The sequence below is a fragment of the Scomber japonicus genome, chromosome 20 (genome assembly GCF_027409825.1).
Source record: "Scomber japonicus isolate fScoJap1 chromosome 20, fScoJap1.pri, whole genome shotgun sequence".
Lineage (NCBI taxonomy): Eukaryota > Metazoa > Chordata > Actinopteri > Scombriformes > Scombridae > Scomber > Scomber japonicus.
The window spans coordinates 12271974-12400000 of NC_070597.1; the positions used below are offsets into that span (position 1 = coordinate 12271974).

The 128027-nt window shown below is 40.7% G+C and overlaps 4 protein-coding genes across 5 annotated transcripts; 3 read left to right on the forward strand and 1 right to left on the reverse strand.

The window, feature by feature from the left end:
• The first annotated feature begins 831 nt into the window (after positions 1-831).
• On the forward strand, positions 832-85900 carry LOC128381237 (zinc finger MIZ domain-containing protein 1-like). The gene is made up of 22 exons (XM_053341191.1): positions 832-930; positions 44800-44923; positions 50894-51007; positions 54960-55065; positions 73510-73645; positions 74068-74182; positions 74681-74898; positions 77227-77428; positions 77587-77862; positions 77951-78133; positions 78234-78311; positions 78401-78569; positions 78662-78803; positions 79397-79607; positions 79859-79964; positions 80064-80224; positions 80314-80381; positions 80496-80564; positions 80668-80912; positions 81082-81245; positions 81889-82158; positions 82260-85900. Exons 2-22 carry the CDS (start codon positions 44855-44857, stop codon positions 82365-82367), a joined length of 3210 nt encoding a protein of 1069 aa, XP_053197166.1. The 5' UTR covers positions 832-930; positions 44800-44854; the 3' UTR covers positions 82368-85900.
• Positions 85901-87068: 1168 nt separating this feature from the next.
• On the forward strand, positions 87069-91217 carry LOC128381354 (peptidyl-prolyl cis-trans isomerase A-like). The gene is made up of 6 exons (XM_053341352.1): positions 87069-87297; positions 87495-87525; positions 88048-88136; positions 88226-88322; positions 89689-89764; positions 90792-91217. The coding sequence occupies exons 1-6, from the start codon at positions 87145-87147 to the stop codon at positions 90925-90927; spliced, it is 582 nt and encodes a 193-aa protein (XP_053197327.1). The 5' UTR covers positions 87069-87144; the 3' UTR covers positions 90928-91217.
• Positions 91218-91422: 205 nt separating this feature from the next.
• On the reverse strand, positions 91423-107061 carry LOC128381399 (zinc finger CCHC domain-containing protein 24-like). The gene is made up of 4 exons (XM_053341409.1): positions 106588-107061; positions 105133-105333; positions 94209-94373; positions 91423-92997 (listed from the first exon to the last, which is right to left on the reverse strand). The coding sequence occupies exons 1-4, from the start codon at positions 106798-106800 to the stop codon at positions 92884-92886; spliced, it is 693 nt and encodes a 230-aa protein (XP_053197384.1). The 5' UTR covers positions 106801-107061; the 3' UTR covers positions 91423-92883.
• Positions 107062-109034: 1973 nt separating this feature from the next.
• Positions 109035-118225, forward strand: anxa11b (annexin A11b). 2 transcript variants are annotated; one of them, XM_053340897.1, is made up of 15 exons: positions 109035-109221; positions 111362-111786; positions 111925-111969; positions 112151-112297; positions 112410-112497; positions 112616-112710; positions 112833-112946; positions 113189-113279; positions 113639-113718; positions 113825-113881; positions 113990-114083; positions 114274-114369; positions 116477-116535; positions 116656-116778; positions 116951-118225. In XM_053340897.1, the coding sequence occupies exons 2-15, from the start codon at positions 111370-111372 to the stop codon at positions 117008-117010; spliced, it is 1566 nt and encodes a 521-aa protein (XP_053196872.1). In that variant the 5' UTR covers positions 109035-109221; positions 111362-111369; the 3' UTR covers positions 117011-118225. The 2 variants fall into 2 exon arrangements, with proteins under 2 accessions (XP_053196872.1, XP_053196873.1); XM_053340898.1 differs by having other exon boundaries at positions 109036-109221; positions 111362-111787; positions 111929-111969.
• The last annotated feature ends 9802 nt before the right edge of the window (positions 118226-128027 follow it).

Genomic DNA, 128027 nt, shown 5'->3' on the forward strand with positions numbered 1-128027 from the left:
AGGCCTGTGTGCACAGCGACAACACAAGAATATCAGTCTTCTCAGTTAAAAGCATATCACAAGCAAAGAACTAGTGTAAAATATTTCCTTACCAAGCGCTTTCTTCTGGTCTTCTTCACCGCAAACTCGATTGTGTCTTGAAAATCTACGGCCCGAAGAATGTCATGCTTGTTGGACATTATGGGGAGGGGTTTTTTTTTTTTTAAGTATATATTTTTGGGGCTTTTTGCCTTTTAATGTAAAGGTTAGTAGAGAGAGAGAGAGAGACAGGAAATGGGAGGCAGAGAGGAGGGCAATGGCAGCTTCAGCGCGGGATTCAAACCAGGGTCACCTGCAGTGAGGACTGTAGCCTCAACACATGGGGCGGGTGCTCTACCCATTGAGCTAAACACTGCCATAAGGTTGCTAACTTTTAACAAACTACTGTATATTTGTATTGGGCAATTTCCTTCTCTTCAAGAGTGTGAGCCGATGTGTTCACCTTGTGCGCAAACTCCAGAAATTGAATCACATCAGATCCATGTGATATTTTTGTTGTCCTTTCAGTGTCTAGCCTTTACTCTTCTACATCATGTTTACTGTGGGTTTTTTTTTTTTTTAATTTAAGCTCATGTCTCGTGAGGCCCCTGGTGGCTCGGGGCCCAGTACTTAAGCCTGGGTAAGCCTGTGCATTAAGGCGCCATTGGCGTTAAATGGAAGGCACTCAAAGCCCAGGGGAGAAGCAAAATCATTGAGTGGGCTTGATTTTCATGGGGAAAAAATACAAATGTTAGAATTCAGTGTTTGGAAATTGGTGATTGATGTATTTTTCCCCTCTCTGATTTCTCTCAAGGGCAGAAGACGTGAGGCGCTGGAGTGTTTCTCCTCTTGGTCTGTGAATGGGTGGGGGGGTCTTTCGTGGAGAAGAATCAAGGATTAAAGTCAACGCAGGTGAGTCCTTTATGTCTGTAATGGTGGGACCTACAGAGACCAGCAGGTGTCTGGGGAAAATTTTTGTTTAATATTATGCAAATTTGAAATGTGCTGCCTGAAATGTATCGCTGTAGAAGAATCAACGTTAGTTATTGTTGTTGTTGCTAGTTAGAACCCAGGGTGTTAGCAGCAGGCTTGAGGTGTTTGGAAATTAATTAACTGCTTCATTCTGATACATTTTAGATAATCACATTCATAATTGTCCTCTAGCCTTCACTCTTTTTTTAATAAAGCTGTGATGCTACATTTAGCTGCTGTGAATGTAGCTTACCGCTGTGTATGCTAACGGAATATATATACGGCATCAAATTCTGTAGCCAAATCAATTAATTTGAATCAAATCACTGCAATCAATGGGTTCACTCTGGGTTCACATGTGAATATATGCCTGTCTTGACAATGTGACCTTTAAAGGAACAGAACCAAAAATGTAAAAAATGGAGGAAGCTACCTCTATTAGCTGTGTTGTGTATTTAACAGAGAGTGATAAGGCTGGTGGCTTGTTAGTGTGTTAACCAGAGTTCTAGTTTGCGTATTAGCCCTGCAAGCAGTAGAAAAACATACAGACAGAAGGCATGCAAATTAAATTTTTGCACAATAATTATCCCTGAGACTCACCAGGTTTCTTAAGGACCTTCTTAATTTCACCTGGGAAGAATGACTTCTGGAAAAGACATTATGTCACAGCTGAAACCAAACAAAGTGGGTTACTTGAAACAGATATTAGCCTCCCCTGTCACCTCAGTGATTTACAGACTACAACTTTGTTTGCTCTGACATGCTCTGCCCTCACTGTGCTGTTACTGAGTGTCTTTGGTAAACATATGATGGCAGCAGTTTGTGTGTGGCCAACGCCGGCTCACCTCGCACAGCATGTTGATTTTATCAGGATTTCCTGGGGGGCACTGAGTAACAAAGTGCTGAGATGTTGCATCTGTTTATGTCTTTTGCCGACATCAAAGTCCATGTGCAGTCCACACACATATAAAGAAGGTCACGACTATGCTCATCCTCATCACCAGCAAGCCACCGGTTCATCCTCTGTGTTTGCGTAATATGTAGCTCAGTGTACGTTCCACTAAAAGGGAGAATTATGTCGTGGAAAGGGAATGTAATTGGTTCGTCCACTGTATTATACAATACAGCTATGGCTTCATGGATTAGGAATTGGGACATCCAACATGCACACACGCACACACACACACATAAACACACACACGCTAGATAAGAATTAATCTTGATTATAGCAGTGTGAATGCTGAGAAATACGGTGCCCTGACAAACATCTGCCCGCCACACAGCTGAGTGGGATAACCCAAAGTGATTATTGTGGAAATGTCAGGCGAGGTAGACAGAGGGAGAGCAAGTGAAACAAGGGTTGAGTACTTTGTCGGTTCTTTCCCTCTCTCTCTCTCAATGACCGATTTTTCCTCTGTCGATGCAAGGTTGCCTTCGAGGAGGGGGAAGCTTCCTGGTTTTGATGAAAAGGCTGCAGTCAAAGGAAATAGCAACAGTAAAGATAGAGAAGTTTGATCTGAGAGATTGGGGGTGAGGGGGGTGGTTCAACAAAACTCGAGAGGATCAGCAGGCAGATATACAGAATAAAGAGACAGAGGGATATAGAGAATAGCTGGTTCACCATAAAGATCAGTCCACCTTAAGTGAGCATGGCCAGGTTAGGCTAACCCATTGTTGCTAACTTCGGGGCTAACCCTCTTAATTTTTACAGCATTTGGGGAAACAACTTTTACTTTGTCTTGCGAAGCTGCAGCATTTAACTGACACACTGTAGTCTGTACCGTACATTTACATTTACATTTACATCAGATTGACAACTTCTGCTATCATTTTCTTCTGCTCCCCTTGCATTCACTGTCACTTTTCTGCCACCTGCACTCACTCACTTGTTTTCGGTAGTAAGAGAAACGAGTTTTGTTTTGGCCTGGCAAGATGCTTTGTTGGCCTGGTCGCCCGCCAGACCTGTACAGTTGTAGAGGAAACAGTGGGCTACAACCAATAATTATTTTTCTTGATTGATTTATTTCTTAGTTTTTTGACAATTTATTGGACTAATAAATATAAGAAAATACTAAAAATTGCCTGTTTTTTCTGACCAACAGCCGAAAATCCAAAGATTTACAATGATGATACATGACTTAAATAATTGATTGCTAAAATCGTTGGCAAGGTTTTTCTCTTACTTAGTTTCATGTTTCAGCACTAAGCATGGCTGAAGGTTGCCAGGTTGGTCTTTGTCTCTGTGGCACCAGTTTAAGCCTTAATGAATAATTGCTTTCCTCTGTGAAATGTGAGGGGTGCAGACATTCTGTTAACCTTGCTAAAGGAAAAGGGGGGAGGAAAAAAAAAATCCCCTTCCTGTCAGTGGTCTCTCTTTCTCTCTGTTCTTGTGAGATCTGGAACTGATAAGTGTGAGGCCTCCTGTAACTGAACAGGAAGGATAGAGGGCCTGGCCTCAGAGCCCCTGGCTCTACACACATGTCCACCTCCCCTTCACAGGCAAACAAAGACAGCAGCGCCCGCCACTTAACTTCAGGTTTCAAAACATTCAAGCCTATTAGAAGGATTATTTTGAGGTTTTGTAGAGAACCTCTCTCTCTGTTGAGTATAATAACAGAGAGGCATTTTGATAAAACAGATGAGGGCCAAATGAATGCTTTGCAGCAGTTTCACACCCAGGCACAATCACAGCTCCCTTGTTCTACTGACCGGTGTTGAGTCAAGTGTAAGTACTTAATTATACAAGCACATGGTAGAGCAGTGAGAGTTTATCATACCACCCTAACACTCAGAGGTCTGAATGACAAACTGTTAAACTGATAAGCATGATAGCTGTGTAGTGTCAGTACATACTGTATAAACAGTTGCTTTAAAGGAAATCAGAAAACAAAATGTAACATAGAATATACTTTAACCCTGCTCTCGAAATGTGACATTTGTTGATATTAGACAGAGGTTGAAAAATCTGTTTTACAGGCTGATTTGAGTCAGGCTGTGTTCATTTCATACCAAAAAGTTTGTAGATTAATGAGCTCTGACTGCAAACATTTTTTATGTACAATTTCAACAGGAATGTAAATTTTTTAAATATTTATTGTATGAAAACAGAAATTATACAAAGGTTATCTGTAAAGTTAGGGTTATCAACAACAGAGTTCCCAAAGATAGTGAGATATGAAAGGGACTAAAAAGGAAAAATAATCCCTGTAATCGTTGTAATAGCAATTGTGTAGGGCTCAAGCACCAAGTTTAGTTAAAAAAAGAAGAATTGATTGCTAAAATACTATTTAAAGGGTTCATCTTTGTATTTTGCCATGAAAATCGCTTAAGCCAGATGTTATATGTGATCTAGGTGCTTTTACGTTTAGTTGTGTGATTTCTGCTTCATTCCTGCTGTGTTATAGTTTTTCCTATCATACATCTTTTTTATGTGCTATTACGAGTTAACAAATCGGAAACTGAAAGTATGTATTTCTGGACCATTTTGTTCCCTGCTGGTACATTTTATTCCTGCAGATAACCAGTCAAACATGCATGATGTGACATGACGAGATATTTGCAGTGCAGCTACCATGAAAGTTTTTTTTTTTTTTTTTTTTTAGTTATCTAAACCATCAGTACCAACAGTAAGCTGTCTCCAGCATGGTACAAACTATTTTGATCCCCCTACAATCTAAGAGAAAGGTGCACTGTGTCTACACAAACAAAAAGCTTCAGTAATTTAAGTGCAGTGCAGCCACATGCTGTAGAAAATGACAGACACGCTGCAGAATAAGCCCTCCAAAAATTCTCACTCCACTTATTACCCGCAGCTGGATGTAACATGATCAAATTAATTATGTGAGGGCGTCCAAAAATATTCTGGGAAAGGCATGAACTCACTTAACTGCATGATAATTACAGAACTACAACAGAACACTAAATAACGAGCACTTCATGATAAAAATGCTGTGGAATGAATTGAGAACGTGAAGATAACATCTTAACAAACTGAAGAAAAAAAAAACCCCATCTGAACAAGCATTCAAGGATTTTGCCCTTGAAGCTTGTGTCATCGTGATGCAGAGTAGCTATTGACTCAAAGGCTCATCACCAACATGTAGCAGATGATGAAAAAGTGATTGTTCTGTACAATACCGGGTGAGTAACTGGGCATGACATGACACTTGAGTCAGTTCGCTTTTTCTTAACATAACATACATAACTCCATCTACCATCTTATCTTTTGGTGTTTTCCTCGGTTCTCTCACATGGAATTTCTATCTGATCCCAACTTGTTTTCTTCACAATACCTTTGTAGAAAGACAACTTTGGGGAATCTCAGGCATATCTTTTTGAAGGCTAAGACTGTGGTGGAGATGTTTTCCGGGTGGTGCCCTTCCCATGAGAAAGCACAAGATAACGAGCCAGGGTGACAGCTGAATTATTAGGCCATTAGTCACAGGAGAGAGAAAGAGGTGGATGAACATGGCATCCATCTAGAAAGCGCCTCTTTTTTTTTTGTAGATAGCCTCCCTTAACTGCCGCCCAGAAATCTTGTAAGTCTCCCCCCACTGATGTAAGAGCTGGAGGGCCCGGGTCAGGGAGCAGAGCTGGAGCTATCACGGTGCTCTCTGTTGCTGCTGATGACCCGGCCGCCTGTCCTAGGAACAGAGCAGCATAACACAGAGGCAGAACTCAGTGTACTGGACTAAAAATAGATGTGGCATCATCCCCACTTTCCCATAGACACATACAAATGTAGACACACACGCTCATGTTTGCACCCCAAACCAGTGCAAGCGCATGCCTTCAGAGGTGATCGCAATCGCCTGTGATAGTCAGTGACATGCCAGAACACGTTTGATTGACAGGGTGACTGCGGCGCTACAAAGTGCGTGTGTATTCAGTACAGATGTTGTACACAGTCTTCTCTGATGGTCTGAGTTGACGTATAGCAGGAGGAAGCCATTAAGCAACACTTGGCTCCGAGATGAACTTTGCCACTATTCTGTGACCCTGTTGAATCTTCGAGCCCTCTTTACATCTCATGTGTCTTTGTATAAGCTATCTGCTTGGCTCTGGTTCAGCAAAGACCTCACTGCAAAAAGAAACCAACAGTATTGAACTAATAGCACTCGGTCCCTTTGATGCAAAATTAAGCTGGTGTCCTTTTGACATGCCATCCACGGATAACTTGTCAATTTCTTACTCGTGATGAATAGCCTGTATAAGTTACACTTCACAAGCCAACAAATGAATTAATAGCTTGAACGTAATATGTTTTAAGAACACTTGAGATGTCGTTGGCTTATAAATACTTTAGCTCAGTGCTGGTTCTTGAAATATGACCACTAGAGGTGTGAAAATGTCTCAATACTAAGCCCCATTGCGATGTGGATGTGGACAATCCTGCATCAGTTCACAAATGTCAAAAATGGATTTTCTAGATGTTTATTAAAAAAGTAAAAAAAAAAAGACAGAACTCCACTGCGAGGGCTGTACACCACCCGAACAGTCTGCAGCACACATATGCTAGAGTCATTTAGTTCATCCTCAAAAAATACAGAAGTTGCAAGCATTTTATTTAATGACAAAATAATTATCTTGATGAAAGATGAAAGTATACTGTGAACTTTCTATGGCCTCACTCAGAGACTAATGTTCTCCAGCAGTAATAAATGAGAACGGCTGACCAACACACAGCACTATACAACTACCAACCAACTCTGAGGTGAAAAAAATAACTTGGTGCTCAGTCTGTCTCACCTGTGCCTGTGTCTTGAACAGCAATGTCTTTTGGAGCTAACAGTACAACAGAGAAGCTGCTCTTTACTGCTAGAGACATGACAATAATAACACAGTGGACATACAGGCAGGAGACTGTGGATGCTTTCAAATTAATAGATTAATTAATTAATTAATTAATTAGTTAATTAATGTGGTTACATTTTTAAAATAAAAAGGCTACAGGCCATTTATCTCAATTGCTTTATATTGTATTTCAGTGGAATGAGTACACAAGTGAATGGTCTGGCATACAGAAACTTGTGCAAGAGATAATTCCCAAAGATTCAGATCCCTAAAAACCACATTAACAAACTGTTTCTTCTGCCTAATGCTGCTATATTTTTGCATTTTTCTTTGTCAGTGGGAGCAGTCACTGTGGTCTCATTAGTTTGGTACATTCTTGTTGGAGAGTATTACCATATTACCCAATGAGCTCCACTTGAGTCCACACAGCTTCCGCTAAATGTTCTATTTGTAATATGTCTGAATAAAGCTAATGAAATGATGATGAAATGATGATAGTGGCAGCGCTGCAGGGCCTTGAATTAGCCCATCAACTGATCTGACTGCCATTCAAGTGGCCCAGTTTGAACATGTATTTACAGCAGCAGGACAAATACAAGCCTGGATCCTACATGCTGGAGCTGAAGTACATCCCCAGTAGTGGTAGAACAGGACTCAAGTGGGGAAAAAAATGTAAAGTCATTTAATACTTCTCAACATTTATTTGACAGATCTAGCTTCTTGTTACTTTTTAGGGTTTTAATATTTTCATAAAGCGTTTATACATCTTTTAGCTTATTATATCTTGATTCTTTAATCCATACACAAACAGGAGGCTTTAGAGGTGCTTGTAGGTGGATATTGATCTGTGGAGACTTACTTATAATTGAGTGCTAAGTAAAGTGATATGAATACTTATCACTACTGATCCATAGCTTTCATTATATTTGGCCATTTAGTAGCAGGTTCAGAAAAACAGGTGTATTAGTTTTTACTGATGCATCTTTTAGCATAATCAGGTAGTCTTTTGTTATTTTCTACACCTTGTTACATTAAAAAAAAGCTTCAATAAATAATTAGATTCCTTGGTTCACAGTATGGTGGATATTACTAATTTATCTCATCAAGCTCTGTAGCATGATTGAGAGTTGTACAATGAAGTACATTGAGATCTTTTTGAAAGCCCAGGAATTTTATGGCAGACAGGCTGATAGTCATCAATTTCAGACTTGTTTAGTAATTTTAGGGATCAAAGGCGATGATGAGGATGATGATACTGATGCTAATCCCACTGAAGGGGATGATTGAGTCATCACCGGCAAAACAGCTGTCTTATGTGCCTCCACACCCCCCCCCCCAAATAGCTGATGATGATGACGGTAGCAGAGTCTAACTGAGTGCAATTGACAGCAGACTTTGAGCTTCCTCAGGGAGGAGGGAGAGAGGCTGAATCTGAGAAGAGGGAAGCAGGCAGCAGGGTGGCCATGAAACATTCATGCACCTGGGGACTCTTTGCATAAGGAGAGCAAGCTGAGCCAGTAATGAAGTAAAGAGCAGAGGACTTTTAATGGCTCTGTTTGTCCTTTTATGAGATTAACTTTAGTCTGGCTTCTTATATAAAATGCATTAAAAGCCTAATTGCATACAGTGATTTAGTGACGACTTTTACTCACTAAAAAAGCAGTACTGCCTGCTGCGGTGCCTTGTAGAAAATATTATTTACATTTGGAATAATTTGATAATTAGTACCACAGGTGCGCGGCTGGTTATAGCTCGGAGCTGGACAGCAGAAGGTGAGTTATTCCCAGCCCTCGGCCGCTCTGCCTCGGACTGTGAACATGACAAGGGTGCACCAAATGTGGACATCCCCAGTTGCGCCGCTTGAACAGTTGTCCCTCCTAAACTCATCCTGCTCAGCGGCTGCGAGCTCCCGTGGGGACAGAAAAGGCAAGGGAGAAGCAGAGGAATGGCAGGATGAAGAGGAGAAGAAGGGAGAAGTAATATTTAGACAGCTGCACGTGTAGTGTCATGTATCGCTCTCAGTGGAAGAGGGGGGAGGTTAGACATGAAGGGATATTTTGGTGTCCTCGACTAGGTCTCAGACAAACTCCCTCTGCAGTATTGATGTCACTGCACCCTTCTGACAGCTGTAAACGGACCGTAAATCACAAGTCGCAGTCATCTATAGATTTATAAGCACCTGCTAGCTCTGATTCTGTATGGCAGCAGTATATCATCTGTCTGAACTCAGTTGAATGAGAAAACTTACAAACATGTATTGAAGCGAATCTAGTAGAGGAACCCAACTGAGATCTCACTGTCAATGTCTCTGTCCTCAACCCTGACCGGCAAGATGCGGTACAGTAACGGTGGTTGTGTGAGACAGCTGGTCACATGTCTGCGGTCCTGTGCTAGACTGGCCCTCTGCCTTGAGGTGGTGGATGGCAGCTGACTGCTCTGATTCACTGGGAACTCAACTTGTGTGTTGTCCGCCTCACAATGGATTGACTCATAGGGAGTTGACGCCGAGCTTGTTCAGTGTCCATCTCTGAGCAGTTTCACAGGGAATTTCTGTTTGACTCCTTTGTTGCTTCTGAGTTTTGATGGAGACAGAGGTCTTTTCTTTTTACTGTGTATCTTTTTGCATTGTTCCCCCTTTTCATACCAGTGTGGAATGATGACCAATCCTCCCGCTCCATCCCGCTCCCCTTAGTCACAGTGTTGCTCTGGAGGGTGTGTGGACTGTTAGTCAGTCTCTAGTGGTTTCTTTTAACCTGATATGGTGCAGTTTCACTGGAGGTGTAAATGCATGTATCCACATTACATCCCTACCCCCACTCTTCCCTTCAACCTGTAGGATTCACTAATGATCCCTCACTGGCTTCCAGTTGGACACTTCCAATTGTGTTGTGCTGTGTGTATTCCACATATAATATCCACAAGTTTGATATATAATAAGTATAAAGGTGGCTCCTACATTGCATTTGCTGGTTGTCACAGCAACACAACACCCTTTCCAGGTACTCAGCAGTCAACTGTCAAAGCAAGCGATGGAAATATTTGTCACTGTGAAGAGAACTCAAAGAAATGCTGATATGTCTTCAGCCTTCAACACATTATGTGAAATCCAGTTGAATCTGAGCGACAGCGCTAAAATCAGATTGAAGACTGAAAGCTACTCGAAATAAAATATTTCTTTACGATGGGATGCAGTGCCATAAAGCAGCAGGATTGTGTAGCTGTAAAGTTATCACAGCAAGCATAATGTTTTCCTCCATCTCTTGAGGATTGTGAGACTTATTTTTTTTTGTAGGTATTGTATCACAAATGTGTGCTTGCATGTATTTGACTGACGCCCCCGATTGCTGAGAAGTTGAGCCAGGTTTGACTTTTTTGCTGTACAACCTTGTGGCTTTTGGCCATATCCCATTCTAACACAGCGGTCTCATTGAAATGAATGAGGCTTTGTTTTTTTTTGACCAAGTATCTGTTTGAATGCAGCCTTAGATGTAGAAAAGTTAGATTTTTGTATGAAATATGATATCTTTTCAGAACCCTGCTTCTTTTTGAAACATTTTTCTATACTTTCTTTTCTTTTTCGGGCCACTTGATCACCACAAAGTAACCAATGGTCTTTGAGCTCCTCAAGAAAGTATTTTGCCTGGTGACAGCACACGGCAAATAAAATATGCCATTATACCTCTACCTCAGGTTACTCTCTCTCCCCTATCACATAATAACATGTGTAACACCCGCACAGCAGCCACTAATTGCTGCTGGATATTAGTGCTGGGTCTCTTAAGACACTGACCTTGCTTTAGCCAATCACAACAGAGCGTGTTAGCGTGTTGAGCTCTGATCAAAAGAGTCCCCGCAGCATGAACGGGAGGAATTAATTATTCAGACTGGCTGCTCGCACGTTTTGCTGGACACCGCGTTTAATGACACCTATAATGGCATCTTTGTGTGAGATTAATAGTGATGTGAGACTATCAAAGCAGAAAATGAACAAAACTCCAGTCAGAGAGCTCGCTGCTTGGCAGGTAAACACAAAGAGAAAGATGGGGGTGAGAATTTTTTATGACAGCATTCAGGTTTTTTTTTCTCTTTATTCACAAATTCATTACCTTGGAGCCTCACACATTTATATGCTTATCTGTTCTCCATCTTAGTCTCTGCAATCTGGAACATTTCGTGTTAAACTGAAATGAACCTATGGTAATGAGATGTGTTTAAATATTTATTATACAAGGAAATGAAGAGGTAAAACCCTTTTTAAACAGAGATTAGAGCCTCTCCTCACAATATTTACATCACTGCCACCACTGTTTAGCTTCTACAGCTCGAGGACAAGGCCGACTTATATAATGATCAGTGGTTTGGTTTCCTCTGACCTTTAACAAAGCTGGAAAGCACTTTGAATGCATTGCAATGTTTTTACCTTAGTTAGGAAAAGGGGAGAGGTGCATTTCTTTTACCTGATGTCACCTTGATCTTTGTTACGGATAGCAACTTTAAGACAATATTCACTTCGCTGATGAACACTTCAGCATTTAGATTCTTCCTGTGTCTATTCAAATACTGCAAAGAAACCTCTTAATAAAGAGAAGACACACTTGTTGAAGAGTTTTTGCAGTGCTTATTCAGGCACCAGCATCACAAGTCACATGAGAAGATTCAATTCACTCATTGGTCAGATGTATCCAGGGCGAGATCAAAAACGTAAACACAGGAAAGAGGTCCACTGGCCAAATACGACGTACTAAGTTTGGCTAGTCAAGGCCCGACCATTGATTCATTCTCTGGCTAGTTGTTAGCAAAAGTTAAATTTACTCATCTGCATCTCATATGAAAAGCTCACCTGGCCATGGGAGCCATTTAGCTCAAACCGAGTATACCTAGTAGTCGGATCATTTTCTCACCTCCTCAGCCACCTCCTCTAAAAGGTCTTAGTGCAGTAATTTTGGTCTGCAAACCGGTATGTTACTGTTTACACACCTGTCCAAATGAACTGCACCACGGGGGAAAACAGACCAGAGTTTGATTTAACCAGACTAAAAAACTGCAGGTGTGAAAGGGCCATTAATCAGTGGAGGAAATCAGTTCAAGTTCATAGCCAATGACCTTACAAAACATTTAAAGCTTGGGTCAGTATTAATGGATTTGACATGTTGATGGTATTACTAATGGTGATGGTGTCAAATATGCAGATTCTGTTTCGGCTCAGGTAGTATTGTAAGTTTGAGGTAAATGCGTTTTTCTTTAACTTTTTGGAATGATAATATATACACAGTCTGTAAATAGATGCATTGATTTATTGATATTTAAGAGGCAAGGGAGTAGGTTACTGAAAATCTCAGGCACTGTAGCTCTCACAGCTTTTGTGTATATTTGATGTAAACAGTTCTGAGGAACAGCAAGGTTACTGACTGTAGTTACATCTGCATTATGCTAATGTAATGAGAGCAGGAAGTCAATGGAGGCTGGTTCTACTGGATCGCTACGGGACACGATACAAGAGTCATCATGCAAATGAGCAGGATGGCTGATCTCTCAAAACAAAAAGTTTAATGAGAGATAAGCAGCCAGACCGGACCACACCTCCAGTGGCAGGCCAGATTCAGATGCGAGTTGTGCTTTGATATTTCTCTCTAACCAAATGTTCTTATCACGGCCCCCGAGCAAACATGCAAACAATCTGGCCTGTGTGTTTCCAGTCACATGGGCCAGAAGTGCTGGAGAGTCAGCGTGTCTGTCCTGGTATTTCCTGAGGCTTCGTAAACATACGTACACACACACACACACACACACACACACACAAACACACACACACACACACTCCCTTTTTCCCTCTTTTTTTCCTCTGTCACAAACGCACATTCACACACTCACACACTCACACAGGATATATTCAAACAAACAGTCAATAAGGATGATATAATAACAATAATATTTATTTCTATACTTTAATTTGAGCAAAAACTAAGGCATAATCATAACAGTTTATAACTTGTTGACTATATTTTAATCTTAATTGAACTTTCATGATTTAGTGAAAGTTTAAAAGAAAACAGCAACCAAAAAATATGTAAAATTGTGAGAGTAATGGATTCAAGTTCATAAGTTCAACCCTGTTATGATCCTAAATTGTCAAAAACAAGCATTCATAAATCAGCAGTTTCATTTTTTTTAGCTCGACTTGACATGAGACTCATTGCTAAATCTGCCTCCCACTTGTGGTTACTGCTGACCTAAAGTAGGAAAGAAAAACTGAAGGAAGTGTGACTGTATTTTGTACTTTCGTTTTTGTTTTTTTTAATCTTCTCATACTCATATGATGGTGTCACTTACAATAAAGGATTAAAACTCCAGACCCCACACTGAGCTGTGACTCTTCACTACCATGGAAGACAGTTTAATCCACTTCTTGTGAGTTCAGATAACTAAAAAGTATATTTTTTTGCTATTCCACCACCATCACTAAAGATACTAATGGATGGTGTTTGTGTGTGTGAGTGCAATTATTGCGCTGGACTTTGCCTGTGGATGGCCATGCATTAAATCATTATTCGATTTAACCAGCGGAGAGGTGTGCATGTGTGTGAGTGTGTGTGTTAGCCAGTGTTTCATCTAATTGATTTGGAGTGTTAAAGTAGAGGGTTCAATGAATAGTCTAATCAAAACCTTAGAGGTTGCTGCTAAATGGTAAAGAATGATTTATGTGTCTCAGGCTCTTTTTAAGCCCACAGCTTTAAGTGGATTCTTCTACGTGCTTCAACTCCGTGTGGTACAAAGGGTGTTAATATACTACTGTAACTGTAAATACAAATGTTTGGATTAAAAGTTGGAATACAATTAAATAAACTGAAATCATTAGCTGTCAGCTCACATTTCAACCTCCAGGTGTATTAAGTGTTTTCAGTATCTCTTGCCAGTAATCTCCTTTTTTTTTTACCCATTTAGTCGCCTTCTAACACAATTTCATGGTGTTGATACAGAATCTAAAAATTCAATAGCTGAACATGTATGCTGGGATTATAATTTGGACTCTCTGTGGGGGATGTAGGTCAACTGAAAGACTTTATTTCCTCAAATATTGTAATCCCCATTTGTTCTGCTTTTTCACCAGAATCACAGCTTTGAGGTCTTTGTCAGACTACAATGCCCTGGGCTGGACAGTAGCTCTTAATGCTGTTGTTTTTGTTTCCAGATGATTTCTCTGCTTGCGTGCCAGTTTGCTTCTTGTCATGTGCTCTTGATAAATGCTTTTTTAATTGCTTGCTTTACCTTAGCTTCCCCCGGAACCGAACAACCTCTTTTACTTTCAGCTTTAACTTTTACTATTCCAGTTGTCCACTCTGTTCTGCTGTGGTGCAAGCAGGTTATGTTCATGGTCGAACTGGGGAACAGGGTCAGCAGGATATACCCATTTAACCTTGCTTGAGACCTGCAGTGAAAGGAAGTCATTCATTTAGTCTCAAGTGATAAACCCTGGGTGAATAGTTAACTGTTTGCCTTTTCATTGATAAAAAAAAAAAAATGATTTCACCATCGCTTTCTAAAATGGTTCCACTCATTCAGTGCATTAACGGCCGCACCCAGCCAAACTAATTTCGTGCCTGTTTCTCCAGGCTGGAGGAATAGTTTTGTGAAACCATGCATGAACATGAAAAATTGATTTGTTTATATATCATTTCAGTATAATGGGTTTTTGCCCTGATTCAGAGACAAACCCTGATGTACCTTGTAGGAGAAGAAGGGAAGGATTACTCCACTCGCTGTTCATATTCTGCTCCTGTGTTGTCTAAACCTGATAACAAGTATGGCACAAGACAAGGCTGTCCATTGTGGAAACAGCTTTTTCCACAAAAGTCATTATGCTGGATCAATGCTCCCCGGAGAAATGGCATGCTCAAACGCCACACACAGAGATGGGGGATTGAGTCAAAATATGTAACAGCCTGAGGCTTTGTTTGATGGTTCAGCAGGGTAAGGTACATACCACGTACCTGCAATTATGTGAATGTTTTTTATTCAGCTCACAGAATTCATCTAATGTCTTTCATACATTTCTTTGTAAAAAACATTAAAATGAGGTGAAATCTTCTTTAAAGGGCAGATACCGCTTACCTAGTGGTATCTACAGAGGGATAGTTTTAGTATCATTTGTGCAAGTTTTGAGGTATATGCCTTCTATTAAATACAGTGGAGGGTAATGGAATTTAATTTGATTTAAAAAAAATCAACAACAAGAAGAAACAATGTCAGGGTTACTCTGGATAATCTGCAAAACCTCTGTCAACAGTCAGATGGACTAATTCTTTACTGGAAAGTAGTTCCAATGAAAACATTTTGCAGTGAGGTTTGTGACAGAAGAAATTTGCAAGATGGATGTATTGAAACCAGAACAAAATCTATCTGCATGGCCATTAAAGGAAAGCCTGTCTTAAAACAATACTCACATATGTACATTTCAAGCGTTCAAGCCTTTCTTTTGTTCATACCGGCCATATAGAGATCTCCTTTTAAAGCCATTCTTATGTTAGCGATGGGGGACAAAACCCACAATCCTCTTTATGTGTAAAAATGAAGCTAATTCAAGTTAGTCAAATGAAGTGGGTATCTTCTTTTTAGTACAAAATCCTCTCTTTGTTTAACTATCCCTCTGCTGCAGCTCAGCAAGGAAGCACAGTCTGGGGAAACACACAAAGAGGGAATATTTGAACTAAAATAGAATTTAACTTTGGGAGATACCCACTTGACTTGTCAAATCAAACTGCTGAAGGGTCATATTAGTTTATGTTGAATTTTAAATTACATTTTTACACACAGAGGACTGTAGATTTTGTCCCTCGTTAGATAGGTTGGGTTTTCCCCACAGACTAGAGATCAGCAATGACTACAGCAACTAAAAATTCTCTCTCTCACATATGGGAGCATGTCCTTTAAGTAAGAGTTGGGTAAACCAACCCAAACAACAGGCACATGTACTTTAGCATCCTCCATTCATTAAATCATGTCTGCCGGTCTGTCTTTGTCATCAGCCTGCAGTCAGTTTAGCCCCTGGTCTGTCTGGGGCGGTTCCACATGACAGCAGCATGTGTATGTATGGACAGCACATTTAGCCTCTCTGTCTTCTCTGTCTCATCTTGAACCTTCATACCCACGGGTTAAATAACATCTCATTTAAAAAATAAAGTCAGAAGGTTGGGGGGAGTAAGTATTTCCCGGTTATGATGGAGGACGCAGGCGAGTGCTCTGTGATGTCTCTCTCCATCTGTCTGCATGACTGCATGGTACATGGAGCTGTGTGGTGGTGGTGGATCTGCTCGAGGGGGTTGTAGCAGTGAGTTGGAGAGGGAGGGGGGGAGCAGGAGAGGTGGTAGTGGGGTGGAGGGGGGGTGTTTCTGTAAATAGCCCACCCTGCATTAAGAACTGGCATGCCGGGGCTGCGCTCTGTGCAGTCCTGACCTCACCAACCCATCCGCTGCTCACATTTCCTCACAGCGCGGGAGGCTGTGGAAGTCTGCGCCGACTGTTTCTCCACTTTATCCAGGTCAGATCTGATCTACTCTCACTACTGACGCTCATGACCCCGGTGCCCCCTCACTGCCAGCCAGTGTCAAAATAACACAAGCAGCTCCGCGGAAGGCCTCCACTGCTCTGCCCTGCTGTTATGAAATCATGCTGCCCTCATTTGGATCTCTAAGTATCTACACTCGGATAAATGTTCAGATCAAAACAAAGTGTCAGCTCGATTTGATTTCCGTCTTTCTCCACATTAAGCTGTTAAAAGAGAGTTTGCCTTGCAGTGTATGTGCAGCAGATATGTGTGTGTGTGTGTGTGTGTGTGTGTGTGCTTAGAAGTAGGTCATTGATTTGGAACTTGGACACTGATTATGTGCTGGCCTAGAAATGGGCTATAATCGGTGTCTCTCATACCAAAACAGCTTTTCATAAGTGGCAGTTATTTCAAGGTCAGGACAACAGTTGTGTCTCATTGCTACACATAGAGACAGACTTCTCAATTTCAACATATTGCCATTTACTAGAATCTGTTCAATCTTGTGAGATTGCTCATTTTAAGATACATTTTCACTGAAAAGAAAGACTCGAGTATCATGTTCATCTTTCTTTATAGGGACTAGAATGTGCCAAATCTGCAGGCATGCCCTGTTCTGTCATCCGGGCAGATTCCCTTGATGGGGGTTTGATGTGTTCATGCAGATGCCACTTGAGCCAATAATGTAAATATTCGTAGTCTTTGAACAAGCCAAGACGTGATCTAATCTGTCTCTGACACAGCGTCTCCAGCAAACTCTCCTGGAACACGTGAAAAAAGGGAATTTTCTTCATGACCATGTTGGAGTAAATCTTGTGCTCAAAGCTTGGAATTAACTGTCAGCTAGCATCATCACAACTCCCTCTCTCTGTCTCTGTTCATAGCTTCAAGCTAGCGCTGTATTAGTTTCTGCAGTAGATTTTCCTGAAGCGCCCTCAGGATGAAGCCTCGATATTGTTTTGTAAATGTAACTCGGTATGGATACGGCTCTGCTTACAGTACGAGCTGATATTTAGCTTGAAGGACTAGTTGTACTTTCTGAATGGTGGCTGTAGGAGGTCAAAAGGGCATGTTTGTGTACTTCCTGTTCTCTTCCTCAGTCTTGGCTAGTGTGGGTCGAGAATAAACATTGGGAGCGTGCTGGCATGAATGGAGATCTCTTATGTTTAAAGTGGCTGTATTCCCTGGTGTGTTCTTGTTTTGTTGCACAGTTAAAGCCCCCGTCGTTTTATAATGATACCAGGAACAACTCGAAAGAACAAATCTTAGCCAGCGGTTTGCATATAATCTCAGGTTTGCATGAGAAAGGGCATCGCAATCAGTCCTCCCCTCTCCGTGTGTCCCACATGAAAGATACACATATTCGCAGCATGAGCTTGTTTATATGAGCCTCGCCATGTTTGCATTTGTTATGGGCATAGAGGCAGCAACCAACAAGTCAGGCACAGACAAAATCCTATCAAAAAATGACATCAGCCGCAACAGCTGCAGGCTGTGGCACTGGGAGAAGAGGAGGGAGAGAAAGAGAGAAGAGAGAGAGAGAGAGAGAGAGAGAGAGAGAGAGAGAGAGAGAGAGAGAGAGAGAGAGGGAAAGGGAGAGGAGAACAATTGACCAGAAGCGACACGGGAAAGAGAGGTGACCTGATTGCTCAGCTGGCCAAGAGCACGGGAAGGAAGCAGCAGGAAAGGCTGGTCCCCTCAGTCTGGCCTGGCTCTCTGCTGCTTCTGGTGGGTCCCTCTGTGGCCTTCCTCTACTCCCTTTCCCCTCCTCCCTCCCTCCCCCCGTCCTCCTTCCCACACTGCTGCCTGTCACGGCTCACTACATCGGAACAAAATGATCAGCTCTCACCTCCTCATGAACACGGGTCATCATGGTAGCCATGCAAGGGCTAGGCCCTTTGTATTAGATAGGGATCACTGATATCTGGGTGGAGGAGGAGCTGCTGGAGGCTGGAGAAGTCAATATTGTTTTGTTTTTTTACAGCACATATGTGTAAGGGTGTTTAATTTTTATGATTTTATTTATTAGTAATGGAATTGAGGTTACAAACTTTGCGGCTCTATTAATTTCATATCGCTGCTCTCAAGGAATTATTGAATGTGTGCGCATTTATGATTCTTCTCTTCACAAGGAAACCCGTCAAGTGCGTCTTTCACAGTTCCTGTAGCTCATAATGTAATTAATTCTAATCGCAATCATCGTTATAGCTTTTCAGATCAAATACCCAGGAGCGGTCCTAACAAAATAATCCATTCCTCTGAAAAACAAACACCCAAACTCTCTCCGTTGCACACCCTCACTCTCTCTCTCCCTCCCTCTGTGTTTGGCTTTAGCTTGGAGAGAAGAGCAGTCAGTTGGATGGGGGGGAATAACATTAGAAAACAGAAGGACCTGCACATTTGCATACCTTTTTAGCATGTGACTGAGGGAGCCCTTATTAAATTCAACCCCCCTACTCCTCCAATGGGCTGGACTCACCAGTGGGGGGAGGGGCACAAGAGCTGGGAGGAGGCAAAGGAGGGGTGGTCTCATCTTGGAGACAGGGGGCACCATCTGAGCCAGCAGACAAACAATGTTTCCAGACACGAAAACGAGGTGGCAGCAACGGCAAAGTGTTTTTTCAGCAGACCAGTGGTGTCCCCGACCTGTCACACAGGAGGGGGGTGGGGGTGGGAGGGTTAGGGTTAGGGTTAGGGTTATGGGGAATACACGTTAGCCTGAATACAACAGTCCCTTTAGTTACAAATTAGTAGTCCTGAAACAATTAGTTGATTAATCAGTTAGAAAATTATTTGACAACAATTATGATATTTCCAGCTTCTCAAATGTGTAAATTTATAGTTAAAAAAAAAAAAATCATTATAAATTTGATATATTTTGGTTTTTGACTACTTTTTGGACAAAACGAGTAATTTAAAGACATTTAAATTGCCCATCACAAGAACTTGGGAAGTTGTGATGGGTATTTTTAACACTTTATTAACAAAATAATTAACAAGTATATCAAAAAAGGACATATTAATAAATAAGAAACTGAGAAATTAGTGTCACCACAATTTAAAATGTCTCAAATCACATGTATTTCAGTTGAGAAATTAACTTCATGGTTGCTTTTAGCGTTTAAAAAGTCACATAAGAAGAGTTGAGTGCACCTTGATGAAAATTGCAGGCACCCTGCTGGCTCCCTATTAACAAAGCTTGAACTCCTTGTTACCTCCGCTGAAAGAAAACACCTATTAGTGAGTGATTCCATAAGAGCACAGAGATGCTTTGTGTTTGTGTATATGTGTGTGTGTTTGTGATGTATCTGAGGTGAAGTGGGGCAAACCCAACAAGCTGTATGTATCTGTTTGAGCAAGCTGAGGCAGCTTGTGGTTGTACTGTACCTGGGAGGAGGCTGAGATAATGAACCAATGTGGTGAAGTGAGGCTCTCCCCCGCCAGAGAGGGATGAATTATAGCCAGAATTTACACTAAGTCGCATTTTCTAATTAAAATTTCAAAATGGTCATAGAAACGTACTTCATGAGAGAGAGAGAAAATGAATATACAATCTAAGATATTCCATTACAACCAAGACTAGGTTATAACAATCTTACAAGCCACTAAAAAGGTATTGTTTTAAAAATCTGCCATGTCTGCAAGTTCTGTTGCACCATAAACACACATCACAGTCATAATTTCACAGGTATCTTTTCAGTACTACCTACAAAACCTACTTTTTGCAGTAGCGCAGAGAAAACAATGGGGTGTAACTTTTGAAAAATAAAATCCCTCTACATCATAATCTGTAAATCTAGTTGTGCTGTTGGAAAACTTTCAGCTTCAATGGAAGAATGATGCAATTGTCTTTCTAGCAGTAGAATCTAATTGACAGATTGGTGGCCACTCAAAACAGGCACAGGTGTATAATATGAATAATTGGAACATCTCTTAGCAGTGTTAGCTACTGATTTTCCCGATAGTCCACAGACAACAATAAAAAAGAGAACTGTAGTTGACAACTATGCTGCGTGTGAGTGGAGATAACAAGGAACAATTGACTTTATATTGAGACATTTTAAGGCCCATTGATCTAATAGACAATTTCTGAAAGACCACAAATAGCAATTTAATTTATATTCCGAGTAAAGTTTGCTTTCCCAAAAAAAAATCGAGAGGGCACATAGCCATCAGTGGAAACAGCATGCACAACACTTGTGCTAACCAAAAAATACCCTCGCTCTTTGCTGTTTTTGTAAGCCCCACCTTAGCATTTGGCACACCCAAGGCAAGGGGGATGGGGGAACGAGTATGAAGTGAAGAAATATCACAGATGTTAGTCTGCATGAACTCCTTCCCCTTTACAGCCTTCCTGCTCAATGTGGCCTCTTTAGCTGCCGTTTTTTTTTTCTTCCCCTCTCTCTCCCTCCACAAAAGACAAATGACTTCTCCTAACCTAATTTCAGTTGCAGCATGCGAGGGTCTGCCTCGACGCCTGCCGGTCAACAGAGTTTGAGTAGACACTGTGCAGATTCAAGCCACTCTGGAGCCTAGTTGGCTTGTTTTCCCTCCTCACTGTCCTGACTTCTGACTCTGAGAAGATTTTCGGAGGATTTTCCACTCAAAACTCTGTAAACAACTTACATTTTCTCACATTAACTCATTTTTGTGGCTATGTGTGCGCTTGCTTATTTGTGCATGAGAAAGCTTTTTGCACCACATGCTGCAGGGCCAGTTGTCTGTTTGAGGAGTGCAGTGGAAACAGCAGGGTTAGGATTTCAGCCCATGCTACAACCACACTGTGTGTCTCAGGGCTGTGACTGCGACGGGGGTCACAGTGGTGTGACATGCTAAACCCAGACTGGCGGTGGTGCTGTCACTCATCTAACCACAGAGTCGGGTCAACTTTTACTGTCATCCGTGGTGTAATCTTGCTCAGGTTAAATTTGGTTAAAGCGAGGAAAGTCGTCTTAACCTAATCACAGTTTAGAACCGGGCTTGTTGAGATGCTCTGGACCGATAAAGGGCAGGAAGTGGCGGTGTGTCTTTGATTATTTGGCCTTTCTTTATTTCCCTGGGGACATGTTGCTGCTCCAAGCATGGCAGAGTCTTTGCCATAACCAGGAGGGACCTTTGATTGATTCCTGATGTGTGGACAGCAGTCGCATCTCAGGGGTCCACAGCAATTTATCCAAGGGATATTGTATGACCTAATGGACATATTATTTACACAGAACTAACCTGAAGGAATCTCCATGTGTCTGTAAAGTGTTAAGATGCATAGCTGCTGTCCCACTTGAGTGTTCAATTAACTATGCTTTGAAAGAGCACAGGTTCTGTCCTTAAGCAAGCAGCTGATTTTTTTTTTTTTTAACCAGGTTTTTAATTAAAAAACTGTAATAAGGATTCTCAGGTTAACATACAGGCGTAGTCTGATGAGCCGTGGGTTTGTGCGACTTTGGCTTCAGGATGTAATAATGGATTGAGAAGCGTTGTAGTAAAAACTGTTCTGCATTGACGCTGGCTTCCCTCAGCTCTCTTTCTCTTCCCCCAACAGGAACTGGCTAATTTCCTGAACTTGATATACCATTTGGTCGCTACAGAGGGAAACATCTGAGAGAGGGGATCTTAGAGAATTCTTCACTTTTAAAAGCCTAATGAGTGTTCAAATCTTTGGGTCACCGCTTTTTTAACTTTTCACAGGTGGTGAAGGAGTTTTTTTTTTTCTCTCTCTGACTTTGGAGGCACCTTAGAAGGAAAAGCAAGCAGTCAGGAAATTAAAGTTTTTTGCAGGGTAGAAGAAGAGGAACAGTTTTTTTTTTTTGTTCCTCAGACGCCCCACATGTTCAGTCGTTGCCTCGTTAGCGGGGTCTCTCACAGATTTCCTCTGTCTGCTCTCGCTGTGTCAAAACACATGGTTTCACCTGCGCAGCCTTCAGTGTGTCATGTCAGTGACTACTTCAAAGAACCTGGTTCTTATCTTGACTCAAGTCTTGGTTCATGGAGTGTGACTATCTGTTTCTCCAGGCTTGGTAGTGCTTGCTGTCAAAGGTCGTGACCTCAGCTGGAGGTCGTCTCTCTCTGTTCAGCTGCTGCTTGGCAAAATGACCCTCTCAACTAATGGCCCCACTTCCCCTCCCCCTTTTCTCTCGCTTGCTTTCCTTTCCTGATGATCTACAAAGTGGCTAACACGTGTAACTTCCTCCATTGATTTAGATGAACCCTTGACCACAGCATGATCTGTCTGTACCGATCTCCCCGCTAACCCCTCAGCTTCAGTTGTCCTTGTCCCTGCCGCTTTTTCTTGGAACAGAACTAGCTGCTTTTGTTTTGCTTTCAAACAGTGTCGCTGGTGCAATAACAAAAAGGAATAATTTCCAGACAAAGCACTTGTCTGCCTCTGTACAGCTCAAGCATTAAACTTGTGCAGAGTATTACTTGAGCCTATTGATTGGAGTCCTATGCTGTAGAGAGGGCAGTGTGCAAAATCAATAATTTATTTTCTCCTAGGCTAGCCTTGTTCATGCTTGTTTTTTGTCTGTGAAAATGAGAGAAATGAGAGAGAAACCCTTTACTTCCACTGTATTCCATCTTCTCCATTGACTTCAGTGTCCTATTCTGGCGAAGTCAGCTTTGTTCTTTTAATCTCTTCGGCCCACATATTTTTTTTTTCTCTCCTTATCTCCATTGCATTCATGAGCACATCGCATTCACAAGCATGAATCCACCTCTTTAAAGTTCTCAGTGGTGGGTGGGTGGGTGGGGTTGATGTCATGCTTGTTTTTGGAGTTGTAGTACAGTGAGATCATGCGTGTCACTTTGTCACCTTGGTAAATGTACAGTGGAGCATGTGTTCACCCTTCCATCTGGATTTTGTCGTCTGACGGTGACGGTAACGGTGACGATGGTGATGGCGTTGTTATTTTATTTTTTTATGTACGCAAATATGCCTAGCTTGCATGGGTTTCCAGGACAACATGAATTGACTTAAACCAGTTTCAGAATGCTTCATATGCTTCCAAAACACAACAAATGTTTATAACAAAGAAATGCAATTCACATAACTTAATCACATACATTTTCAGAGATTCATTTGGATAGGAAAAAACATAAATTACTAATAAAGTGCATGTTATGTACAACTTCCAAAAGAAATCGAATTAAATATGAATTAAATAGTCCATTATGTATTTCTTCCCAAGCTTGTGAGACAGTTTCGCCGATGTTAAATTTACACTCAAGTCTTTTTAAAAAAATTCTTTCCCTCTATCTGCCAGCTTTAATAGTTACAGGAATCATACCATATATTTGGAGCTGTAGATGTAACATATGATTAAGGACCATATTTTTACTAAATAAGCATATGTGTCCTTAACTTTGTATTTTAACAGTATACTTTTCAACCGCATGTCCTCACTTTTAAAATGCCACAAGTTATTTCTGTAGACACACACTGCACGACATGTCAGCTTCCTCCATTGTGTATATCTGAGGTGCAGCTCTGGTTGGACATGAAGTCCGAAAGAGGACAGAGTAACACAAAAAGGGGTCAGCGAACAGGAACATGGCTGGTGACAGGCTGCCTGCATGTGGGGTGGTTTCGCTAACGAGAAGCCATTGTGCCCTCGGTGAAGGTTAACTCTCTGATTCAGGGAGGCAGGAAGTGTTAGCTGCCTCCCCTGCACTTTTCCCATCCGCGGCCTCTGCCAAGCCTCGGCAGAACAATCCAGCCCCTGTGACTGAGAGGGAGAGAGAGAGAGAGAGAGAGGGAGAGGGAGGGAGGGAGAGGGAGAGGGAGAGGGAGGGAGATGGAGAGAGGGAGAGAGGGAGAGAGAGAGACAGAGAGAGAGAGAGAGAGAAAATGAAAAAAAGAGTAGAGAGGTCCAATTTTGCAGGGTAACATCAGGCTCCTATGTTATGCAAGTGTTCTCTTTTTGTTTGCCTCACCCGGGGTTTTGATACAGATTGCATGAAGCATGATGGTAATGCAGAACATTCAGTCTGTCCCCTCTTCACCAAAACAGACTCCATTTAAGGTAACTCGCATATTTTCCTCTACAATTGGAGCTTAAAAGTGGCCAGCTGTAGCCAGGCCCTGGCAGGTTTAAGTTCTACACACAAACACACAATGAAATGGATATCACAAAACGCACTCATATAGACAACACCCACACAGAAAATAGATATCTCAAAATACGCACACAGCCACGCGCAGAATAGACAAACACATAAAATAGATATCTCAAAATATACACACATGCGCACACACACACACACACACACACACACTCATAAGTCACAACACCTCATACCGAATCAACAATCGCATCTTTGTTAAATTATCCAGGAAATTGTTTGCGGTGCTTTGATAACACAGGTGTTTATATGGTAATAGCTTCTGGAGGCTGGATAAGAGTGAAACAATAAAGTCATTAGGGTGTTACAAGAAGAAATGAAACCAGGCTCCTTCACACACTGCCCCCCCCCCACACACACACACACACACCTCCCTAACATGCACACAAGCCCACCCTGTCCCCACCAGAGGAGGCTGAACTCTTATACACAAATTCATTTTTTCCAAAAAGCTTTTGTCAGCTGCCTTAATGACCCTTGATGTGTGTGAACCTGTGCCAAGTTGTCCACGGAAGGGCAATTTATCTCCACTAGTGTTGTGGTTATATGGAAGATAAAAGATGATACAACAAAAGAGCGTATACACAAGATAGAATAGATCATACATAGGAAGGGTGGCCTGCTTGTCTCACCTAAGCCATTTATATAGTTCCACTTAAAGGCTTTTATCTAAAGTGTCATAGCATAGAGTTTATGTAAGTAGTCACTGATAGAAGGTGAGCCCTCCATGTGTGGTTTTCTTATTGTCATCAGGTACATTTCCCATCTGTCAACATTTCATATCCCCAGTCATCTGTTGTAATTGGCTCCGTCCTCAAAGGCATCAACTTTTTGTGTGAGATGTCATCACTACATCTGTCTGCATTTTTTCAAGCTAATTTATAGTTTCATGCTAAACAGTGTTACTCCAACATCCAATGGATATAATTGAACTGTATCTTTACATCAACCTTAGAAGATGGGTTTTTTTTCTATCGTTAAAAGCTATGTATTCACTTTAACAGCTTAGGGTGATAATATGTTTGTGTAGTGTGTAAGACTTACAATTTACTTATTAGCTTTTAAAAATAAAAATAATTACATGACTTCACAGTAGCAGTAATGTAGTGGTTACATTACTGTCAAAGGAGCCTTCTGGCAACTCCAAATCCATCAACAAGTTGAGTCTTTTATATTTAACACATGTAGACATAGAAAATGAAACATTGGTATAACAAATAGCCAGCCTATGAATTAGAGTCACATATGTAGTGTAGTGGTTAGCTAGCAAGGTCAGGAGAAGTAACGTAAGCTAGTTGCCTGATCATACCTAGCTAATGCGACTAGATGCACATTAGTCCTACCATCAAACCCAGCTAGACAGCAAACAAGCTCTCCTTTTGAAATGTCACAGAGACAGCGCATTAACCAGGGATCAGACTTCACAATGTGAGCCTGAAAATAGTCCAACCAAAAAGATGTTAAGTGCCTGTAACAAAAATAACATTGGCCATGTCAGTGAATTGTTGAGATTTATAGTGGGGGACATCCAATTCTAAACCTCAGATCCTGTCATAAGGACCCTTGTGTCCATTTTTTTCTACTTTTTCTCATCTAGTTTGTTGGTTCTAGTTAAATTTACAACTTTAGTCATGAGTTGTAGTTGTTGGGTAGTCATGGAGTCTGTTTCTGGCCCTCCTTGCTTCATCAGCATTACAGGTCCTGTAAAGAGTGAGTGGAAACAAGCTAATATTGGTCAACATGTAGTCTGACTTGTCTCATGATCAAGTCACGGCAGTACCATAATCTCCTAATCTGATAAAGTGACCATCTGGAAAGACATAAATGTTGTGTGGTTTGATTATAGCTTTACTGAAGATGTATTTTCTGGCTCACATCACCGTAACCCTTGACCAACCAACAATGATCTGTAAGTGAAATCATCTTTTCAAGTCTGAAAAAAAAAAAAGGTGGATGCATTTAGTCTGTTTGTTTGAGTAGAAGTAAAGGGCCACAGACATGCAGGGAGTGAACAAAGATGTCTATCCACAAATGTGCCTTCTCTCATCTAATCCCGATACATCTCTCCTACAAAGGATGGACTGTGCACAGTGTGCAGATGCTGCTAGCCTGCTTCTGTTGGTAAATAATGAATAGGTCACACCTGGTGGTCTCTTAGTCTCTTAGAGGATTGCTGCATCCTCTGTCCCTCTCTGGTGGTGGTTTGAGAATGTGTGTTTGTGACTGTGTGGCGGAGGTCCAACATTAATCAAAATTCTCCTGCAGTCATTTTTGTTGTTTTCTTTAACCTTTAGCTACATGGTGTCCTCTTGTGTCACACTCTCTAACGTGCTTTAACAGTGTTTGTGCTTTTTGTGTAGAAGTGTGTGTGTGTGTGTGTGAGCAGTGACATTGAGAGCCAATAAGAAGCATTTGCCGGGCCTTTGTCTTGGATATGACCATGTAAAGATGCATTCAGTGCCACTACAAGGTGACAAATGACTGACTTACATTTCTGCAGGGAACTAAAATAGAGACTGCACTTAAAGATGTCCAACAATCCAGTGTCCATCATGGCAACAGATGATTTCTTAAGAGATTTATTTAATGCCTTGGGAGCACAAATGACTAAAAGCTAATTCAATATCATTACTTGTGATCACTTCAAAAGATAAAAGGGCCGGCATAAAAGATTTCTCAAATGCCCAGTTGAGATGTAATGCATCATCAGTCAATGCAATCTCTGTCTATCAAGAAGGCTTGTCTCATTAAAAATACATGCAGTGTATTGAGCTAAAGTATACCAATCATACTAGCTTTCTGTAAAACTCCTCATGCTGCTTTACAGTCAGCAGGTATTGAGCGGCCACAAGCTAAAGTGAATTTTCTGTATTTTGCAGCAGTCCAGGAAAAGACTTCAGCTGCAGCTAATGATGATTATTAATTATCTATTTGGATCTATCGATACATCTTTAGTCTATCCAATGTCAAAAAATAATGAAAAATGCCCATCACAAGTTTCAAGAATGCAATGTGACGTCTTGAAATTGCTTGTTGACGAATCAATTGATCAGCTAATCATTTTAAACTTTGCCAGAATCCACACGGCTATCAGTCTTCATGTTGTCACTTGTGCCACTCAAGCTGCTGAAATTCACAATGGGCCTCAACAGATATATATATTTTTTGAAGTAGTTTATTTATTCAAGAAGAAACTCTTCTAGAAGTGGTAGATATGACTGGTTCAACCCTGCTTATCAGCAGCACGGGCCGTGTGTGGCAGAGATAGCACGCGGCGAGTGCGTCACAGAGAGCGTGTGATTGGAGCCGGATTCAGGAGTCAAACAGTGTTTTATCTCTTGTATATCAATCACGGTGCACTGCGGCCCCCGTGCACACAAGCACCAGAGCACACCACATTGTTGTAGCAACAAACATACTCTGAAGTGGTATTGTGGTGCCCTTGTTTTTTTTTTTCTTTTTTCATATATTTTTATATATAAAGGTTACTGTTGTGTTGTCAGGGAAGCAGCAGAACATAGTCCCCAGACTGCAGGTTCACAAAGCTCAGCAACAGCAAGAATAGAAATCATAGGAATTCTATTGTCAGCAGCTCCACAAGTCAATAGTCTTTACTGGGTTTTGTGTTAACACAGCCAACACACGAGGCAACAAGCTTCGCTCTATGAAATGCACTCCACATTGCAAGATAAACTTTTGTCATCAAGGAATTAGAGTAACTATCTGCTTTGTGTGTTTTCCTTGTGAGAGAACAACACCACAAATGAAAAGAATGTTTACTGGGCTGCAAAAGAGAAGTGGAAGTGGAGAACAACACCATGTTTCCTGTCTAGTGATTTGTAAATTAATTTTGGCATGGAAAGCCGGCTCTGCTTACAGGGAGTTTTCCCTGTAAACAGTGAACTGGAGACTCCTGCCCCTTGAGTTCTTTCCATTCTTTCCACTCTGTGTGTATAAGTGTGCGTGTGTGTGTGTGTGTTTGTGTGTTTGCACATGCTCTCACCCACACACTTTATTCCCTGTTTGGATTTGACTTGTTTGAAACATTAAATCCACTTGTTAAACATTTTTCCCACTGGTTTCAACTAAGATATTAATGATGTTATTTATATTTTATATAACATGCCTTTTGTAATTTTATGCTATTTCTATACTGTTGTTATGTCAGATATCTATCTTAAACATGGTCAAAGATCCAAAACTTGAGGCGAATATAAAAATGCTCCTCCACCGCAAGGGTTACTTCTACTTCCTCCACGTGATGACATCAGATTGTTCACGCATGCCCACAAATGGCCGTCTGTTCTGTAGCCTTTGTTGCTAAGTTTGTTCCGCAGATTGTTAGTGTTTACAAGAGGCAGTTTACAGGAGCTGGTCAGTCAGGACAGAGTGTGCTCACTGGGAGGAGGACCTTAAAGAGACAGGAACTGAAACGGCCTGTTTCAGACAGAGGGTGAACTAAAAGATCAGTGTAGACAATATATGGAGTGTATAAAATGAATGGGGAGTTTTTTGTAAACTTTAAATCATGCAAAAATCTTCCAGTAGAGGGCCAGAATAGAAATAGAGACCTGGCAATATGCATGGTACTTCCCCTTTAAAGGATAATTCCACAATTTGGGTTTCATTTTCATAGCTTTTGCCCTTATTTCTATGTAATTGAAATTAATATGTAATTGTTCATGGCAACATCACTACAATGCAACCTGACAAGCAAATGATGAAACAGGTTGCAAAAATATTAATTGTATCACTGTTTTCGGAAGTAATATGATACTCTATACTACTGTACTCTATGCTATGTACAGTAGGTACTGTAGATCACAGCAGCTAACCTGTGGGAGTACTATGGTGTTATTATTGATAGGATTGATTGAATGAAAACATTGCAAATAAGACCGTGGTTGTGTGAAACCGGAAGTCACGTAAAAAGATCAAAAACAGCTAAAACTGCTAGAAGTCAAATATAATCAACAGGGTGTTAAATGCCTTTAAGAAGCAACACTTCTACATTTCGTTTGCCTCCTTCCTTGTACTTTTTGTTTTGCTTCGTGTGATCAAGATACTAAATTCTTTGCCCGAGGCACTTCTCCAGTTTTTGATGTTTCTCCCTTCAACACTCAAATCCACCGAGGCCAGAGAGAAAAACAACTTCTCCAAGTTTAGTTGTTGAACATAATATTGAATCGTGAACATTGGTATTGACTCATGTCCCACCAGACCAATTTAATCTGTGATTCTGCTCATATAGTGCATCCAGCAGCAGGAATCATGTTATTAAGCCTCCTTAATGAAACAGTCAGGATGGACTCTCCATATCTTCTTGCACTAAAAAAAGCTCATCTAAATGGAAAACACATTGTCTTCATTATTTGCAAGTGTTGAATGAAGGCAGTTGCCATGGTTACAGCCATCGGAGGCTGAAGCCTGGTTTGAGGCCAGAGGGGCTACAGGAACAAAGTGGCTCCTAATGGTGAGATTGTACAAATGGCTCTCTGAGAGGGTTATATATCGCTGGCATTTCCATGTTGGCCAACACTGTCTCAGCGCAACAAATGATCAGTTTCACATCATATCCTTGTGTCAGCGCTGACTCTGGTTAATGAAACAAGATAAATCTCACCAAGATATTTGCCATTCCACAGCACAGTCTACTAAATATTCTCAGTAATATATTTATAAACAGCTTCTCTGTGTTGTTTTCCTATGCATCGGCTTTTAAAGAGCTGTGCGGAAACTTCCAGTGTACACCAATCAAAATGCAGATTGTCTACACAGCGTGGTGTCCACCCAGGAGAATTACAGCTGAATACTAAACAGCAGAAAGCTCTCCGTTTTGACGGGTGTTTATGCTTCTGAGACAGAAAGAGGGAGGCAAAATGAGAGAGAGAGAAAATGTAGCGCTTAATTCATTTTCTTGTCTGAATGTAGGTTAAATTACCTTTAAATCCCACACAGAATTGCACATTGCAGGTAAATGAGTCACTTGGCAGCTGATAAGCAGCAGCAAAGACACGCCGGGAATCGGAGACAAGGTGCCTTTTCGCGGAGAGAAAGACACACCGCTAATAATAGAGGAAGCGGTAGTGTGGGACCCTCTCTGCTCTCCGATTCATGTCAGATAATAATTGGTTTACTTGATACGACGCCCTGTGTTTGGACGGTGATGGGGCAGCAGTAAAACAAATTACCAGGGGGTTGACCTTTGGGAGCGCAGAGCTGACCCCAGCCAAGGGAGGCTACCTGACATGAACACCAACACATCTCAGTGCCATACAGCCAATTTGGATGTTAGTGGGTGGAATAGGATCTGATATACACACTTATTATTAATAGGTTAGGTTTGGATTCAGCAGAGGGGAAGGGCTCGATGAAGACGGGGATTCTTTAACCAAAAAAAAACCCAAAGAAAATGTGAAGCTGAATACTATCTCCTGCATATCAACGGTAGTCTATCAGAAGAATTACAAATGATATGAAAACTGCTGTAATATTAATGCATTTCTCTAGTCATACACTTATTACTTACAGATAGAGACTGACACTTAATGATAGATACTATGCAATAAAAACAGTACTGTCCTTTACTGCCTTATCTTAAATTGATGTTCAATTCTGGCATGTTTCCAGGAGAATAATATAATTAGACATATATAGAAAAACTTGCCTGGTCATGTACTGTAGGTTAGGTTTTTCAGCCCTGAGTGGTGTCTGCAGGTATTTCTCTGATGCTTCATATGGCCCCAAAAAGCTCCAAAAATCAGGGCAGCTTGAATGTAGCCTGACAGGAGCGATCCAGGGCAAAAAAAAAAAGGGTAATAAAAAGAGCACTTACTGCTGCTTGTAAAGATCACGTTTTTGTTTGAATAGTTACAGCTGACGGCTCAACACATCTGTCATCTGGATTATTACAGTTGAACAGTCTGAGAATCATTTTCAAAGAGATGTTAGTGAATAAATCAAACTAAAAAAAATATCTTAAAAACTACCAGTTGCAATTGTTTATCTTTTTAAGGTGCCATTCAAAGCAACTGGAAGCAGATGCAGCAGCAGTTTTCTGATTGTTAACATTACAAACACACTCAAGCAACTGAGATTTGGGTGTTTGCTGGTGCTCTACAGCTCCATTTTGGTCAAGACTCATCAATGGAAATGCATCAAGGTTTTGCAGACTAGCGGCACCTCGATGCACCTTGTTTGTGCAAGGTTTATTTTACCCTCGCAAACAGGTTGTTCACACATTTGAAAAGAAATGTCTGTGCTGTAGCTGGCCTTAAAGCCTGTTTCATGTCTTTGTTTATTTGGAGAAGAGTTCTCAACTCTCAAGACCTGTTTGTCCTTCGTGGGCTCAGACAATCTGATCGAGAGGAACTCTTTTCTTTCAGTGTTGGCTATGAAGCACTCATTCATGTGATGAAAAAGATGCAGTGCTTTCGAAGGCCCGGGATGACGTCTACAATATCCATTTTTCTGTAGATCAAGACTAGATATTCTCCCGATGTGCATTTAAATCCCAGGGAATTGTCTGCGGCCCGCAAGGCACGTAGCACTGTCTCAAACAGGCGCCGCTCAATATTATAACACAATTTGTATGTTAAAAAGGTGGCCCCTGTTGTTTGGATGTGTTTCTAAGTGTGTATTGTGTGTATTGTGTGTGTGTGTGTGTGTGTGCATGAGCATATATCGACCAGTGGAGGATGTGTCGCTGACAGGGCAGCCTCTCTGGCCATTGTGTCGGGGAGGGGAGGCTGCTTGCTTTCAATCCATTATTGACTAATCTTATTAGCCGAGGATCCTAACGCTGAATGAGCCGCAGAAACTGACTTCTCCCTCCCTCTCATTGAGATACACCGATCACGTGCACACACACACACACACACAAACACATTCACATGCAAACTTACTTGCATGCACACATATTGAAGCCCTCTGCCAGAGAGAAAAGGGAGTCACTTGTAATTATAGACAGCAGTTTTGAAAGAAGTTTTTATTGCCCCTAATTAATCATTTTAATTAAGTGACTGCCTATCTATGCTTTCTACTGGATTAGCTAATTATATGTTGAGCGCTTTCTAGTTGTGTCCTGATGTATGTGCATGTGCCCTCCTCGCCTTTGTCCCGTGGCTGCTTGTACTGTATCACAGACTGTTTGGCATGCTCATGGATCACCTTTGCTTCTGTAAAAACAACCGCTTTGCATATCGGCTCGCTCCTGACAGCGTAAACTTTGCAGTCATGGAAAAGGAGATGCAAAGTGTCAATCTGATTTGCATGGAGACTTAATAATAGTTTGAGATCACGCAGCAGCCCCGGCCTTCACATTTGTTGTTTTTATTTTGTTGGTGTGTTTGTTTGCTGCTAGCCAGGTGACTGGGGGCCGCACACCTCTGCAGTATCACTGAGCAGAGAGAGCAGACCACTGCAGAGAGAGATTCATGACCCAGCCAGCCTTTAATAGCTGATGGTTCAGCAGTTTCGGGGGCTGAAACAGGAGGATACAGAATTCCTCAGTTTTTTGCGCTTCTTGCAGCATTCATTTCCTCCTCCTTTCTGATCCAGTGTGTCTCTAGTTCTCTCCCTCTGTGTCTCGCTGCCTCTCACACCTTCCCTCTCAGTTTGCCTGAGTGTGTGTGTATGTGCCTCTGTTTGTCTTAAGCTGTGTGTGTATGTGTGTGTGTGTGTGCGTGTGTGTGTGTGTCCTGTACACTCCTAGAAATGCTACTGCAGGCAGCATTGTTTATGTTCACCTGTCAAGCTACCTCAACTTCCCTGATGGATGATGTGAAGCTCTGTTGTTTGCCAACAACTAGAAAAGTGTTGTAGTTAAATTACACCCATGAAAACACAAAATAGGATTTTCCGCTGCATGAATCTGTAGGTAGAAAAGTTCTCTTTTCAAAAATAATATGAACTGATGCTGAAATAAGTAGTTGATTAATCGTCGTTTTAGTCATTCATCAAGTGAAAAAACCCCCCCAAATATTTCAGCTCCTTAAATGTGATCATTTGCTTCTTTCCTTTGGCTAAAAACATGCAATTTCAAAATACACTAAGTAAATAAGGAATTTTGTGAGGGGGAAAAAAGGGGTGAACCTTGCAAAAATTGCAACAATAAATCTGACAAATGTTTATTACTCATAAAAGTCTCCTCTAATATCGTGTAAAAAGTCTTAAGAGATCAAAGTGGTGGAAAGTATTTTTCAAAGATTTCTTAATCATATCCTGGAACCACTTTTTTTGCTTCCTAAATTAATATTTTAAAGCAGCATCACTATATTAATATACTTGTATACAAGGCAACATAAATTGGCACTAATCCATGTAAATATTGACAGTGACGGACATAAACTTAAACATGTAAATTTTTAAGTAAAATGTAAACATTACTGGTCATCATCATTGTAAGTTGTTTGGCTCATTTTCATCATCATCACATGGAGATGAATTTGCTCCCCCTGATCATGCAGCACAGCACTCAAACAGCACAAATGCTTCTTGCATGTGCACCTCGTGCTAAAATCACAAACAGAAGATCAATATGATTTTTTACATTACATTAACTGACAAGTAACAATTAAGCACCTTCACTAATTGCAAATATTGTAACCTTCAACTTAATCACTTTTGCAATGAATCCTGTTCACATGATTTTTTGCAGATCACTCAATTTGTCAACCATTACATGTATAAGTGAATGAGACATATACACTCTACCATAGGTAGGTCATGACCTATATTAGTATCAACATGTTTTATGGAGTAAAGATATGTAATTTTCATCATTTTGGTTCAGAATAATGTTTTGTCTTATATTTTGGTCCACACATGAATGATTTCATGTTTGAAATATGTTTATTTTTCACTTTTTAACAGGTTTTGACCATTACTAGGAATGAAGGCTACATGTTAGTGAGAAAGGCAGTTATAAGCAAGAGTCTGTCTCTCCATGTTACACACATCAAACAACTTAACTATGTCAACAACACAACCACATCACACACACAGTAATGTTAGCTAGCTAGTGTTAGCTAACTATAAAGTGGGCTGATTTGATGGTACATGATGGCACATACACATGCTCACATATCTCACACAACAATAACACATATGTTGTTCAAATATATAAGTATAGAAGGACAATTAAAAATATAAATGGTCTGATATGTAAAACAGAGGAATGCCTGCAATATGAAATAATAAAACCTTTCCATTACAAAGATATTGCAAGAAAACAAACCTGTTTTGACCCACTTATGCATCCAAGAATTTCCTTTTGTAAATGCACTGTCTGGCATCCAACTCCATGCCTCATATAAAATACAGTTCCTGGTTGATTGTGGGAAGTACTTAACCTTTAATGTGGACATCAGACAAAAAGACATGGATTTAAATCATTTTTTAACATGTGCAGCAATGGGTTGTCGTATCATTTAGTATTTTTCAATATTTTCAACCACTTTACTTAGGACTTTTGATGTTATAAATGACATATTTATGAGACTATAATAATTGAAAGAGTTTCTGTTGCACTTTGTGTGGGGTCACGTTGTATAATGCCTGCACTAACAGTGAAAGGATAAGCTTAAAGCACCTTTTTATGACAGATAAACAACCCCTCACTTTATGGAGTTAGCTGCTTTTTTAGCATTAATGAAAGAGATTATGTGTGTATGTGATGTTTCTGTGTGTAGGTGTGAAAGGATGTGGCTGTTATCGCTCCATTTGACAGCATAAGTCTTGAATTGCGTAACGCATGCAAAAAGCTTCCTCTGTCCTAGCATTCAATATTCATTTGATGCTATTTTTAGCTTGCCCGTAAGATTATGTAAAATGAGACATACTGTTCTTCAAACATGTGATATGCATCAGCAGGACTGCATGCATGTTCTTTGGCTCACTTTATTTATTTATGCAGCAGTGAGTTTACAAAGAGCACTATACAGTAGGGTTGGTGAAATTATATAAATTAAACAAAGCCATTCTGGGTGCCTTCCGTAAGTAAGAAAGACATCCTCTAGAAGTATTAAATAAATGTCTTCAGTGTTTGATTGGGGACTCTGCTATGTCTACTCCCCTGGAGAATCTCCTTTTTCTCCCCACATCCATTGGCATTCTTCACAGCCACATGTGAGATGAGAAGCTTCCCAGTTCATTTACACAAAGGCAATCAAAACATGGCAGTCTGCAATTGCTGGCAAATTAGAGCAGTGCAAGCGGCGTGGTGTGGACCTGAGCAGAGGTCGAGGAGGGTGGGTGGATGTGGAGGTCTGTCTGTTGTATGGGTTTCGTCACATGCTTCTCTGTGTGTGTGTGTGTGTGTGTGTGTGTGTGTGTGTCCCATAGTTCCATAAGGAAGATTTGTGACACAGATTTATGGCAGCCTCTACATCAGCCCCCCCCGCCCCCCGCCTCGCTACACACACACAAACACACAGCAGACCCCCACTCCATTTACAGACACACGCGGACACAGACACACTCTGCTTGGTCACGGAGGGGGTGTAGGAGGGCAGTGGGGGAGGGTGGGGAAGGCCGGACTGCCGCAGTCAAAAGCCTCCTCTCTGCGGATCAAGCGTCCGCCTGTCTGGTAATGTGTTGTCATTGACCAATTAGGAAATCCAGATCAAACAGGCGCAGGGAATGGCCCCTCGCTGCCCCTCTCTAAGCACTCTGCTCTTTTTAATTGAGCACATTTGTGGAATGAGAGGCTTCTCCCTGGAGGGAGTGATGGCTGCAGATACTAGCAAGCTGTTAACACAGGATCAGTCCGCTCAGTAAGGTTATCAAACAATCTCCTGATATGAAAAAAAAGTATCTTTATGAGTGATGCCAGGTAGATGATCCTAATGCAGGTCTGTGGAGTGTAGGAGAGGATGATTTTCAGAGGTCTTTGAACATTTTGACACAAAAACATGAGAACATTTTGGAAATGAGTGGAAATAGTTGTTTTACAGCTGAAACTAAATTAATATTTTGCTTATCCATTTAACATTAATTGTGACTATTTGCTGAACATTAGCCGCTGTGGCCACAGTTGATGTGAAAGTGTGAACTCATAGTGTAGCAGAAGTACTGGCGAGTTGTGTCACCAAGTCAGCTAAGCGACTCTGTAATGTTCATCATACAGCTTAATGGAGCTAAAGTTCCCTAACATAAGCAAAAACAAGTCCAACAAAAACTTTAGCTGCCATTACATACTGCTCATACCAGACCAAATAAGGTTGTACCAACAAACTCCTGAGTTTGCTGAGTTAAACTATTGTGTATTTTATTGTTTTAGCCAAGCTAATTAATGAAACCAGAGAAGTGCTTACATTAAAAACTTAAAGTTGTAACCTGACTAAGAAAGCTGCAGATACTATCAGATGTAAAATAGACATTACAAGACACATGATGCAAAAATATTATATATTCTTTATTATATTAAATGTATATATATCAACAATACAAATCAGAAGGATAATGTAAATGAATTAAACAGCAGTCAATATACCATTATGAAAACAAATGAATTACATCACAGTCAAACAAGTAAAGCAGACTAATAGTGACACATTAATCATAAAGAAAAATGGCTTTAAAAGTCATTTATCAGGCAAAAATGCTGAACATTCGCTGCTTTTCTCATTTTATATATCATAAACTGAATCTTTTGGGACCGTGGATAAAAAACACAATGTTAGATTTTCACCTTTGGTTCTGGGAACTTGTAATGGACATAGCTTTTTGACCTTTTTTTTAAAGATTAAGCGCAAATCCAAATCAATAGGTTAATCAATAATGAGAAAACGGAAATGGTGATATTCTAAAATGGTTTGTCAGGTTGTTATGAGTGCAGGCAGTTTTATGGTATGTCTTCACAACCTTCTTTGGTGAAACAGATAAAGCTCATGTTGCTGCTGCCCATCAGTGTGTCTGCAGGTTGAGCTCATGCACTATTTAAAATCTTTCCCTCTCACTCTCTGCTTCTCTCTCCTCCCATTCACTCAAAGTCACAAAAGGCCAAAGGTCACTCTCACAATGGAGACAAGGAGGTACTCCACCCCCCTTCCCACACCAATAACCCCATCAAACACACACACACACACACCCACAAGCCAGCAAACACACACAACTGCCCCTAACTTATCACCACTGCCTGCCTGCACACCATACACACTTGCAAGGCAGCAAACACACAAACATGCGCACCCTCGTGTTCTGCTCTCAGCCGTCTTTGAATTCCTTCCCATGTATCTTGCAGCTCGCCTGTCACTCCTCCCCCCAGCGCTATCAGTCTCTCTCTCCCAGACCTCATAATGGCTCCTCCTGGGTAGCGGCTGCGTCTGTGGCTCCCGCTATTTCAAAGTTTTAGCTGGCTGGATTAAGCGTGGTATGTGGAAAATGAACAGCCACTCACAGGAGGGACACATGAGCTGAATGCATAATAAACCAGGAGACTGGCAGGAAAGAAAGAAAGCCGAAAAAGAAAAGGGGGGAGGAGGGGAGAAAAAAAAAAAGAAAAACACTCACAAGTTGTCTGGAACAGTGTCGGCACCTCCACAGTAACAATATCACTCACCAAAATGGAAATAAAATGCCTCTTTGACTTTTCCTCTGTGCTCACAATCAAAGGCAATTTTTAAGAGAAAGTGTTTCAAGGGGCTGAGGGTAGTAGTGACGGCTTTCTTTGTAAGATATTGAGTGTGAATTCACCTCATATTGCAACAATAGCTGCAGGTTTACACTTCAGCTTGCTGGTTTCATCATCATCATCATCACATGCTGCCGAAATTCTTGGTGAATTGCAGAGGAGAGGGTAGCTTGGCAGCGAGCGGTGGAGCTGATAGAGCATCACTGGCAGACACAGAGAGAGCTGGCTAGCTGTTTGCTCCATGCTTTTTCGGCATTTGATGGGGCTCTTAAGAGGTGACGTGCAGTCATGTGGCTCATCAGTGCTGCCTTCCAGCGCCCCAGGGGATTTGACCCCCACCCCCTCTCACTCGCAACCCCCACCCCTGCTATTAGTGCAAGGGTGGAAGGAAATTAAAAGAGTAGCTATTTGCAGGAGGTGGTAGTAGAGGGCAAACAGAAGAGCAGAGATGAATGGAGAAACCACTACGATGCTCCTCATGTTTGCATGTGGCTAGGACCATCTCCTCTCCAATACTCATTTGCTTGCTCTTCGAGCCAGGCGAGGTGGAGGGTGTGTGAGACTGGCCCCCATCTGCCTTTGTCCTTTTTCTTTTTTCTTTTTTTTTTTTGGTATCGCAGCCGGCATTTGGCCTCAGAGACTCTGTGAAATGTTACACTTGGATAGAGAGGAGATATTGCTTAGGCCCCTCTATGATCCCCGACCCTCTGTTTTCTTCTTCTTCTTCTTCTTCTTCTTCTGGGGGCAGTGGCAATTGTGGGGGCTACCAGCGACCACCTCCGTCCTCCCTCTCTCCCTCCCGTCTCAACCATCATGCTCCCTTTGCTTTTCTAATCACACTGCAGATGTGCCTGATGGCTGAACAATCTCTGTGTACTGAACGTTGGGCTCCCGCTGGAATCCAGGAGGCTTGTTTATGTGAGCTGTCATGAAAAAAAAAAAAACCTGAGAGGGCAAGGAGGGAGGGAGCGAATGTAGGTCTGCGTGAGACAGAGAGGGAGTGGAGGGAGAACGGGAGATGGAGAAAGACAGAGGGGAAGAGGGAGAGATCAGTGAACAGCGACCAACGCAGCAGGGCTCCTTGAATTGAGTGTGTGTGTGTATGTATGTGTGTGAGTGAGTGAGTGGCACAACTGCGAGCCCGCCCTCGCTCACGGTTGCCGCTGGAGCTGCAGACCAAACCACATTAAATAAAAGAAATCCATTCCCAAGCCTGTTAAGGAGACATGTGGGGAGGTGCGAGTGTGTGTGTGTGTGTGTGTCTGCACTCAAGTGGCTGTGTGTCCATATGTGTGTGCAGCAGAGAAATGGGGGGAAGGGAGGAGGAGGTGATGGAGAAGGGCTGAGGGGAGGGGAGGTAGAGCAGGGAGGTGGGACAGGCAGGAGGCAGCTCATATTATTCTCCGTGCCAGCTCTGGATGGAGCCTGCCGGGGATTATGGCACATTCTGTAAAGCAACAATGGAAGCAGCGCCGAGTCGTACACATTTCCATCCTCTCTGCTTTTTCCTCCATCGAACAAACACAGCTTTGTCCTCGCTGCCTGCCTGGCCACTTACCAGGCAGAGAACCAGGCGGACACCTGGAGTCCTAGAGCTGCCCCCTCCAAACTAAACACCCCTCCCTCAGTGCAAGAAAACGGTGCCTCTACAATGTTGAGATAATTAAAGGGGAGCTTTCACGCCGGCCTCGGCCGACAGTCGGAAGAAAACAAGACATATCTTGGAATCAAAGCTCATTAAAATCATGAGGGTGAGGAGATGCTTCCACCCCTCCTCCCCTTCCTCCTCCTCCTCCTCCCTCATCTTTATCGCCCTTAAGCAAGTGCTGCAAACAGCCGAGCTCTAGTCAATGATGGCGCAGATTAGTCCTTTATTGCCTAATTCACCTACAATAGACGACACAAGGGGACTCGATCACCTTGAGCTGCGCATCTCAACGTGTCCCCACAAGGTGCAAGAGTGATGCTGATTTCTCCGCTCAGGCCACCTTGTTCCATTTTAATAGTGTCAGCAGTACTTTGAGCTTTCGATTAGTGAAGTGTGTGTTTGTCTGTGTGTGTGTGTGTATGTGTGTGTGTGTGTTGAGCGGGGTGTTTCACACAGCTCTGCAGAGGTGTAACACCCTGCCTGTAATGTTGTTGTAAAGCACATTAGGAGTGACTGAGGGTGTTGTTATGGTATCATGATGCTGGTCCAGCACTCAAGGGAAGGTGAGAAGGTGTGTCTGTGTCTGTGTGTGTGTGTGTGTGTGTGTGTGTGTGTAGCGTGTGTGTGTGTGTGTGTGTGTGTGGGGTCGGGATGATGGCCAGCACAGCCTCTCTGTCTGCAGTCATCCGAAAACTCCCTGCCTACCTACATCATTGAATACTCGGGCCCTCTTGAGGCAGCAAATGCGTCTTTTTATCCCCTTAAAGGATAATGTAATTTCTTTTAATGTTCAACTACTACTTGAACTACTCAGCACATTCAGTGTTGAGATGTGGAAACATAGCAACATCGCTAAAAGAAGAACACAGGCAAGCAGATGAACAGATAAGAAACACACAGGTTTAGTATAGTTCCCAAAACTGTCAGATGTAAACCACCATCACAGTTGACACACTGACTTCCTTGTTCAACTTTGACCTTAGGTATAGTCTTTATTGTAAAATAGGGGATTATTACCCACTTTTTGTGTGCATTCACTCCAAATAAAGTTGTTTTTGCTGCAGAAATGTCCCCATGTCCCCAGATCTCAGCATGTACTTGATGAGTTCAGTGTTATCATAATATATGAAAGTGCTTGCTAAAACTTCTAACCCACAAATAATACCCAAGTTGTTTTATACTGCAAATACCCTGTAACGACACAGTGCCCGGCCCCAAAGTAGCCTGATTGTTTTGGTTCACAAGCCATTTATATGAATAAATTAAATCTGTTTACCACTTCCCTACGCCTTGACAGCTCAGCTGAGAGACTGTGCAAAGCGGCGAGGGTTCGTGATCCATTTGTTCTGCTGTGATGGTGGGATAAAGCTAATCATTGTCTACTCTTCTCCCCCTCTGACTGTTTTATCCTGCAGAGCAGAGGCGCACAACCCGTCTCTGTTACATTAACAGGCTAGAAACTCTCTTTGAAGGTGCAGGATTGGGTTTTGAGTGTCTGGAATAATGTTTAGATTTCAAACTGTGCAGTTGTGACATTTCAAAAAAAAAAAATCCCACTTACTTACTAGAGCTAATGCTCTGCTTTAGCGTCTTCATTTAACATTGTTTAGCATCACCATCTTGCAGTCCCTACTGTTCCACCGTGGCACAGTTTTGTCATCAAATTAAATCTGCAGTCTTTTTCAAGGTACACTTATGTAACATGATCACGTAATGAGACATACATGGACCCTGCCTGACGGGAGACAATCCTGTCCTCTGCGGGGTGCCGTGTGGAAACAAAGCCTTTAAAGTGGTGGCACAGGGGGGAAGAAAAACATTGTTTTACCCTAGAGGTGGGCTGATAGCACTGTGAAAAGCCCATTTGAAGAGGTAGGCCTCATCTGTCACTGGGCAATGGAGGAGGCAGCCATGCAGAAGCCCCCTGATTATAAAGAGATAATTTCATCCAATCCTCCGGTGGTGCTCCATCGCCTTGCCGCCATACTCCACTGCCTTTCATATTTGTTCCCAGCCTGCATCTCCTCACCCGTTTCGTTTTATTACAGCTCCCACTCAATACATATATTTTAGCTCCCCCTTGAATAGGGACGGAAAGCGGGTCTCCCTCATCCCCTCCCACTCTCCACCCCGCCCCCCTTTCCCCCCCCATGTGTCTTTTGTTGTGCAGGAATCTACAGCTCTCAACTTGTTGTGTAATGCCTGCCATGCAATTTGCACTAAATTAAGCTCAAGTAACCCATGTATCGGCATCAATTTCCCCTCACGCACACAAAGGCGTGCAGCAGGATTTCTGGGGTAACTAGCTGAATCAAGGCAAATAAGTTCACACAAGGTGATGGCGCAGAGAAATTAATAAATTAATAAATGATAACATTTAGGGGAAGGCTGGTAATTGCATCTGTTGTTATATCTCAGCACCATCCCAGGTTTAATCTTTAATTTGGGTCTTGTTAGTCATTAAAGATTTAACAAAGGACTAGTGTTTAATTAAAACAAGCGAATATCTGAAAATTAAATTACTCCACAGCTCTGTCAACTCATACTTTTTAAAAATGATTACAGGAAGAAAATCAGTGTAAATATATGGGCACAGGCTTTACAGTGTGAGGAGGTCAGAAGTGTTACCACGATGTGCGTTTAAGGGAAGGGGAGTCGGGGGGGAGTGGGGTGGGGGGGGGCAGACATGGTGAGTAGCACCCAAGCCTTTTTCTTTCCAATCATTTTAACTCACTCTTGGAGGTACGAGAGATGACATGGAGAGAGAGAAATAGGTAGAAAGTGAAGGAAAGGGCAGGAGAGAACAGAGACTGAGGGAGCAGGTCGACTCGCTCATCAATAACCACAAGGTCAGACAGGCAGTGCCGGGCTGAGTGGGCCCTGTTAGGAAGCAGCAGCTGAGGATTTGTTGAGCTTGTAAAGGCTTAAAGCAACACTGCTCCGCCTTCTTTGTGCTGATAGCCAGGCCTTTGAAGGGCCAGGGAGACACCTGCTGGTGGCTGAGGGGCACAATGGTCCGGAGCGGCCCTTGCCAAGGATCAGCTCTGCTCAGCTGGCACAGACTGGGGACTGAGGGGACTGTTATAGCAGTAAACATGAGAGGGATGTATATAAAGCCGATGCATGAACACATGTCATCGCCCAGGGTGATACTCTTCCTCTTGTGTGACATGTGGGATGTCTTCACTGAAAATGCTGAAAAACAGGACAGTGTTTAATTCAATTTCTCCATGTGAGGGTTGATGATATACATTTAAATTGCTTATTCTGTGTATTGTTTTTTTTGTTTTTTTAAATATCCCTACCTAAGTAGTTTGTTCAGATCAGGGTGTTTCGTATTTAAGAGAGGTTCAAAGCATATATTGAACAAATTTCATGTTACCACACTTTTGCACCATTTAAAAAAAATAAATACTTAGAAAACTTTCTAATTACAGCCTCCTCTAAAATCTGCCAACTCACATAGGTGTTCAGCTTGCAAGTCCAGATCTCCCTTAAGTCTCCAAAGTCTATCGACAAATATGTCAACAAATAAATATTGTAAAGACATCTGTAAAGACAAGCGGAATAGAAAAAAACTCTTCCGATGCCTGTTTTTTTTTTATGAGCTTTCTAATTTATGGACAGGAATGCTCTTGTGTGCCCTTCTCTCCTCTCAAGTACAGGCATGAGCAGTTCCAATAGGTAGCATAAAAGCTCTTTAGCTGTCTAGTGGAGTAGATTACTGGCCTTGCCGTTAAATCCAGCTAGAGACCCCTAAGTGAGCATTATCAGTATGGTGCAGCATGCTGCCTCCTCTCTCTCTTTCTCTCTCTCCCTCATCTCACCGGTACTTTGTGCACTGAAATTTCTCACTGTGTGATGGTAATGGAGAAAGATGACGTTTTTTGGTTCGGGGGGGGGGCCTTCTGACTGATAGGGGTGAGTGTTTGAGTAAGAGATGATGCGCTGCAGGAAGAGATGCCCCTGCAGTAGCAAGAGGGAAAGATTGAGACAGGATGAGATAAAGGGGGAGTTATGGGGAGAAGAAGATGGAGGGGGGTACCCCTTTTTCTGCACTCACTACCACCACCCACATATGTGCTTATTTATTCACTTACCCCACCACTTGAAGCTGCAGGTCACTATGAGTTATAGCCAGAACCCACAGCATGGTATTTATATGACGTTGAATGCGGCATTAAATCAGACACCCACAGGCAGAATTGATAACCTTTAATGTAGCTTGTAATACTTTTTAACTTGTGATAATGTTATGTAGCATGTCAGATCTCAGTCCTATTGTTTGCCTTCCATGAAAAATTATTCCCTCGGAACAAAAAAAAAAAGAAAATGAAAAAAAGGTTTTCCATAAGCTGCTGCTCCAAAATCAATAGTGCGCTGTAAGGGGTTTTGTTAGAGGAACTCTTATGTAGCTAGAGAGGGGAGGAGGGGAGGAGGGGAGAGAAAATGAAATGTAGAGCATGTCTGGGCTCAGGGTACAGATAATTGTTAACCAAAGATTACATAATGGCAAAGTAATGTAAACAGAGAACCACATGCCAAGTTAATGTTCTCACAGGCCAGGATGGAAGGATTTCTTGCAGTTTTCTGAAGTAATGCTGACAGACTGGTGGGCTCTACATAATGTGTGTGTGCGTGTGTGTGTGTCTGTGTGTGTGTGTGTGTGTGTGTGTGTGTGTGTGTGTGTGTGTGTGTGTGTGTGTGTGTGTATGCACGTATGTCCCTCCACCTCTGTTCATTTTCACCCCGAGGTGCTTTAAACATGGTCAGACATCCTTTCTAAGTCGTCCAGTGTGTCCTCTGCGGAGGTGTATGGCAGCGTTTGGGGCAACCGCCAGGGCTTGTTAAGGGTGTCACAGAGAGGAATGTCATCCTTTGGGCTCTCTGAGGTGCTTGTCACCTGCCAAATCAATATCTCCCTGCTCAGCTCACAGCACCGCGCACACATACAAATACAAACACACACACACACACACATACACAGGGTAAACTGCAATATCCTGGTGGTGATGGGATTGGCAGCTTCCCTGGGAAGAGGCAAGCTTTTACACTTGTCTTTTGTTTCTGTTGCAGAACGCTCCAGTTTAATGGCTGGCAGGTAGAGAGGCGCCAAAGAGGGACAATCAACATGAACTCGATTCCGTCGATGGACAGACACATACAGCAGACCAATGACCGTCTGCTGTGTATCAAACAGGTGAGATGCAGTGCTTTGGTTACACCAGCTGTCAATCAGTTGTCTGATTTCTCATGTCACTTTTTATTATGTTAGATTAGGTGAAAAGGTTGTCACGTACAATACAATCTCATGTACAAGCTACATAAATGTTGGTGTAGGAAAATGTATGCTTCATATTGCATGGTGGATGTGGAAAATTAATTTACACAAGTTATGAGTAAAATCTTGAAGAATTGGTACTTTAGAGTTAACAGTATTTCCATTTTGGGAAATTGTCTTCCCCAACCGTTACATTTAAACCTGTAAATGGAAAAACAGCATTTGACTTTATTACATGAACCTCATGCTCATAGTTATTTTTGTACAATCAGATTTAAACATGAGATAAGTTCATGTTGTTAAAAATAGACTGCAGGATTGCTAGCTCTACTTCAGTTCAGTCAACCATTAAATGGCTGTCAATGTCTAATATGTACAGTGTTGGGATTTGGTGTCAAGGCTCTGACCTCGTCACTTCCCACAGGAAAGCACCAAGCTCAGGATAGCAGGGAGTGGAGAGTGACTGTTGGAGAGCATAGACACAGAGCTTACAGGTGGATGCTGGGGTGGAGGTGGGCTCATGAAATTCAGTATGGACAGACATAGTGGTGATGACAGCTGTAATGGGCAATTGAATGCATAGCTTTCAGATGAGCGGTGTGGCAATGGCTGAAGTGCATCATAGTGAGTATAAGGGTGCAGTTTATGTTGCAGTGAGAAGAGTATTATGTTGGTTGGCAGCAGAAGTTGACAAGCAAATGTTTAAAGACCCCCTGCAGACATGTAGTAATGCATATAAAAAGCCTATGCTTGGAACAAATTTTTATATTATTTCTCCCTCATTAAAAAATCCTGAATCTATGAATATGCAAGTATTTGTCATTTCAATGGTTTTCCTGCTGGGTACAAGATGTCTCCTACTTCTGTAAAGTGTATTCTCAGTGTATGTATACTGAAGGCTTCAAGTTTCCACGTCATACTTGTGTAAAGCGAATATTGGAACAGGATTGGCTTCTATGTGATTTGTGATGTCACAAATCATGATATAGTAGAATCACCTCCTTAAAATCAGATTTTCATTTAGCACAGAGAAACTTTACACTTTCAGAAGATACATTTGTCTATAACAATAAACAAAACACATTTTTGAGTGGAGGGGGACTTTAAATTACATTTCAAATTGTTGTATTTCTATATGCTGAAAAAAGTAGGGTTAGTAGGGTTACACTGTTGATTTGAAGTTTGTGCTTGTTCACACACACATACATACAGACATGCACCTGAGTCTGTCTGTTTGGCCACAGTAAGTGACTAATCTGTTCAGTCCCATTATCAGGGCTTTGGTGTGACTCAGGTTAGAGAGTGAGGTCAAAGTGCAGGGGCTCCCCTCCCTCCCCCATCATCACCCTTCTCCATCCCTGCACTGCTGACTCCCAGCAAGTCCTTTTGTTCTCTCCTCACCACCATTCACTGCAAGACCAATCTCTGGCAGTATTAAACAGACATACTTGCGTAACCCCGGGCTACAGGGTTTTCTCCCTTTGATCTTTTTTTCTTAACTGACGGCCCGTTTTGTTTTCTGGTCTCTATGCTGAGGTCCACGTCCTGAAAAGTACATCAGAAGGCCTTTGGGACAATGTGTGGGGCTTGCACTTAAACACAAGTGTGGACGTGGCAAATTGTTTTACCCTTGGCAGGGAGTTCCCAGCTATTACTGAGAAAGAGACAAGGTGAGGCACATTGAGAGACAGGGTGAGTGTTTATGGAGCAAACAGAGGGAAGCCCCTATGTGTAGAGACAAGCTATGATTGTTCTTGAGTAATAAGGTGGAGAGATGTAAACAGACTCTCTTTCTGAGTCTTAAGTCTGGTTACATTCTTCACAGCAGCATATTAAATACTCAATATCCACTCCCTCTTTAGTAATACAGGGTGAAATTGAATTCTGTTAATGCACCGTATGATCACATTGCTAATAGCTAGTGGATTATTCTATAAAGTTCACAGAACAGGACAACACAAAAGTCTAATGTCAGGAGGTTAAATGTATTAACCCCACAAGGCAAAAATTTAAACAAACATGTCCCAATGTTAGCGGCTGGGGGAAGCAGCACATGGGTAAACATGCCAATTAGAGAGCTCCATGGCATACAACGAGACCTCCAGTCCATCTAATAAATGGTTAAGCGCCGGGTCATTTCAAACCAACCAGTAAGAGCCAGCACCCTGCTAATAGAGGCAGCTTTGTGCCGCAGACAATCAGGGTTTGGAAGGCCCGCATAATAAATACCATTTATGTCCTGCCAATTAGACCAGCAGTGAGCCCATTCAGCCGGCCGTCTATTCTCCTCCCCGCGCACAAAGATGATCATCAGGGGAGATCAGAACAATTAACTCACTATCTTCTCCCCTTGCTCCCCATTGTCCAATATCCAAGTCATTAAAATAATTAAGGAAATATTGTAAACCAATCCAGCTGTTTGCTTTAATTGAAAGTGTGCACATGCTAAAATTTGGCATCTTGAAGGCAGTGCGGACGTGGAGCAGGAATATAAATGAAGCCTCCACCATTGTGTTGTTGTTTTCTGGAAGATGTGACATGTCTGTCTAAATACTCCCAGCCAGTACAGCGGACAGGGGAACAAATTGATTTTGTTGCTCAAATGATAAATTACTGCTGGGCACAATGATAAAGTGGAGGAAATTGGAATCCGTCGGCCTGATTGAATCACAGGGTTGAAAGTTAAATCAGAAATCATTACAGTGGTAAATTTTAAATTATCGTGTTGTTGTGAAATTGCATTAATCATACTTTTAAACAATAACTTAACCAAACACTTCATAAACTACGAAAACATGGCAATTTTCCACTCTCAGACATTAATTCCAACACTTAAAATGTATTAAAGTCCATTAGATGTGTCTGCATTGTCTGACATGATTGTGAAAATGTTGGTCTAGAGGTTAATCAAAACAACTTACCTCCATCATCTACTAGTTTTTTTGACATCTTATAAACAGAATTGTTCTATGTAGTGCTGAAACCATTACCAGAATAATTAACTGTTAGAAAAGTAGCTGAAAATAATTTTGATGCTCAGCTAATCTTTTAAGTCAGGGAATAAATGCAAAACTGGTCCCAGCTTCTCAAATGCCCGATACTCCTGTATTTCTTTGTTTTGGTATCATTTTAAATGGAATGTGTTGGGGTTTGGGACTGTTAGTCTACACTTGAATATCTAATATATCTTATATATGGATGCCTGTGCTTACATTCGCAATTGGAAAAAATAAACAATGCTGACAATGCTGTTTGTTTGTTTCCTCATGCTGATTGTTGAAGAAGCGAAATGCCTCAGAGGAACGCATCTGTCACTTTATTTAAAAACCGTTACAGCGAAAAAGATATGTTCACTTGTTTAACCTCCTAACAGATGAGGATGTTTAAAAAGCGATACATAAAAACAGTTATCAGACTTCACCCTCAACACACAGTTACTCAGCGGCAGTTTCTTTTCCTCTGGTGTCCTGGAATTGCACCGTTGTGAGCATTTTGGGAGAAGATTGGGCTGCTTGATACTGCTGGTATCTATTTTAGAGACAGTATTTTTCCCTTCACGGTGGGGAAGCCAGTGTGCTGACAGACTCTCCACTCAGTGATACGAACAGAGGTTTGGCGGAAACTATGAACTCTCCCCTCACTGCAGGAGCACTTCCTCAGACTGTAAGCATCAATATTTCAAGATAAACTGGAAGACAAAGCTCTCTGTACTACTGTACCGGCTATGCAGCTGTTTTTGTCTGCCGCTGTCTTCTTTCCAGGGTTAATTGTCTCCATTAATATGTTTTCAGTTGCTCTGGGGCGTCACTGAATGTAGAACAACAGCAGCAGCAAAACCAAAAGCTGTGATTTTGAAAGGAAAGGGAGTCTTTGCCAGATCGCGTGCACTGTCACATTCAGTTTAGCTGCAGATGTGCAGATCAAGTTGTTTCCAGACGTGACTACAGAGGATGATTGTATCTGTTGAAAGCTGTATTCTCAGGACAGCGCAAGTCGCATTTGTCTTTGTTTCCCTCGAACTGGGCCGAGCTTTAACTGGGGTGTAAGTATTGGAGGATCGTTCTCTCCCGGGGGATGAGGATATGGGGGGGTGAGGGGTCTCTTGGCCACTAGTTTGGTTTGATTGGTGGGTTTTGGCCAGAGAAGGGGGAACATCTGTGGCGTGGCACTGCCAAGCTCTCCGTGTGACAGTCACACTGGTGGGACCAATTGTTCTGAGTGCAAAGAACAGTAATCACTTCAAGCCCAAGTGGTGGTGTGTTTTTTTTTCCTCCCCTCTATATACCGACCACCCCTCCACCCGCCTCCCTCCATCCTTGGTGCGCTGATTGCGTATGTTGTCTAGCTTCCAGACTCATCTAAATTTAGCATCTGTGGATGTGTGTGTTTCTCCAGGAGACTTTATCCACCAGTAGGATTTTCATGCTCAGCAACACCACCACGTCCTGTCCTACTCTCCACCAACAAAGACATGTCGGGCGAGTGGGAAACAGTCTCGGACACCGCATAAAATGAACAAGACTGGTTTCATCCGGCCCTTGTCAAACACCAGCTTTGTAAATTGATATGAAAGCTGCTTTATCAAATCCTGACCTCTACTGCCCCCTAAAGAGCAAACCAGAAAAAAGCACTGCAAGGCAGTGACTGTACTGCTGTCACTTCCTCTTCTCCTTTTCCCTCTGACAGCGAAATCAAAGCGCACAGACGTGTTAAAAAGGCAGCTATTCACTTTAAGCTGACAAACCTCTCTATTTACCTTTGAAGCCATGTAGTGGGAGTCCATTTGTTCCTGGTTTGTACAAGTGCACTACAGAGGCTTGTGTGCATAATCGTTGCAAAGCCAACAGATTACTGCAGAGTGGAGGTGCTGCGTCTGCTCTTCTGTGTATAAAATGATTCATATTGAGGATTGAAAGCTTTTAGAGAAGAAATGACCAACAGTGTGCCCGAGCTGGTGACCCAGAGAGGTCCATTTTTTAGTTTTCTTTGCTGCTGTACAACAAGACAGACAACAGGGTTAGTGAGTGGGCTGCTGGCTCCAGTAGGGGAATGAATGCCATAAAGGGGTGCCTGTAGGTCAAGGAGCCTGTTGTCAGATAAAGTCACAGCACAGCTCAGGGCCGACTGGTAAAATAAGGGCTTCCTCGGCTATTCATGCAGCCATATAGGGAGATTTATTGCACTCAGTAGCGAGGCGGTGCTACAGAAACCTGGGGAGAGCGAAGTGGAAGCATGTGTCTGAGTCTAATGGGGACATACCCCTTCAGCTCTGTGCATTAATACTTTAAACCCACAACATAAGTAGAGTGTGATAAGCAATTTTTTCAGGAAATGTGGTTGTAAAAAAATGCAGTTTTCTTTTTAGGCACCCAGAATGCTTTTAATTATTCAACATTTTGTTGGCACAGGCCTCATTTTGGTGACAACTTTGATAAAGATTTTCTCACTTATTACCCTGCCCGTCCTCTTTTTCCATCTCTTCACAAGAGCAGAAAACTAAGCAGGTAGTCCAACCACATTCTTCACATGTGTTTATTATAGATGAAAACCATGCTATGTAGATATTGTAGTCAGATATTAGCAATTTATTTTTTTTATTTTTTTATTTTTTTAAATTCAAGTCAGGGGTGGACCATTGGCTCTATGATAATGTCTTTTTTAATTTTACTATTTTCTTTACATAGCTCACACTCAGTGATTGAAGAAAATCAAACCAATCCTCCAGACTCTTCTGATTCTGTTATCACTATAGAAATCCATAATCCACAAAGTAATAAATACATATGTCCGATAATGTAATCTCTATTTGTTTTTGTTTTTTGTTTTATCGGTGACCTTTCAATGGTACTAGACTCTAATGTATTCCAAATCTTTCCTTTTTTCTTCTAGCACTTACAAAATCCAGCAAATTTCCAAACAGCAGCAACAGAGCTGCTGGACTGGTGTGGCGACCCACGAGCCTTCCAGCGTCCCTTCGAGCAAAGCCTGATGGGATGCCTAACGGTAAGTCGGCAGTCACGGCCTACTCCCCCACCCTCATCCATAGAACAGTCTCACACTCAAGGGTTCAAGGACAAGCAAAGGGCTGCTGAAACAACTGCTGCATTGGCTCTTTCCGCAACTCCCTTAGGCATAGGAGAGAAGTAATGTTTAGTTGCCTGATCTTCACTGAGGTCGCTGGAAAATGAAAAGTATTTACACACTGTAGAAATGACTAAGATTCAGTCACCTTTCAGTGACTTCAGTTACAGTTTGTGCTCATGAAATCAACACACTGGAACAATGAAAGGACGAACACAATAATGTCCTCAAACCACAAAGCAATCAGTACTTGTAAGGAAATATGGTTTCAAAGCTATTAATTCCCCTACTTAAATGCCTAGGGGCTTTTGATTAATTGAATAATGAGCATCCCATGATGGTTGAAAAAAAAAGACTTGACTGTTGTGAGAAGTAAACCGTAAACAAAGAAAAGATTTTGGTGAAATTGGATGTAATCAGACATAGAAGTAAGAGCTGTTTGTCTACAGTGCTGCAGCAAACTGACAAAAGTGGCAAATACTCTCTTGTATCCTGAAGAGTCCCTTTCAATCTCAAGTTGAAACAAAATTTTTGAAGGAATAACCCACAAGAAATCTCTTTTGTGTATCAAACACTAACCAAACGCTGTAGGGTTGAAAGGTGGCTCTGAAATGTTTGTAGCTTATTCCTGAGAGCATAGATTCAAAAAAGCATCAAAATGTCTAAACTTCTCTACAAACTTCTCAAAGCACTCCTACTTTACCACTTCATCGTCCAAGTCCTTCACAGACTTCTAAACTCCAAACATGGAAACTTATGTTTGTTGCTCGCATGTGTAGCTGTTGTATATTCATGACCAATGTGGCCAAATGTCACTGTTGGTTTATATGCAAAAAAGATAAACCGCTAGCATCACTAGCAGCAAATGAAAGCTACATCTATTTAGCCACATTTTTTATATTTTTGGCATAATATCCCCATTTGAGACATATTGAAGGCTCAATACACAACTTCTTAATGTTTGGAACATAAGAGACACAGATAGACAGACGTAGTGCTTATGAGAAGTTTCTTTTAGGTTTTTGAGACTTTTCAGAGCAACATTTCAAGATTAAAAGTGGTGAGTTGAGTTGACGGTATTCAGTATTCTGAATTATTCTGTGTCTATGCAGAACAAGTTACTCGCCATCCTCTAAAATTTTGGGGCCAGAAGATAAAAGATAGACAGTCAGGTACAGCAGAGAAACGGATGGACTGCGGATGAGTCACTCACCTGTCACCATGGGCCATACTGTGCTTTAACATGCTCATTTCCATACAGCCTCCAGCGGTAGCTAACAGATACGCATAGCTCCTGTTGGGTGCAATTTGTAACCCTACCAAGCGAGTGCGGTTACACCAGGCAAGAGATTTGTACTCAAGCATCACAGTGAAACCGCTGTGACACCCCTCCCCACCCCCGCCCACCCCATTCAAGTGATTGTTTGTGTTACTGCTTTAATGTGCAGCAGCAGGTGCCTTTTCCTCCATTTCGCCAATTCAATTTGTTTCCTGCCGTGAAAATCTCAAGGCTTTTCCTTTTAGTTTATGGCTTGTATAGACCTTAGCCTGAACCACACTGGGATGGAGCGATGTGATTGTGAAATTACCCCGTCTCAGACTGTAATGGTAAACACTTCACCCTGTTGCATGTTTGTATGTGTCACTGCTGCCTCAACGTTGGCATTCGGTGATGTCAGACAGGTGGCTACACTGTCAGCTCAATGTCAGTGTTGTATAATCATGAGAGATTTGCTGAGGTATCATACAAAACAGTCTGTCAATGGGGTAGCAAAAATGACTCAATAAGATTTCTTGCTTGTGTTGAGTATACAACCTAGGCCATATCTGACTTTAAAACTAATTTAAAAGTCTTAATATAAAAAACTAAACTTGGACAACTTAATAGATAAAGGTGCTTGAAACATATTTATCTTTTAATTGAACTCATTTAAGGAGTTAATAAGACAATAATTCAGCCATGATATCTTTTTTTTGATTGATTCAATTGTTTTGTTATCTTAGGTTATTCTCAAGCACCACTTTCATTTAATTATTGTTTCAAGGTAACTTTGTCACAATTTGTCTTGGTGTAATGTTGAGACTATTTTTCATCCAGAACTGATAAGAAACAAGGCTTAAAACTAGTTTGCATGGCTGTTACACTAATATCCCACACATAAAGTATATTAAACAATATGGCTTTGCTTATATCAAAAACAAGCCAAAGTAAAACACTACAAATTTGGTATGCACCTCTGCATGTTTTACAACCTCCCCATCAACAACTACAGCCATCAGTTATAAAGAAGCAGATACATTTCTTCTTTCAAGTCATTAACTCAAACTAAACTTAGCTGAAAAGACAAATATTATAAAACTTTTAAACCCATGAATAATATATGTGTAGTATGTAAAGGCACATGTTTGGCTTATGGTTGACAGTCCGCCACAACTCCACTGGCTGTGCACAATTAAGGTCCTGAAATTAGAACTACTTGTTGTAACTTCTTAAACTAGAATTACCAGTTAGGAAAATGTCCCTCACAAGTTTAGATTCTAATTAGACAGCCTATACTCATATATCTTCTTCTTAATGGGGGATTCCTATAAATAAAGGCAAGATATACATACTTTGTTTTGGTGTCACGTCAAGACTATACTTACCGAAGATAATGACATGGTGCAGGGAGCAGTGTTCAGCTGTACTACCTCGGGGCTTGAGTTGAACTTCGGAGTGTGACAGCAGGATTGCAGCTATGAAAAAAAAATCAGGGAGAGGGAAGAATCCATCTTTAGTGATGCACGGTGGTCCACACAGGCCTTAGTATGTCCTGAAGGACTAAATGTCTTGAGCGTGTCTCTTTGAGCTCATAATGGCGATGGTAACTCGATGCAACGTTTGCCACGTAAGGGCGATTTACATCACGTCCTGTGGCATGTTGATGTTGCTCTTAATGTTTCCTCTCAGTTAGCATCGCAGTACTAGAGGACACATTTTCTCTTCACCTTGCTGTTTTCCGACTCACATGGAACTCATAAACATGTTCTGACTTTATCCTTTAAGTTGAACAGGACCTTGCTGCCAAATGACACCCTTATGTAACAGTCAGAATCAGGGAAAATGCTCAGTCCTTTGATGAATTTAACTACCAGTGTGGAGCTGTATTGAATTTGTTAACTAATCTGTGGATTAATTAAAACTGAATACCCATTTCAGACCAAGATTACTGCATTGGCCCTAGACATGATGTATTAACTAGTTGTTAGCTAGTAGGACCTCTGAATCTTGGTCGCAGATTTCTATATAATTTGGTAAAATAAAAACACATTTGAGATGAAACAAGAAGAAATGATTAGGTTTCTTGTACATATGTAAAAATGATTTCTATGATTTCAAAACAGATGTTCATGCAGATGCAAATTAAAAAATGTTCTCTGTTCAGATAATAAAATATTTAAATGTGTGTAGTGTTGGCAAAGGTGTGTGAGCACTTTTTAGTTATAGCTACTGTCATTTATCTGATAACGAAAGGCCCATTTCTGTGACCTTATCTCTATTAGTGGATAGGGTTTTTGTTTTTTGTTTTTTAAATTAGAAAAGACAATGTGTTTTTTTTCACTTTCTTGTGAAGTCAAGTAATTAATTAGCATCCTTTTCAAAAATGTATTTACATTTTTATTATTACATCTTTAATTATCTACTTTCTAATCTTTAATATTGGCCTATATGTATAGTAATATTCACATGATGTCACAAATGTGCTTAAGTTTTCCAAGACTTAACAATACAAAAATGCTTTATCTCACAAAGATCCTGTCGAAAATTAACTTTGGACCATAATGAATATCAGCCATTGTCCTGACTGAGTTGGGTTTGTGTCGTCGTGTTCAGGTGGTCAGCCGCGTAGCAGCACAGCAGGGCTTCGACTTGGACCTGGGCTACCGGCTCCTGGCTGTGTGCGCTGCCAACAGGGACAAGTTCACTCCAAAATCAGCAGGTAAGACCAGAGTTTTCTCAACCGCCGTCTCAGGCCATCTGGCCATGCTGTCCTGAACGGGCTCAAAGTTCCTGTCTGCATTCTTGGCAGCATTTCATGATACCCACCCATTGCTACTAGACAGTAGAATAGCCTGGTACTACAGAAAAAGTACACCTTGCTGTGTTAAACACCATTTTAAGTATATCCATTGGTCGCTCCATGTTTAATTTTATGCCTGACCCTTTAAGTTGCTTGTACAAATGATTCCTTTGTTCATTGTAGGCATTAAATTATATTTTTATATGATTTTCTGCACGATATATATAGTCCAACCATATCTTTTTGCTTTTTTAGTATAGCAAAATACCTTTTCCTTTTTCAATATCACTCAAGAACTGAGCATTACCCTATAATATATAGTACCAGTCAAAAGTTTGGACATGCCTTCGTACTTAAATGAGAAAGCGTGTCCAACCTTTGACTATTACTGTTTCCATAAACTTCAAACTTCACTTTTTCATGTCGCATCTCACTACCAAACTTGCTCACAACATGGAGAACCACATCTCGATTTGTTTTCTCCACTAGAGTTTTTAGACAAAGTGCAGACAGCAAAATGTTCAATTTGTCACACGCGACAAAAAACTGTATCAGTGATGATTAGTTCCTGTTTTCATACAACACTGTCATCTCGGTACAGTGATGGATTATTTGGACAGATGTAGACTGCTAAATGTTGTTATCAAGCTAGTAAAAAAAGCATGCTGAGCCAGGGTGGGAATGAAGACGTATAGGCTGTCAGCAGCTCTGTAGATAACAGGAATATTTTGTGCTCCTTTACAGTTCTTGATTTGTGGTTTCCACCTGTCTTGGGTTACGAGGAAAGCGGGGTTGTGCAATTGCTTCTGTGCGCTCGGCCTCTCTACTGAGCTGCTTTAAGTCGACCAGGACATGAAAGTCAGACCCACATGTTGTTCAAATTTTCACTTTGTTTGCTTTTTCTGATTTACGGCGTTCATGGTTTCATATGTGGTTATATTAGGCTTCAAATCATGCGGTGTCACTCTTGTGTCAGCCACAGGAGAAGAATCACTGTCAGCAATTAACTTGCACCGCCAAATGTTCTAATTCTACTTAATGCTAAATCAAATCTCAGCCCCTACTTTATGGGCTTAGATAAGATTGCCAATTGATTCTCTGTCTGAATAATTTCGTGCAACAGTAGTCATTTGGAAAGCGGCGAGTACTCGAGTCTAGGCAGCATCCCAAAGTGCATTTCATGGACAATTATGTACCTGTATGTGCATGGATATTTTGAGAGGAGAGGCCTGTAGAGAGAGAGAGAGAGTCAATGGACACCACTGTAGAGCCTCTGCATTCTCCAGCAAAGCTCCCAGAAGCTCTAGAGTGGAGGCCCCAGTTGAGGAGGTTGTTAAGGAAAGAAAGCCCTCTCTGGCAGCCAGGGAGATAGGTCTTAAACGACACTCCCCCCAGGGCCCCAGGGGTAGGACCCACTCCCCGACATCCAGCAGGGCCGTTGCCGAGCGACGGGGGAAGGGAGGGAGTCACATGATGTGGCCAGGATGGTGGCAGCAGGTCAGCCATCCAACACCAGAGACAGACGAGTCAGTGTCTGCCGTTCACTGAGGAGCCTATTTGAAGCAAGGAACAAATCTGAAGAGCAAGATCAGTTCTGTGTAGGAGTACATGGGAATAAGTGAAGTTTTAATTGAATACTGTGTCCCCTGCATGATGTTGCTTTGACAAAAATTCACTTAGCCAAAGCTGCCAGTTTTCTTGGATGTAATCCAAGCTGAACTTCCAATTTCTGCTCAGAGCAGAAAGTCCTTTTCAAATTCTCAGTTTAGTCATAAATACGACAGTCTGCCATTTGTTGCGTGACAAGCTTCTTTTTTTTTCCGGATAAAGACAGAGAGAAACTGTTCCACCTCATGTTTTTTCCTTATCTCTGGCTTGTACAGCCCAAACCCTGGGAGTTTTCTTAAAAGAAAAAAGTGTCCTGGGAGCATTTGAAGCCAAATCTTGTTTTCATAACCACTGGCCGGCTCAGTCACATCATGCGTCTTGTAATCTGCTCTGAAAATCTATGTTGAAAGTGGGAGGGGAAAAAAGCCAGATATCTGAGCGGTTCTGTCTGCCACAGAGGACATTAGGTCAATGGATGAGTGCTAATAAGTAAATCAGATTTGGTGTCCCATTTTAACCAGGCCTAACTTGTCGTCGAGATGTCTTGGCTCGGACACACAGTGTGGTCGAGCTATTACATTTCTGTTATGTCATCTAAATTCCTATTCTGAACATGGGAGAAAATTGAGGGGGGAAATTGTGCTGAGGGGAGGGCAGAGCTGATTTCAGCAGTAGAAAATCGATGTTCACAGCCAACTTACAGCTGAAACAGATCGTGGCTTTGACAAATGAATTCATCATGAAGTGCCTCCAACAGTTTAAGACTTTAGCTTGTTAATTTTTTTAAAAGAAAAAGCTTAAAGTGCAATACTCAAAGAAATACACCTTGATCATAATGACACCACCAGTATGTGTCTTCTTGCCGCAGGAAAAGCTTCATTATTACCTCCTATTGATTTAATCAGTTAACGTATCTGAATTGAAGCAAAGTGAGCAGTTCAGAGGTTTAGATCATGTTTCTTGTAACTTGGAATCAACTTAATTGCTTGTCTACAGCTGACTAGAAAAGGAAAACTCTGCACACTGTGTGGTTTGGTGAATTGTACGACTTTAATAGATGTACTCAGGGGGATTGGCCAGTTTTTTTTTTCTTTTTTTTGCCTTTTTGCAAGCGGCTCACAATGCACAGAAAGAGCTGGGGGAGGGGCATCTGTCTGCTAGTAGTGACCTCTTTGTGAATGAGATTAGCCTGCTCTATTAATCTGTGATTACTTGGACTGTCTTACCATAGGGCGAAGCCACGCACGTGGAGCTTTGGTGACATCAAAGTAAGGAGATCACTCTCTCGGTGTGGATAAACTCATCAGGGCCTCCCCTCTTGCTCTGACCATCACAGGTTATATTACAAGCCTGTTTCATCCGTGTCACACCCCTCCTGCTCAACTGCAGTGGTTCAGTCTCGTTCGAGAGTGTCGACAAAAAGCTTAATCACGTTTTTTCGTCCGAGCGGGTCAGAGTGGCACATTCCCGATCGTTTGCGCCTGAGCAAGCTCTTGGAATTCCTCTGCTCTAAAGAGTGAAAGGAGGCACCAACTCATAAGAGGGGGCACCAGTCGAAGTTTTCAGCTCCTCGAGCCGTTCATTCTCTCATGTAACAAACGCCTGGTAAACCGGCTATTCAGCAGATAATTAGTTGGGCTTCAGCTTTGCTCTGTCAGGCTAGTTTGTCTCTACACTCGTTTTACACACGTAGGGCCATTTGATCATTAGATAATGTGGGTTGTAGTTAACAGTGTCAGCATGATTAAAGTATCTAAGCAACACAGTTTTTGTCTGTTGTTTCATCTTGTTTTGGCAGTGGGAGTTTTAACAGTGACTATAGAAACAGTTTTTTCTAATCAGTTTATGGATGAAGTGCAGGATCCAGTTGAAGAGGGGATGTTACATTTGTTTGCACTTGTAGATAAAGATAAGACAACAGCTTCATTCCATAAATCTATACAGAACATTCATCTTAACAGTCAGTCAAGATAATATCAATTTTATACGACCAAACATGACAAGTTTGAGAAGAAGGCTCAACATATTATACACACTGTCCTTAAACACTTGATTTCTGTAAGAAAAAAATTCCACACTTAGACATCGCAGAAATTCTCTCTAGAAAAAAAAAAGACTCTTAAGGTTAAGATGAACATTTTTCAAGTGTGCGGTGAAGCTTTTACTCTTCCACTGAAGTGGTTAAATTCTTTAGTATGCTAGAGTGCAAATCTAATATAAATTTCCCTCTAAACTGTAGTTTTAAGTACAGATCATACAGCGGCTTTTTATGGTGCCTTTCAGTGAAGTGGTGCTTAAGACCCAGAGGTCAGACATGTTGTCATGTGTGGAAAGGTCTGCGATTTTGCACACAATACTGAGGTCAGATACACACACATGGGCCTCTAAGGCTGTAATTTCCCTCCCCAAAGCTTTCCACACCAAAATGTTTTTTTCTGTCTGTCTCTCCACTCAGTGTGCTTCAACATATAGTTTAGCTGTGGCTTTTCCTAAATAGAGAATAACACAGAAGTCTGAAAACACCGTTGGTGGCCGAGACTGTGTTTGACTTTCAGACACAGTCAGATTAAATTGAAGGCTGTAAGAAATAAACAAACGTTAACTAATCAGATTTAAATGCAGATTTTTTTACACAGAATTGGATGTAAGCTTTATTTCAGAGAGTGATGAAGCAGCTATGGTTCCACAGGTGGTGTCTGCTATTATTTTCATCCAAGAACTGAAACCCAGTGTAAGTGTTTACTTGCTTCACCCACAATGTAAACTTATACATCTGTATTAAGTCTTGTCAAACAAAATCTTCTATGATGGAGTACCATGCACACTCCTTCAAACATTACAATCATAATGGGTCTGTACTATTATATTTACAAGTTTAAAAGTCCACCACAAAAACAGATTTAGGTTTCTTCTTCTTTTTTCTTTTTCTTTCTTTTTTTTTTTTTTTTTTTACATTTTTGCAGTTTGAAAGTACAGAGAGACAGAAAGCAGAGATAGAGAGAGTGTTATGAAATGTAACAGACAGGATCTTAAAAAATCTTAATCGCTGGATTAGTTCTTTAAACCAAAATTTGTAACAGTTAGACACTATCTGATGTATATTCTTATTATATTTCCAATATGTTGTATCCTCTCATTAGTCACTCTATTCAAAACCGAGATGTCGCATATTTATGGATGCTCCACTACATGAAATGCAAATATTCTACTGCAGCTGTCTTGTGCATGAGCTTGTACCAATTTCTCCAAAATGTCAGTGCAGTACGTTTTTTCTTTGGAAGCTTCTGCGTCTCCACTTGAATTTACTATAAAGTTCTAAGGATTTGAACAAAGCTTGGCTGCAACATATTGGATTGTACAGATGGACCGAGGTTAAAGGCTTATGCAAGTATGTGCGCCTGACTCTTGTCACAGAGGCTACAAATCCACACTCTGTCCACTTTGGACAATTTCTGTGTTTTACACTGCATGGTCAAGTGAAATCTTCCAGCCAGCCGCGATTGATGTGTTAACTCGCAGTAAGGGTGCCAGGCTGCAAGTCACCCACCGTGCACTTAGCTGATAGTAAATACCAGGAGAGCAAATACGGACAGGAGAGACCAGAGATAAGAGCTGTTGAGCATTTCTGACCTTCCTTGCTTGTAGTTGCAGCAGTTATTATGTCTATGGCAGCGGGAGGTGATTGGTAGCATCTTCCACTGCCACTCCATATGGCTCTGTAATTTGTAGTGCAAAAGAATCAGGTGTTTGCATATCAAAATGAATTTACATTGTACCTCATGTCTCTAATTAAATGTTTATTACTGTGTTTAAGCCACAGATCAGTTGCACTAATTTGACACCTGAATTGACTCGCTGCTGGTGAGCACAAGTATTTTTATTTGCAGATGACAATAGATGCTCCAGACTGCCTCAGGTGGTGTGTCTAGCCACAGTTTACATGTTTTATAGGTGTGTAATTATTTATCCAAAAGCTTACCCAGGCTCATGTGCTCTGAGAGACAAATGTGGTCTAATTGGCCCCTCCTTCCCTGATTCCAACCCTCTGCACATCAGGAAGCCACAATACCCAGCCTCCTCCTCCTCCTTCTCCCCCTCCTCCCCCTCCTCCTCTTCCTCCTCTTCTTCCATGCCCCTTAATTACAATGACTATTTTGATGGATTAAGTCAACTGTATGCAAAGGCAAGGTTTTGAGGGCTGAAATCAATGCTTAATGTACCCACCTGAACCATTTCTATCGCCACTTTTCTGCAGCATCTCCCTCGCAACAAATGTTGCTTTAAATGAATTGATTGAGGCTTCTTTTACTCGTTGCTCTGGACCCAGGCCAAGATACAGGCTGTCTAGCACATTAGGCACCACCCCCCTTTGCAAGTTTGAAATGTGAGCTGCCTGCATTTTTTTTCCTCTCCTCTCCTCTCCTCCCTCCCTCCTCCCCTCCCCTCCCCTCCCTCCCTCCCTGTCTCCCTTCTGGCGAAGTGGCTGTGGCTGCTTCTGTGTGATGTGTGTATTGGGAGAGCAAGCAATGGATCACTAGACAGAAAAAGAAGATACATCAATAACAGCTGCATACATCCGAGGTGAGGAGATAAGCATTTGGTTCTCTCTCTCCCTCTCTGCCTGTCCTCCCACCTTTCTCTGTCTCTGTCTCCCCCCTCCCCTCTCCCCCCCTCCCTGTCTTTAACCCTTTACTGCTGCAGAAGCCGGCTCCTAATTTTGCTAAATTATTTGTGATGCTACGTACCTTTCTTCTTCTCTGACCACAAACGTGCGTCCTCTTCTGCTCCTTGTGGCTGTTGGTACCTTATGAAGTTTCTTTTTTTTTCTTTTTTTCCCTTTTTTTTTTTTTTTTTACAGCTTATCCCTCTTTTCCCTCTCATTGTCTCTGGGGTATTTGTTGCTTGAGTGCAAAGAAGCCGGTGGCAAGTACAGCAGGAGCCCATTAGCAATGACTCCATCTGTGATTGGTTTTGCCTGCGAAACAGAGAGAGCAGCCATGAATAATTGATGTGTATTGTGCAGTCAGTCACTGGACACGCAGGGAGAGAGGAGAGGAAAACAGAGAGAAGCTGCTGCCCTGAGACACCAAGGGAAACGGGGGGAAAGAGGGAGGGAGAGGGGGGGGGGGAGAGGAAGAATGTTACAGAGAAGAGAGGAAGGTGGGAGGGATAGAGAGACACAGAGAAAGAGCTTTAAAATAGCTGCTGGCTTCAGTAGTGCAGAGATTAAGGCTGCCCTGTATCGCCTTCGCCTTTGTTCTGCTGTTGCAGATTCGTTTCTAGACACATGGGTCCCCCTTTTTTCTGTGCAGTGAAGAGTGAAAAATAAGCAGGGACATTGCTGGAGTTAGCCTGGTTGAAATGCTGGTGGCATTTTAGACATGGGAGGGGGAGTCTTCACTGCTGTGAATAGGACAGATCTGCGAAGCTGTGAGCTGTCAAAAGGAGGAGACAACAGTTAAAGAGGGTTGTGTTTGCAGGGGGTGTATTCAGTGACAAGAAGGAAGGTGGATCTGCTGTAGCTGCTGCTGAGAGCAACTTCACATTATTTCACCCCTGGGAGGCAAAGGGTGGGGTGGGGTGGGGGGCAGATAGAGGTTTGATTCCTGCATTGGTGGGTGCAGACGGGCACCCTGCCACGTCTTAAACTAACGGAATGGGGTTTGACAGTATGACGAGTGTCTCGCAGCGCCCCGCGTGATAGAGTTGCAACAGCTGACTGTTGCATTTGACCCACTTACACCTCACACAGAAGGGGTCAAAATGGCCTTGATTATCTCTCTGAGTCGCGCTGACCTACTTGAGGCGGCGTTTTCAGCGTAACTCTTGGCAGTTTATCACACCCACTCGTCGGTGCCACACAGCGTAACCAGCCAGGCTCACTGAAGAGATACACACAGATTTTCCCCCCACGTAGGAGTTCAGTGGCTTCAGTGATTTGGTGTTCCTTATGGTTCAAGAGAGTTCCTCATCAGGAGCAACAGGTTCAAATTCGAGGTGTTAAATTGCATGACGATGCTATTAAGCAGCTGGTTTGTTCATGCAACACTTAAAGAATACTAGACCAAACTCCTTTGAGTATCAAATTCTCTCTGGATGTAGTTTTTAAAGGTTTGTACCTTGCTCCTTCATCGAGGACAGTAGCTGTAGTGAGCTATGATTCATGACACTTACAATGGATTCCAATGGATAACCAAAGTCACAGCCAAAAACAAAGTATCAAAACATCCATAGAAACTTCTCAAACCACTCTGTCAGCTTAATCCACTTCTCAATCTGTTGATCCATTTGTTCAGCATGTTCAAACACTCATAGTTTCTCCTCAAACCTCCGCTGGAATCATATTTGGTGATTTAGTGGTGAAGCGTCCCATTGTTTGGAACATACTGAACATAACTGAGAAGTGGATTATGTTTTATTATATGTGTGTATATATACATATATATATATGAAGACAATTTATTTTGCTTCAAGTGCTGGACACCATTGAATCCTAGCATACTACAGCAAAGGCACAAATCTTTCAGAGCAAAAGGTCCCATTTTTGGTGGAGTATTCCTTTAATGAATGAGTTCCTGTTTAAAGGAAAAGTATCTCTCTACTTGATTAAAAAATATATATATATTAAAAATATATATTCTGGCATGTGTGTTTTACTCTATTGTTCACTTGGCTTTCCCTCCACCAAGAAGGCTTTTGTTTAGCTGTGCAGTAAAGTCCTGCTTTGGGAAATTATTCAATGATTTTTTTCTTCCTAAAATGTTTCTGTGGGACAGTTCCCAACATGCTAAGACAGGCGAGGTTTTGCAACAGGCAGTGTTGGTAAAGAGATGTCTGGCTAGCTGTACAGTACTCCACAGTTCCAACTATTCATTACTATTGTTTTGTCAGCTTCAATGAATCTCTTGTTCTTTGCGATGGAGATTCTTGTTACTTCCACCAAGTTGTGAAATTGTGCTGACCTTTTCCTCTGAAGTTTCTCAATATGATTCCAAATCAAACTAACAGCAATCGGCATCCAGGAGCAGTTGTTGCCATTGTGTATTTGCAGAACATGCCGGCTTTTCATGTGGCTTTGATGAAAGAACATCCAGCCGTAAGTCATTACAGTATACACTATGTTTACACATCTTGTTATATTGTGATCATCTAATCAAACCCCCAAAATAGGATTTCGATCATATTTAATATTCTGTAAAGATCAGATGTTGAATTATGATTGCTTTTATGGACTTTCGCTGTGCACATAGTGTGATGGAGACCAACAGAAATTTAGTGAAGAGATAAAAATTTCTAACTAGAAAAACGGAATATATATCCACGGTCTGTTTTTTCTAACGTAGCGTCTGAATCAGATTTGCTAGATTCTGCTGGATATGATTTGTCAATGGTGGGGATGGTACAGCTTGAAGTGCTGATCATGCATAATGCTATATTTGGGTTAATAAACTCAAAATAGTCTTTTTAAGTTTAGATTATTGTGAAAAATCAATAATGTCTTTGTAGAAATCAATCAGATTTAGCTGACAAACTGCTTGCTTCATAGACATGTAGAAGTCATATTGAGTGTCACAGAAATGTTGCTTTGAAAACTGTATTGAAATGCCTGCTTAAATAATAGGTATATTTACCACCACAAAGGCCTCCACCCACTCGTTATTCCTACTGTGAACAAACCATGAGAAGAAATCAGTGGGTGTGCTTTTATTGTAACGTATGATCAACTGATAGGTGAGAAATAATAATAAATACAGTCAGTCTTTTCTGTCAGTTGTGGAAAGCACTCCACTTAATTTCTATCTACAGCAGAGCATGATGCCTACTGCATTACAGAAATGGAGTAAAGGCCTTTTGCACTCTTTTAGGTGGGTTGTTCAGACAGCCTGAGAGTGGTGAAAAGATGCTTTCAGAGGTTGGATAAGGGAAATCTATATGTGCAGAGACACTTAACAGGAAACCAAACACCAGAGATAGTAATGAGAAGTTAAAATGTGAGGTATTTTTGAGCTGCACCCTACTTACCAATCATTTTCCATCGTGCCACTTCTGATCAAACATTATTGACTGCTCTGATAAGGTGCTCATTCAAGTCTTGCAGTGATATGAAATCTTTTTTTTATAGATTAAAAATCCTTACACTGACTGCACAGGTACTATAGTCATTTTTGCACCTTTTAGATTTCAAAAGTGTGACATATTAACCCTTTAATAACAGCTTTTTGTGATTCTGTTTTTATCATTCTGCACGCTTTAAGTATTAGTCATTCTCTCCCCTTCTCAGTGGCTTTTTTAGAGATTCCATGAGTTGTATAATTGATGTACAACCTGATATATGTCAACCATCCATTCACCTCAGAGGTTTGTGTTTGGACAACGGAGGGACTCAATGAAATGTCTGTGCTTCATTCACTGAATATCTTAGAAATGTTTGTAAAGTCCAGTAAAATGTAAAATTTGAACCCTACAGAAACCAACTGCTGCAGGAGGTGTCAGTCTGACTCAGGTACTGGTTGTGTGTTGAAGTGCTGCAACAGGAAATTCATACGCATTGGCTGGATCCAAACCAAACCATCCTCATCACAGTCCGTACATTCTGTCCACACATTGGACTGTGTAGATGTGCAATACATGGAATGACATCAGATGTGCTTTTTGGTTGGTCATTTAGAAGAGCTGCGTGGCTGCTGTTGTGTTGTCTGTCAGAGTTTTACAGTATGAAGCATGTCACACATGGTGTTTTGTCATCTTGCCTGCGTCATAGTTCACACTTATGTATGTTCTCTGCTGTTCATTAAAGCCGTTAAAGATCTAAGTTTATACTTTTTTTCCCTCTTGATGGTTTGAATGTTAATTTTACCCCCCCCCCACCTTCTCATTTCAGTCAAAAAGCAGTTAGAGTTGTAAGAGTGTGTGTAGAGTAAGAATAATTTGATGAAACTAAAGATCGCAATGTAAGTGGCAAAATGAAAAAAAAACATGGCATATGAAATTATATAAAGATTATGTGTAGATTGAAAGAATAGAAAATGTAACAATAAAATGCAGACTGTATAAAATACATTAACTTTTTACAAATACACCAATAGTCTGAAATACAGAATATTTAATAACATGAATATCGAAAAATACTCAAACATGTGATATACAGAAACATACAGTAAAAGAATGAGCTTTGAGTTTCATTGTTTCTATTTGGCCTGAGTGTTTATCACGAAGAAGGTTTTTATTCAAATCCTGAGCTGTTGCACATATGGATGACTCTAATGAGCCTAGAGGGGTGCCAGGACCCGACCCAGGTTCCTCCAGTGTTTGTTTTCACTGTACTTCTAAGATGAAGCTTTGACCCCAGGCCCACTGTGAAAAGGTCACAGGTGAATCAGCCACCAGCGTATGCCACTGTGACACTACCGGCCCTGCCCAGCACCCTGAGGTGGGCACTAGTCTGGGCACATCTGCTCCGTGCCTAATTAGTATCATTGTAGACAAGAGCTTAAGGCTGGGCCTTCGTTAATAGCAGCCTGTTGCTCGGGGAAACAGTCTGGCTTCGGTAAGCTGCTTCTTTGCAGGTCTGCTCAGTTGATAATCTGGTTTGCAGAAGCGCAGGGTTAAAAACACACTCTGTGTTGGTGGAGTCTGGTTCAACGAGCGGTTGGCAGAGTTTCAAAAATTTCAGTGTAGTCAGGTAAAAGTGGCATCAGACAATCTGAGTGTGTAAAATGTAATTGTCTGTGGCACACAAACATTTTGCTTTATCTCATATTAATCAGTAAATATTTTTTCCCCCTTCTTAAAAGACCATTCTGGTGTTTTCAAGTTTGAACTCCTCAACCAATAAATTGGATGATATAAGCTCAGTATTGGTTTGTATGCCAGAAAGTTAGTAACAAGAAATTGCAGTACAGAAATACCAAACCAGGTTTGAAGTAATTTAGAAATCATCAGTACATCCCCCAGAGAGCCCTGAGAAGTTGATTTTTACAGTCAAATCCTGATTAATATGTATAAATATCAATACTAGTTTTGGCTTTGAAAATCCAGTATCAGTCAGGCTATAATATGAGGTTTATTGATATATAACTTGAGAAACATTTGCTACAGTCAACATACATAAAACATGTAAGATTAAAAAGATGAAGATGAGAAATCAAAACAGAAAAAGGAACAAGAGCTGACATTTGTCAAATGCTAGTTTTATGATGCCGTGCATTTAAAATCCATCTGCAATTAAACTGCATTTACCAGCAATGATGTTAGGACCTCGATAAAAATAGGTGCAGACTTGATGTTCACTGTGATGAATTACACAACTCAAGCAAGTTTCAACAGTCTGCTAGTTTGTTTTCATGCTGTATGGAAATGAATGTAAATCACTGAATGTCTGTAATGGTAGGGAAATGCATCAAAAATCTAAAACACAACATTATGGTTGGCAAGTTTGTTAACTGTGGTGTAAAGTCTGCATGTGTGATTTGTAGTACATACACAATCACTGGTCTGGTTCTTTAAGGGAGCTCCAAAACTTGACCTCAGAGAGTTGAACGGACTGTTGCCAGCTTCTGAATTAAGACATAAAGATGTAGGTTTGGAAGGAGTTTTGCTCCCAATCAGCTTATAGTAGCAGGAAGCAACATACTGTTGACAGATTGAAGGCTGAATGTTGTTTGGATTTAATGCACAAGGAATTAATTCTCACCAGGGGGTTGAAATGCTATAGATTTCCACCTTCATGCTTTACAGGGACCTTGAATGGCATGCCCTGTTTTTAATGAAGAGGTTTGTTGCATGTGCCAAGAGGGATTATCTTTTAAAACACTGGCCTGGTTAGGGCAAAGGCTGGCTCCTGTGTTACCATGACCAAGAAATGACAGTGATGAGATCTGCATAAATCATCTTGAGATTATCGCATATACCACATCTTGTTCCAGGTGGTATTCACTCAGTGATAAATGGATTTCGTACATACATATATACATACAGTATAATCTTTATCTCAAAGCTGGGAACACAGATTTTATGTGAAGATAAAACTTTTATCTTTGATATTATTGATTTTTATTCAGGATTCCTACATTTTTGTCAGAGAGAGATAAATTGGCATCCCAAAAAGGATAGCTTTATACTTGAATACTGAACTGCAGAAGTTGTTTCAACAGCACGCTTGGGAAATTAAGTGTTTAGAGTTTTTTATGTAACAACAGAGAATGCAGGATGTGTCAACAGCAACCCAGAAACACCAAATCCGCTGCATTTTCTTTCTCCCCTTGTGCCAGTTGCCTCCACATGGCCACATATGCTTCTGGCCACAGTAAAACCTTTTTGGCACGAATCCAAGCATGCCCCCCCTCCCTCCCTCCCTCCTCGCCGGATGGACATGGCACGACACCGTGGCCATGTGGCCAGCAGGAGGCTGTATTTAAGCCGGGGCAGCTCTGAAATGGGCCATAAAACCTAGCCAGCAAGTCTGGCTCCCCATGAGGCAACGGGCCTAAGTACTCATTGACAAGACTCCAACATCACTGACTTCCCAGAGAGAGCAACAGAGGAAATAATACAAGAAAAAGAAAGGAAGCAGACAAAGATGAGGTGCAGACAGGAGGCAGTTGTCTGGCCTAGATAGACGGGCTGTTTTATAACTCTTAACGCTAATGCTTTCACCTACCATACATAGCTTCTTTCCCATGCTTTCCCCCAGAATACTCACCTTCATTCTGATTTTTTACATTTTTCTTTCAGCTAAACATGCCCTTAGTGAAATAGCTGCTTATCTGTTTATATGAAAGGGGAAATGTGTCACATTTTGACGCTACATGGCTGCCATGACATTCACATGTTGCCACTTCACACTTCTGCCCGCTTCATCAGCTTTCTGGACACATCAGTCACCGTGAAATATGTCACGAAAATGACTCAACTTATTCTAGATGCTCGGCGACTGAGCTAATGAAGTCAGTTTACAGACTTAGTTTTACAACCCCCAGTTCACACTTGCCTATGTGCCACAGTGTCAAGAGAGTGGAGAGGGTGACCAGAGAGAGAAAATGTATACCATGTGTGAAAAGAGGTTCACCTGTGAGTTCAGTCTGCAGCTTCGACCTAATTATCCTCCCTGTGGATGAACAAGTAGCACAGTTGTGGCTTGTCATGAGTTGACTGGTCCGTAACCTGTTACCAATGCAAAAACCCTGCGTGATTGACAAGTCGCTTCCATTTCATTATCAAATTGGCATTGATGAATAATTTGTGGTATCTGGGTGCAGACAGGGAGGCATCTGTGGCTGTGTAGCGAATGTGTAGGAGCAATAAATAAGCAGTGTCATAGCAACCGGTATTTCAATAGTTTTCCATAGATTATGAGGTTCATCCCAGAATTTTACAGTTCCATGAAGCCCACTTGAGGCACATGAGTGAGGAATTCTATTGCTAAGACTGGACATGGCAGTTTTGCGTGGCCTCTTAGGTGCTTTCAGTAACCAGGGATACAAGGACTCCCAAGACTCTTATTTTAATTGACTTTGGCCCGCAGGAGGCTTGTGTCCATTCAGACCTTTCTGGGCAGAGAGAGAGAGAGAGAGGGAGAGGGAGAGAGAGGAGGGAGGGAGGAACAGAATGTGAATAGAGCTCCCTCAGAAACTAAAGAGTGCAGCCCACTAGAGCTGTTCTTGTTAGTTTGCTCATGGTCTTTGTTCTCCTTTCAGCCCTTCTGGCTAAATGTCTTCAAACAAGCCGTTCGGGGTTGTGATTCTTTTCTACAGGTTTATAGCATCGCAAGTTGGACTTGTTACAGTTAGTATGGGAATAAGTGATGAAGTAGTGCAGATGATGTGAGTATGCGGATGATGACTGGATATCATGTGTGTGTTTGTGTGGACGTGAGCGTGAGTGACCAAGCCATGTGGGACGATGCCAGGTGGGAGTCTAGGGTTGACAAGGGAGCAGGTGTCTATTAGATAGAGCACAGAGAGGGAGGGAGGAGGTGGAAGGAAGGACGGGGATGTGGTGGGGGGGGGGGGGGGGGGCGGCAAGGATCATAAGAGCTCTTGGCATCTGCCTTACCTGCTGCCTCCCCAGCGTACCCCTGCCAGTAAACAGAGGGAAAGAGAGGAAAAGGAAAAGCTGAAAAAAAGATGAAGAGAAGAGGAAAAACTGTTTTGGAGGAGGCAGCAATTGAAGGAGCGACCTTTGTTAATGCCATTCATGTCTGCCTCTTATCTTTACTTATCCTCTCCTACAGGTTGTTCATGCAGCAGCTAGTTGGGTTGCACCCAGATTACAAAAAAAACATATTCTCACTTACCTCTAGTGGTTTCCAGCTACACAGATAGTTTGAGTTTTATCTGCTGAGATTTTGAGATATTTATCTTTTGAGTGTTTTGCCGCCACCCCAACACAATGGAGCTGAATGGGATTTCATTTGTGCTGCATGACTGCAATGACTTTTAAAAAACTCAATAGCAGTGTCATTCTCTTGAAACAAAGTCCCTGATACTCTTAATAATCCACAGGACACAAAACAATTTTCCATCATCTAATGTGTCTTCCAAGTAAAAAAAAGTGCCTTTTGGAGAGTTGCACATACAATACATCCTTGAAAATATGCTAATAGCCAAATTATGTTTCTTTAGTGACTTGATTTGTTTAGTGAACCCATAGCAGTACATTCAGTAAATTCATCATTTCAAGACTTTACACCATGCTTCTGATAGGAATCAAACTTCCACATTTACATTAAATTAATGTGTTTGTAGGTGTAACTAAATTCCAGTATGATGTTTTACAGTGTTGGCAAATCTATCTGCACGTCTAACTGAGAAGAGAGTAAGGAGATATATTTCATTGCAATTTAGAAGCCTTTTCTTTCAGGAGAGTAAAAAGAGACAGATCAAGGCATTTAATCAGCACACTTTGTCTCTGTGCCTCCTGCCTATATGTGCAGTGAAAGGTGGGGTGGGGGAGCATTATCATTGGAAAGAGCATTGAACAACTGTCAGGGATGCAGTCCATGTCATTTGTCATGTCTCCCTGGGGCTTTATGACAGAGAGTGAAGCTGGAAGCTGCAAGCCCAGCTACTGAACCACCCATCTAGTCCCAGCAGATGCGTTTACCACCCTTCGCTGTGGCTGACCATCAGGCTGCGCAGCTGAGCACCAGAATATCAATACGGCTCAGACTCAGCAGGACCCCTGAGACAAGGCAAACAGGATAGGCTCCCGTCCTTATGGAAGACAGACACCTATCGCCACCAGGGAGTCCAATGTAAACTGAGCAAAAAGATGCTCTGTTGCACCAAACGGCAATTTGATTCACTCCAGAATGGTGATTGTAATTTAGAAGAGTTACACCTGAGACGATTTTCTGCAATTTTGGCTCTTCTCAGCACAAAAACAGATGAGTCTATTGAAGGCCCGTCTGTGGGAGGAGAGCATAAGAGAAACAGTAATCCTTTTGTGTTCATCATCTGCACTGTCCTAAGAGACGCCTGGGTGAAGGAGGGCGGAGAAGGAGGAGGAGGCGGAATTGTGAGGAGTAACGGGTTGGCTGTTCTTCCTCCTGTCATTTGAAACCTGAGGTTTATCCTCTGAGTCAATGACAGAGCGCCTCTCCTTTAAACAGGTTGGGGCTCAGTGGAGGTGGTAATTTTGTGTGGTGATAAGCCCTTTATCTAATGGTAGGGTAGAATAATTCCTCTTTAAGTGGCAGCACTGGTGCTTCACGCTCTCTTCTCTTTTTTCTCTCTCTCTCAGATACGTATTGTCATTCCTCTGCTCGGCTCAACGCTGTTGTTGTTTTTGTCCCACGGCTGTTGATGTCGGCCTCGGTGTGAAACGAGGATCCCGTCCTCTTAGCCAGACGGCTTGACGGTGGCACAGTTAGGGGATAAATTGTGGAGACATGTTTATCAACATAGAAGAAGTGCAAGTTACCCCTTGTTGGAAGAGAATAATGGGACCTAATTGAGCTGTAACATGCTGGCTGGTCGCCAGGCCCTTGAATTGAAAACTCTCTCCATCAGAAGGGGGTCTGCAGAGAGGGAGGGGGCTGTTAAAACACTGCAGGACATTCTAACATAGATGTGACTCTCGTAAACCTATTAGCCGCGCTTGGACCCAGTTCTATTTAATTAAAACTAACCTACAAAACTACACATCTCCCCGCGAGTGTCATGTTTTTAGGAGGAAAGCACCTGAGTGGCCTGGTCTGTCAACCAAAGCACAGCCGTGGTAAAGTCAGATCAATCCTCTGGAGGAACAGCACAGTCTGTCTCCTGGCACCTGCCTTGCCAAGAACAGGAGGGAGGAAGGAGGGGGGAAAAGAGAGAAAAAGAGAGGGAGCATGAGCGGGTGGGAAGGAGGAAAAACCCAGCTGCCTTTGCGCCTGAGCCCCGTGCTGCTTTTAAAGGAGTGGGAGGGAGGAGAGGAGAGGGAGAGGCAGGGAGACTGCTGGCACCATCTGTACATGTCTTTTGTATTCCAGCCCTCATCTTTACACAGAGCGAGGCTGGTGTGCTCAGTGTTCAAATAAAAACGAGAGGAGGTGCCTTTTGGGATGCGATGCTCTGAGAGGGGAAGGTGTGTGTTTGTGCGTCTGTGTTGAAATTCTGTTTTGTCCTCGGAAATTCAGCACACTCAGAGGACATCTTGTGTCCTAATTATTTTACCTCTGTGTGCGTGAATGAATATAAGCTGGTCTGGTGTTTTTCCAAATGTGTGTGTGTGTGTGTGTGTGTGTCAGTAGGCTTGTACTCTGTTTGCAAGCACTCATGTGTGGTCAAATCTCTGGGTTGCCATGTTTGTGATGGGAGTCAGAAGCTTTTGTTTGTTCCTCCCTCCCATCAGCCCCATTAGCCTGATGTCTCCTATCTCACTGACTCACTCAACCCTTTTTTATCACACTCTCTCTCAGCCCCTCTCTCTATCTGTCTCTCACTGTCTGTGTAATATGTGCTGTGGCGGCCCGTCCTTGCATGTGGCACCAGGGTGGATCTGCCTGCGAGAACAGCCTGCACTGTCTGCTGTCATATTGACGTGGCTTTTGCGCGAACCGCAGCTGAAATCACCAAGCGCTCTGTTTCAACCCACCCGCCCCTCCCTCACTCCTCTCTCCTCACTCAGCCTAGAAGTGCTGTGAATCATAAGAGGAGGTGGCTGCCCTGCTCTTTGATTGAATCCACATTCCCTTTCTCCTCTGACGCCGCAGAGAGAGGCTGGAAGGAGGCAGGAGAGCAGGAGGGAGAGAGAAAAAGAAAAAGTCTTTTGTAGTTGGCACTGTACAAAAACATGCACTGCAGATGAAAAGCATATGATTCGATCAAACGCACTCTGTGGTGGCTACCTAACCAAGCGGTAGGTAGGTGGAGGGAAGGGAAGGGCTGGAGTCCATCTGCAGACCCAGACTGAACCCTAGTGGCCAGGAGCTGCAGTGCTGCTGGATTTATCATTTATATTGCAGCATAAAGGTGTACTGTTATGTTTCTAAACAGAGATTTTCTATAGTGTGCGGAATACCCCCCGATTATCAAATTATTTCAGTTCTTTCACACACTGATACACCGTTTTGTCTGTCAGGCCATTGCTTTTCAATTTTATGTCCAAATTTGCTCAGAGGCTTCTGATCCTAAGTTGTTTCATCTGCCCTCTTCCTCTCACATCAGTTTTTGCAGGTTTTGCAGCGCTTGCAGTGGAGGGCTGTCATCTCTGCAGTCATTTCTCACAAGGGTCCGACAGCACTGATACACTTATCTTATGCTCTCTTTCCAGCTCTCCTATCCTCGTGGTGTGAGGAGCTGGGACGCCTCCTCCTACTTCGTCACCAGAAGAACAGGCAGAACGAGCCTCCGGGAAAAGTGCCCATGCAGCCCCCCATGAGCTCCATGAAGCCCAGCCTCTCACACGGGTCAGTGTTCACACTGCTGCGCTTTTTGGCTTGTGTTTGAGGTGTGTTTGTGTGTGTGTTGGGTGTGTGAACAGACAGACTGGGCCCTTGGGGAAAGCCCTTCCTCTCCACATGAAGCCCAGTGTTCCTTATGGATCAGTGGCTAGACAAACTGCCAGACTAACTGCTTGTAGCACAGTCAATAGGGACAAACAGTACCTCACTTGTACAGGGTTATAATTACAACACAATGTTTGTGCATTTCAAGAAGAAGAATGTACTTTTATTTTATAATCCTAACAATAAAACCCTTTCCTTATCGTTCAGCAAATGCAAATACACTTTCTATGATTGCACTGTTGTACTTGGCAAATATTTGTGCACTGACACAAGGGCACATTTTGTTTTGCCTACATGATGTGTTTTTTTGTCCGTCCCCGCAGAGATGGGTCTTTTCCATACGACTCAGTTCCCTGGCAACAGAACACCAATCAGCCTCCAGGTTCGTTGTCTGTGGTGACCACCGTCTGGGGCGTGACCAACACCTCGCAGAGCCAGGTGAGATCCCATACCTGTCTGACAGAGTAGAAGTGTGTCTGAGTGGACTCCATCTGAAAGGATTGTATTTCAGCATAGATCAGTCACTGCAGTTACAAGCAAAACAATATAACCATTGGGTAAGCAGCATTATACAGAATTCAGGCTGACACCTGTCAGACAAAAATAACAGCTTTGTGGGCATATCAAAAATTCAAAAAAATTAAAGTATAGAAAATGAGTCCTGCAATTATAAATAAAAATTAAACTGACTTAGTGTAAAGTGATTCTTGAAGTAGATAAGTGATATCATGGCAATAATAACTTAATTAACAGTTCAAGTATTCAGTTTGGATTACAGAACAGAACGGAACAGATTTTCAACCTCTTAATTCTGTCAGTAACTTTTTTTTTAACATTTTTGGTTTTGCTGTTGTTTTAAGTTATTTTGAACCTCATCATAAAGCATCCAGCATTTACCTGTGTTTTTATGTGTTTATGTGTGTCTGTGTCCATCAGGTGTTGGGGAATCCTATGGCCAACAACAATAATCCCATGAATCCTGGGGGAAACCCCATGGGCTCGGGGATGTCTGGTAACAACCCAGGAATGAACTCCCCTCAGTTCCCAGGTCCTCAGCAGCAGTTCCCTAACAAAGGCAACTCCAACCAGGCCTATATGCAACAGGGCATGTACGGAAGACCCAACTACCCCGGGGGAGGAGGCTTTGGTGGCAAGTAAGTGTACTTCAATTAGGAAAGTAGGGGCATTTGCTCATGTGGCGCACTTTGGGCTGTCTGTGCTCATGTCTTTTTAAGTGTTTGGCAACATGTATCATGTCATATTTGGGAGATGACTTTACGACGTAGCAGCGTTTTGACCTCTACCCCTGGGTCTGAAACTATCCAATCGCTCAAATCATATTGTTTGTTTTCTAGTTTGCTACTGCTGTTTCTCCTAGCTGTTGGAACTCTCTTTTGATGGGGATTTAATCAGCCACTGAGCCCTTAGTAACATCCCCCTGATGTCTAGGGAGTTCCTGCTAAATCTGAATCCCTCAGTGTATGTTATTGACCCAGTGTGGTATATACTGGTGGAGATGCTGTGTCCCTCAGCCATGTTCACACAATCTCAATGAGGAGGATCCATCCACAAGAGAAAAACAGACATAAGTGGGGCAAATCAGGAGTACTGAGATGCAAATGAAAACTGGTCACTCCATTGCCTGTTATGATATTTGGAAACATCAGTTCACTCCAAAATAAAATTTAAAACAAGCCAATGTGAATTATATGCATGAATACAGGAACGCACATAAAAGCTGGCATTTACTGAAACTTGGCTGGACAACACAGTGAGTAATAATGAGTTGGCTATTGATGGCTTCACCACACCATTTCATGTGGATCAGGATAAATTGAGAACAGGGAAAGAGTGTGGTGGTGGAGTGTGTATCAATGTCAACAAGAGCTGATGCAATACAGTGACAATCTGGGACAAAATCTTCAAATCTGCTATTGAACTCCTTGCTCTCTCACTCTGCCCCTTTTACTTGCCTCATTAATTCACCCAGCTATTCCACATAGTTGTTTGAATCCATCCACACGCAAATGTTAACAAAGCCACTGATGAGTTGAGCAACACATTACACAAACTGGATACCATCTCGCCAAATTCATCCTTGGGGACTTAATCTGCTCCATGGGAAAAATTAGTAAAAGGTGATAACCAATATGTGACCTGTTCCACACACATGCATACGACAAGAGATAAGTGTTATGGCCTTGTTCCTGGAGCCTCTAGATCACTCCCCCTCCCTCGACTTGGATTGGCTAATCATAACATCATCCTTCTTGCCCCAGCCTACATCTCTGTGGTGAAGCAAGTAAAGAAAGAGGTGAGGACAGTCATAACATGAACTCCATCAAGTATGGAGGCCCTACAGGGTTGTTTTGACTGCACAACATGGGAGCTGTTCCTGGATTCAAACACTAGTCTAAATGAGAAAGGATTCACAGTATCAAAATAAATTACATTCTGTGTTGAATCTGTAATTCCTACACAGCAGATCACTATATTCCTTAATAACAAACCCTGGTTGACCAAAGACTTCAAAGGCACCCTTAATGATAAAAAAGGGTGTTTTTCACAGGATCTGCTGAGGAGAAAAACAGGTCAACAGAAAGTTGAAACGGGCCATCAGCCAGGCTAAAACCCAGTACATAAAAAAGATTGATTAAAAGTGTCAGCAAGGCAACTACCGGGCAGCATGATAGGGAATTAAAAAACTTTGCCACTGTAAACACAAAGATCAGCTCAATGATTCCTCTTTTGCTAACAAACTAAATAGGTTTCACACCTGCTTCAAGAGGCCTGAACTGGCATTGGACATGGCAGAGCTCAAACACAGCCTCTTGCCATGCACCACACTCAACAGGATGTGCTAAACGTGCCCAAAGCCACCCCAGCCAACAAGGTCGCTGGACCTCATGGCATCTGTAGCAGGAGCCTCAAGGACTGTGCTAAGCAGCCCAGTGTCCAAAAACCCTTCCTACAAACCTTCTACAGTTCCCTCATCAAGAGTGTTCTGTGTTTCTCCTCCAAAGCATACTCGTAGAAAGTCAGTGCAAAGGAGTACCCATGTCCTTCAACCCCCCCAAGTTCCAGATCTCTCTCAGGTGACGCTCATGCCTCCCCAGGTGCTCTACCAAGTGGCACAGAGCATCGTTCTACCAGTGCCATCTACCTGGTGAACAAGGGACTGAAGGACAATTCTGTCCTCTGTCTGGAGCTCGACACATGAAATACTTGTCCACCATGTGGATTGTTCCCATATTTATCATGTTTTATATTTATTTTATTATGACTTTTATAAGTACAATTGCAATAGTAGCTCAACATAGTGACCAAAATCAAATTACCTCATGGATGAATATAGTTGTATTAAATTGAACTGCAAATTGGGAAGGTGAGCTGGCGCCTGCATCTTCATAGATATTTTTTAAGTTCAATGAATGTATACTGTTGATGATGGTCTCATTTCTTTTATTGTGTTGCTCTCACAGCTACCCTGGGGGGCCTAATGCAGGACCTGGTGGAATGGGGATCCCTCCACACTCCCGTCCTCCATCAGACTTCACACAGCCTGCAGCAGCTGCGGCAGCCGCTGCAGTTGCTGCTGCCGCCGCCACTGCAACCGCTACTGCCACAGCAACTGTAGCTGCCCTGCAGGAAACTCAGAACAAGGACATGAACCAATACGGACCGGTAGGACAAAGCACACACCTGCTTGTACCTATGTGATACCATCTATGTTCACAAACATTTTTGCCTTTTGTGTTCTACAACAGACTCTTTCCAGCAGTAAATTTGCAATATTTACAATCAACTTTGAGATGGTTGATCAAACCCATTTTGTCTTCCAGATGAGTTCCTCTTTCCAGATGGGACCAAACCAGGCATACAACAGCCAGTTCATGAACCAGCCAGGACCCCGCGGCCCTCCATCCCTCCCTGGGAACATGGGCACAGGCATGAATGCATCCAACATGAGCGGGCCCCCCATGGGGATGAACCAGCCTAGAGGCCAAGGCATGGGGCCTTTTGCAGCCCATAGCCAAAGGATGCCTCAGCAAGGCTACGCAGGGCCCCGGCCTCAGGGCATGGGAATGCAGGGCATGAAAAGACCGTACCCAGGGGAGGTGAGTAGTTGTGAATTTTATACTTTCTCCCTCATGTATTAGCTCCTTTACTGTATGTTGAATGTATATGTCATCACTTCATCCACAGCCAAACTATGGTGGGCAGCAGTATGGACCAAACAGCCAGTTCTCTAACCAGCAGGGGCAGTACCCCACACCCAACGCCTCCAGGCCGCTGCCATCCCCCAACTACCCCGGTCAGAGGATGCCAGGACAGCAGCTCCAAGGCCAATACCCACCACCCAGCGGCCCCATGGGCCAGTACTATAAGGTGCAGTATGACATGCAGGGAATCCACCAAAATGAGATGTATCATTTTAACATGGGTAGGTAATAGTGATTAATTTTGTATCTGTTTCATTAAATTACAGCAAGAGCCACCTTTTAATGGTCAAACAAATAATTTCTCTGGGAGTGGATATCAGTACAACCAGGGTAATATGAATGGGGTAAGTCCATTTTTGTACCACTTTTGACCCATCACATTATCATACTCTTGGTCAACATTTTACTCACTAATTAATTGTCTTCAATATAGCCACCCAGACCGGTGGGTAACTACCCTCACTCCCCAGTGCCAGGCAACCCCACCCCTCCAATGACCCCAGGAAGTAATATCCCTCCATACCTGTCGCCAAACCAGGATGTAAAGCCACCTTTCCCTCCTGACATCAAACCAAATATCACTGCTCTCCCTCCACCTCCAGGTCAGTACATGCCCAATAGAGAAAAAGTTAATACAGTTCACTCCTTTGAAACTTCATGACAGTCTGACTGCCGCTCTTCTCCACCCATGTAGCCAACCACAATGAAGAGCTGCGCCTGACATTCCCAGTGCGAGATGGGGTAGTCTTAGAGCCCTTCAGGCTAGAGCATAACCTTGCTGTCAGCAACCACGTCTTCCACTTACGGCCCTCTGTACACCAGACACTCATGTGGAGGTAAGACATCATGCACTGAATCAACTGAAGGATATTTGTAGATATTTTAGATATATTTAAAAATAGATGTAGAGAGCAAGAGAACTTGCAGAAGGTGTAGTGTGTAGAATTTAGTGGCACCTCATAGAATGGACTTGGCAGAAATGGAATGTCATTGTGTATTCGTTAGCTTACAATGAGCCCTTCTTATCTACATAGGGAGCAGGTCCTCTTCCACGGTGCCCACCATGTTGCCCTTTACTCTCCTCTCAGGAAAAAGTCACTCATGTCTGCAGCTTTTCAAAAGATTTGATATGACGATTGTAACAGCCTAAATTTAGCACCACCACTGATTGTCTGTTATGTGCTGGAGAATGACCATCCCACACCAGTTCTTATTCTTACATATAGTATAACAGGAAGTGTATTTATAAAGTTTGTCTGATAATCTATGACCAAATGCCAAGAGCCAAGAAGAAAACATTTTAGAAACTTTTTAACTGAAATATGATGATGTGAATTTGAATTGGACTGCTGGTGTTTTCTGCTACATGACAGTATATAATATTCCATAATGTTCAAGATTTATATTATTTGTTTGCTTGTCTGCGCAGGTCGGACCTGGAGCTACAGTTTAAGTGTTACCACCATGAAGACCGTCAAATGAACACCAACTGGCCGGCATCAGTCCAAGTCAGTGTCAATGCCACACCACTCACCATTGAACGTGGCGACAATAAGACCTCTCACAAACCCCTGCACTTGAAACACGTATGCCAGCCAGGAAGGAATACAATCCAGATCACAGTCACTGCCTGCTGCTGTGTGAGTATACAAATCTCCAAAACTAATAAGATGAGGATTAAGCAAATCCTGACACAAAATAGTTGCCTGATAAATAAATGCCAGATGCAAAATCAAAATGTACCTGTAGATAATATATAATACTGTGGCTTAGAACAAAATAAAAAAATGATCCTCCAGGTCTTTTTTTCCTCAGTTTACACAGAGAAACAGTAGATAAAACTAATACCTTAGAATGGTTGTGATTTTGATGGTGATGTTTCCTCCCATAGTCGCACTTGTTTGTGCTCCAGCTGGTCCACAGGCCATCGGTTCGCTCTGTCCTCCAGGGCTTACTAAAGAAGAGGCTCCTGCCTGCAGAGCACTGCATCACCAAAGGTATACACAAAAGCACACGGTCACATTGTGCACTGTAAAGTCCTGATTGTCTTTAGGGTCCTTGTTTACACACTGCATGTCTGTCCCTCTGCCTCAAAGTTAAGAGGAACTTCAGCAGCGTAGCAGCATCATCGGGCAACGCCACACTCAATGGAGAGGACGGTGTGGAGCAAACAGCCATTAAGGTCTCCCTCAAATGTCCAATCACCTTCCGGCGAATACAGCTTCCAGCGAGAGGCCATGACTGCAAACATGTTCAGGTAGACACTGCAGAAATAATGAAATGCACCAAATGATTTTAAAATAGTGTACTGGATAACAAATTTGACTTTTGTTCTTCTTCTTGCAGTGTTTTGATTTGGAATCATATTTACAACTTAACTGTGAGCGGGGGACATGGCGATGTCCTGTATGCAAGTAAGTTTATCCAGTTTAAATAGAGACCAGTATTTGCCCTGTCTATAGTTTTGTCTCTAATCCACATTATTGTCTCTCTCAGCATGTTAAGCTCTCTCTTACCTCTCTCCTCAGTAAAACAGCATTGTTAGAAGGACTGGAAGTGGACCAGTACATGTGGGGAATCTTGAACGCTATCCAAAAGTAAGTTAAGAGAAGATACACATTTATATCTGTACCAAAATATGTAATGTATATATATGTATTTCTCTATTTTCACTTTTTGGTTTCATCTGTATTTCACCAGCTCTGAGTTTGAGGAGGTGACCATTGACCCCACATGTAGCTGGCGGCCTGTGGCCATTAAATCTGATATACACATCAAAGAGGATCCAGATGGTCCACTAGCCAAGAGATTTAAGACGATGAGTCCCAGCCAGATGATCATGCCTAATGTGATGGAGATGATTGCTCAGCTCGGTCCTGGACCATCACCGTATCCATCACTACCTTCTCACCAAGGGGGCAACAACAATGAATATGGCAGTCAAGGTGAGTTATAGTTCAAATAATAATAAACAGTAACCACCTGCTAGCCTTATATTTACCGATCAAACAATTCCTTTAAATAGACAGAAAAACATAGTTACAAGGTCTTTAATGATTGTCAGTCATACTACAAAAGAAACTTAAAATAACTGTTTTTTATTTTGTCTTCTAGGCAACAGTTACCAGGGGCATGGGAACTTTGACTTCCCTCATAGCACCCCTGGTGGTACGTCAATGAATGACTTCATGCACGGTCCCCAACTCTCTCATCCACCTGACATGCCCAGCAGCCTGATGGCCCAAGACAAGCCACTCTCCCACAACATGCCTGACTCTGTGAGTTGTGTAGTTGAGAAGCTTTATATTTTCCAGTCGTCATACTATTTCAGCCTATCTTTCTGTTTCCCCAGGCTACATATATAAAGTTGTCATTATTTATTGTTGATAGGCAAGAGAATAATGATGCAGGTATATAAAGAGAGATTTTTAATTGGTTAGTTAACTTAATTTGGCAATTGAGAGCAGGGGATATATGGTAAATAACCGCACTGAGAAGTTTCAAAGTGAACCACAATGCAGGATGACCACATGAAACTACCCTCAAAATTAAGATTGTATCAATTTAAGGAGACAAACTATGAGTTACTAAATCTAGAATAGTTTAGTTTGAAAAAGTAAACCACACATGCATTCAGCTATATCTAAATTTGACTTTTTCCACAGACATGATCACTAGAAAATTTAAATGAAAGCTTAGAGCAGAGACTAAAGTTAGTCTGGAATCTGTTTTGAAATATTAATCCTTGTAGGATGACAATGAAGGATCCATTTGTATGTCCGTGTTATTTCTGCTCTCAAAGCCCTGGTTCACTTTTAGTTACACTTTTAATTTGAGAAATGCAACAGATACAATTCTACAAAACCTGCAGTTGTGATCACTCAGTCGTCAGTATCTAAACATTTCCTCCTCCTCCTGCAGATACCTCACTCTACCGGCAATGACCAGTCGCACGGCCCATTGCAGCAGAGCTTACATGCGTCTCCACACCCTGGGAGCCAATCGGGGCAGCAGCTACATCACAGCGGGCCCCCTCCACCCTCTCGACAAGCCCCGCCTCCTCAGCAGCAGCAGCAGCAGCAACAACAGCAGCCTGGCCCCAACAGCCATCCCCATGGCGACCTGGCCTTCAACCCCTCCAGCAGTTTGGACAGCCAAGCAGGGTCGGACATGCCTGAGCCATCTTTAGACGTGAGTCATGACATGCAGCTAGTCCCCAATAATCTGTGGAAATGTATCACAATGAACCTGAATGCTTAACTAAAGTTTTTACTTGTTCCTCTCCCTTGCAGCTTCTTCCAGAGCTGGCTAACCCAGATGAGCTGTTGTCGTACCTGGATCCACCAGACCTTCCCAGCAATAGCAACGACGACCTTCTATCGCTCTTCGAAAACAACTGAGGCAATTCAGACACAGATAAACTTTTCTGACTGCCTGCAGTGTCCCTGAGAACCCAGGGCAGTCGCTCAGTACTTGATAAACACAAAGATGCACTCCCTTTCTCTTCTTCCTCTTGTACAGTTTTCATTCGCCAGCGCAGATTGACTGAAAGAGGTTAAAACTCAAAGACACGGCAGGATGTGGGGGGGTCGCCCCACCCTCTCACACCTATGGCTATACCTTTGAACTGTGCAGCTATACTCAGTTGATTTTTTTACGCCACACACAGGTGTATGTGTGCACATTAGGAACGTGTTGTAGCATTTTTTATTCATGTTTTGTTTCCTTTTTGAAAAAAAAGGAATCCACTGTATAAAACACAAAAATAAGTGAAAAAAGCGGCGCTATCTGGCCAGTGTGCATTATGTCCATATTGTTATTCCAATCTGAGAGGCCACAGCTTCCTGGTGTCACAGCTCCATTCCCTGACTGGTCTGGTTAGTCGCACTGTTTTGTCCACCACACATCATTTAAAAGCACAAGAGATTTTGGCAATGCAAAAAAAAAATCTGTCTTTACAAAAAGGAAAAAAAGATCAATTAGATCAGCGTATGTTTGTCTTTGACAAAATGTTTTTTAAAAAGATTTTTGGGAATGATCGGCTTGCACTTTGTCTACAATTGTGATACATACATATTTTTGTCAAAAAGAAAAAGATATTCAGTCCTTTGAGGGTTGACAGCTGGAACGGGAAAAAGATTTGGCCCCACTAAAATAAAAATAAAGTTTATATTGTGTACCAATAATAGCATACCTGTACTTCTACATATTGTATAGTTATGATCCTCCTGTACAGAGGAGTGATTGTAATGGAATAGAAAGGTACAGTATGAGAGATATGGCGTTCCTGTGACGATCCTGCTGCATCTATTGCTTCCTGCTACAACTCCTTCCATACCATCTGCTCTGCATGAGCCCGGTGTCACTCGTGTCAGCATTTTTGCAAAGCTGCATCTCTCTCCCTGTTAAATGATGTGCTGTTAAACTAGTCTGCAAAGTGCATGTGTGCCAAGCCCTTGTCTAGTGCTGTTCCAAGTGGTAAAAAAGAAAAGATAGTGTGTTTTTTTTATCGGTTGCTGTTTCCACAGCCCTTTTGTTTGTATGTTTGTTTTTGATTTCTGTCAGATTTAGTATGATTTATTTAACACTAACATTGAAGGGATAATGCTATCGGCAATACATTTTGTCATGTATTTGCTGGATATACTGTTTTATGTTTGTTGTTTTTTTTTCTTGTTTTTGTTGCTGCATAATTAAACTATCCATAAATTTGTTTTGGGAAACTGCTCAACATCACCAAAGTTGGAGGGATGAGAATGGAGATGTTTGTGTTTGCTTGGTCCTGTAAGACTGCGAGTGTGTGCATGTGTGTGTGAGAGTGTGACACTGTGTGTGTGTGTGTGTGTGTGTGTGTGTGTGTGTTTGTGTGTGTGTTTCTATCGGTGTGATGGGAGATTTCAAAGATATAGGGGAGGACAAATACAGTTTATCCATCACTACTGTTCAAGAAGTGTTTTTTAAAGCAGTATTGGTGCAAACCTTTTGCCACATTTGTTTTCAATTTCACTTTTTGAGAAGAGTGCTGTTCAGTATGCAAATGTATTATTTTTTAAGAAATGCTATTGTACTGTAAATATCATTGTGAATATTTTTGTATCATCTTGATAATGTTTGTCCTTTGATCATTAGTTGTCCAACTTTAACCATATATGCTCCCAAACTCCCATCTGACCACTGACTTTGTTTGTAACCAGCATAAGACAGCTGTCTCGTCTCCCCGCCGCTGGGGAAGCCAGTCCAAACGTCTCATAAGCTATTTCCTGCAGGTCATTGTGCTTTCCACTCACTCTCCTCCCAGTGCACTCTGTCTCACACCTGTTGTTGCTAGACAGGTGAGCCATTTTTTTCTGCGATCCCCTCCCCCCGCATCAGCTCAAAGTGATTGTGAAGCATAATTTCGATTTACACATGTCAAGCTCAGTTTGAAGCAATATTTTCTTTCATGTTCTGATGTATTTGATTGAAAATGATCAATGTTGTCTATTCATGAATTTATGTTAACATTTTATCAGTGATACTGAACAGTAATGGTTTTTAAAAGGTGTGGTATCAGCCAGCTTTCAGTGTAATTAATGAGCTATGTGAATATCATAATTGTTGCTAATTGTCAATACACAGTGGTATTTTAAAGATATATCACAACCATATTTTAAAGAAATTCATGATATTGTTTATATTTTTGTTATAGAAAATCTGGCTTTTTAAAAAAAAGCACGAGACCATATACATTTTTATCCCCTTTGTTTTTGGTAAATTATTTTGTACTGGTTTTCGTATAAATCTGTAAGGCTAGAAATCCAATTTCTTTCAACTGTAGCATTATGCTGATTTAACCACCCTGGTTTTATGTAAACATTATTTTTAATGTAATTTAAGAAATATGATTTGTTCCAGTTCAGCACACTGACATGTTTCATATGTCACTCACATGTGTTTCATATTTAAGTCACCAAAACATCAGCTTTGTACCAGTGAAATCTTGTAACGATACACTGCCACATTATTTTCATTTTTTTTTACAATCTGAATTGAAACTTTTGATCAATCCCACGGAAGTCGTTATCATTTCATGTTTTATTATTACATACAAGTGAGCCAATTTGGTGTATTAGGCAGTACCCTGAATCTGTAGTTGCACAATCACAATAAAGGGCCATTTCTCTGGGGGAAGTTGTTTTTAAAAAAGTTTCAAAAAAATAAAAAAAATAAAAATACAGTGAGGAAGGGTACGTTCATCATTCTGGCCTGGAAAGGATGTTGAGGGTAAGGCTAGGTCAAAACGTCCCGAGGATGCCTGTATATATGTAAATGAATATAGAGACATGTGAACAGAAATGTATTCATTTTCCCTGGGAATGTGCATTGTTTCTTCAGAATAATAAAACGCTTGCAACCCCTCTACTGGAAGTGGCTGAATATGGAAAATGAAACTTGTTAGTTAGTGTTTGTGGGTATCTTTCAGCATTTTGTTCCCCCCTCTGTAATATACTTTCACCTCTTTGGTTAGGGGAACTGGGACAGCTATGTTTTACATGTAATATTTAGCTTAAGTGTTCTAGTCTGTCGCCTGCATACTCTGAGGTGCTAAAGCTAAAAAAAAAGGAAAAAAAAAACAAGGTTACAAAGAAAATCCCTTCAATGGGTAGCAGAAAGGCAGTGGGAGGGACGGGTCCAGAAGATTGTAACCAAATCCATAGTTTGTACAATTTTTGATATCATGAACAGTTGGAAAAATGATACAATCTAAGGTGATTCATGCAATGTGGCCATTGTCTCTATGTTTGTACATTGTATGTACAATCATTTCATATTCTAAACTGGTCAGAAAATAAAGGAACTAATTGTGATTTTTAGTCTTGCAGAACTGTATGTAGTTAGATGATGTGACAACCTAATATTTATCTAATAAATATGTATTCAGATGATACCTGTATGCCACTGTGGTCTTGTCTTTTGTGCACTTGTATCATAGTCTGACGTTTAGGTCAGTCTCACTCCAACAGGCTGTTAATCCAAGCAAGATGTAAATTATGGGTATCAAATTTTACTCACATCTTGATTAACACAGTTCTTGCCCTCATGTGGAAAATATATGAGCTTGCATTAATTAACTCAACAGGATGGGGAAATTAACTATTGCTTGCAAACAGGATCATAGAAAGAAAAGGTAAGCATTTTTCCAAACTATCAAGAAGAAAAGAAAAGAAGAAATAAAAAAGAGAAGTGAGAAAAGAGATGATGGTATACACCAAGAGAGCAACAGGACTGGATGGAACTATGCTGTATGCTTTTCAGACTTTTCCAGGGAATAGCATGAGTCAATGGAGGCATGTTGTGACATCAAAATAACTTTGCCTCTATACCTCTGTGTTTCCATGTATGTTCAATTGAACTTGTACAAATCTAGATCATGCAAGTTATATAGTTGTTAGGATACAATTGCCACTTGGGAACCATTGTTGAAGACATAGACAGGGGGCTATGTCTAAAATCACTCTTTGCTGTACTGTGCACTATATTTACAGCCCACCATTATGTTTAAGTTTGTGTGAAACATTTGCACAATATGGTATAATTCCCACAAGGGAACAGAAAAATTTGTATAAAAATATACTCTGGCTGAGGTGAGAGAGGAGGGTCTGACACACCACAATTATTGTATTAGCTGACACCTAGAGTGTAACTTGTGGTGGATTTGAGTCATTTTCCGTCTGACAGGCAACTAGCCCTCAATACCCAACCCATGACATATGAAACTTTGTCAATAAATAAATAAAACTAAATCCAATGTAGTTTTTGCATGTGCACTGCTGCCTTATTTGGCACTACCACTAGGGTGCGCCAAAAAGGGACATTTTCTAATTCATCATAGTGGCTTTTTCAGGAGTATTTTGTTTGAGTGTACTCGGTTTTACAAGTGAAAAGACTCACGATGAGGACTAACTGATTCCAAGCTACTTGTAGGGTAGGGCTACTAATGATATATTCATGAGTATATTAGATGAATTGATCTGATCGCACATTAAAATGCACTCTCATCTGTAATCTCGCGAGACTTGAACTTCAAAAAAACCAACAACTTCCTGTTACGCAAAGAAAAACTTCCTGCTCTCTCTTATGTCAGCGTGACTTTGGCTCATTACTGGTCTGACTGGGTGAGCTGCATCATCTTTGAAAATGTTGCTTATATCAAACAGGTTAAAATTATGTTCTCTGGCATTTACAGCCGCTCGCATGTATAGCAGCGGCCCTACCACCGCCAACAAAAACCCGAAGGTCTTCTTTGATATTTCAGCAGACAACGAGCCTCTCGGTAGAGTAACCTTTGAGGTAAGCTGATAACTATCCACACATGGCATGTGTTTGTATTGTATTTGTGTTTTGCGTTTGAATCAAATGGAAAAACACCTTCTGCACTCTTAAAATTTGCATCCACGTACTCCCAGTAACGTGTACAGACAGGTGCTGGTTCCCAGAGAACAACTTGTTCACATTTGACCCTCAGGCATTTCATTTCTCTGTTGCAGCTCAACGCCGAAGTTGTGCCCAAAACTGCAGGTAATCAATGATTTCTCTAAATTCTTAAAAATGTCTAAACGTCATCAAACATATGCAAGTTAAAACCAGATCTTAAGCTGATGTAAAGACATTAAAGAAGCCGGTTACACAAGTGTGACAGTGAACGCACCATTCTAGTAGTCGGACTGCAACTAATGATTGTTTTAATATTTAAATAATGTTTTAAAATGTAAATAATTGTCTGTACTTATTAAATATTTTTTAAATTTTCGTAGCTTTTGGACAGTTTTCAGTGCCAGCCAAAATTGACCTTTTGACACACTGCATTTAAGTTAATGGGAAAGTGTGTCCAAACCTTTTACTGGTACTGTATTTCATTTGATATAAAATAGTATTGAGGTTTTATACCCACTCAGCCTTACAAAAAAAAGCTGTGTAACAATTTTTGCTCGATTAAGAATTCAATGACTAATTTATTGTCTAAAACAGGGATAGCCAGACCACAAACTTCTGGGTGAAATAGATTGCCAAACATAATTCAATATAAAATCTTTCTCATAGAAAACTTCAGGGCATTGTGCACAGGGGAACATGGCTTTGGTTACAAAGGATCAATTTTCCACCGGGTGATCCCTCAGTTCATGTGCCAGGTAGGCTCTCTCTTGATTTACTATCTTTTTTGTCTCCTTTTGACATCCAGCCAGCTGCTGCAGTGTTGTGTTGTCTTTTATGTTTTCAGGGTGGAGACTTCACTAACCACAATGGAACTGGAGGGAAGTCGATTTATGGATGGAAGTTCCCGGATGAAAACTTCAAACTGACTCACAGTGGACCTGGTAATCACACTACTATTTCTCGACATCCATTCAGGTGTTCATGACTCATGGATTTTCAGAGGTGTGTTATCAGAGGTGTATTCTGGATAATAATAGCAGCGAATGTGATCAAATGTCATTGAAGGTCAGAGTTAGGTCTGAGAAGGCCTGATTAGTATAGAATAAGTGCTGCTGACTTTGTACAAGAGATTATAATTAGATGTAACAAGTGCATCTCAACTGAATGCACAGAACAGTGTGACACTACACAAGCCAGTGCAAATGTATTAAATGCCACCCATGTGCAGCTTCTGGGTTTGTGGTAGAAAGATTAGCTTGTGGTTCTCAGTTGGTTTTCTCTACATGCTAATTAAAAATGTTGACCTATATTCACTGGCTATTTTATTAGGTACACCTGTACAGTCTAAAAGCAATGCAATACAACAGTTCTGCCATAAATCCTATGAAGAGTATACATTTTCAAATGATGTTGACATTGTAAGAAAGGTTATAAATCCATTTTATGTTAATGACTAAGGTTGTAGTTGATGGTGGGATGTATTATGTATAATGAATGGTGCTCCTAATATATTTTCCAGTCAACATAATGCACCCTAGTACACCACCACCCACTACAACCTCAATAATTAACATAAAGTAGAATTAAAACTTTTCAGACAGTCAGCAAAAACTGAAAATGTATAAGCTTTGTAAAAATAGAATTAATGACAGCTGTTTGTATTGGATTGCATCAGATAACACATGTCCATTGTGAAGTGGCCAGTGAGTGTATGTCCTGAGACAATTTAAAACAGACCTGAAATATCTTATTATATTAATTACATTAGAATATTGAGAATGATGTAAACGTTATAATTATTGTGGGTGGGTGTGCAGGGGTTTTTTTCTGTGCTTTTTTGTTTTTGGTAATGCTTTTTTGTTTTTGGTAATACAATTCAGTCTGTATTTGTGAAACATAGTTTGTCCTGATAATTTTCCACCACTAGGAGGCAGCATTACACTAAAAATGTTTGACCTGTTAAAATGAACTCAGTAGTTTTAGATGATGAAATAAGTTTTCTTCAATAGGTCTTTTTCATGAACCAGAGGGAACAATGCCAGAACCAAAGCAGTTAGATTACATTCAACCATTACTTTTTTAAAAAATTACACTTGTGGTTTTTCTACATTGGCATGTGAAAGTGCCTTCATTGAAAAAACTATATATAACAATTTATGTAACTGTTTTAACATATTGATCTGCTGTATTTATGACTTGTGATGGAACACACTCTTAAATGGGTTTCTCTTAAGTTCTTCAGATCTGTGTTTGTGACTTTACATTTAAAATGTTCAAACTAATAATGCTTTAATTGCTGCACTGTAGGTATCTTGTCTATGGCCAACGCTGGACCCAACTCCAACGGCTCCCAGTTCTTCATCTGCACCACTAAAACAGAATGGTATGTGCTGACAAACATTATAAGGGTTGTTTTTACTGTAGTTACTCAATTACATTTGGCCAGTATTGGACTTATTTAAAAGTTTGTTATGGGCAGGTCTGTTAACTGTTAACATGCTGTCTATAAAACTGCACACTTTACGTAATGAGCAAAAGTGGAGAAAACAGATGCATCAATAATCAGACTAAAGTTGTCCTTAGATTTGCTTTTTTTAAAGTATAGGTCATGGAAAAAGCCTGTGATTCTGACCATATTTAACACATAACCACTTCACAATTATGCAAAAATAAATTTTAAAAAACGTGACAAACGAACACATAACTGAAGATTCAGCAGGATGAGAAGTAGGAGGAATTCTCATGATTATACCTTTTATGACAAGGCAAAGTGGCGAATGCTTCCCTAAATTGTATGGGTACTCTGGTATAGCTAAATATATTATAGGTTGAGTGTTGAGTCCTATTATAACCATAGTGCAGGATGCGCAGCAGTTCACAGCAACCTATCAGGGCTTCAAACAGAAAAGCACCACCAGCGTTTTTACAGTCTGGGTGCCTGTGAGTCTGTGATGTACCAGAGTCTACAGCAGCTACATCATTATTCTATTGTAATAATTAAACACTTGTATTAAAGGAGCTATCTGTCCCAGGGATCCCATCAGTTAGTGAGTGTTTGTATATTGTAGCCTGCTATCTTAGGAGTGCATTTGTTATTTAATTATGTTGTTTGTTTTTTTTTTTGTTTTTAAATGGGCTTAGTAATGTCTGGTTATTGTCCAAATGCTGTTTCAGGGGTTTTTACTTCTCCACTGGGAACAAAATTCTTGGTGGAAGCTGTGGATTCTTGTAATGTCTTGGCATGAAGGCTGAAAAATGTGAAGATTTAAATGCTGGCCTGAAATATCGGAATCATTGCAGAAATAGTGCCATCACTAAATAAAAAAAATGAGTCGAACGTGGTTGGAGCGCATCATGGATCGTCTCACTGTCCGCGGCAATGATAATAAAGCACTTCTTTCTGCTTTTAGGCTGGATGGCAGGCATGTTGTCTTTGGCAGCGTGAAGGAGGGTATGGACGTGGTCAAGAAAGTGGAGTCTTTCGGTTCACGGTCTGGGCGAACCTCCAAGAAGATCACTATCACAGACTGTGGAGAACTCAAGTAGATTTCATGTAAGAAGAGGACACGGTCATAGTCTCATCTCCTGCTGTAATTTCAATGTGAGAGTCAGGGTAAAAGAGGCTCTTTCTTCAGCCATGATAGAGTGCTACCTCTCTTCGTTGATCATAGATTCTTCTCATTTTTTATATGCATTTTGTGCTACTTAAAGACACTTCAAATGTGAACTTGTATTATGAAATAGAAAATGTGAAGTCCACCATTAATTCATTAACAAGCACTTAAACTGGTTCAGAAGAAACAGCATTTATTTGCAAATAAAGTAATTTTTTCTAATTATTTGGGCTTGTTCTTCTGTCTGATATATTTTTATGCTAAGAATCTAGAAATAAATATCATTAATTAAAAAATACCTTTACCAACTGACTGAAATAAGTCAAAGGCTTGTCATGGGGCTGACTGGATTATAATGATTTTTTTTCTGTTGTCTTCATCAGCTTCAGTTGACTAATGATCTAGTTCTGTATCTAAGTACTTATTCTGAGGTCTGCCTAAAAGAATTGAGGAAACGTTTCTTTTGTTGGGGTCAGTTTGGATTTGCTGCCTGTCATTTTCTGCCAGTCTTAGTACATAAAAGGTGATGGAGCTTGAATCTCATTTTGCTTTGTCATAAATACATTTTACCACATGGTCAAAAATGCTGACCCAGATTCTGTTGCGGTAAGATAAAAAATGTCGAACATCTGGAACATCTGGATCAGTTAATGTTGAGAGTTGTGTTATCAGTTGCCATCTATGCAGGCCTGTGTGAACTGTACCAACTCGAAAATCACACTGCCGCATAAACGGAACGGTATTTAAATAAAAAGATTTCATAGGAGAGAGACAAAGGATTTTTGTACAACAGAAGAGAAAACGGAACAGTGAAATGTTTAAATATGTTTTAATACAAAAACATTTTAAGAGATCATGAGATCCATCTCATGGGTTACTCAAACTATGGCATATTAAATGGTGTTTAACACATCTTAAACAGTTACAAGTCAGGATATTTCTGTTCCATATTTACTTATTACAATTTCACTTTCCATTAAAACCCTTTAAAACAACATTCAAACTTCCTTGTAATCCTTCATTATCTTTGGTTCTTTTTCTCCATAATGTTACACACACATTAAGACCTATGGCTCATAACAAAAGCACTTTGGTGAGACTTTCTCAGCACTAGGTGCCACAATATAACTGCACTTGTCTATTCTGGTTGTCAGGAAATAAAATGTTTCAACCATATTGCATTTGTCACAGTTTTATAAAACTTTGTAATAATGAACCACCTAAACGGTGCTTCACAAATAACTGCACGTACACATTATAAAAGAATGAGTGTTAGTTGGCTAATATATTCTTTCACAAAGTGTAATAATAAAACAGTAATTACTTAAAAATATATCCAAACAGTATGTACCATCCAGTACTGGTAATACAGATAATAATGCAGATACACATTAATACCGCATATCCTTCTTAGTAAAGACTTATTGCATATTTTATACAGAAAACATCATGATAGACAACTTTTTTCATTTAAGTTATTTCTGGAATATACAAACACGTAAAAGAGAATCTTCATCTGGTGACTTCACTCCTGAACTTTGCTCCAACATGTTGGACATGAGAAAAGACAAACATAGAGCTTAAAGTTTCTTAATTCACAGTTGGTAAGATTCTGTCAAAGTTTGGACTTCAAATGAATCTTCACATAATGATAAAGGTTACAGAACCCAGCAAATGCAAAGTACTCGTCTCCACTGAGAGATACTGTCAACGTTTTCCACCACGATGATCCTCTTATACTGAGAGTCACAGTGTCAGAAAAGAATGTTTCATAAGAATAAACCGTTAGATGCATTATAGTACAATATAGTTTAATATGCAATTTTAGTCATTATAATACAACTTTCCCTTTTTCATAAAACTTTGAAAGGAATGCGAGCTGAATGTGTTATTGTACACGCCGGCAGTAGTAGCCGAGAACTTTGCATTTTTCACACAGGTGCTGCGGATGCTCCTTACTCTGGTCCGACACATCCAACCCATCTGGTTTCTCCAGGGGTCGCTGGAACAAAAAAAAACATAGTCTCAAACATATTGCAATTACCATTTAAGACATTGAGATAGTGTCCTCGGTTTCAGGTAATTTGAGGGTTTTACTAAGCTATGTAAGAATCTCAAAAAAATTGGATTTGCTTCTGGCAAAATGTAACATCATAAAGGGATGTGGTGTTTTTCCGCTAGAATCATATTCCTGACAGTACGAAGAAGTATTTAAAATAGTGTTTAGACCATCATCTATGGTAGCTACAATTTACAGAAAGTTTGGATTCTTGCTCCTGGTTACATCATGTGCAACAAACAGAAACTAGAAAATGCTCAAAAAGTGCATAACAACACTGCACAAGCCTCTAAATTCTAATTCATTGTATTATTATTGTATTCTCTGCATCTGGATCCAGAGTACACATAATGGAGTTACAGTTAGGGTTTACACTCAGAGCTGATATTGTGTATGTGTCATCTACAGTAAGTTTGGCTGCAAATGCATGTGTTCAAGAGAAATTTATATGTTGGTAGTTGACAAATATTTGTTTTTTATATTTATAGGAAAATGACATGGAAAATCAAAAAAAATGACCAAAACCACTAGTTCCTTAGCTAACAGACTTTTCACCAAACTTAATATCCTGCTGTCTGAATAACCGCAAACCTCACAAAAATGGGACAAAAAGTGTAGAACAAAAGGAAATGGCCACATGAAATTTCAGAGTTAAGGTTTTAGTTGAATGGTTTAGGCCTGGTATTTTCATTCCAGCAGCTTCATAAAATGATGGAAAAATCAAACATTTGGATTTAATTAACATTCATGTTCAAGTATTTTTGCACATAAAAGCATTTACCTACAGCAGTATCCCTTTGGTACAGTTACACAGGATTGCATTTCAACTGTTAAATCGGTAATGGTGGAAAACATAAAGCAGCTTGTGGCCTCAAGGGTAAAACTACAGGGAAATGTACTGTAACAGTATGTAGTCACAAAGCATTTTTAATACCGAGTTGTGCACAGTGAGACAGTGTTTTTCTTTGAGGATTCAACAGTGTAGCTTGGTGAGCAGGGCCTGTTAAAAAATGTTGGACTCCATATGAACAAGACTTGATCTGTGGGGCCCCTAGTAGCTGAGGGGCCCTGTGCAGCCAGGTAGTTCACAGATACATCGGTCTGATTTGAAAGGGGAAACATGGTTTGTGTGTGTAGTTTGGATGTACTGTTACCTGCTTGTGAGGGTAAACATTGATGTGGCATTTGATACATTCTTGTCCCATGTTGGCCCAGGAGTTCCCGCTCATCCACTTCCTCTTGCATTTAGGGCATTTATATTCACCAAAACACCTCTTCTTTCCCTGATATGGCGTCAGGCCTTCACCTTTGGGTCGTGCCTGTAAAGAAATGCAACATTTTTACATTATTGACCTTACACCATGACTTAAATGTTTAAAAATGAAACATTTCGCTACAGCTTTGAAAACATTTTGGCTTTTGCCTCTCAGCACCTTTAACTGGAGGAGACTGACTGACCTACTTGGTTTCTTTGGATGGCAGCCAACTCAAAGCTCTGCGTGATTAGAACGGGAAGTGATAGCAGCCCCGTTGGTGGTCAACTGAGTTGAGTTTGGAGAACTTTTATTCTGTCAATATAACTTGGAAAACAGCTCATTTGCTTTGACGTGTGATGGATCTTTATGGTCCTGGAAGAGTGAGTCTGACATTTTAAAGGACCCCTCTCTTATCTTATCTATAGAAGGACAGTGAAAAATGTTAGACTACAGATTACTATAGACTTGACTACAGAAGAGATAGAAAAGCTTTAATGCTTCAATGATTTTCTCCAAGGAAGTTGGGATATATTGTAATTGTTAATTTATATGTAAGACAGAAAAGAAGGAGTCTCAGCTTTCCTATTAGAAATGGACTCCCTCCCTCCAGCTGTGTTCCCAAGGGACCATAAAGGAGGCCCCGGCCTGTGGGGGGACCAATGGGAGAGGCCTCCCTGCTGTAGGACAAATACCTCAGGCTCTCAGTCATCCCTCCCAGCTGGCCAAGACCCACCAATCAGCACACAAAGATCTTTGCAGGGAGGAAATAAAACCCAGATGAACTCTGCACTTGTATAACATGACAAAATCCTAAACCCATCACAAAGAAATCATCTTGACAAGACTGGTTTAAATTAGAAGCACCTCGGCTGAAAAGTAGGGCAAGTCAAAATTAAGACTGAATCCACACCAGCAGAGGACTTCACATCAAGTTTGTTTTCATTTCACAGCAGGAACATATGTCAGTTTCAAAACTACTTACACATCATTTAATTCATTTCCAAAATTGAATCTGCTTAAGACGTGTTAAATTTTTCAACAGCTAAATCTACGACCATTTAGGCCACTGTCAAGCATTTTGATGCCTGTGTCTGCATCATTTAGCCACCACGAGGCACTGTGGGAGGTCACTTCTGATGGAAGCCCTCTTTTTGAAGCGGCTACAGGGAGAGCAGACAGAGCATCATCTTCCTGAGGGAGGAAACAGCTTTCAGTCTGTAAAACAATCAAAACAACCTCTGCATAAAGTCTGGAGCTCAAAGGGCAGCAAAGGGCACAGCACACTCTGGTGTTTCCACTGGTTCCATCAAAGATATGATACTGACAACCGACAAAGGAAAATCACATTTGCAGTATGACCTGACAGTGAATGGAGTCTCTTATGGGAAGCAGGAAAGTTTGAGTGAAGGCAGAAAAATGCACAAATCACTCATCGAGCCACCTGCATGCATGACACAACCAGTTAATTTAACACAAGAATGTGAGGTGATGGGCAACATTATTCTGATATAATTACATATATCACAATATAGCAAATGCCTGCAAAAGCCATCAAAATGATGTTCAGACTCAGAGCAATAAACCATGTTCCACTATACAGAAAACTTGAAGAATATAATAAGTCATATTGTTACCACTAGCCACTCAAACTACATAAATGACAATATAGAATTATTCTTCTTTGATGACAGAAAGGTTCAACATTTTAATGGACTACATATTAGTAATACCCATTTTTAATTTTCCAATGGCCTTTTTCCAGTTGCCATCAGTACACAGGTAGGCCAGGAGTGATCTTACGCAGAACTAAACAACAGATTTTCCAGTGATTAGTAGTTTGTAGGTTATTGAGTTAGTTGTATAAAGCGACGATGAACGTACCATTTAGTTTCCTGTTCTGCCAGCTGTAGTATGTTATTCTGTTCCTGGTCTGGTGAGAACTGTGTTGTTTGTTTGATTGCTCAGTCTACCTGTGCCAACCATTTCCTGTCACTAACCCTGCACATTTAATTACTGCCACCCAGTGTCTAAACTAATACTGGAAGAAATATCTAAACAAAATGACATACCAACTATAAACATACATTTATTTATAGTATTTAAAGAAGTCTCCAGTATTGACTACAGTATTTAAAGAAGACATTTACTACCATGCTAGCAACTCTGAGGCTGTGCTTGGGTATGGCAGCACTTAGCGCTAAATGCTAATGTCAGTATGGTACAGTAGGATGCTCACAATGATAATGCTAATATAAGCGGGGGTAATGCTTATCTTTATATGTCTGAAAGTTTTTGATATATTTTGCAAGTATTTGATGGTTCATTTTACAAAAAGAGTGGTGCAATTTGGTATGAATCTTAAGAATTTTTTTTTTTAAGTATTTAGTTTACTTGTACCCACTAATTATACTTGGGTTCCTACATGTTAATTTGCCAAAAATCTTAATAAATTAGACTCTTAATACTTTAATTAGTAGAAAATACATTTGTATTGGTATCATATTAGATTATTTCTTTAATACTCTTTAATGAACAGAATTGCATAACTCTTTCAAAGAAATGTCCTAATAATGAACAGTTATTAGACAGCAATTACTCCTAGAAAAATGTTGACAAACTACACATGAAACTACAACTAAGACAACTTAACTTTTCTTTTCCATTTTTCTTATAATTTATACCATTGTGCCACTCTTTCTGTAAAGTGTCTTAAAAATAGCAGATATTACCATTGTAATTCAAAGTGTTAGCATGCTAATGTTTGTCAATTAGCACTAAACACAAAGTACAACTGTGGCTAATGTGTCAGTAGAAGTGCGCTAGCAGTTATTACAATTTATACTGAAGAGGACACAAATGTCTGCAAACAATTTTCATGCTAATGCATCCATTTGTCAAAACATTTCACTGTAACCAACATTTGTCGCTAAAGTTAAGGAATCACTTAAGTCACTGATTCAAGGACTCATCAAGGAACCATGAATGACTTTCGTATCAGTCCATCCAGTAGTTGATGAGATGCATCTAAAACATGCAGGCGTGCTGTTTTGTGTCGAGAGTTAAGTCAAATTTTCCTTTTTTTCCCTTTTCTTTGTCATACAATGAAGAATTAAAATTGGCACATTTTCTCTTACAACAGATTCTTCAAGATATGTGCAGCCTGAAACCATATGTGAGAATCTGTTTTTGTTTAAGATGGATAGATAGATAGATATGAAATTCATTTATTATGTGCATTACAACACACCCCATCCAAAAGCTATAAGTTAGGTTGTGTAACTTCAGCCGCAGAGTACACAGAGCGATGTAAAGCCAGATTTTGAGGCTGCAGCAGATAAGCTTGGCCCAGATCCTTGTAGCCTGGTGAGAGAGGCCCAGGAGGTTGGCTACCTCCCTCAGCCATCATCTGGAAACCATCAGGATAAACAATGGACTACTCCAAACCATACCCCCACTCCTCCACCCCTTCTCCTTTCTCTATCCCTCATTCACTCTCTCCCCCACTTCCATGCCCCCATGAGACGTTCATCCTGGAGAACACATGGATACCAAGCCTATTGGGTACCATGTGGTCAATTACTTCATACTAACAAACCCACAACACCCCCTTGTTGGGTTATATTTGTATGAGCCCCCCACAGCACCACGGAGTAGCTCAGCTGTTACAAAATAATATAACACAGAAAAGCCTGGACTGAGGTCCACAGCAATAGGTCTCCAATATTTTAAAGACTCATACGTCGACCTATGTGATACTTTCCAATATTGTGTGAAATCAATTATCTCCACAAGAGTTTGAAACAACAAATGGTAACTTTCAATTTTTCAACATTAGAATTGCTAGATGTATTTGGAAGACTAACAATAATTGGTTAATTGCATGGCAAACATTATTTAAGCCTCTCTATTTTGTGGTATTGTTTTGATATCTAAAAGCAAAAGATGTCATAGATGACATAAATTAGTCAGAGTCAAAAAAGTAAATTCCTTTGGATTATGGTTTTGTTTAAAATGTCTATATATTGTGACAATCCAACCTTTTTGACAGAAAAATGTCTGTCACTGACACCTCAGGGCTTATAAATATTCCTCTCTCTAAATGTTTGAATTTTTGGCTTCAGTATTTTAAACTGGACACACCGAAACAGACACAGAGCTGTGATGACTGTTAACACATTTACTTGTATATGAGACTAGAAAGTACAAGTACAACGACATGCCATTGTTTTGTTCTTGCACAGCTGCTCTCACTGAATCATAGTTGCTTAACTCAGCATTACTCAGGTTTACATGTAGATGAAGCTTCTCTCCTGGGTTCACCAAATAGATAAGCACAAACCACAGAGCTGCAATTCAAGGAAACAAGATGTGAGACGCTCCCTGGCCAATGGAAGCAAACTTATGTCCTGTTTTACACAATGGCACTTCCTCTTTTCCAGGGGCCAAATGGTCCACTTATAGAAACATCGGTATCAAATTATTCCTTTAACAGCATAAACCTCCTTTGAGCCATTTGAAATACTGCAAGGATGAACTTCCCCTCCCTCCAAAAAAAGTATGATTAGATAAACACAACCTACGATAACGTCTGTTGTGATTTGACGATATAAAAATAAAATTGACTTGACTTGACTTGGAGGCCAAAGACCGGATGATTGGTTTTGTTTTCCCCCATTGCTCTCCAGATTTTCAGTCTTTCATCAAATCTATTGTTTGGAACTTGCAGAGCTTTTAAACATGCAAAATGATTCCCACACACGCATCTCACAAATGTTATACATCTCAGCATCAATTTTACCCAAATTCTACATTCTTATGAGGAGGATTAATATCCAACAATACACACCCTGCCCAAGTTTGACAACAGCTCCGGTCCTGGCCTTGGTCAAATTGACGACATATACAGCTGTAGACAGGCGTTATGTTTCACAAAGAGTGAATGACAAGGGCAGGCGGGCTGGCAGACAAACAAGAAACGCAACAGAAAATATTCCTTGCTTCAGTTCATAACACGGCTAAGCGAGATTCAAGAAAGGGGTCTCAAAAATCTTATGACTGCTGTGGGGAGGAAAAGCTCAACTTTGTGATGGTGGGTTGTTCTGTCAAAGTGATTCTTAGGTTCCCAGGAGGTCACTAACAAGAAAATATTATGTTCAGTGATTGATTCACTTATAGTCAGTATTGTACTGTGGGAATGATTCAATCTTACGTTTCACATCTCTCATGAAAACACAAGAACCTACAGTTCTGCACTGAATCACATGAAGTGGCATTCAAACGTGCTTGTAATTGATGTGCAGTAGAACTAACAGGCATTCCACTGCCATCTATCCTAATAATCTTCATACTGCCCCCTACTCAACTAAATGTACTTATTGGCAGTAAGTGTGAAAAATAATCCATTAAGCATATAAATCATCAGGCTGAAAAAAGGGTTTCAATTCTGTTTCACCAGTGACTGTTTAGTGTGGTCAGAAGTATGACTTATTACACCTGTTATTACACCAACAGTGATGACATGGGGTCCTGAGGCACACCTGCACCATTGCAATGAGGTAAGAAATTAAACCACTGAGTGTCAGCAAAAGCAAGATTTTCAGGGAATGTGAAGTTACGTCTTAATGATTTTTATGTCATTAATCTTTTGCCACAATGCTCAAATAAATGGTATGGCTGACCTGGTCTTATTCAGGTTCTAAGCATTTGAACACCTCAAACACCTACATTTATTACAACACTCAAAACCAATAACTTTTAGTGTTGTGCTCCTGAATAATAATATTTAATATGCTGCACCAAAATGTATATATTTTTGCCCCTAAAACCTTACATTTGGGTTTGCACAAAAAAATGGAGAGTTTGGTATTACTCTTGAGTGCTTTTCTTATACTGAAAATTGATGTAGCTCCCTGAAAATTAACTTTTTATAATTAAAAAAATTGGTATAGCAGCCTTAAATTCCCTCAAATATGATATAATTATTAGAATTAATTATTATTATTAGAATTAGGTTATGAATTAAGTAATTTTATTCAAGTCAAAGGAAAATGTGTTTTATAACCAAAACATACAATACAAAACAAAGATATTGGTTATTTTGGTTGCTACCAACAGATGAATAAAACATAACTGAAGATGTAATGTAAATGTACTTAGAGTCAAAGTCGGGGAAACTTGTCATTTCACCCTAATTTCCCTTTCTTTCCCCTCACATGTTCTTGAAACTGAAAAACGTGCAATGCACAATAACTAAATCCAGCATAACAAAAGAGATTTTCTCTTAAAAACACACAACCACAAAAACCAAGCTGTGCATTCTTTTCCTATATGTTCATCAGCTTTGAGCAGATGACAGCCACTGTTTTTCAAAGGCAGTCTATCTACCCCACATTCCAGGGTTTCCTCTATCTTGCTCGTCTTCCTCAGCAAATGATCCAGCCAAAAGCAACAGACAGCATACTGAGAACAGATAAGACATTTATCAACAATGAAAACAAAGGACCAAAGCAACAGGAATCAGACAGTGTTGCTTGAGATTCACCAGTTACACGTTTGGCTGTGAATTGCATCGTTTCACCTGGATAGAAGTACAGTGTCTAGGCCAAAAGCAACACTCATATCGTCATCAATAAACTGAAATGTCAGCAAAAGAAAAATCAAAACTGGGTGATCAAACATCAATCAAAACACTAATCAAAAGCCACCACTAGAGAGAAAACAAGACATTGATCGAAAAATAGGATTACAATGTCTTGTTGATATATCAGGCTGATATTGTTGTTTTATTGGGAATTTGGTCTCTGGTCAGTCAGTGCTTATCAACTATACTATGACAAAGAAAAAGTTCCTCCTTGTCCACAGCTACAGAGAGGCAGTTTGTAATGCCTCTCTAGTATTTTTGTTGAATGTTATTCAATCAGTCAGTTCTCAGTCTATTGCTCAGAAGTGTTTTTCCTTCATTGTGATACATACCAGAGCTTTTCTCACTGTTGAGACAAAACTCGTCACCTTATCTTAAATGACTAGTTTTCTATTGTGGGGGAAATAGCTAGAGCTTTCGTTAAATAATAAGATAAAGACAGGAGACAGTTAGCTTAGCTTAGCATAAAGACTGGAATGAGTGTAAAACAGAAACAAAAATTCTGTCTACAGTACCAGCACCCCTTGGGCTCACTTATTAGCACTATGTTTTATCTCGCCTGGCAAACTCACAGGGATTGCATGTGTGTTACTAGAGTGAGCTTAGCAGTAGCCTCCTATTTACCAGACCTTGTGACAGAGCCAGGCTTGCTGTTTCCTCTGTATCTAGTATTTATGCTAGGCTAAACTACCCAGCTGCAGGTTTCAGCTATCCTACATACTATATTTACCGTGTTGGCATGACTTACTCTTCTTTTGGTGTTGGATTGTGGTCTAAAAGTAGTCTTGGAGGGTTTTTCAACCTGATGAAAAACTTCATAAATCTATCACTGAATATGTCGAATTTTATTGTGTGTTACTGGTCAAACAAAGAATGCAGTTAAAGATATTGACAATGGGATGAAATAATAGTTCGATGATAAAACTAAACTCCTCACAATGTGTTTCTGCATTCAAAGACCAAATATACACCAATGAATTCCTTCCATAAGCCTTGTAGCTATCAAAAGTGCTTTTTTCCAAAGTATTTATCAAGTCTCTCTCCACACAGACATCATTAAATTGTAACTGTAAAAACATGTTCTGGATGCAGACATCTCTGGGAAGCTGCTCGCTGACCCTTTAAGTTAGTGTCCGCTAGCTGCTCCTCTGCACAGACAGACAGAGACAGACAGCGAGAGACAGAGATGACTGCAGCCAAGCAGAGCTGAGCGAACAATACAGCCTGACTTCCTGACCTCTGGTTCCACAGCTCCTCTGGAGAAACAATGCTCTCCTTATTTAGCCAAGGCCCTTCCCACCATACACCCATTTACTGTCAGCACACTGTCACTTGTGTATTCTCTTTACAGTAACCGGGTTCAGCTACTTAATTGGCAAGGGGTCATTAAAATGTTGTGACCCTAGGTTAAGGGGTGAAAGGTGTTAAACTGGCAACACATTTGGCCATTTGGTTGAAACTGAAAGCTTTTATGATCAAATTGTTACAGATGACTTTTTACCACACTATCAGCTTCACCAATTCCTTTTCCTGCCACCACACATACAGTACAGTAATAACATCAAAAGTGTCCCAGCAGTATGTATTTCAGTTGTCTTGAGCTAAAAATGCAGCAGATTCCATCTAGCAAGAACAAAAAGCAGTTTGTTCATTAGTTACAGCTTCAGAAGAACATTCAGCTTGGCCTCAACTGAAGAAGGCTTTGTCATGACAGCTCCGCGATCATTGCTTTTGGTCTGAAATATTAGCAACACATGATAAAATCTGACATCATCTTGCTGTTTTAAACAGACCAAGAGCGGCAGAAAGCCAGCCAGTATAAATGGTTTCCAGATTTTGCACATTTCAAAGGGCGTGGCTGTAAAGAAGAATCGTAAATATCTCAGTAATCCTTTGACGTCTTAACCTCCTGGTGTGGCAAGTAACCCAACTCTCCACAACGTTGTCACCAGGATGTTTATCACTGACATGCTGAGCACAGCATGGATCTTATACATATAAGAAGGACAGCAACCAAAATTATTGATGCTAACAGAAGAGTATGCTTCCAATGAGGTTCCATGTGTTTTTGTACCAAAGACACAAACTTTCAGAGTTGAGATGGGCCCCATTCCACCCAGAGAAAGGCTGTTAAAGACCCAGCACACCCACTTCCTGTGTGCTTCTTCTCTCATCTTACTGAGCCGTGACATTCTTTGATTCCTGTCCACTGCAGCTCCAGTGCAAACCAGTCAGCTATGGAAGCATGCAACAGGCAGTCCAAAGAAACTTACTGCTGCTGATCATATGTTTTATACGACTCCAAAAAATCCCCAGTTTTTAACCGCATCATTTTTTAAAGGCTTTGATTTATCTATGTATTACCACAATACCAGGAACAGCTGTGCATAACTGGTGTTTCAAAGATACAGTTTCCCCAGTGGGTTACCTTAGACCTCAAATAGGCTGAATCTATGGGCTAATATCCAGTACACTCTAAAATAAGTGTGGCAGTCTGAAAGTGGTGGAAACCTCCTTTTGGACATTCAGACAGGATGCTATCTGCTTAAGTCAAATATCTCCAGCCTATAGTCAAACCCGCTTTCACCATATGGGCACATATGCACAGATGTGAAAATATTAAGAGCTATATGCTCAATGCAAATGATTTTCTCCACATTCCTCACATTCCTCGTCTGTTCGTGTTCACTTCTGAACTACAGCAATCTCATCTGAGTTGGCAGTAAGCGTTTAGAAATCAGACTAGAAGAGAGAGCGTTTGAAATGCGAATAAGGTTCTGAACAACAGATGTGAGCTCATAGACAGGCTCTTCCAGCGTTTATGCTCATTGTTTCCCATAGAAGTAATATTTGGGAAATATGCATGTTTGCTTTCTTGGGGAGAGTTGGATGAGAAGACTGATACCACTCTCATATCTGTACAGTAAATAAGCAAGCTAGATGGAGCCAGCAGCCAGTTAGCTTAGCTTAGTATAAAGACTGATAACAGGGGGAAGCCGCCAGTCTGGCTCTGTCCAAAGGCAACAAAATCAGCACAACTAAAACAGTAATTAACACTTCATGTCTCATTTGTAATTTATACAATTAACAACATTTTGTCATTTCCAGGCTAGCTGCCTTCCTGATTTCAGTCTATATGCTTAACTAAGCTATGTAGATGCTGGCTCCAGCTAATTTACAAATCTACCACACAGGTGTAAGAGTGATCTCACTCTTCCCACCTATCTATCCGCAAGAAAGTGACTAAGAGTATTTCCCAAAATGTCTCAAAAACTTCTGCTTTAAGCTCCAAACCAAGTACTGTGGCTACCTTCAGTAGTTTAAACCTCCCTACCAGCAGGACATTTGACAGTCTAAAAAATGATGCACAACTTGACTTTTCTGAAAGACCATTAACACAAAGTAATGCAAACTGTTACTTATAGAACAAGATACATTGCTAAACATTATCTGTGTGATAATCAGAGAACACCACAGTTTTTATGGTTTCAAAACCTCAATAGCGAATCCTCTGCCCCACAAAAGGAAGCAATTTCACTTTATAGGCTTCTTTATATAATTGACCAGTAAAAGTTAACCAGCTATTTGAAGTTCTATGTTTTGCTACCTTGCTTCTTGGACACATCCTGTCCATCAATCATATGATTATTTCCATTACACCTAACAAATGTCAGGCATTTCCCTCTGAACATGATCAATGGGGAAACGCAGCTGCACATAAAGCAGCGGTAATATTTCTTTCGTGTTTTGAGTAGAGGTCGAGCCTAGTTCCACAGAGAAACCTATCATCTTTCATTAAGGCCAGCTCTGAGATTCAATCTGGCATCTGCTGCTCATTACCAACTTTGCAGTGGTACATCTAACTCAAATATGTGCTGAAGAATCTATTTCACACTAAAAAAAATAATACAAACATAATATTCTAACCTGGAATTTATCATTTTAATACAAGGGTGAATAGTCTACATTATTACATCTAAGATAACGATCAAATATCTCAGTTTATAAATGAAGATTTTCTTATTATCAGACAGCACTTTGTATATTCTTTAAAACAGACACGTTTGATAGACAGCTCAAAATATCGCCCACAATGTGCACAACTGCTTCATTTTAGGCCACTGGGCGTGTGGATCAACACTTAACTGATGTAAAGCACTGACTGGCTTGTGTGCAGCTCACCTGGGGACAGTCTTTGATGTAGTGTCCTTTGTTGAAGCAAAGGTGGCACAGGTAGTTTGGTGGTGGCCTTTTGCTGGGTTTACGTGTCTCTGGGGACAAAGAGAGGTCTGAGAAATGGTCAGCAAGAGAGCTCAGACCTTCCACGATATTGTTGAGTGACCCGTAGGGCGAGGAGCTCTTGTAGAAATTGTTGTTCAAGGCCTGTCAGAGAAAAGCATAACACACCAAGATGATGAGTCACTGGCAACAGAACTGTGCAAAAGTAAATATTCAAATATATGGCAGAAAGACAAAACCAGGGCTGCAACTATATGCAACCAATAATCTGTTGTTGTTGTTTTTTTTTTGATTGCTTAAATGTTTAGTCAATGAATGTCAGAGACCAGTATGAATGTTCTCGATTCATTTTTGGTTGTTGGACTAATTGTTTAATCGTCACGGCTTCAGCTCAAGACAAAAAACACAGCAGATTATTGTTGTGACTCTTTGATGAAAGGACATTTCAACCGGCATGTCAGTCCATCACACTGATTGATTCTCCTGTTTGTCCCTCCGACAGTGGCTGACATTATTTTACTTCTGCAGATGTGCTGCCTTTATTGCATTTACTGTGAGCCAATAGTGTCTATTTCCTCGTCAGAACAAAATGCCTTTGTCGTACATTCTTCCAACCGGTCCTGTTGGCACGCACAATTGGCATCATTGTGCCGGTCGGGGGAGACGGGTGCTATGGTACCGCAGGGTAAGTATGAAGAACAGCCTGTAGACACGGGCTGTTTACTCTGAAGGCATCACAGAAAGAGGATTGTGATTGGATGCACAGGTCCATTACAATGCGGTTCTGCATTAGACATCAAACTGCTGCACATCTGTGTTATGTGTGTTGTTCAGAATGTTTTTTTAAGTTAAAGAGAGATTTCTTAAATGAAAGTACATCTATGCCAGTATTTTAACTGAATATTTTAGCTTAATCTCACTTCTTTTTCACATTTGTTTCCGTTTTCATACTTTTTTTTGAATGGGCCAGTATTAAAAGAAGCAACATCAAGCCTCATCATACTCTTCTGGCCTGGGCTTACATTTATAAAAAAAAAACCTTGAGAGAGGTCTTTCTCAACCTGCCGTTCCTCCTCCAGCTGCACACTGAGACCAGAACAGTCTGAACACACTCAGGCACTATACCAGGGTACAAAACACATATTCATACTACCTACTCGCCACAGTGCGACCCAATGAAGGCATGCAGGTGAGGTTTACTGTATGGGCAACAAAAATAACCTGGAGTGAATGTGAATGTGAGTATAATATTAATGGCCATCTTAGGGAGAGAGAGAGTTTAACATGCAGCAGAAAAGTCAGTGTCAGTGGATAAAGATACAACAAAGCCTGGGTGCTGTGCAGTGTTAAACTTGACTGTAATCTCGTTATAACAGCGTAGCATCACACTAACTCTACCTCACTCCTCAGGTGGAAGAAGTTGTTGAGATAGTTGGAGCTCAGATCTGCTGCGCTGCGCTTGGAGCTGTTCATGTCCTGAGGAGAAGTGTCCGATTCGACTCTGAATGCATCAAAAGCGCCGCTCGGTGTGTCTTGCAGGGACATATACACCCAGTTGAGCAGCTGTGCGGGTTGGTACACAGGAGTACCAGTCTCTATAGCAGACATCATATTGCTTTTGGAAGACTGCGCCTCTTGGAACAGCACCGTCAGAACTGCCGGATTTTCTGGACCACCCAGCTCCTTTTAGTCATCCCCTCGCATCGGCTGGTTGGGTGTGATCTTTGTGTGCACCTGGGGAGCCCTGAAGGACCCCAGTAACGGCACAGCGGTGACGGGGGAGGGAGCAGTGAAAGCATGAAGCGCAAAAGCCTGAATGCCAGTGGGAAGCTTGAAGCAGCGTTCCCGGCTAAGAGTCTGAGTTGCGTCACATCCAATAGGAGGTCCAACCAGCAACTTTCTACTTACAGATCCTCTACATACTTAAGAGTTACAGAGAGACCCTCACTCACCTATAGCAGAGCACTATGCAGAGTACGTAAAACTGGGGAGGGGGGTTTAATGGAGTATTTTTTCCAAAACACCGGGTTGGACTTCTAAAATAGTTTTGAATGAGTTTCTAACTTTTTTCAATAAAGCAATAAATGCATTTAAACATATCGCCAGTTTTCATTTCTTATTCGACTTCAGTCAAATTTTGTTGATATCTTTCTTCTTTTTTGTGTGTGTATGCAGACGTTAGATAAGATTAAGTTAACAAAATGAATGTTGCTGCTTAGTTGTGTGATGTTCATGATCTACAGCTGATGAATCTACATTGTAATGCCAATATGGGCATCAGGTATGCCAAAACCTGATGTACATTATGTGCTGCTTTGCACTCTTTTTTGTTTGTTTTTTTTGTTACAGGTTTACAGTTGGGGGAGAGAGATTTGACTACTCACTATATTGTCTGCCATGCACTTACTGGCCACAAGTAGACTGCTGCCATCTAGTGTTTGAAATTGTTACTGTGACATCAAAACTAGTGTGGAACCGATCCAGTATATGTAACTTCTACAAGATGAGTCTTGTGGAAACTTAAGACTCCATTGAACTGAAAATATACATGGACATGTTGTGTGAAGCAGTTAAACTTGTAAAGCAAAATGTTTGTATATTCATAGATTCCAATTCTTTCAATGAGGGACAATAATATAATTTTGAGAATTTGTATTTAGGTTTATTTTTTTTATTTTTTTAGAAAAAACATATCAAACAACGATTGGGGCTGCAATCAGTGATTATTTCCATTGTTGATTAATCTGCTGATTACACGATTTTTTGATTAATCATTTTTGTCATGTTTTTTTCTTGTCAGATCAACTGTCCAGCATCCAACTATATTAAGTTTATTTATGTATGACACAGAAAAGCTTAAACAGTCAGTAGGTATTTACACATTTTACTATTTATAATAGTTGCTGATTAATTTTCTGCCAGTCAATTAATTGACTAATAGTTGCAGCTCTACAAATAATCATTCAAAGCAAAGTATTTAAAAGAAATGTGTGTGGAAGGGATCTTGAAACCAAGTTTTGCTGGCTTTAAAAAGACAAAGAGATCATATTATTCATTATTAAAATAGCTAAATTTAAAACATTTTGGAATCTAAGGGATGTTTTTAAAAAGTATATGTAGCATACAAATGTTTTGTATTCTATTTTTAAATGGTCCCCCCTGTGAAACATGGGGGGGGGGGGGGGGGACTTTGCAGTGCACTAAATTCCAATTACTTCTGTACTTGTACGAAAGCCTAGTTTGAATTACCCAGCCATTAATAACACATTAAGCCAGAGTTAATCAGTGTGTGGTCAGTCGCTTCAGCCAAATTGTGTGTGCAGTTACAACTGCTCTCCTGCCCCACTGCATGCCTGAATCACACACCTGTGTGTCCTACTGTTTTTGAGAATTCACTTGCTAATTTCCAAATTGTGGAGCTTACAGCATTTATTATGACCACGTGTGAGCTTATTTGCCTTGTTGCACATGCTTCATCTTGCACTAACAGCTAATGAATGATAGGCCTATACTTAATTCTACATTCATGAATTCAGAGTATGGCGCTTTTATTTAAATATGTATCGATCTACTATAGTGATGCTTTACGCTGGTATTATTTGAAGATTAGTTTAGTTGTTAAGCTGTAAATTTATTACAATAGGCTAAGTGATGCCCAGGGACAACGGGTGGAAAATAGCAACTTGCTAAAACCCGGTGCAATGCATGTCTCCTTGTTCTATACAGGGTTAATGTTTTATTGCGCACTGTCCATGTTCAAATAAAAATCCATCCATGTTTACCATCTATTTTCTACAGCTGTAGTCACTCCGTAGTATTGCTAAACCAGATAAGTGTTGCTGAGGTCCCGTCAGTACGTTGCATTTAGCCTAACCTTGAATGCCACAGTGTCAGTGTCCCGTCTGGTGGCACAGATAATCAAATGAATGTTTGCCTCCTAGCTTTCGGGTCTACGGAAATAATGTTGAGGTCCCACCCACTCACTCTCCATCCGGCTCTTCCTGGATCTGAAGTCCACATCCGTAAACCTACGTAAGTTACTCTAATTTTCTATCTCTGTGCTACTGAATTTAAATGAATTACACTCAATTTTGCATGCCATCAGACAACTAAGTTCAACAAAGTGCTTGAGGACGTTTTTGCGGTGTCCGGAATGTATGAAATTAGCTTTGACTAATTAGCAGACACAGACGGCGTCACACTGGTTCATGGGACGAGGACACAACGACCACACATCTTAAAATAGTTAACGGGCACTTCTAATATTAACTATAATTTAAGTTAGCACGTTAGCTATTCCTCTAACCCATTGTGTGTTCACGAAGGTTTGGATGCTAGCGTTAAATGCTAAACACTTAACTTCGTCCCAGAGTGTTATGTAACGTTTACGGACTGCAGGGTGGGTACAGGCTGTTGGACAACAGACAGGATGTTAAAGTGAAATAACATGTTAAGACTTTATCATTTTTGGTTTAACACTCCGATTACGCCTGTATGTAGAAGAGTAAACTGTTGCAAAATCTTTAGGTTATTTATGCTGATGTAGTTTGGCGAGTTGAGAAATCACAGGCCCGTGATGTCCAGTGACTTTCCGCTGTTCGTGTCCGTAAAACTCTTAAGATGGATGTTGTAAAGACGTACAGAAACACGCTTTTATGTGCTTAAGTGTTATATCATGTACAGTATATCAGCAGTAGTAGATTTTTTTGTTTGTCATTTCACAGGAATTGCAAATGCAACTGATTGTGAGATCGTAAGGTTGCCGTTAGTGTGGTGGAAGTGCTGTCACAATTTCCGATAACACTTAAAAGCCTCGGCAGTTTTTTTTTTCAGAGGGAAAAAAGGAGAAATGTGGATAACAGCGAGAGTTTAAACGACTAACTGTGTCTTTAAAATGTCTGCGTAAACCCCCAGATATAGACACGCCCTTGGTGCATCCTTGCAGTTATCTAAACTAAAACTAAAACCTATACAGTTAAATAAGTCCAATTTTTACAGCAAATATATGGTTAGTGAACACTTTCCTACAACAGAAGCCTAAGGGCTCAGGAAAAAGCCCTGCCTCTTGTGTGCATGTAAACAAAGTGAATTGTAGTGAGTCTTAAACTCCTTTGTGGGGTGACTCAGCCACACATGAACAGTTGCGAAATTCCAAACAGCAGATCTTTACTTGGATGACATTTCCAGCAAGCAGATCTTCAAATAGGAATTCGTGGCGGTATAATCTGAATAAGGGTTGATTGTTGTATACAGTGTTAACCCTGGTGGTTTTTGAGAAATGGGAAGTAAAACCTCAAGAATAATGAGCAAATGTCTCTATCATCATATGTTAGGGATGTCGACAGATTGAAGTGGAACGTTTATGTTATATTAATTGAGATGTGGTCAAACTGTCCTGTTTGAAAGTAGGGATATGGCAAATTTTTAGAGTGTAAAAAAAAAAATCGGATTTGGTCTGTATGAAACTTGTGAAATCCTTGTTTAAAGCTCCAGCTAATTCATTAACTTGTATAAGTCAAGGGGTGGAGCAGTTTATTAGGCCCACACCAGATGGGTGTGGAGTGTGAGATAGGTTTGTTATTTATAGAGCACTGTTTGAAAATTCCACACTAATCATAGATGATTATCGCTAAAATAACTGTCTGTCACTTTTTCTGATATTGGATAGTGCCTGTTGATTGTTTTTAGGTTATTCAAACATTATTGTATAAACCATCATAAACACAATTTATAATCCCATATGATCTCATGTTATCCCATTACTAATCAAGTCATGTGATTACAAAAAAATTGAAGTATAATTTTATATAATGACCATATTTTACCGGGCTCTAAAACAAGTCTGCAGGAACTAAATGTCATGTTCTTTGCATTACTGCATTTGGGGAAACAAATGAAGGAATGCCCCAATGTGAGACGACAAGTCACAGCTTGTTTGAAGTCTGAATGAAGGCTGGCAGCACATGCCAGTTGCAGTTCTTATGATTGGGCTTCAACACACATCGGTACAGCAAACTACATGTAGAATTAAATGTCTCTGGTATAAACACATGTTAAGTTCCTGAGTTCCGAAAAGTCTCTTGGAAGAGGTTTTAAGTCTTAAGTGGGCTAAAAGTGCATATAATGGCCCTAATCCATCACATTAACAAACACAACTTCATGTTGCCTCCAGGTCCTAAGATGAGCTATCCAGGATACCCTCCTCAGTCAGGTGGATACCCACCCCAGGCAGGAGGCTACCCACCTCAACAAGGGGGATATCCACCTCAAGCAGGTGGCTACCCTCCAGCAGCAGGGGGCTACCCACCAGCAGCAGGAGGCTACCCACCAGCAGCAGGGGGCTACCCACCAGCAGCAGGAGGCTACCCACCAGCAGCAGGAGGCTACCCCCCACAGTCAGGTGGATACCCACCCCAGGCCGGTGGCTACCCTCCCGCAGCAGGCAATTTCCCTCCAGCAGCAGGTGGCTACCCTGCCCAGGCTGGTGGCTACCCGGCCCCCGCTGGAGGCTTCCCTCCTCAAGCAGGAGGCTTCCCTCCTCAAGCAGGAGGATACCAACCACAGCCTGGAGCAGCAGGCCATCCGTCCATGCCAGCAGGTGAGGCTGCAATATACAAAATGTTAATGGAGTTTTTATATGCAGTGTATTATGTCAAAAAATGCAGCCAACCAAAATATTTCAGATTTGTCCTCTAAAATTAATTTTGTTTTGAGTGTTAAATTGATATTTTCTTTGCAGGTGGAGGCTGGGGTGCAGCACCAGGCGGCGGCTATGGCGCGGTATATAACTCCTTATCTCACTCTTTACCTCTTTAGTGACATGTCATTAATAACATATGGACTAAGCTAAATCTCCTGTTTGCTGAAATCACCTTATCTTCACCAGCCCCACAGCCTTATTTGCTCTATAAGAAGTCTGTCAGCATGTACTTAGGCACTTACAGCTGTCCTCTGTTTGCAGCCAGGAGGGGCTCAGCAGGGATATCCAGGGGGCCCCGCCCCAGGCCAGCAGCCCATGCCAAATTACCCCGGAGCTCCCCCTACTAACCCCTCAGTGCCTGGATATGGAAGTGGAGCTCCGTCCCACCCTCAGGCTCCTGCCATTCATGTAAGATGCATTTGTCTTCTGTCTGTCTTACGACTTCTTTGTAACTTTGTTCTAATACACAAACAGCAAACATACCTATGTGACTGCACAGTAATTTATCTTCTGTTTGTAGAAAGGGTACAGGGGCGCTATTAAAGACTTTCCAGGGGCTGATCCACTGAGGGATGTTGAAGTTCTTCGAAAGGCTATGAAGGGTTTTGGTCAGTATATGACGTTCATTTGACTATGTATCAAAATAAGTCAACAATGATGGGCACTTAATTTGCACATTCACCTTTTTACACATCATAAATTGATTCTAATTGATATCTTGAACAGGCACTGATGAAAACGCCATTATTGAACTTCTGGGAAGTCGTACCAACAAGCAGAGGGTTCCAATGGTAGCAGCCTACAAAACAACTTATGGGAAGGTGCGTTTTCTAATATACATACAGTTTTGTTTGTTAACTTCTGTGCTCTGTTGCTTCTGATGGCTTCCATGTGATATCTTGGCTGACTTTGCTGTCATGTTTTTGTTTTGTGTTTCTCTCAGGATTTAGTCCATGATCTGAAGTCTGAGCTCACTGGAAACTTTGAGAAACTGGTTCTTGCCATGTTAATGAGCCCTTGCCGCTTTGATGCAGCTGAACTCCGAGATGCTATAAAGGTTAAAGGCCTGAGTCATTGCCTCAGCTCATTACAACTGGCGTAAACCAAACCACATTGTGTATCATATCATGTAATAGAAAAGTAAGAGCAGAGCAAATCTTGAAATGCAAATGAAGGTCAAACAAGTTGAAACGTGAGTCTGTGCTAATGACCAATGAATGTTTTACTGGTTTTCTCATTGAAGAAGGTTCATCTTTGAATATCTTTCTAACATTTTGTTCCTGTTTTTGTTTTTTTCAGGGTGCGGGAACCGATGAAGCATGTCTGATTGAGATTCTTTCATCACGTTCCAATGCAGAGATTTGTGAAATCTCTAAAATTTACAAAGCTGGTTAGTTCTGATTCATTCACACTTTGATTCTGAAAAACAACAAAGCCCTTTTTAATAGTGTGTTCTCCTCAGCGTGAGAGAATAATGGTTGAATGTGAAAGTAAACTTGCAATTTGAGTTCATATGCTATTCAGAGTTCACATTCAAGCTGTAGCTACAGATATTTAACATTACCATTGAAATTGAACTACTTTGATCAAAGGTTTTTCAATAACACAATAAAGCCTGTATGAACATATAATTGTTCTGCAAACCCATGTATATTTGCATGTGGATAATGGATTGTGAAAAGTGGTGTCTAAACAAAATGCAAATGTTATGCAAATGAATGTATTGAAAAAGCGACGTTGTCTTTCCAGAGTATGGGAAGACCCTGGAGGACGCCATCAGCAGTGACACCTCTGGTCATTTCCGCAGACTCTTGATTTCTCTCTCTCAGGTAGCTGCTGCAGATTTCACACCTGATTCATTATAAGCTTATGTGAACAAAGCTTATGTACCCCACCCATGTAAAGTGTTTTTAGTGAGTGTCTTACTCTTTTCAGGGAAATCGTGATGAGAGAGAGACTGTTGACATTTCCCTGGCCAAACAGGATGCGCAGGTACTTTAAAGTTGGTCGATTTGTGTAGTATTTTTGGAGAGGTATTGCCAAGTCTTTTGTTATGTTAGTTCTTCTTTTAATATATGTGTGTGCACGTGTATATTACAGAAACTGTATGCTGCTGGAGAAAATAAAGTAGGAACTGATGAGTCGCAGTTTAATGCCATCCTCTGTGCTCGCAGCAAGCCTCACCTTCGTGCAGGTGTGTAATTTCAACATTGTTGTATTTCCACCAGAAGATTTTCCTTTCGCTGTCTCTTGAAGATTTCTGCTTTGTTTTTCCACTGCACATGTTGGTCTTTTTTTGGTATTTCTCATATGTTTGTGCAGGATTTTCAATATTGTGATTATAACTCTCATCTGTGATTTTGGTCTTTTTTTTTTTTTTTTAGTCTTCCAGGAGTACCAGAAAATGTGTGGAAGAGACATTGAGAAAAGCATCTGCAGAGAAATGTCTGGCAATGTGGAGTCTGGCATGGTGGCTGTGGGTATGTTATCGAGGTTTCCAAACCTCAACCAAGCTAAAGTGGTTTTCCGAAAACATGTTGAAGCTTTAAGTGTATATATATTAAAGTCAGTCTTCACGATATTTGTTTCACAAGGCTGGAAAGACTAAAAATATCTTGCACATGCAAACAGGCTGCTGACCTGAATAACTTTTTTTTAAAGTTTCGGTCAGAAACAAATGGTGCAATGCTAGATTAAAGCTGCACATATATTCAAATATGTCATTTAAAAAACATATATTTAAAAAAAATTTAAAATCTCACATACACTTGCATCAGAATACACATATTGATGGGCAAATATCCTGGGGGGTTGTAGAATGAACTGAGTCAAACTTTAACTTTTACACATTTAATCAAGATTCAGTTGCAATTGTGCAATTGATTGAAGTTATTTGGAAGAGGCCATGCCCACAAGAATTTGAAACTAGTCACAGGAAAATTTGGTAGCTCAGTATGTCACTGGTGGATGTGTCATTATCCAAAAAATGAAGCTAAGGAAGTTACGGTATGCAGATATTTATATGTCTTAGTTGGAGTAGTGCAAAATATTGTGAAAATGCAAAACAGTAGAAGTATTTTCTGTGATGAAAATAGTTACCTCTCTTTCTCTAGTGTATTCACTGTTGGGCTGCATTAAATTTGAATGTACATTAGAATCTCATGCTGTCTCATCCAGTCAGCATTTAAACTTTTACATTTACCTCATATTTGTACAGTGCCGTGAAAAAGTCCTGATTTCTCCTAAATGATCATTTTATTTATATAAGCAAAAAGTTACCCAACACCGGCTGGACCTGTGTTAAGACATGTTTACCCCTGTGGTTAGTAAATCCACAACTTTACCAAACTTAACTGATATTTGACTAAACACACCCAGGCCTGATTACTGCCACCCCTGCTAAATCTCACCTAAATAGAACTTTTTAAGCAATGTGATGTTGGCTATAAGGTCTCAACAAGCAGCACACCATGCCACAATCAAAGGAAATTCCAGACGTGATGAAGAAGAAATACATTAGTTTGAAATACATCAGTCTGAGAAGGGCTGTTTCTGAGGCTCTGGGACACTCCAGAACCAGATTCCCAAATGGAGAAAACTGTAGTTAACCTTCCCAGTTGATTATGTGGACAACCTATAATAAAGGAATTCACACAAGGGCTGAAGATGGCATCCAAGGATCTGCAGGCCTCTCTCACCTCAATTGAGATCAGTGTTCATGACTCTACTTTTAAAAAAGACACTAGTCATTATGACATCCATGGGAAAGTGTCAAGGAGAAAACCACTGTCTAGAGGAACATGGAGGCCCATCCCAATTTGCCAAAACATTCCATGATGATCCTCAAACCTTTTGGAAGACTGTGACAGGTCTCCCAAGTTGAAAGTGGAGCTATTTAGAAGACAGAGATCCCATTATTATCATATATACGGTCAAGCTTGATAGTCATAATGTGATGGTGTGGAGAAGCTATGCCACTTGTCATGTGGCTTGTGTGACTTGCCTTAATTGAGGACAACATGAATTCTGCTCTCTACCAGAAAATCCTGAGGGAGAATGTCTTGTCATCAGTCCGTGATTCAAAACTCAAGTACAACTGGGTTATGCAGCAAATAATGATCCAAAGCATAAGACCAAGTTCACTTTAGAATGGTTTAAAAAAAATTTCAAATGTAAAGTTTGGACCTTAAACACAGGGTTCATGTTATAAAAAAAACCTATAATGTAGCTGGATTAAAGCAGTTCTGCTAAATACTACCATAGCAATGTGAAAGATAGGTCTCCAGTTATGGGAAACATTTGGTTGCCGTTGTTACCGCTCAAGGTGGCACAACCAGCTATTAAGTTAAGGGTGCAATTACTTTTTCACACAGGCAATACAGGTGTTGGGTTAGGGTTAATTTTTCTTTTTCTTTGCTTCACTAAATAAAATTACCATTTGAAAACGGTTGCCTTTAATATGTTTTCAAATTTTTTTGAAGATCTGAAACAATAGGTGGGAAGGAGGAGGAGGATAGATACTTTTTCATGGCACTGTATCTTTCTCTGTATGTTTTGAAGACATTAACATCTGCTTCTATTTCCTAGTGAAATGCATCAAGCACACCCCTGCCTTCTTTGCAGAAAGGCTGCACAAGGCCATGAAGGTACACCTGTTGTATACCATCACATTTATTCTCAATTGTTTGCTGCTCTGAAGTTGTTGTGGAGGGAGAGGAGATCATTTTTCTGAAGCAGTCAATTAAGCGTCACACATGTGTTGACAGGGAGCGGGCACCAAGGACCAAACCCTGATCCGCATCATGGTGTCTCGCTCTGAGGTTGATATGTTGGACATCAGACAGGACTATGTGAAGACCTACGGAAAATCACTGTACAACGACATCTCAGTAAGTACCATTTGTCGTATAGTTTCAATAACTGTTTTTCTCTTTTTGTAATACATTTGTGAGATCATAAAGGCTATCCACCTATCATCCATCCATCCATCCATCCATCCATCCATCCATCCATCCATCCATCCATCCGAAAAATTCATATTGATGTTGCTTTATTTTTCAGAGTGATACCTCCGGGGATTACAAGAAACTGCTGTTGAAGCTGTGTGGAGGTAGTGACTAAAAGCCAAGGAAGATTACCTCTCATATGGACAATATATATGTCCAGGTTGAAACAATCGTATAAGAACTTATATCAGCATGCGTTTAATGCTAATTTCCATGTGACTATCAATAAATACTTTTGTTTAATTCAGATTATTCTAGCTTTCTACCACTTTATTGTAGTATGTGATTGGCAGATATCAAATATAGAGAAAATATAAAGATAGTATATTTAAAATTGAAGATTTTTTTTAAAGATACAGTTGATTGCTTTATTATTATTGGGTAAGAAAGAAATAAAATTGTGTGAAAATGCCGTCATACTGCTATTCTAACCACTAATGTCAGCCACAATGTTCATCTCAAGTCTGCTTTTGTATTATGATTTAAATTGGGGAAACAAAACAAGAAACAAAAGAGTGTTTAGTCTAATATATAAAGTATATCTAAATAGGAGAAAGCATTAGGCATTACTTTGTTTTTACATTAGATTTTTTTGAGTACATATATAAAACAAATATGTGTGATTATGCAAGGTTTAGCCAATCAACTATAACCAAATGTCTCACAGAATAGAGAGATCATTCGATGCTTGTGCTTGTGTAACTGGTCATAATTCAATTTCAAGTAATTTTTTAATTTGAGTATGACTATGAAATGTCCATAAAGTGTCCATCCATGCCAACTAACCAGAGCTATATTCCTACTTGTAAGTGTATTTATGTATTCACTTTATATCAGCTTTCCAAAATAAACTATCCACAGACAATGTTGCCTTTCACTGAATGTTTAAAAGCCAAAGTTTTAAAGACAGATCATGTGCCTTTTTGTCAGGGCTGCTGTGTAAACTCTTTAGAGTCCAGTTTTTATTTTGTGGTTTATCTTGCAAACAATCTATACTGATGCTAGTACAGCTGTAGAAATATAATCCCTAAATTCTTTTTTCTCTATTTTGTTTACATTTTCTGTCAGTACCCCTCTCTGATTTGTATTTGTTCCTACCAGCAGAGGGCTCTCGGGTCACATGAAGTGTCACATCATTTGTATGTGTGATTGTTTTTCCTGCTGATTTTATCTGTTGCACTAACTCTATTTTGCCATTGGTCTTGTAACATACTAATGCTTGAAATTCAATGGAGGTCTTTTTCAGTTTTCTAAAATTTTGCCATTTGATCGTCCCAATGTCTCCTGAGACTTCCATTAAGCCACTTCTCATTTCAATAAAAAACAAAACAAAAACATTTTGTGTTTTGTGTTTTTATCCATATTTGTGAAATGGGATCATGTGTTTGCATGAAACATTGACTGTGGATTTTCCTCTGTAAGCCAGCACACAATGAGCAATTTGCATTTCAAAGACAGTATCGCTTTCACCACCTTGGTCTATATTTCGAGGGGTGAGTCAGTACCCCCCACTCCCATCCCCTGGCCCCACCCTCTTCTTCAGAGCATCATGAGCTGCACGTTCTGCTTAAAGGTGCAAGTGATGTGCCTTATATAAGTAATTACTGTGTGTGTGTGCTTTGCTGTGTAATGTGAGAGGGGAGAAAATGTGCAGATTTGCTTTGCAGCACGGGCGATTATGGCACAGAGAGCTGTTTTCAAGGCTATAAATAGTGTCCATATTGGAGACACGGATGTCCTTAAGTCTTCTTTCTGTTGTGCTCACTGGCCTCAAAGTGCTGCCTCAGAGGGAATGTGATGGGGAGACAAATGACTCCACTAAGCCTCACTTCTGGTACACCTTTATCACTTCGCTATTTCACATATACACTCTTAAAATGAAAAGCTTCCACCAGCGCTGAGGGCAAAGAGGGATGAATATTTGATGTAAATATTTGTGTGTTTTCTCGCTAGTGCAGACTGTTTGCGGTGATACATCCTGAAATATATAGGTCAAAAGGAAATCAGGGGGGCCTCCCATTTGGCTGGCTTTCACTTTCAGAGACAGAACACTTCCCTGATCTTTATTTCTAGACAAAGTGCTTTAATTATTAACACATGAATGTGATAGCAGGACGCTGCACCCTTTTTCTTTGACGTGATCATACTTACATACACACATGCAGGGTTGCACTCTCTTACTGAAGATGCCAGACACATGTGCGTGTGGAAGTTGTGTCAATCAATAGTATCTAACTGCGTCATCAGGAGACAGGAGCTGTGAAGGTCAGCCTTTGATTAGCTCTTGGCCCTCACACTTCCCATCACACCCCTGGCGCTGTCTCTCTCCATATAGTATATGACAGTTAAAAGGATTTTACTTTTAAACTTAAAAAGTTGCACAAACTTCTCAAAATTGGTGATGTCAGAAAATGTGATCCAAAATGGGTTTTTTTTTTTAACTTGAGAGGTATGTTTGGATTGCATGCTTTTACATCCATGAATGCCTAGATAATTCATTATTTATGGGTATATTCTTGTACTTAGTGGATTTGGTACTGCCATAAACAAAGGACAAAAATAAAAAACTACCCAAAGCATTTTGACAGATAAACCAACACTGTCCCATAAAAGGTGAAACATTCCAACAATGGTTCATCTCCCAAAAAATCCAATTCTTTGACTCTATTGAGATTAGTCCAGAGTTTACCTTAGCTCACATCGCCATCACCCGACTCTTTAATACTGTCACATCAACAATCAGTAAAAGCGAGTATTGACCAAATTGTTGATTTGCACTGGATTTTCTGTAGCCGTCCAATGAGGAATGTGAGGTTAAGTGACATTTGGTTGCCGGGGACATAATCCAGCTTTAAACTTCATGAGTGCATATAAGCAAATTACAAACCCGAGGATTAGATGAACAACACATAATGAGATGTAGCAGCAGATATCACTATCCAGCCTGCAGAGCTGTAGCCTGCACGGCTTGAGGTTCATCCTCTGATATTTGACAAAATAGGAGAATAAAACCTGTCCAACCTGTTCCATTTTTTTGTGGTACAATCTGTATATGTCCAGCTAAAGAGGCTTTGAAGAAGAGCAGCAGACTATCTGCCAGATGAGTGTGCATTACTCTTTCACTTCCACTTAATGTTTTTGACTAGGTTTTAAGCGTCAGCATTCAAGTTAGTATGATGGTTTTAGTAATTTACATAATTCCTTAACATTACAACTAGTTTCTTGGTGAGCACCAGATGGATTTTCCCTGCAGGGAAAAGAAATTAGTTTAGCTGTTATATAACCACTTACATTGTTAAAGCTGTTTTAAACTTAAGTGGGGAAATGTATAGGCACACTGTGTACAGTATTAAGCTTTAAAGCCAGGCCCTTTATGCACCAGCTAGCTCCAGATGAGAGTCACAATCTTCCTAAAGGATACACACTGAAGCCCTTTAATAATGTAGAGGACAATTATGGTAAATGAGCTCAAAGTAGATTTCCACATTCAGCATCACTACAATCCAGCTGTGTCTGTGCAGATAAGCACCTATAGATAATCTTATATATGATTTTATTGTCTCCTTTTAGATCGTTTGTTTCTTAAGGATTTCAGTCTTACATGATGTCTGCCTCCTTTGAGATCCAATGGATTATGTGGAGCAGAAGAAAGCTCACAGAGCACGGCAGATGTGTCATGGGACAATCCAGATGAAAATAGACAACTATATGATCTGGAGGTATACAATCTCCTCTAAAAGAAGAGGGATCAAATCACAGGATGAATGCTATTGGATTTGCCTCAAAATGAAATTAAAGGTTATTGAATAGTGCATAATGCATGTGCAGTAACAATAACTGAGTTTACTGAACAGATCAGGATTTGGGAAGCAAAGCCCACATCAATAAATGCATGATTTGTTATGCTCTAATACTTAAACAACTTCTCACCGTAATAACCGATGGCGATACATTGTAGGTGTAAATCCATTTTACACCTACAGTATAGGAGCACCATCTGAAAAGACATGTACAGTTTTAGTGCAAATGTTTATTTAGAAAAATAGTGTGTTGCAATAATACTTAAACAGGCAACATGGTATGATACCTCTAAAAAAATGTCCTACAATTCCAAATTAATTCATAATTAAAACGTAACATAACTTCAGTCAGCCAGTCATAAAGAGTAAAAAAAACTGAGTTTATCATTGTAATCATTAGACTGACATGCTAAGAAGACCACATATAATCATTATATGATTTTAGAGCACCAAAACTTTTAGGCTTGTGACCCCTTAAATAACCCTAAAGGTTATGTTTTAGTGTGGCTATGAGTTTCCAACAGATTAACCAGTGATAAAGGATTAGTTTAAGCAAATGTTTGGGTGTCTTTAGTATATTTAGATACATGAGGATGTAAATGTGTCCAGTTTTAGAGAAAAGTCTGAAAAAATAAACATAATCTTGTATAACAGGGATATTTCTCTTTCGTATCCTTTTAATTATCCTGTGACTCTTCTGATCTACATTTTTTGGTACCAACCCCTAGGTTTGGAAACCACTGTTTTAATGGATGACGGTCAAAAACACAAGTTAAAAAAATATTGCATAAACAATAGCATATACTGAATAAGTGTCCAAACCTTTGACTGGTACTGTATGGTGCATCTTATTGCATACAGATGCATTACAAGATAGTGAATAATAATAATTTTTAAACTTCCTTTTGAGTTGACATAGCCACTGGCTGGATAAGTTGGAAAAGCTACAATACCCAGGGCCCAGTTAATACATTTGAATGATTATTGGAACAATTTCTGGACTACTATGTAAATATATTTAGCTGATAACCACAACTTTATGGAATTATACCCTTGTTCTCATAACCACATTATTATATAACATTATTATTGAAATGTATTCTGAGATCAGGTGGTTCGTTTTATTTGTACCAGAGTGTCAAGATGGTTATTCAGTAGGCCTAGCTCACAAGTGTTAGTCTTCTTCTGATCACTGTATTTTTGTGTGTTTTGGGTTAAAACTTGTATGAGAATGTTCAAAAAACATTCACAAAAACGTTTGAATTTGCTTTAATCAAATCACTTTTAGTCCAATGAAATTAAAAATGAAAATTAAATAATTCAACACATTTTTTTCCAAACGAAATTTAAAGCAATATCATATTAAACATTTGACTAAAAGAAAAAAATAATAAGAAAACTTCAAATAATGGCACTTATATAGACTTTTTTAATTTAAAGGGGTGGTGTTGTGTTTGGGGGGACTCGAACATCAGAACTTCTTAGTTGTTTCTCAATAGGCTATTCCTTACAAACAGTAGCAATGTTATTAAGTCGACATAAGAAGGGGGGGGGGGGGGGGTGTAAAGTAGGAAAATTCCGGTAAACATAGACAACTTAACTCCATGATCCTTCAATAAAAACCTTAAAGAATATTTTGGAGACATTACATCTCATAATATTCTTCGAAATGAAAACGAGAGCCGCGGGGAGCCAGGTGCGTCTAAACTAAGCCCCGCCTACGGTTACCTTAAATGTCCACAGCACGGAAATATGATTGGCACAGGGCTACAGCTGCTCGCACGGTGAGACATGGCGGAGTTTGTAGCCACACAGAGAGAGCTCTTGGAAGAGTTTTTACACTTTCCAACATGTCGAAAGAACTTGATTTGGAGACCGTAAAGTCTTCGTAGGGTACGCAGAGCGGAGCTTAAAGAGGCAGAGACGTCTTTCTTTCTTCTTTCCTTCTCTCTTTATTTCTTTTTTACTCGGGAAGGACGGAGCCGCGGTTGGGAAAATGTGTTGTCATCTTCGTGCAGTCAACAGCCTTGGGCAACAAATATGGCTACTTCTTGTGTATCCTCCAATTCGGTTTGAGAACCGTCCCAACTGGTCCGAACGGGATAGTTACATTGACTCGCGAAAATAGTCCCCCCCCCCCCCCTCAAGTGAAGTTTTGACTACCAGAAAGATTAAGAAGCTGGATTTGTCCCGACACTGGTTTCGTTAAGCCCGAAAGGGGAGCGAGCAGGAGCAGCAGCAGGAGGAGGAGGAGGAGGAGGAGGAGATGGAGCCCAAGCATAAAGAGTTGCTGGAGAAATGTTACCAGAACTTGGTGGAGTCGATAACAGATGCGGGTCAAGTCGTGGATGTTTTGGCTCACGGCGGGACGATCAGCCAGTCTGAACACTACGAGCTAGGACACAACTGCTCCACCAACTCGGAAAAAGTGGACCTCCTCCTGAAGATACTGATAAGTAAGGACAGGGACCATTTCGCAGAGTTTTGCACGGCTCTGGAGAAGACGCACCCTCACCTGCACTCTGAGTTGCTGGATGGCACCGGACCAGTGGATCAAACTGGTGAGAAGAAATCCAATTGTTCATTAGTTTATAGTTATGAAAACATCCATCGTAGTGAAGGGAAAGGGCAACTTGCATGTGTACAAGCAGATTACAGTGGAAGCTTATTACAGTGATGCATAGTGTGGTTAGTGTGCTGTGTTTTGGTTATGATGCAAACTGTTTTCGATCCAGCTCTGACCATGATCTATCTATCTAACATCAGGGCTATTGACAATATGACAACTTGATGAAGGGCATGACTTTTCCTTTGGGCAAGTATAAAGAGAGGGAGAGGGCTGCATAATCATGTGACTTGATGCTTATTTAGCCTACACTCACACTACTGTGCTTGTTTCCTTTTGCCATTTCACTAAAAGCACAGCCTGTTAGTCTTTTGTGAGAGTATTTAATGGACCTAAAAAGACTAAAACAATCAATGTAGTGACAGGCAGGGCTGCCAGAAGTTGTGTGTGTGTGTGTGTAAATCAATAACCCACTGCCAAAGTCAAATGAATGAGTGAAGAATTAAATGTGTGTGTTAATGCACACAAGGCAGTGACTTACTGTGATGTGTTGGAGAATAGCGATGTCAGTGTCATTTGTTTCTTAAAGCCATTGTGCATCTTAATCTTATTGTACTGTAACATAAAAGTGTTCTGGTGCTGTGCCAACACCTTGTTTGCAGCGCTACAGTCAGATTAAGATGAACTTAATTACTGGTTTGTGTTGTGTGCACAAAACCTAACATACAGTATTTATAGTAACTTACATACTTAAGAAGAAAATGGCAATCTGAGACATGGTCCATACATCCTTTTGAAAAACACACAAAGTTATGACATAGCACTGTATTGAAAAACAGTCATATAACACATTACATTTGCAGCTTTAACACAAGCGTTTATTATTTCACCCTCATCTAATTTAACTTGACAGCAGTAATTTTGTTTCTCACATGAAAACAAACAGCATCTTGCTACAACATAACATACCTCTAGGGCTGGAAATCATTATCTGCCGATTATCTTCTTGATTAGTTAGTTAATCATTTTGTCCATAAAATGCCTGTTACCATTTCTTTCAACCAAAAGTGACGTCTTCAAATATTAGTTTTTTGTGTGATCTCAACACACAAAAGAACACAAAGAAGCTTCAAATTCTCACATTTGATAAGCTGCGACCTGCAGATGTTACTGAAATGATTATTTGGTTATCAAAATAGTTGCCTTTTAATTATCTGATGATCGACTAATTAATTGTTGCAGCTCTACATATCTTTTGAAATGATGTTACTCCTCTTTGCTGTGCATGCAGTGTAAAATGAGGCTAATTTCCTCCTGCTTGCTCATAAAAATGCGTCTTTTCCTACTCACAACTAAATCCTAAAGCTACAAATACAGCGGGGGTTTCTATGATGCTAATAAATTTGTCATCAAAGTCTGTTTAAACCAAACGGGTCATGGTCTATATCCCAGAACTTTTCAGTATCACTTACTTCATTCATATTTTGTGTGTGTGTGTGTGTGTGTGGGTGTGTGTGTATATACAGTACATAATATTCATCAGCTGTAATGTCTGCACAGTGGTACATGGTCCTTGATCAGCACCTCTAATTCATCTTTGCACTTCAAAAGGAATATTTGCATTGCTTGTTACTTTGTTCACTCTTTGCTATGGCGTTGCAGTCAGTGAGCTGAATGGTGACGTCTTAATTATGCATTTATTCTGTTCACATTATTCATAAGAGAACTGAAGCTGCAGAGTGAGTCTATTTTTCTAAGCTTTTTCAATTTTTCGCTGCATTTCACAATTGCCTAAAAGCTGAGCACTAATATGCTTTCTGCTGCTGAAGAGTACATAGACATGTTCTGGGCTGGTCTTACTCATCTGCAGCAGTAGTCACACAGGACACAAATGGGTTGAGCTTCTTTTTTGCTACTGGGCAGACAGGTTCCTCCACTGCACACAGCCTAAAGAAGGGCCTTTCCCAAGGAATACAGTAACTTGTTACAGCCCAGGTTTCTAAACAATATGAACCCTCAGCAGCATTATTGTGCTCCTAAGTTACCCAAAATCCCAGAGGGTTACCCCCTAATTACATGCCAACAACAGAGAGATGCTAAATGAAGCTTATGAAATGTTAACTTGAAGAACTTCACTGTGACGTAAATATGATTCATGCATACAGGTGTATCTCTCAGGTGATGTGTTTTGTTTTTTTTAATAAACAGAGATAGTCTGTAGTTTTTTATATAACCATAGCTTCAGGGTTTGACAGCAGAGACCTTTTTGTTTCACCTCCTGTTGAAGAGTAATAAGACGGCAGCATCTCGTAAGGGTGTGTACCGTGGCTCACGTGTTCCCGTTTGTGCTGTGTCACTGCAAAATAAGACTGTCTTGTAGGAGAGTAAAATACAAGATGTTGCTGTGATGTTATTTCTTTCATTCCTGATTTTTAGAGAATTCTTCCATGAACAAAATTCAAGTTTTTGTCGGGGGTTCATACTATTATTGAGCAGCATTATGCTTTATTTAGTAGATTTCAATAGATAATAACTGTATATATATTTCAGTTATTCGCTGTCGCTCAAGACATTTATGTTTGGCTTTGAGAAACAGAGTTATTTTTCACAATTTTCTGACTTGATATAGAGGAAATGACTTATCCCATCAAGGCAATAATTGACAGATTGGATTCCTAATAATAACAACAAGGTAATGCGACTTTACTTGCATGGTCTTTGCTGTAGATTGAATTTTGGCTTAAAGGGTCATTGCGTCTTGGCACTTGAATGATGTTGCCTACTTAATTGTAAACTTAAGAAGCTAAATGTTCAAAGCTATAATCTGCCGTCAAGTACAATTTTCTGGAGCGGTTCAATCAATAAATGAGAAGAAATGACCTTATGGACTCATACAGTATAAAATGTGGAGCTATGCCATTTAAATGGTATTTAACTTATTAGAGCTGTCAGATCTGCCTGTTTCCATAGAAAGGGCACACTATTCACTGTTTCTCATTTATTAACAGTGGAGCAGAGTACAAGCTGTGATTTCTTTTATATGATATCAGCTGTAGTCAAAACTCTACAACAATAGCTAGTTTCCCCCCTTTATGTCTTGTACTTGTTGATATCTTAGGTACAGTATCAGTCAAAAGTTTGGACAACTTCCCATTCTCTTGAATAAGAAAGTGTGTCCAAACTTAAGACTGGTACTTTAGGTCAGATCAGAAAAAGTTCCAAAGAGCACCAAGTGGCTGTGACTGTAGAAAAGAGATCAACCTAAATGAGATACTTGATTGGTGGGGGTCAGACTGAGCGAGGTCCAGGTCACATGACTTCCACAGAGCAGAAAAGTGAGTGGGCTATGACACAGTGAACCTTGCCCATTGAGACACTCTCAGCTCAAACAGAGTCATGGGAAACTTAAGCTAGAACGAGAACAAAGAGAGCTTGATCCATGGGATGCCACGGTTCCTGAGGCACATCAGTCTTTTTTTTTTCCCCCTTTCCTTTCAGTCCTTTGCTGGGAAAAAGAGGGGTGAGCCATGTTCGCTGGGTTCCTTCCAGTCTTAATCAAACTCATAGTCTCCTTTTAGCTAGTGGGAGCTCAGCCAGCCAGGGATTGATTTAGAGTACTGGGACGTGGGTAAACAGAATCGTTTGTCATGCTCCCGCACCGAGTCGAGCACTAGACTTTACATCAGGGGTGGAAGTTGCTGATTTAACCAAACCTTAAGCTGCTCGTCCCACAGCCAAGTTAGACCACTGTGCACTGCTGGCTGTGTGATCAAGACTTGTAGAGTCTGTTATGAACATCTCAAACATGATTAAAATGACTTTTTATTACAAACTTTCATAGTGAAATATGTTATTGGATTCACATTTGATAAAAAAGATTAAACAGTGTTGAAACAATTTAACCTGCAAAACAAAAATCAACAATTTTGATAATCAACAACCTGCAGATATCAAATTGGTCAATTTTTTATTGTTTTGACATTTTATGGATCAAACAATTCGCTCCACTTTGTGTAGGCTGTGTTGAAAATGTCGGACAATCCAATCAATACTAAAGTTTTGAAGGCAATATCAATATTTGAGAATTTAATATATCTACTAATGGTACATCAGTCAATTGTTTTTTTTCACATCACTACTTAACAGACATTTGTGACTCTCATTTCATATGTTCGACTTTTTGAAGTTGGAGAATAAATTTGTCACTGCTTTCTAGTGTTTTTGGAGCTGGAGCAATCACTAGTTGACCTATAGAAAATGAATCTAAACTTTTAAAATAACTGATTAATTGTTGACTTAACTTATCAATTAAAAAATATCAATTATTACCTTGTTCCAGTTTTTAAAGATTTGCTGCTTTTCTGTCTTATGTGATAACTGTTGGTGAAACAAAACAAGACATTTGATGGCATCATGCTTCACTTCAGGAAATCATGATGGGAATTTAGAATAAATAAATAATCAAATAATTTTATGTTGTTTTTAATTGACCTTCTTATATATTACCAATTTCTGCTGACATACTGTACAAATAAAACATATGCCTCATAATAACACTAAAGATGCTGTAATCACATGCAAATTCTACACATGTTGGCTTTAACCAAATATTTGTCTTAACAAATTTGCTAATGATATCAATTGTTAGTTTCAGGCTTTTACATGCTCTTCAAGAACTACTTTTAGTGTTGGTTTTTCAAATAACACGATCATCTCCGTAATGCTTACAGTGTTGTACTCAGGCTTCTTTTCTGTACAGTTAATTA

Excerpts from the sequence above, each read along its gene's own strand:
- LOC128381399 (XM_053341409.1), bottom strand. The coding sequence starts at position 106,800 with ATGATGTCTGCTATAGAGACTGGTACTCCTGTGTACCAACCCGCACAG. Across the intron at positions 105,334-106,587 it reads TCTTCCACCTGAGGAGTGAG|GCCTTGAACAACAATTTCTA; the intron begins GTAGAGTTAGTG and ends TTTCTCTGACAG. Across the intron at positions 94,374-105,132 it reads ACATCAAAGACTGTCCCCAG|GCACGACCCAAAGGTGAAGG; the intron begins GTGAGCTGCACA and ends ATTTCTTTACAG.
- LOC128381237 (XM_053341191.1), top strand. The coding sequence starts at position 44,855 with ATGAACTCGATTCCGTCGATGGACAGACACATACAGCAGACCAATGAC. Across the intron at positions 79,608-79,858 it reads CAGTCACTGCCTGCTGCTGT|TCGCACTTGTTTGTGCTCCA; the intron begins GTGAGTATACAA and ends TTCCTCCCATAG. Across the intron at positions 80,225-80,313 it reads ATGACTGCAAACATGTTCAG|TGTTTTGATTTGGAATCATA; the intron begins GTAGACACTGCA and ends TTCTTCTTGCAG.
- anxa11b (XM_053340897.1), top strand. The coding sequence starts at position 111,370 with ATGAGCTATCCAGGATACCCTCCTCAGTCAGGTGGATACCCACCCCAG. Across the intron at positions 111,787-111,924 it reads GCCATCCGTCCATGCCAGCA|GCAGGTGGAGGCTGGGGTGC; the intron begins GGTGAGGCTGCA and ends GATATTTTCTTT. Across the intron at positions 112,498-112,615 it reads AAAGGCTATGAAGGGTTTTG|GCACTGATGAAAACGCCATT; the intron begins GTCAGTATATGA and ends TATCTTGAACAG.
- LOC128381354 (XM_053341352.1), top strand. The coding sequence starts at position 87,145 with ATGTTGCTTATATCAAACAGGTTAAAATTATGTTCTCTGGCATTTACA. Across the intron at positions 88,137-88,225 it reads TCCCTCAGTTCATGTGCCAG|GGTGGAGACTTCACTAACCA; the intron begins GTAGGCTCTCTC and ends TTATGTTTTCAG. Across the intron at positions 88,323-89,688 it reads ACTGACTCACAGTGGACCTG|GTATCTTGTCTATGGCCAAC; the intron begins GTAATCACACTA and ends GCTGCACTGTAG.